Below are 144,179 nucleotides of genomic sequence, written 5' to 3' on the forward strand. Positions count from 1 at the left end.
TGATACTTGAAATTTTGCCTGTGAACTTCCTACCTATTTATGTATTTTAAAAACAACTTACCATCCACAAAAAAGCTCTTATATAAGCTAGAAGGTGTTAATATGAAGGCTAATAGTGAAACCAATAAATATTTATTTAGATATAATTATTACAACTGTATAAAAAAACTGGATCTGTTGACGAAGGGCACACATAGTAAAGACATCAATTTCTCTTTTTGGACGGCCAGTTCTGTTTCTTCCAGGAGTTAGAAATATTCCATATTTTGCACTCTTTGGCACGCTGGTCCGATACAACTATAAAATAAAATAAAAAAATATTTTTGAGTTACACAATGCCCCCCAAATTCACACAATGTGAATTTAGTAAGTAAACAAAAAATATATCTTCAAGTATCAAAATGTTAAGGTTTGACTCAACTGAAACCAGATGAAACCTACAATCAGTGGTATGTAAACAATGTTCGACTCTGGGCTCTAAACCTAGGTTTATCGATAAATGAAGCAGTGGTACTAATAAAAAATGAGTTATTACAATTTGTACAATGCTACATACCCGTCATAGACGCTGTACGAGCGTAAACATCCTCCAAATTCGACAAAATGTGTCCAGCTTGATGTTCCGCTAAACATTGTATAAAAACTCGATAAATACTTAACTTCCCTAGCTTGACTACGAATAATTTTCTTCTTCTTCCTAATTGCAAACAAGCGTAAATAGTTGTTTTTATCTAGATTATCCTAATCATTAATAAGAAAATTGAAAAAACAGCCAACCGCCAACTGCCATAAACAATTGTTATGACTTTTATGTTTCTTTTCTAATGGTGCCAGGCTCCTGAAAATTTTAGTTCCTCAAACATTAATTTCATGAATTAATAGTTTCACTGTATATTTGTACTGTCACATACGAGTAGAATTTGTGTAAACCTTAAATTATTTCTTACATTTTAGTGGTTTTTTAATTTTTTTAATTATTATTTTATTTTATTGTTTTTAGTTTATTTGCAATAATTTTCAATCAAAAGTAAGGTGCACATGATACCAAAAAGTCCTACTAATCAATACGAATCATTCAAGCCTAAGCACGAGGTAGTTGCTATATACCGTTGAGGAGTTCCCCTGACTGCCTTCCGTTTCTATCATCAGATCAGCTCAAGGTCACCATCATATTTTTTCGTTATAAGAACTATATTTACGTTCTTAATTTCATTAGAATCGGTTAATATGTGCCCAAAATGGAAATTCATACCCTGTTTTTACCCCTTTACCCACCCTCGGGGGTGAGATAAAATTCTGGAAAAAAATGGGACCACCTGGGAGCTCAACCCAATACAACAAAAAAAGAATTTTCAAAATCGGTTCATAAACGGCGGAGTAACCGGTGAACATACATAAAAAAAATAAGAAAATATCCCGACGAATTGAGAACCTCCTCCTTTTTTTGAAGTCGGTTAAAAACTAAAACACAAACAAACACTCACAGAAAGTAATCATTGAATTGAAAGCCATGCCACACGATATTTCAGTAAGAAATTGAAATTCGATTACGAGACTCAATAGATAAATTAAATAATCATAGTCTGAAGAATCAGTAAATTCTAAAAGAAGTTAAGTTGGCTGATGTGCCAACCTTTAAATGCTTCAGTTTCATTAGGAAACAAGCTCGGAAAGTCGGAAAACAGCAATGATTTTACAATAAACAATGGAATCGGAAAAACTATTTATATTATAATATAATAATGTATAGTATAATAATGTATAATAGGTACATACTTATAAGTAGATTCATTACTATGCACTTATACCTTTTCCTACTGACCTACCAGTATACTTAAAAGATGTAAGTACAATTTATAAAATCCTATTGCTACAGGATTACTTATTTTAATAAAAACATCTGAATATTTTTCGTAGTGGGTACCTAGACTACCTAGGTTAATTACACATTTCGACTTCTTCACGGTGTGTTTCAATTCTTTGCGGCTACGTCTGTGGTTACTGGTTAGTCAAAGTGTGTCAAAATCTGCAAAGCCTGGATTTGCCATTTACGCGAAAACCTACGGATTTTTCCTAGATACTCATCTACCTGACTCTGAAGTACATATAGCTTCAATTCATAAAATAAAAATAGAGTTAGAAGTCATTAGAAACCACGCAAAGATCAAATTACATGGACTTTCATTCTCTTGCTTGTATACTTAGGTATATACATACATCTCTACCAAAAATGCTGAGATAAACAAAAAGTTACGAATACGAGTTACATTACGAATGTAAGTATTAAGAATTACGACAGCACTTTAACAAAAAGAAGTCGAGTCGGGTCATCGGTACCTGCGTGAAGTTAGCAGCCTAAAGTTAGCAGCCTATGAATATGCGACCAAATTAAGATGGTCACTTCACTCATCCTGTTCTTATTCAATTAAAACGTATGCAAAGGCTTACGTTGTGTAAAGTAGTAGTACTATATGCTAATAAAAATTTAATACAAACCAATATTGTCAAAATTACCATAATTCTAACTTATTTAAATTAAAGTCAGCAGCCAAAATGGTCCATTTGTATGGAGACACCTGGAAGTTGTCCAGATGCCAGCATCTCACCTAGTTTATATTATGTGTTGACTCATGAGCAAATTCTGACAGAAGTTTCATAAACATTGCAAGAGGATAGCAAGGGTAGCCGGGCCACTTTATAACTGATTTTGGTGGAAAATCGTCATTTTGTATGGAGACACCTGGAAGTTATCCAGATGCCAGCATCTCACCTAGTTTATTTTGTGTGATGATGCATAAAAAAAGACTGAAAGAAGTTTCATCAACATTGAAAGAGGATAACAGGGGTAACGGGACGAAAGAATGAAATAAAAAGTTAGCAGCCTAAATGGTGAATTTGTATGGGGGCACCTGGAAGTCGTCCAGATGCCAGCATCTCACCTAGTTTATTTTGTGTGTTGTTTCATAAAAAAAGGCTGACAGAAGTTTCATCAACATTGAAAGAGGATAACAGGGGTAACGGGACGAAAGAATGAAATATAAAGTTAGCAGCCTAAATGGTGACTTTGTATGGGGGCACCTGGAAGTCGTCCAGATGCCAGCATCTCACCTAGTTTATTTTGTGTGTTGTTTCATAAAAAAAGGCTGACAGAAGTTTCATCAACATTGAAAGAGGATAACAGGGGTAACGGGACGAAAGAATGAAATATAAAGTTAGCAGCCTAAATGGTGACTTTGTATGGGGGCACCTGGAAGTCGTCCAGATGCCAGCATCTCACCTAGTTTATTTTGTGTATATTCCCACAAACAAAGGCTGACAGAAGTTTCATCAACATTGAAAGAGGATAGCAGGGGTAGCCGGGCCACTTTATAACTGATTTTGGTGGAAAAACGACATTTTGTATGGAGACACCTGGAAGTTGTCCAGATGCCAGCATCTCACCTAGTTTATTTTGTGTGTTGTTTCATAAGAAAAGGCTGACAGAAGTTTCATCAACATTGAAAGAGGATAGCAGGGGTAGCCGGGCCACTTTATAACTGATTTTGGTGAAAAATCGTCATTTTGTATGGAGACACCTGGAAGTTGTCCAGATGCCAGCATCTCACCTAGTTTATTTTGTGTGTTGTTTCATAAGAAAAGGCTGACAGAAGTTTCATCAACATTGAAAGAGGATAACAGGGGTAACGGGACGAAAGAATGAAATTAAAAGTTAGCAGCCTAAATGGTGAATTTGTATGGGGGCACCTGGAAGTCGTCCAGATGCCAGCATCTCACCTAGTTTATTTTGTGTATATTCCTATAAACAAAGGCTGACAGAAGTTTCATCAACATTGAAAGAGGATAGCAGGGGTAGCCGGGCCACTTTATAACAGATTTTGGTGGAAATACGTCATTTTGTATGGAGACACCTGGAAGTTGTCCAGATGCCAGCATCTCACCAAGATTATTTTGTGTGTTGTTTCATAAGAAAAGGCTGACAGAAGTTTCATCAACATTGAAAGAGGATAACCGGGGCAACGGGAAGAAATAATGAAATATAAAGTAAGCAGCCTAAATGGTGACTATGTATGGGGGCACCTGGAAGTCGTCCAGATGCCAGCATCTCACCTAGTTTATTTTGTGTTTATTCCCACAAAAAAAGGCTAACAGAAGTTTCATCAACATTAAAAGAGGATAGCAGGGGTAGCCGGGCCACTTTATAACTGATTTTGGTGGAAAAACGACATTTTGTATGGAGACACCTGGAAGTTGTCCAGATGCCAGCATCTCACCTAGTTTATTTTATGTGTTGTTGCATAAGAAAAGGCTGACAGAAGTATCATTAACATTGAAAGAGGATAACAGGGGTAACGGGACGAAAGAATGAAATAAAAAGTTAGCAGCCTAAATGGTGAATTTGTATGGGGGCACCTGGAAGTCGTCCAGATGCCAGCATCTCACCTAGTTTATTTTGTGTATATTCCTATGAACAAAGGCTGACAGAAGTTTCATCAACATTGAAAGAGGATAGCAGGGGTAGCCGGGCCACTTTATAACAGATTTTGGTGGAAATACGTCATTTTGTATGGAGACACCTGGAAGTTGTCCAGATGCCAGCATCTCATCAAGATTATTTTGTGTGTTGTTTCATAAGAAAAGGCTGACAGAAGTTTCATCAACATTGAAAGAGGATAACCGGGGCAACGGGAAGAAATAATTAAATATAAAGTTAGCAGCCTAAATGGTGACTTTGTATGGGGGCACCTGGAAGTCGTCCAGATGCCAGCATATCACCTAGTTTATTTTGTGTATATTCCTATAAACAAAGAATGACAGAAGTTTCATCAACATTGAAAGAGGATAACAGGGGTAACGGGACGAAAGAATGAAATATAAAGTTAGCAGCCTAAATGGTGACTTTGTATGGGGGCACCTGGAAGTCGTCCAGATACCAGCATCTCACCTAGTTTATTTTGTGTATATTCCCACAAACAAAGGCTGACAGAAGTTTCATCAACATTGAAAGAGGATAACAGGGGTAACGGGACGAAAGAATGAAATATAAAGTTAGCAGCCTAAATGGTGACTTTGTATGGGGGCACCTGGAAGTCGTCCAGATGCCAGCATATCACCTAGTTTATTTTGTGTATATTCCTATAAACAAAGAATGACAGAAGTTTCATCAACATTGAAAGAGGATAACAGGGGTAACGGGACGAAAAAATGAAATATAAAGTTAGCAGCCTAAATGGTGACTTTGTATGGGGGCACCTGGAAGTCGTCCAGATGCCAGCATCTCACCTAGTTTATTTTGTGTATATTCCCATAAACAAAGGCTGACAGAAGTTTCATCAACATTGAAAGAGGATAGCAAGGGTAACGGGACGAAAGAATGAAATATAAAGTTAGCAGCCTAAATGGTGACTTTGTATGGGGGCACCTGGAAGTCGTCCAGATGCCAGCATCTCACCTAGTTTATTTTGTGTATATTCCCACAAACAAAGGCTGACAGAAGTTTCATCAACATTGAAAGAGGATAGCAGGGGTAGCCGGGCCACTTTATAACTGATTTTGGTGGAAAAACGACATTTTGTATGGAGACACCTGGAAGTTGTCCAGATGCCAGCATCTCACCTAGTTTATTTTATGTTTATTCCCACAAAAAAAGGCTAACAGAAGTTTCATCAACATTAAAAGAGGATAGCAGGGGTAGCCGGGCCACTTTATAACTGATTTTGGTGGAAATACGTCATTTTGTATGGAGACACCTGGAAGTTGTCCAGATGCCAGCATCTCACCAAGATTATTTTGTGTGTTGTTTCATAAAAAAAGGCTGACAGAAGTTTCATCAACATTGAAAGAGGATAACCGGGGCAACGGGAAGAAATAATGAAATATAAAGTTAGCAGCCTAAATGGTGACTTTGTATGGGGGCACCTGGAAGTCGTCCAGATGCCAGCATATCACCTAGTTTATTTTGTGTATATTCCTATAAACAAAGAATGACAGAAGTTTCATCAACATTGAAAGAGGATAACAGGGGTAACGGGACGAAAAAATGAAATATAAAGTTAGCAGCCTAAATGGTGACTTTGTATGGGGGCACCTGGAAGTCGTCCAGATGCCAGCATCTCACCTAGTTTATTTTGTGTATATTCCCATAAACAAAGGCTGACAGAAGTTTCATCAACATTGAAAGAGGATAGCAAGGGTAACGGGACGAAAGAATGAAATATAAAGTTAGCAGCCTAAATGAACAACACACAAAATAAACTAGGTGAGATGCTGGCATCTGGACGACTTCGAGGTGCCCCCACACAAAGTCACCATTTAGGCTGCTAACTTTATATTTCATTCTTTCGTCCCGTTACCCCTGTTATCCTCTTTCAATGTTGATGAAACTTCTGTCAGCCTTTGTTTATAGGAATATACACAAAATAAACTAGGTGAGATGCTGGCATCTGGACGACTTCCAGGTGCCCCCATACAAAGTCACCATTTAGGCTGCTAACTTTATATTTCATTATTTCTTACCGTTGCCCCGGTTATCCTCTTTCAATGTTGATGAAACTTCTGTCAGCCTTTTCTTATGAAACAACACACAAAATAAACTAGGTGAGATGCTGGCATCTGGACAACTTCCAGGTGTCTCCATACAAAATGACGTATTTCCACCAAAATCTGTTATAAAGTGGCCCGGCTACCCCTGCTATCCTCTTTCAATGTTGATGAAACTTCTGTCAGCCTTTTTTTATGAAACAACACACAAAATAAACTAGGTGAGATGCTGGCATCTGGACAACTTCCAGGTGTCTCCATACAAAATGACGTATTTCCACCAAAATCTGTTATAAAATGGCCCGGCTACCCCTGCTATCCTCTTTCAATGTTGATGAAACTTCTGTCAGCTTTTTCTTATAAAACAACACACAAAATAAACTAGGTGAGATGCTGGCATCTGGACAACTTCCAGGTGTCTCCATACAAAATGACGATTTTTCACCAAAATCAGTTATAAAGTGGCCCGGCTACCCCTGCTATCCTCTTTCAATGTTGATGAAACTTCTGTCAGCCTTTGTATATGGGAATATACGCAAAATAAACTAGGTGAGATGCTGGCATCTGGACGACTTCCAGGTGCCCCCATACAAATTCACCATTTAGGCTGCTAACTTTTTATTTCATTCTTTCGTCCCGTTACCCCTGTTATCCTCTTTCAATGTTGATGAAACTTCTGTCAGCTTTTTCTTATAAAACAACACACAAAATAAACTAGGTGAGATGCTGGCATCTGGACAACTTCCAGGTGTCTCCATACAAAATGACGATTTTTCACCAAAATCAGTTATAAAGTGGCCCGGCTACCCCTGCTATCCTCTTTCAATGTTGATGAAACTTCTGTCAGCCTTTGTTTGTGGGAATATACACAAAATAAACTAGGTGAGATGCTGGCATCTGGACGACTTCCAGGTGCCCCCATACATAGTCACCATTTAGGCTGCTAACTTTATATTTCATTATTTCTTCCCGTTGCCCCGGTTATCCTCTTTCAATGTTGATGAAACTTCTGTCAGCCTTTTCTTATAAAACAACACACAAAATAATCTTGGTGAGATGCTGGCATCTGGACAACTTCCAGGTGTCTCCATACAAAATGACGTATTTCCACCAAAATCTGTTATAAAGTGGCCCGGCTACCCCTGCTATCCTCTTTCAATGTTGATGAAACTTCTGTCAGCCTTTGTCTATAGGATTATACACAAAATAAACTAGGTGAGATGCTGGCATCTGGACGACTTCCAGGTGCCCCCATACAAATTCACCATTTAGGCTGCTAACTTTTTATTTCATTCTTTCGTCCCGTTATCCCTGTTATCCTCTTTCAATGTTGATGAAACTTCTGTCAGCCTTTTCTTATGAAACAACACACAAAATAAACTAGGTGAGATGCTGGCATCTGGACAACTTCCAGGTGTCTCCATACAAAATGACGATTTTTCACCAAAATCAGTTATAAAGTGGCCCGGCTACCCCTGCTATCCTCTTTCAATGTTGATGAAACTTCTGTCAGCCTTTTCTTATGAAACAACACACAAAATAAACTAGGTGAGATGCTGGCATCTGGACAACTTCCAGGTGTCTCCATACAAATGGACCATTTAGGCTGCTGACTTTAATTTAAATAAGTTAGAATTATGGTAATTTTGACAATATTGGTTTGTATTAAATTTTTATTAGCATATAATACTACTACTATACGCAACGTAAGCCTTTGCATACGTTTTAATTGAATAAGAACAGGATGAGTGAAGTGACCATCTTAATTTGGTCGCATATTCATAGGCTGCTAACTTTAGGCTGCTAACTTCACGCAGGTGTCATCGGTCAAGTCATGTTTCTAGATGTTAGAACAATTTGTGTACGAAAGTGAAAACAATAACACACGGCTTGTGTAACCAACTCCGACAATGTAATGATAATGATAAAATAACTCGCATCATTACTCGACATTTTGAGACGATTTGGTTTGCACTTTGTGTTACATAGGTGATGGGTGGCGATAATTTACGATGTTTACTTTCATGTCTTACACACAGGTAAAAAAGTACTTCAAAGCATTAAGCTCAGTTTATATTTATCAAATAAAAAGTTTTACAAGTACAGTTGAGGAGGATCAAAAGTTTTCTAAAATGATCGCGTGATCTGACATTTCACCGGACGTTCGTGATGAATGTATCATCATTATACATTACACGTGTACCTTCATACTTATTTATATGCTGAGACTTGTGAGTGTGGCTAATGGTTGTTATGATTTGTTATAGCATAATTTGTTGTTACCATCTACCTCCGAAGCTGTCATAATAAGAAATAATAACCATAATTGTGTGGTCGCTTAACTATTGTATAAATACGTAAGTACTATACTAATCGTTTAGATTATGTATGAAAATGATTAATAAGTCTACATGTACATAATGCTTCATACGAGTGCCTAGTTATAATAAAAATAACTGATGAAATAAATTCCACATTAATTCTATGAACGAGTACTTGAGTACCTACCCGTCTCCTATCGGTGTACATTGTGTCAACGGAATATTTCTGTGCATTTCTAACTATTCTAATAAGTAATGTACATACCACATACCGACCTCAATAATTTATGTAGGTATTTAGTTTCCCCGCAGTGCACTGAAACCTCCCTCGAGGAGTCACAAGGCAACAAAGTTCAGGAAACTGCTCCATTTTCCTATTGTTGGTTTTAAAGACGACAAGGGTATGTTGAACATGCATGACCTTTAACATGGTGTGTATTAGGGTGATATTCCCTTGTGGGGGAGGTCAGGGTGCGCTGGCCGTGCGGCGATGGAGGCTCCGGGAGTGTCGGTGGCCTTCAGTGACGTCACTGTCCACATTCAGCGATTCTGCCATATTCACCTATGTATTAAGTATATAGTTGGTAGACCTCCCCTTTTACTGACCTAATTCAGTATGGCGGCGTCCCTCTTTCTGTTTACGAAGAGGGCTTCATGTTTATTGTCTAGTAAAGGTTTACGTCTAAGAGCATAAAAGGCGAGCCAGGGAAGACATCGAATAGATGAGGGACAACAATTAGTACTTACACTGATCTATGTATGTACTATGATGGACAACAATTAGTACACTAATCTATGTACGGTATTTATAAATAAGTGACAAGTAAAGAAACTGAACAGATTTCTATGTTTGATACCATGGAAGTAGAAACCTTCCACGTTTGATACCTAGAAAATTCCCACGGGAAACCCATGGCGATGCGAAGCTCGCGAGGAATAGCTATTAGGAGTATCTACGAAGATAAAAGTAAAGTTACTACTTAATCCGTATAATCTACTTACCCACAGCCCACGCCTACTGCTGCACGGTAGCAAAATGGTTCAATTTGATAAGTTGGTAGATATGGGCTAGCTAGAGTAATCTCCGCAGGTATCTTGGCAGTGACGCTTCAGCCGTGACTGTGGGCGGAGAAAATTGGATTTTGAGATTTGACAATAGTTAATATTGTAGGTAAGTACCTATGGGCTGGGCTGCCCCTACTTACACTGAGGTGATTCACACATCACATGCCAAAACGCACGTCCGACACTCAAATTAAATTACCGGATTACCCATCGCCCAACCACGGCAACAGAGTGAACACCGAATATGAAAGCGATGACTTTACACATTTCGTCCGGATGTTTTCTAGACAACTATTTACACACATGTGTGTAATGAAGTTAACTATTGGAGACTTTAAAACAACCCACATACTTACTTAGGTCTTTTATCTTACTGAACAGCTAAATTTTATTCGGCCATCCCTTTTAAATAATTAAGCCATTTTAAATAATAAGTATCTGAATTAGAAAAAATATAGTTTAGTTGTACTCCAATGCATGTCATGAAATCAATTAGTGACCTCTATGACCGCGTGTGGTTCAGTGGGCCGTCGCGTGCGCGCCGCGCGTACATCGTCTGTGTCTGTCTGTCGGTCTGTCTGCGGACTCACTCCATCTAAACTGTAACAGATTGCAGGAACCGTTTCACTTCAATTTACGCAAAACGGACGGTTCTATTCGACGCTGGTTAGAGAGTACAGTTCGCCATAAAACTGTATATGTATAAGCTTTTAATTTTTGTGAAGAGGAGGCAAGAGGTTTTCAATATACTTACTTTCTTAAATAAGCCTTCAGTTAGGCTTAGAACTCCTACACATAAGTTATATGCGACGCTTCACCTGACGCCAGTGAGCATTTTGATATGATAAACATACCTATCCAAATGCTTTGTTTAAAAACCGAGTTTACAGGAATGCATAGTATGCATAAGGCCAGTTATGGATGTCTTAACTAAGGATTAAAATACAAAACACTTTTGAGCGCGCATGTCCCATAACTGTCCGCTGATGGTGTTGTCTCGTGCTAGCTGCGATACAGTCGCGAACAATCCACACACTTGCATGAATGTAGAATGTAGGTAACATCGTTAATTTAGCCGTCACGATGTGACTGTGACAGGAGAACGAGATTGAAGAGTTCGTTTTGATGTGATAATTGCAATCACCGTGACTCGCGCAGTCAACAGTCGCGTCCAACCACGCTGACTTGCCAATGCATGCATGTATAATAATAATATTATTATGATATATGTATATAAGTATTACTTTCTTAGTAAGTACGGTAGCCTGCGCCTAAAAGTATACAGGCGGAGTTTTTAAAATAGCGATCTCAAGCTCACATGCTGCTCAAGCACATCCACATAAACACCACTGCTATACACATCACACACAATACGTCCCCGGATTATAACAGATGTAGCTGGTCCCTTCATCATCAGCGATCGCTTTTTTAAAAACTCCGCCTGTATACTTTTAGGCGCAGGCCACCGTACAAGTAATGAAAATAGAATGTCAAGAAAATATTCGCAAGATACAGCTAAAAAGCTCTCTGAACCATACTGAAAGCTTCCAAGAAGCTTCAGGAAAGGTAGCCAGTAATTCAACGCACTTATGAATAGATAACGGTACAAATACGACCAAATGTAGCAAACAATTACAAGTATAACTGGGCCGAAAGAAAAAGTGGAAATCTAATATCAATAGTACCTATTAGTATTATTAGTATCCCACTGACTTGTCATGGCGGAGGGTCATTTTTCACACAGTTGAAAGTAAAAGCATTAATAAGACAAAAAAGATTATGTAATTCGAGAGACTGTCTTTACAATGTGTAGCACGAAGTGGATCGCAGTATCTGTAACAACCGGCTGTGGTACCTATATACATACTATCAAATGATGAGAAAAAACTCAGATCAATTTATCATTTAAATGTTAAGTAGGGGAACCCGGGGTATGATGGGGTCGCGGGGTAAGACGGGACCCCCCACTTATATGCAAAACTATACATCTTAGGAATCTGAGTAATGAGCCAATAGAAAGGCTTAAATGATTGACCTTTAGTGCGCCAGTGACAGCAGGTGTGAGCGCATGTGTTTTTTGTGTAAGCTCAATTGTTTGTTTTTGCGTAGTGTCCATGTTATTTTTGACCAGTAGAAACAACGTCACAACACAGTAAGTAAAACTGTAGCACTTTTTGGTAATTGTGTGTTTTTGTTTAAGGTTTGGTAGGCTTTGTTTAAATATGTGCAAAATCACTTTAACATTGAAAGTTTTTTTTAAAGAATTATTTAAAAAATATATATAACGTGGGGCAAGACAGGGTATTTTTGGAGGGGCAAGATAGGGTACGGATCTAGCTTGGTTAAGTTTTTTTTTCTCCAACTCAATATTTGACATTGTAGAAGGGCTCTAAAAGGGCTACAGGGATGTTGGCTAAAAAGACAAAGCAGATACTGCCTACGAAGAAGAATAACAACGAAGATGACTGTGTCTACCTCTACTGTGAGGTTATCTACAGTTCTACTTTAAATCTAAGGAAAACTGGGTCGGATGTCAAAGGTGCAGGCGTTGGGCTCACACTGCAGGTGCTGGTGTTGACGATAAAAACACAGAAGAAGTGATGTTTGTCTGTTTTGTGCCCCACATAGTATACTTACCCCATCTTACCCCGTACCTGGGGCAAGATGGTTTATTTCCCATTTTTTACATTTCTTAAAATAAGTCAATTGTAATGATTACTTTTTCGTCAAAAGCTGTGCCAAAGTGTTCGTCATTAAGTTCCTAATAAGCCATAAATAATTGATAACGTTGTGGTTATAAATACCTGTTGTTTTTTTTATTTTCCCTTAGCGACCCCGTCTTACCCCGGGTTCCCCTACTTACTTTTTGTTAACATGGGTATGGTTTCTCGACCCAGTTAATTATTGTAGGTGGATATTTGAACTTATCTAGTTAATTCGGAATATTATTAGTCTCAGAAGCATTAAAGGTAGACACTAATGTAACTAAAGCTCAAAGGTTGCTGCTGCAGGATCTGTCCCTGTATGGCTTGTTCATTACATTGCATTGCTATCACTAGAGTGATCCTACAGACAGACAGACTGACCCGCACGTATCTCTCGCTTTCCCACTCGATTGCCGCGAACAATCGATTACTAACCATCCGATTAATAATTCGACTTCACCGAGAGACGTAGTTACGCAAATACTTCTCTTGTCATAGCGAAAGCGGGTTTACATGATAAGAGTATGCTCCTAGTCGAACTATAAAAAAAGGCATGGTCTGATTCTGCTCAATTGGCTGTCGTTGTCCGTAAGACATTACGAGTAACATCAGCTGATGATGACGTGAGATGGGTAAGCTCCAAAATCTATATTTTGGGTAGAGTAGAGTACAGTATTAATTAAATAAATAATAAAAAAATAATGTTTATTTGACTAAAAAAACACATAAAATGTAACTTAATATTAATATGGGCTAAAATTAAACCCAGTGGCCAGTATAAACGCAGAGTAATGTTGCACACTTTTAACGAAGGTATAACTGTCCACAAGGTTATAAGTAAGTACCTACATATTTCTGTGTTTGCATTATTTAAAAAAGATTCAGCAAAAACACATGTTCATGCTTGAGCCGTACCTACTGCGATGTTCAACAAATTCCTCGTACTAAGCATCATGTCGGTACTGACTTCGCTTCTCCTCATTCCGTTGTTCCGTGTGTGAGTCACCGAGCGAGGTTCCATTCGGAACGATTCCGGTTGTGGCGGAAGCTGCGCGCCGAAACAACCGGCGCATCCGGTTCTGGAGGAGTTTTTTGGCCGGGAACGGTGCTTTAGTACTGAACCACTGCACCTGTCAGCGTCGGCAAATATACCGACCGTTAGTTGAAAAAAGAATGTGGTGGTTTGCACGTTATTTAGATATCTCAGAACCAATTCATTCTCAAAAGCGTCTTCCTTATTTACCCTCACACTTTAAGTTGTAACTTAGTACTTACTTATTCTATTAAATCTTGCTAGGACTATGATTAAATTGGTTCAAAGCTCAGATAAGTCTCATAGCCGTTATCTCTGAAGGGGTAATTATACAGGGTGAGTATAGTCTGAGAAAATGTGTTCTCACGTGAAACTTATGTTATTTGTTCGACCCGTATTCTGCATTCTTTAGTATCAAGTAAACACCCTATCTCAACTTTACATAACACATCCGTTTAAAACGAGGTTCGTTCATAAAAAGCGAGGTTGATATCCTTTTCTTGTATTTTTCTCGTTGGGCGTTGTTGGCTCAGCTGGCGCGCGTATTCACAGAACCAACATTGAGGTGTGTTTGAGTCACAGAGTCAATAGAAACCTCGCGGCTGCTCTGACTCACGAGGACGAGGTGGATGCAGAGGACACCGAGGTTCCTCTTCTAGTGCCAGCATGCCAGCTTGCAAACTACGTCCGTCTATAGCTTAAACCATAACACCTACTTTTATAACTAGCCAATTTACATACTGTTGTTCCATACATACATATTATACGTATGGAACAACTACCTATTGTTGGTGGCTGTGTCCAGACAAGTGGACACTGTCCACTTGTCTAGCTAACGAATACCATAACGTACGAAGTAAGTAGAAAAGTGAGTGTTTACGATGATGGGTGATTATGATTAAGCTATTAAGGGGTTCTGCTCGGCTGGGCTGTGTCGAACACGCAGCGACCGCCGTCAGCTGCCGTATGCAAATACTACCGTCTCGGAAGTGACTCGCGGGGGTGACCATGAGGGCTGCACTGGACAGACAGATGGAAATACTTACAAAATGCAGATGACAGCACGCTGTCTAACTAGGAAGACACTGAAGACAGTCGGTGCTCTAGTAAATAACCGCCGCCGCCGTTAGATGGAGGCGAAAGTATACAAGTAAGGAGATATTTTTGTAAATACCCTGGAAAACTTTTGATAAAACTCGACAAACAAAATAAACTACTCTTACATTGGGACTGCAGTACCTAGACAACAAAAATTTGGAAGGTTGGCACAAAAATTAACCATCACTCTAGTCTCTACCCTTCATGGGTTTATACCAACACGTATAGGTACGATTCATAATACCATACTCATGATGACGTAAAATATAGTCACCCTATAACCAGCTGGTGCGAGGCGCGTGCAGTTTTTGTGTCTCCACTCCACTCCAACGCGCCGTGGCCATATGGCCATGTGGCCACCGAGACACATAATGCTCTACTACAAGTTGAAAAAAATTAACAGTGTGCAAGAAGGTAGCCTCTACGAAGTGGCCTATCGAGTCTAAACATAAACACACACACGCTGGGTAGTCAGAAGGGCTAGTACGGGGCGCATTTAAGACGTGACAAAATTTTGCATCGCGCTCACTCACTACGCGCAGCCTCAAGAGCGACCGGGACGGAGAACTCTTGTCACGTCTTAATAGCGCCCCGTGCTACATTGCCAGGAACTGACCCATACGTGGCTAATCCTTTCACACATTCCGCTTCCACACATTGAGACACCCGAGTCCGAACTCTAGTCAACACGCTGGCATCTACGCTGAAATACAAGCTGGTTCACATTCAGATTTATGATTGTTGCTGTCCTATGGTACCCCAGTGGTACAGAGGGCCTTTACAAGCGTGCGCCACGCCGCCCTGTCCTCAGCAACAGCTCTGGCCTCCGTCCACCTCAGGCCTTGCGCTCGCAGCTCGCCGTCCACTGTGCGCCGCCATGTGTGCACGGGGCGACCGCGTCTGCGGTGGCCGCCAGGCGGTTTCCATTCGAAGGCAATGCTCGCTTTGCTCTCGGATTTAAAATTATGATATTTCAAATATTTGTGTAGGTAATAATCACAAGTTTTAATGTAAATACTTATATATTACACACCTATACGTGTTGAGAGTTGAGACTACCATACAGATATTGGCTATTGTCGTATTTGGTTCCTACTATTTAATTTTATTAGTGACTAAAAAGCACGTATGCGATTCAGCTAAACATAATTTCCAGGCGTTCGGCTATCCGTAACAATGAATCAGTCCAAACATTTTCATAGTACGGTCGGTAAGGACAATCCACGTGAAATCAGAATGTAAAACCATGAGAATTGCACAAAATAATGTCATAGAAGATACCCTTGACCAGCGGTTTAAGAAATTACCTATTATGACCTTAACTAATTATCTGCAGGTACTTTTTGTTAATTAACTCCGTGAAAGCTTCATACATAAACTGTCCCTGAGGCTGGTGGAAATTCATTAACGCTAACAATCCTATTCCTAAATCTTTTTCATGTAGGACGTATCGTATCGTAGGTATATAGGTAGGTACGCGGTGGTTTCCTTATGCAACTGAGGATACTGAAAAAATCTACCGAAAACGTTAAGTTATTTGAGAACATCCTGCGAAGTACTCCAATCCAATGGCGGTGTGGTGGAAGTTGGGAGGTTAGATCCTAGATGTCCAAACTAACACAAATGCTATAGTTGCCACAGTTGTGTAGATTTGTCAATACGAGTATAGTCAATACTAACGGGGACTTAGTAAAAATCATAATTAATTAAGTGTAATAATATGTGTAAGAACAACAATAAGTTCGCCTAGCTGCGTCCAGTGAAGCGGAACGTGGTTTAGCAACGCGGCGGCGCCGGAGACAAAACCAGAGCCGACGTGATCTCGCGAGACACTCGACCATGCGCCATGCGCCCCGCCGCCTGCCTGCTGCCGCTGCTGGCCGCCGCCCTCGCCTCCCCCCGCCCCGCCCCGCTGTCACCCGACACACAGAACATCACACTCCTGGATGAGGTCACGCTGCTGCAGCTCAGCAACGGAACCATCCTCCTCAGCGAAGGCAACGACACGCTTGCCGCCGACGGGCAGGATGCGCTCGTGCGTAAGAAGAGGACGTTCGGGGACGTGGTGTTCCGCGGCCTGGCCGACGTGCTCGGGTACCGCGTGGTGCGCGGCCCGCAGGCGGTGACCTTCCCGCCGCCGCTGGACCCCGTGCCCGGCATCGACACGCCGCTGCAGGCCGGCCCCGCGCCCCCGCCGCCGCCGCCGTGCTGCGCGCCGCCCCCGCCGCCGCCGCCGCCCCCGCCGCGGTGCTGCGCGCCCCCGCCTCCACCGCCGCCGCCGCCACCGAAGCCAGCTCCGCCACCGTGCCCGAAACCTCGCGCTGCCCCAAGACCCAAGAGACCTAAGCCTCCACCCCCGCCACCACCGCCGCCACCCCCGCCTCCGCCTCCGCCTCCGCCTCCCCCACCCCCGTGCGGAAAGCCTCGTGCCAACCCCGCCGCCCCACCTCCTTGTGCACCGCCCCCGCCGCCTCCTCCGCCACCGAAGAAGCCCGCAGACGCCATACAGTCTAACTTCCAGCTGGCGTTCAACTTCAACCGCATCCCGGCGACCCCCGCTCCCCCCGCGCCGCCCGCGCCCCCCACCGACGCCCTCGACTACGAGGATGAAGAGGCAGCACCGATAGTGTTCGAGCCGCGAGCCGCGCGCCTGCCGCCGGAGCCCCCGCGCGTGCACCACGCCAGGCGCGCGCCCCCCGCCGAGCAGAGCGACGAGGACTACCTAGACGACCCCGCGCCTCAAGACGACGACTATGAGGAGGACGTACAAGAGTCGCGGGGGCGCGCGGCCGCGGTCAGGTCCCTCGGCACCGCCCTCGACCAGTTCTGGGACAAGAACCAGCGCCTCAACAAGAAGAAAGCCAAGCAGCTGCGCGCAGAGCACTACAGGGACGTGCACTTCGGCGACCGCGACGCGCCGCCCGTGCGCCGCAGCGACGCGTCGCAGAGCCTGCAGCGGCAGGAGGAAGGGGAGGGGGAGGGGGAGGCGACCACCACCACGGAGGACCCGCGGCGCCCCCTGCGGCCGCGCGTGCTGCCGCCCACCGAGCACAACCCCGACATCGACACCGTGACCGTGCGCGTGCCGCCCATCTACCGAGCCAAGCGGCCCAAGAAGTACCATCGAGCCCCCGAGCGGCCGCGGCCGGACCGGGACGACGAGGACCAGACTGAAGAGAGGGACGATGAGGACGAGCGAGACTCGTCCGGCGAGCAGAGCGCGCCGCCGCCGCGCGAGGCGCCGCCCGCCCCCGCCGCGAGGCAACGGAAGAAGTCTCGCCGCGCGCGCTCCACCGAGGACGGCTACTCGGCAGGAGACTACGACTACCACGGACATAAGCTCCCCATCTCCGACGAAGAGAAGCAGTTCATGGAGTACCTGAAGCACTTCGGCAGCGCTGAGCAAGCCGACCACGAGGACATCAAGGAGGCGCCCGCCGCGGACAGCGACGAGCAGTTTCTAGACGACCACGAGCGTTTGAAGGACGAGCCGGAGCGGGAGGGGGAGGGGGAGAGGGCTGATGAGAAGGAGAGGGATGCGTCGGATGATGAACGCGCGGATGAAGGCGGTCGGGCGGACGAGCGCGAGCGGTCGGACCGGCTGAGCGCGGGCGCGCGCGTGCACGAGGCCGGCTACAGCAGCCGCCGCCTGCACGCCACCTCCGTGCAGGTCGACGCCCCCGCGCCGCACGTCGCGAGTATCAAGAGGAAGACAGTCCGCATCGGCAACCCCTAGCCCGCACGCCCACACCGCCATAACACACATTTATTTATTTAGATAAACATAGGGCTCATAAAAAGTCGTGAAGATCGTTCATAGTGAAATGTGGCCCAGTGATAGCTCGTAATCCAATGTTGTTTAGATTGTTGTATGATGTTTTTTTGTGAATTTTTATATTGAACTTAGATTAAGCTTGTACGTTTGTAATTAAGTTTCCTAATAAAGCGTTTCGAAAATGAATCGGTTTCATTAGTTGGTAATGGATTTAGCGCTGTGAAATGCTATTGCTCTGACTGTCACAATGTAGGTGAAGGTTTCTGTGATTGAGGAGAAAACAAATGAAAATAATAAAAACGTGCGGTCATTGGTCACCGCGGCCGTTGCAGCCTGACCCAGATGACAGGGCCAAAGACAATCAGAGCGATGATGACAAATGAGGGAATTGGTTAAAATACGGATATCAAGACACCACAATATTATCAAGACACCACTAAGATAATACCCTCCTCGGATAACCTTCACACAGTTCAAAAATCCATGAAGTGCCTACGTAGTATTTTTTCCACCGTAATGCCTACCAAATACTTAGTTATATTTTTTTTATTTATTTTAAATTTCATACTAAAGGTTATTGGCTGTAAGGTTAATTGAAACCTAAATAACGTATTATTTATTTGCGCAATCAGCATTCATTCATGCACGAAACTAGTGCAGGCGGTCTAGGCAGTCACGTGCCGACCTGTAAACCTAACTCAAAACAAAAAACTGCAAATTGAATTCTAAATAACACATAGCCACATGTATTGCACAAGTCGCACATTTCCCAAAAAGCCACACTTTCTGTGATCCATACTTTTAGTTTAGGGTGAAATTTCATCAGTGATCAACCCGAGCACATGTAATAATGTACTTACCTACCTAATAATAATTCATTTTTGACGTTGTATTTTTATCAGAACTTTTTACCCTCGCAATCTTGCAAACGTCGAATGTAGTTATTTCTAGATTTTTAGCAGTAGTTCAGTAAAGGGAACCTAGTGGGAGTGGCTGTGAGTGGATCAATGACAATGCGCCTCCCTGTCCAATGAAGATATCGACCGCGCCGGCCTTGACCGCGACCAATCACTCCGTCACAGCGACCGCCAGATTTCACCAACCACCGTAAAAACACTATGGTTATTGTTTATGATAAAATAAATGTTACAGGCTGTCGTGCAGCATAAAAGTCATCTGATATGACAATGCATTAGTTTAATAATGAGAAGGTAGGTGGAGACGTTGGTATTGGTATATTGCAAAAAATCCATATTTATAAACGAAATATTTATTTTCTGTAAGTATGTATAAAATCGGCATGTTTGCGGAAGCACATACTGATGGCTTCCATGCAATTATGCGCAAAAAGATAGCGTCGCTCTTGTCCAGGGTGCGAGCCAGCACCAACGGCATGCTAGAGGTCATTGCAGGAAGAACGGATGGTAGCATATTGAAGCATTGGGTGAATAGGGTATTGGGGAAATTGTAAATACTTTTATATATAAGCTTTTAAATAGTAATATCTAATATTTTTTGTTTATGTAGTCCTAAGATTGTCTTTTTATTACACTAACATAGGTTAAGTTTAATTGTTACTAACAAAATATGGCCTTTGCTGAAATAAAAAGTTTATTATAAAAAGTTTATTAAAAACAGGAGCACAATATTACTTATTTGTTTTTCATACGTATGCTATTTATATTATGTAATATTTACTGTTGTGTCTGTTGTGTTAACGGCTGGTGTTCCTTATTTAAATAAATAAATATGTTTGTTTATTTTAGTTTGCCATATTTGAGTAGGATCAATAAATAAGACCTTATTTATGTACCTATAGTATGGAGTATGGACTAAGGAGTACTTGAGTTCACTTGAGTATTTGAAACTTTCAGAAAACCGTGAGAAAGCCATTACTCCAACATTAACAACCAAATGTAGAAATATCACCACAAATAGTCACAGAATTAAGACGTTTGGTAACGCTACGTTACAGGGTGTTAACTGCGGCATTTAATAGAGCTAAACATCTGTTTAACTTGTGTCTATTTTGTGGTAAACCCGCATAGCGTTTCAACTGAATCAGTCAATAGGAAGTAACAAAAGTATATCTAGCCTGGCTGGTTCAGCCGACGTCCATGCCTGCAGCCGCCGACGCTGCTCTGTTGGACGGGATCTGAGGTTTCTGCAACATCAAGTATAAGATTAGTTATATTATAAGGCGAAAGTACAATGAGATAATATTTTAAGATTAGATTTTTCTTTTTGTGTGAAAACGAAGTCCTCTAGTGTTCATTCTTGGAACAAAAATGATCGAATAGTGATCGGCGCTTTGCTATTTCAAGGATTACCCCTGTATAAATCAGTTTTGGCAACCTGTAGCCAGGAACTTGGCAATGGTGCCTGTGGCACAGGTAGCCATTATCCAGTGAAACAGGCCCTACTTATAAAGAGTTCAAAATTGAAAGACGAAATCGCTACCCAACGCCAATCCGTGAGGCGGAAATTAACACTAGTTACTACTAGTACGTATATTACTGTGGTGAACGAACGAGGCAATGGCTGACTCCTGCCTCGCACATCCTTCCACAGGGTCTTGTAGCACAATACACTTCTAAACAGAACCTCCAATCACGACTAAAAACACTATCTCTCACTATGTCACTGAAACTGTAGCCTGACAACTTTAAAACTGTTTTATATGTACATAAATAGTATTTTCTGAACCTCAGGTAATTAAATAATTAAATAACTACCAGCCATCGACGAAACACCACCAACACTCTGTGCCGTATTTGAATAATTCTGAAACTTTTCATGAACCTACTTTTATCTACCTACCCACTATGTGAAAAATATTTGACATTTAAAATAGTGTTAGATGTGTATATAGTAAAGGCGGGATCAGACGATTCATTTTGGTCTTCATTCGGCATCTTTCCGCATTTCATTCGAAATGATACGTGTGAACTCAAAATGAAACAAAAGTGCAAACCAAAACGAACCGTTCACTCGAGTGAATGTTCACTCCTCGAATGAATCGTCTGTTCCTGCCTTAAGGAGCTGTAAACAGCTGTGTACCTGTCCGTGGTGCTTCCTCATGTGCTTGTTCCGCGACTGCGAGTGTCCGTAGCTGGCGCCGCACAGCGCGCACGGGAACACGCGCGCCGCCGCCGTCGCGCTGTGGAGGCCGCTTCATTATATTCACTTTCAGATCATGAGTATGGTATAAGCTTATTTATTTATTTGAAGACCAACAAATGATACACTTGTTACATACATCAAGGCTACATAAATAAAATACTTAATAAAGTGTTCACATAATTATAGGTACTTACATCTATCTTTATAATTAAGAAACATTTTACTTAGTTAAGTGATAACTACTAACTAATAATAACAATAGTAAACTTTAAGAATAAACAATGAAATTGACAATTTAGGTATTAATAAACAAACAATTTAAGCAAATTAGAAATGGAAATTAAGTGGTGTTAATGTGCTTTTTAAAGTTAACTTTAAGCTTATAAGAATACAAGCAATGAAACCAGCTTATTACCCCGAGCGACTAGATATAAGGGGTTCTGACGAGGTAAATAGAAGGCTCCTACTAGAAATTCATTATGAAACATCCCATTTTACATGCAAGCTAGTTACTTTCCCTAAGCTTCATGCTATGCCATGCTGCGAGAGCTATTTTCACGCCTCTTTCAGGCAAATTCTCATATTTTCAGAGCATGCATAAAGGAACTGCATGCATGGACTAATGATCCGCGGAAGGTAGCGGGAAGCCGCTGGATGCAGAAAACGGGTGACCGTTTGTGGTGGCGATCGTTAGGAGAGGCATATGTCCAACAGTGGACTATAGAAGCCTGAGAGAGAGAGAGAGAGAGCATAAAGGAAATAATAAGAGTGATCATGAGTGATAAAAAGTGTTAAACATACCTATCAGGATCACCGGCGGAGACGCGGGGGCGCGGGGGGCGCGGGGGGCGCGGGGGGCGGGGGCCGTGCGTGCGCATGTGCGCCGACAGCTTGTTGGTGGTGAACGTCTTGCCGCACACGCTGCAGATGTACGGCTTCTCGCCTGAAACCAGAATTATATTGTTTGTTAATTTGATAATTTTAAAGTGGTCTACTAGCAGTATATTAAAACAGCTTAAACTTGGAGTCCATCACAAGCTGCTAAACTAAAGCTGGCGCGTTCAAAACATTCACAAGTTGTAAACTTGAATGTATAACTACAAAATGATATTGGAGTGGTGCAAGAACTTTGTTTGTGTCAGCTTTAAAAACCTGTAGATCGGATGCAGTAAACTTGCAATCATGCAACATGCTACTAGGGATTTTTGTGTGGAGGAACTATGTTTAAATTACCAGAAAATAGTCACAGCAACAAACTATAGTTTATTGCATATAAGTATTTTAGTAATCTCTTATAAAACTTAAAGTTTAACTGAAATCTAGGGTAAAAGGTACCTGTACCTACCTGTATGTATTCTCGCATGATCCCTGAGAGTATTTTTGCAGGCAAAATGTTTGCCACACTCGCTGCACTGGTGCGGACGCTCCCCTGGAAAATTAAACATTAGCTGCATTACATATACATACATACACATTTTCAAATCTCTTTCCCAACTATGAGCTGTGTTTTTTATTACAAAATATGTTTGTTACTGTTCCTTTGACCTCAACTAGGATGCTATAACTTTGATCTCTGTATGGCCTACACGTCCTACAGAAAGTACACAATGTAGGTAACCTGATAGAACATAGCAAATCTGAATAATGGCTGCAGGAAGATTGAGTACCGTAATATGATGTAGATCCTAGACTGTTGAATGATGAATTTAATAGTCACCATTGTGCATCCGTATGTGTGTCCGCAGGTTGGTGGTGGTGGTAAAGGTCTTCCCGCAGGCGGAGTGCGGGCAGGCGTGGCGGGGCCGCGGGGCGCAGTGCCGGCGCGCCAGCGAACGCGTAATGAAGCGGGCCCCGCATGTGGGGCATGGGTGCTCGCGCGACCCCGCATGCCGCTTCCTGCAAGCAGAGTGACAGTCAATGTAGTGGGTGAATGAATGGCAAAGATTGATTGAACTTACAACAAAGCAGGCTCTTAATTTCCATACAGATACAGTAATATGAATGGGAAACTGACAGAAATGAATATAACTGGATACCTACATGCACCTTGAATGTATGTTGGCTAATGATATCTCAAATAAATCAAATTATACAGGTTTGATAAAAATGAGTACTTGTTTTTCTACAATAATTATTTTAAAAGCGCAAGCAGGTTATAAAATGATAGGAAAACAACCTACAAATGTATAATGTAATTAGCTTTCCGCTGGAAGGTCTTGTGGCACTGCTGGCACTGGAAGGAGGTGGGCGGCGCCCAGTGCCGACAGCGGCGCCGCGAGCCGCACTCCGCGCACTGTGCCCGCGCCACCGCCCCCAGCGTGCCCGCCAGCCGCGCCGCGCCGCCCGACTCCACACTCTGCGCGTCACCAGCTTTAGCCTCCACCCACTCTGATTCCTCGATCTTAAATGGTGGTTGCAGGTCGTCTTTAACGTCTTTATGGACATCTTCAGTGGGATTAGACGCGAATTCCAAGTTGAATGTCGTTTGTGCAAAGAAGCTGCTGGCTCGCTCGCACTTGTCGAGGAAGGCGGCGGTGACGTCGAGCTCGGCGAGGCACTGGCCGCAGATGCCGCCGCCCGGCGCCAGCGCCACGCGCGTGCAGCTCGTGATCTTCTCGAGCGGAGAGAATCCGTCGCCGCGCTTGCGGAACAGCGAGAACAACAGGCCCGTCTTCTGCAGACATATTCTACATATGTCTTTATCGGTTTCCAAGTTGATATTCATAATTAATTAAAGTTTTCATCAACAAATTAGACGATATTTTTGTTTGTTATTGTTTTAAATTAAAAGTTTGAACTTTGACGTTTGAATAGCCCCTACGCCCTGTCAGAAGTGACACTGACACTACTGAAAGTGACAGAACAGAGAACACTGACAGTATTAGAAAGCATTCAGAAACGTATAATGTAATTGTTTTTTTTCTTTTAAAAGCTCAATAGTAAAATATATTTATGACTATGAGTATTCAGATTATATTTAAAATATTAGTGATAAATAACTATTATAAATTTTTCAATGATAACATGCTTATCCTACGTAATAAAGTCACGTAAACCTGTGTTCTTCGATCATTCTAAATGGTTGAAGCCTGTGTTATAAACGCACTAAAATTAAAAGTTTCGTTCAAAAGTTAATAAATATTTATTTTATCCTTTTATAATATCGTGATTCCGTAAATGCAACTGCCGCCTGCTCTCTCGTCTACTACCCATCCGATCCGTCCCATATTGTTTGATTGGATTGGGAAATGTTGGGTTGGGATGTGACTGGAAGAACTTAAGTAAGATTTAGCTTCATGTAGGCACTAGGCAGGTAGTATAACTAAGTAGGCTTATGCCATATGAGAAGGTTGCGTAATCTCGTAGTAGGTAATGCTGTAACGAGTTGTGGAAGTAGACCAGGACATCAGTATCTAGGTCGATATTAAACCTCGTTTCTCGAATTAATGTTTATCAGGATAAGTCACAACCACATCACATATAAATGAATCAGTGATTGAGGCCACCGGCATCATCGCGTCGGCCGCCCCCCGCGCAGGCCGGTGATAGTGAGAACCAGTGAGGAAAGTGATGGACATTATTTGGTAACATTATGCGCGTGAACTCAACTATGTCCTGCCATTACTATCCAGAGACGGACTTAGTGTCTAGACTCTAAAGGTACCTAATACGATATTCTTGATACAAAGTTTAGCATGGTAGTTAAGTACTTAGGTAGTAAAGAGTATTGAGTTGAGAGAGACTTATTACCTTATGCCCACCTACCGTATTTTGGAAATTTGGACACGGAAGCATCGGATTTCAACGGATTCTTCATCATCATCATCAGCCAATAATCATCCACTGCTGGATATAGGCCTCTCCCAAGGACCGCCACATACAACACTCCGTCCTCGGCCTTCCTCATCCAGCCACTACCGGCTACCCGTCTAAGGTCGTTGGTCCAGCGGGCAGGAGGGCGTCCCACTTTTGAAAGCTATGTTGGTAACCTACTATAACTTCATAAATATCTTCAGCTTCATAACTATCACCCATACCAGAATTAGGTATACTTAGGTACATCTGGATTATCATATCCCTAACTGTAATGCGTCTCTGTCCGTGGTACAATTTTCTCTCGATTACGTGGATACAATCAGTATGCGCCGGCGCACCCGAGTTACAGGGATGACGGCAGCGGCGGACGTGCCCGGGCTGCCCGGCGCGCTGCGAGCTAAACTCACCTATCACACCATGGTTATAAGGATGGCCTTACTGCCAGTGTTTCGGAAAAGAATTTGGTAAGACATTTAATTAGAAATAGCGATCGAAAGTAACAGTTAAGCCTTAAGGACGTTCCGGCTTCCCCCGCGGTGAAACCAGCGCGTGCGACACATGCTAATGACGACGACACTTGAGGTTATAAGTATGGGTGGAGTCGAGGGAGGGTACTCGGTTTCGTTGTAGTTGTCGCGGCGTCGAGGCCACCGCGTCACCATGAGAGTCTCAGCAGTGAGTATCTCCTTCATCAGCGCCTACAACCAGCAGTGCTGTGAGGAACAGCCGGATTTGGGACCACTGTGTTGACAAATAACTTTTGTGAAGTGAAAATAGTGATACATTATCAAGTTCTGTTGTTCCTATTGTGGCTAAAACCTAGTTTTGTATAAGTACTGGATTATGTCAATTTTGTGCATTCATAAGCCTTGGTTCCCACGGTCCCACGGTAGAGAACTGAGACATATTCATTAGAGACAGTGAAGAAGGCATAATAGGAATGTCTTGTAACGGAAAAGTAGGTAACGCATTTAATTTTATAGCAGCTCTTGCTTTTCTGACGTAAGGTTCTCTGTGTCCACAGATAATAGTGGTGCTGTGTGCGTGCGCGCTAGCGGCGGCGGGGGACGTGGCGCACCTGAAGGCGGCCAAGGCGCGGCTGCTGGGCCGCCTGGCGCGCGCCAAGCAGCACAAGCGCGGCGCGCTGTCCCCCGTGCCGCCCTACAAGCTGGGCCACGACATCCCGCGCGTGCACCACTCCGTGCTCAAGCCGCTCCTCGTCACCTACCCGCCCACCGCCGTGCCCGTCACCCTCAAGGTGCCTCTCACCAACCCCCTCGTGCACCGCTGGCCCGTCCCCGTGGGACACAGGGTGCCAGTGCATCATCCACATTTCGGACTGAAATTCCCTCACAAAACTTTCGGCGTAACGAAACCGGATAATCATTTCCATCACCACCATCACCACGTGGCTCGACCGGTGTTGCCGGTGGTGCCGGCGCCCCCCGTGGTGCCCGTGGCGCAGCCGAGCATACCCGTGGCGCAGCCCGTGCCAGCGCCGCCGCCCGTGTTCGTGCAGCCCGCCCCGGCCCCCGCCCCGCTCCCCGTCCCCGCCGCACCGCTGCCCGTGTTTCCACCGCACCTCCACGTGAGGCCCGCGCCCCCCGCCCCCGTGGCCGTGCAACCGCCCCTGTTCCCGGCTCCCCAGTACCCCGCCTATGCTCCACAGCTCAATTACGTAATCAGACCGGGCAACGCAGTACAAACCTCCTTTTTTGCCACCTATCCGCGGTACCCATTGGTGAACTACCAAACCCCGATCGTGCCGGTTGCGCAACCTTCTCCGATCGTCCCGGTGGCTCCCACTCCAATGAGCCAGGTGTTCCTGGGGCAGCCCGCGCCGGCGCCGCACTACCACCTGCTGCAGCACGGGCACGGGCTGGTCGAGCAGCAGCAGCCCGCGCCGGCGCTGCACGAGCACCTGGAGCCGCAGCCCGCGGCGCTGCTGCCCGCGCCCGACCACGGCGGCTGGTCCCCCGTGCAGCCCACGCCGGGCCACCACGAGCACCCCCAGGTCACGCAGCAGCCGTCGCCGCAGGTGTACGAGCAGCACGAGCAGCACGACCAGTACCTGGCGCTGCAGCACCAGCTCCAGCAGCAGCTGCAGCACGCGGCGCAGCAGCAGCACGCGCTGGACCAGCTGCAGCGCGACCACCACCTCGCGCACGACTACCAGCAGCAGCTAGAGTACCACCAGCACCAGCAGGAACTTCACCAGCAGCAGGACTTCCATCAGCAACAACAGTTCCATCAGCAACAACAGGAGTTCCATCAGCAACAAGACTATCACCAGCAACAGCAAGACTATCACCAACAACAGCAAGACTTGCATCAACAGCAAGAGTACCACCAGCAACAGCAAGATTTCCACCAGCAGCAGGAGTACCCTACTCCTGCCTCAGAGTACGGGGTACCTCAGCAGCAGCTGGACCTGGAGTACGGCCCGCCGCAGCACTCGGGGCAGCAGCAGGGCTTCGAGGGACGGAGCGGGGAGGGGGAGGGCGAGGGGGACGAGGGGGGCGCGGGGGAGGGGCACGTCCCCCTCGCGCTGCAGCCGCCCCGCGACCGCCCACTCGAACACTTCCGGTAGTCTGATAGCTACACCTATTGCGATGATAGGTGATGGTCAACTTTACTCTAGAGTGATAGGTTACTAATGTAAGGATAAGCATTTATTTTGTTACCTCGACGAAAGTTGTGATATCGAAGAGCGTAAATATTTATTGACACGAAATCATGATGTTATGGTGTAAATATGTCCGTTGTTGCAATTTTATAACTTAGCTGTAAGTTGTTATTTAATGTAAATAATCAATAAATGATTGAAAACTTATAATTCGGAATAATTTATTAGCTCTCATCTTTTAGGTACTGCTCTAATTTCCTTCCTTTCCTATCCTAGTAGAAGTTTCACTCACATCTCACGTTCTTAAAAAAACACCTCTATGTAGGTATAATTAAATAACTCAGCGCCTTACGTAGCAGACTGTACCTAATTAATTAAGTACCGGCATATGCACAGTATCCTTACGTACTCGCTTAAGAAATAGTCACAGTAATGTCGCAATCAATTTTAAATAGGTAATTTACCTTGTAGCCTGTAGGTGTTTCTGCCATCAATCAGCCGAGTGGGCACTGCGCTAGTCGCTAGTCTAGATATATGTAGGTAGTCTAGATTGTAGATTTGGGCCACACGTGGTCCAATGTGTCTGCTATGTAATAAGCTTAATGGTTTATGTGCAGGGCGCAGTAATGGTGCTGTTACTTCACCGGGCCGGGAATGAGCTACAGTTGTGTGAATGCAGATATGAATGCAGTTGTAAACCCCAAACATTGATGGCATAAGAGTACGGCATATTTCATGTACGGCGGCGCCACGGCTGAACCGACTTTGATTAGACCTGACTTGACTATAAGACAAAGTACTAAGTTATACTCCTCAATTTTTTTCCTTTCTGTTTTTAGATTTTTGCTCTTTTTTTAGAGCCTCGTAATCGCTTTATCTCGTATTTGAATTTGTATGTAACTTACGATATGTAGCGTGTGAAAGTGTGAAATCATGTCGGGTGAGTGAAAATCACCCCTAGTCCCTACCCCTAGCTGCACTTGAAAAATTTAAACCTACATGTTACACAAGTACCTACTTACTATTGCGATAGATTAATAGCAATACGCAGGTCAGTCAAAGACATAAATAAATATGTATATAAATACATAATAGTTTGATATTCAATAAGTAGGTACTTTAATTATAAAACTTAAGTTGATAGTCAATTTTATATACTTAATTATCTTAGATATAATTAACCTAGTAGATAATAGTATGTATTTAGTTAGCTGGTAGGTAGGTACCTACTAACTAAAAACAAACAAAAAACCCGACTGCACGCTAAAAAGATGAAAACAAGCCCCAATGTTAATGGAAAGTATCGCAGGCGGGGACCAGCAGAGGGCATATAGCTGAATGTTACTTAGATAGGTACACTGGTACATGCATTGTGTGGCGGTCAAGTTGGTCCCCGCCTGCGATACTTTCCATTAACATTGGGGCTTGTTTTCATCTTTTTAGCGTGCAGTCGGGTTTTTTGTTTGTTTATAATTATATTTTTTTATTTATAACCTTTTAGTTGTTTTTATTTTATGAAATTTTATGTCAGTAGTTTTAGTTTATGAACATTTTTTATTTCAATAATTTTGGTGTTGTGATTTAAGTATAACTTAACTTAATATATACTTACCTACAATGTGCATATTTTTGTAATGTGCTAATCAAGCCCTTTCATTTGATACCCCACACGAGATAGTTGGAAAAATATTATTTTTTCGATCATCACTTTATGTCCTCTAGAGGGCGCTATGTACATTTTAATGTAACATCACATAGCCTATAACCATCGCGCAATCAATACGCTTCTAACGATACTTCATACATCAAAATCTATCAAGCCGTTTAGGCCACAGGAGGGAACAAAGAAACAGACAAACATACATACATACATACAAACATACAATCGAAAAACATTACCCTCCTCCTTCGGCAGTCGGGTAAAAATAGAGCATATAAAGCTAATTTATTTAGACGAGACTTTATTTATGGTTATAACACCTTTTCCTTCTTTTTCTTTGCCTCTTCCCTTTATTTGGGGTCGGCTCTCCTTGTTACTCGGCGCCAGGATGTTCTATGGCGGGTAGACTATCATCATCATCAGCCAACGTCAAGTTACCACAAGCATCCCCTGCTGACTGCTGCTCGTGGACTTCTCTCAAGGAGTGCTACACTATGTTTTCTTCAGGCGAGCCTCACTCCTCCAACTTTCAACCACTACGTATATAGGTACCTACCTACTACAGGCTATATTAAATTTGTCTTCTTCGAGTTTGACACCAGTGGGATAGATGCTTTAAAAAGCAAGTACTTAAGTATTAAGTTGCATTCATCAGTAGGAAATATCTGTCTATTTAATTTATTTCAATACTTTAACTCACCGACTCTGTATAGCGAGTGACTGACATTTCGCCAGCGAACGGACAGCTACAATCTCTTTGTGCAATCGTATAATACCTATGCAACAATACCCATAGTTTACATGTTAAAGTTTACGTGGAATATAGCAATTATAGCGGGTCACGTTCTGGTCGGTACAAACATGACTTCTGATCATAATAAACACTAAAAGGTATCTAAAATGTGAGATCTTAGTAATCAACTTATCAATCAGTTACTTAAATCCTTCCATTTGCATTAGGTAATTTCAACAGTCGAATGAATAACAAAGTTTATCGTACCTAGATCTGTGTGTGCAGTGCAGTCATTTTTACACGTTGTGTGTAGGTATAATATACACTGCTTTTTACGTCCGATTAAAAATAGTTGTGGAGATAGATCTATATTGGAAGTGGAGTGATGAGTAGCGGTGCAGTGTGCATGTGCATGTGCATGCTGCAATCAGTTCTCTGTTGAATATTTTAGTCCGGACACACCGACTATAATGCGGCAAGTTACTTGGCGACCCTCCTTGCGGGGTGAAAGAAGTGGCGGGGGCGAGGTAGCACGACATGCTACACACGTAGAAAAGTGTGCCCGGATTAATCTCGCGATAGCTTGTAACTATTTCTGACGTAAGTAAAATTTTATTCTATGAGTGTTCCCGTAAATGTCATATTTAGCTTAAAATTTATAGTTTGACAGCATTAAAATTTGGATGTTTACCTTCAGAATATCTACCAATTTGAATTTATTTATGTAAAAGTGTTTTATTTGTCACTTTCATGTTCACTCTCTGTTTGAACTTGTTCATCGTCGTCGTCATCCTCATCTTCATCATCGTTTTCATTAACTTCAATTATAAATCTAAGACAAAAACCACTTTATGTTTAATTTACAATAAATTATAAATAAACAATAACATACCTGTCCAATACATCGTCAAATACTCTATCAGATTTATAATATTCGTCTTAATTTTTTATGACATGGTCGTCACAATTTCTCCACTTTTTAGGCGAATAATTAGAGAAAAGCAACTCTAAGTCTTTTATCTCTTTATCTAAGTTAGAGTCAATCGACGTTCTTGCGAGCTCGCCTTTCACGTACCGCCACACAAGTTCAATAGGATTTAATTCCGGGTGGTATGGGGGTAGGCGAAGCACGATATGACCATTTTCTTTCAAAATTTCATCAATTTTGTAATTTTTCTCTGTGTTTTGCTCATAAATTACTTTCATTAAATCATATAAATTTTGGTTGCTTTCCTAGTTACAAGAACTGACAACTGACGCACTGTCATATGGACTCTTCGTCTTTGTTGTTTACTTTTTCGTATCTGACTGCGCAGTACTAACCTTTAGCCGCGTAGCATGACTGATCCGGTACGCTGTTCTACAAGAAGCCCCTATATTGAGACATTATACGATTTGTTGTTTTTAACGTTATTTTGTTGACGAATTATAGATACCTAATAATAATATAATGATAATATTAAAAAGGCCTCAACACTCATCTTAAGACTAATGGTCTCAGGATCAATGATCTCATGTGGGTCGCACTCAAATTATGACAGACTATATAAGACATGTGGCCGCCTCGGCTGCGCGGCCGAGACTGCCGTAACAATGACATGCAATCTCAGATCAACTACAAATAGATTCGCAATCGCCGTGTGCACTATTCTCTTTCTCACTCAAACCATAGATGTTGCCGACAAAAAAATAAAACCTAAATATGGGGAAATTTAACTTATCATAATAACAAAAACAAAACTTGAGTATATCGTCGGTTGATAGGAAAAAGACACTAAAGGTTAATTTTTCAATAGCCAGATAAAAGTTTTGCTGGGAAATAATTTTGATGCTGTTGCGTCTCAATGTTTCTCAATGTTTGTATTACCCAGATAACATTTATCTGAATATTGAAAAATCAGCCTTAGTGAGTTTTTCCTGTCAACCGACGATATAAGAAAAAAAACTTTACTCAAACTTATTTGATTTCAATATAATTATTTAATATACACAAACTGAGTGGATTGTATAATTCATTGTCTTCGTCCAATCGAAACAATCCTCTTCAAAATGTGCCGAACACAATTTTTGTATGTTTCCTTGGTTCCCAATTTGTGCGACCGGTAATGTCTATCCATTTTCTTGATATTTTTTTTTCTGTCGGAAACCTATGAAAGAGATAAATGGATGAGCATGAGCATTATAATCGTGGGCCAATTATGTGATGGGGTTTTTTTTAAAGGAAACACGTATTTCGTATCAATACAATAAACTTTATATTATACAGAAGAAATCACACATGGAAGAAAAAAAAAGAAACGAACGTTTCCTCACAATGAGAGGCACCTCATTTGAAAGAGGAGAATGACTTCTACAAAATACAATCTTCACAAAAACCGAATTCGTGCGCCCCATTTGTAAACCCAACCCGAGTCCGTTACAATTTCTAGTATTTTCTTTGCATACTATAATATTTGTGGGTAAAATAAATTTTCAATAACTTGCAACACCATGTGATTTGTTATGATATGGTACCTCGTAATTTTTACTTAAAACTGATACTAAAAGACCTTACAGTATTAAAATTAGTATCGTTTTATATTAAAATCGAGCCAATAGATAGTACTATGATGAATGTAAGCTTGTTAAACTTGATAGTATCTACTTACATGTGAAAATATATCTCATCCATCATTCCATCGTGTTTTCGTTCAATATGCTCTATACAACCGAACAAAATCCACCCACCCATGTCACACACTCGTTAAGTGATGATAATAGTCTAATAAACTTAATAAACACCCACAAATCACTAGCAAATCAAAAATAAATAGCATTTAGAAAATTTTGTTGTAACTGTCAGCCTTTGTTTGGCACAGATTTTTCATTTGTTTCATTGTTTGGCACAGAGAACTGACGTAAACAGGCGCCACAGCAAAAAGGACAAAAAACATTTACAGCTTAACGTTTCTTTCTTACGCTTAATGTAGCTAAGCGTCTCTTTTTCGCAATGTCAGAACTGTCACGATTATACCCCTGTGCATGCAATGCACGCGTTGCCCTTCCCCGCTACCCTCCCGCTACCCGCTGTCGTCTTGGGTACCTCGTCCCCTCCGCGTCTTTCACCCCGCAAGGAGGGTCGCCAAGCAACTTGCCAATCTATAACTGGTACTTCGTACTTATTTATAGATTTTTGTGCTTAGTAGTTTGTAAACTTTTTCGTAAAATCTCTGGAGCCGCGACCGCGTGACGTCGTCAAGGTCTGTCACCATAAGTTGACAATACGAACGATTAGTGGATTAACAACAAAACATAATTTTACAACGAAACCTATACAATAATATAATTAATCACGTCTTATATAAGTTAACCATAACGAAGAATCAAGCACAAGTATTTAACTAATGGCACACCAAAGATCATTAACGGAGAACAAAGCGGAAGCGTAATTAGCGGACATTGATAACTGATAGCCCGGCGGAAGGAAGCACACACACCGTCTACACCCCGTGTTGGATGTAGGCATACACACGGCAAGTCCACCTGGCGAAGCCCTCGTGCTGAGTGAGTGTGATGGAGCAGCTGCAGAGCCGGTCGGAGGCGCGGGTGGCGCAGTGCGTGGTGGCGACGGCGGGCGCGCGGCGCGGGGGGCGCGGGCTGGCGGCCACGCTGGCGGCGGCGGCGGCGCGGCTGGCGGGGTCGCGCGCCGTGCCCCCGCGCCTGCGCGGCCCGCTGCTGCTGCGCGTGCTACGGCTGCTGCGCCAGCGGGAGCGCCTGCTGGAGGAGTACTTCACGAGCCCCCGGCCGCACCCCGCCTGCCCCGCGCCCCCGCGCCCCCCGCGCGCGCTGCGGGAGCGCTGGGGGCTGCCGCCGGACACCTGGGTGTGTCCGCGCTGCGGGGGGCCGCGATACGACATCATTCCCTTCGAGGAGGGCATGAGACGCCTTTACGGTGAAGATTTTTGTTTTGCATCGTAGTGCTTATTGTCTAATTTATTTTATATAGTAATATTATTATACTTGATGTCTTTTTAGTTTTAAATAATTATGTTTTAAAGTGAACTGAACTATGAAATCATAAGATTAGAATTATTGTATAATTATTATTATAAATGATGTATTTTAATGTAAACAAAACCTTAGGTACCTAATATACTTCTATCTTATAGATGTGCGTTGTTAGTCATTTATTAAAATCCTGCAATGGATTTTCGGATTTACCTAAGAGTGAGTGTATATATTCAAATAATACTGGTAGAGATAGGTGCTATCGGCTCTTAATAATGACTTGAGTAGAACAGTCCCTCGTACTGGCACCAGCAGCGTGCGATTCATTGATGAATGAAAGCAAGGTCTCGGGTCATAATGAAGTCGTGAGGGTGGAGATGATAACGACTTCTCAACAACGGGTTTGTTTCATTGATTTATCGTGGGAGGCATTCTACTTCCATGGTGGGAGGTTCACTTTACTTAAAACAATATCTCATAATTTTATTTATGAGTCATCAAAAACTGCAGGCAAAAATGGGTGCGGCAATCAGTCTACAAGCCGCTTTAGATAGTTCAGTTCAGTGCTTGCTCCGTAGTTATTACAATGGGAAGAGGTTAGTTAATGAGGTTAGTTACTTGGTTATTATAAAGTTTGTTGTTTAAACAAAACATTCAACATGAAAAGTATAACGGAATTTCTTACAGATGCGATGATTATTGCCTAATTCAAGTAGGTACATACTTATTTACCTAAGTATCTGATAGAGTTCTAGTAGCAATTTAAGGAAAATACCTAGTACCTACGCTGTTTTTGCATGGTCATACAACTTTTTCTTTTGCTGTTCGCAGGCATACAACAATTTACTTTTTAAATGTCTAGGCATGTTCCTTGCTCAAGTACTTTAGCTAACCTGCCTAGCAGACGTTATAAATTTACTATTATTTATGCGACTGTTCCTGAAGGAATAACTGAAACGACTCGCTGCTTTTGAAACGTTTCACATCTTTTACGTAAAGAGGAGTTTATAATTTTGTTGACTTGACATAGTAATATTGCCTGCGTTTATTTTGTGCGTCCATATCTTCGCTCTATCTTCTTCAAACTTTTTCTTGATGACTCTCGAGTCATCAAGTGTTCTACGGTGCTAAATAGGTACTTCAGTATAATACTTGTTAAAATAAAAATAAACTATAGGATGCTATAGGTAACTATAGGATGTCTAATTGATGTAATGTTACTGGCAAATATAGAGTTCTAAGGTAAAGTGGGATACCTCTGCCTCAGCCCTAAAATATTGCTCTGAGTATGTAATCAAACTGTCACTATCAAACTGCAAGGACCTAGTGCTAGTGGTACCCACAGGTGGTACCTATAGGTAGGTACTGTCAACTGTGAATGGTATGATATTATTTATCAACAGGTTATTTCGAAAGTAAATCTAACTGAACCGTGAGAACTAAGTAAGTATATACAAGTAAATAGAGCAATATACTATGTACCTACAAATGCCAGGGAAAGGGTGAAAAAAATAGAAGCCATGTATTTATGTAGATGTAGGTACAATAATCATAAGTACTTATTAGTAATTATAATATTTTAAATCATTATCTTTGCCAATACAATACAAATAAAGCATAGCTACCTGTATCTTTATCTCATTAACTGCAACACAACTCACTCACAGACCGCGCAGAAACATCCCAACAAATAAGGTGACAAATGTATGGAATGGCCCTTCCATGTAGCCCACATACATACCCATAGGTCTAGCTAGAGTACCTAGGGTCTGCCTCGACTAGGTCCGGCAGGCTCGGTATAAAGGCAGGCGGGCGGAGGAGGGAGGCAGTATACTGCGGACACCCCTACAGACACTACTTCCAATATGAAATCTGCTGTAAGTAAAATAATATTTATTTATGGCTAGTATTGCGCCATGAAAAGCTGTGCTTTTATAGTGGTTGACATTTTAATATACAATACAGCCTATATACTTATGGACTTATTGCACGAGCACGGAAAAAAATAGTATAGGTATTTGCATCATCAGAAAAAAAGGATCATCTTAAATACTATTATAGGATATAACGACATAAATAGTATCCTAGTTCTATTCCTGCTCAAAGGTTGAGTTGTCTTTCGAGAAAGCTTACTTTAGCACAGCAGCTTTTAAATCAGTCGATTTTGCTACGACATCTCTATTTCTATAAACAAGAATCTGATGTACTTATTTGTCTCCAGCTGTTCATCGTGCTGATCGCGGCGGCGGGCGCGCTGGGCGCAGAGGAGAAGAAGCAGGAGAAGCGCGGCCTGCTGGGGCTGGGCTACGGCGGCTACGGCGGCTACAGCGGGCTCGGCTACGGCGGCGGGCTCGGCCTCTACAACCACGGGCTAGGACTCGGCCATGGACTAGGATACGGCCATGGACTGGGCTACGGCCACGGGCTGGGCTACGGCGGCGTGCTGGGCCACGGGCTGTACGGCGGCGCGCTGAGCCACGCGCCCCTGCTGGCGCCCGCCCCCGTGCTGGGCCACGGCGTGGTGGCGCCGGCCCCCGTGCTGGGCCACGGGCTCTACGGCGGGCTCGGCAACCCCTGGCTGGGGCTCGGCCACGGCGGCATCCTCCACTAACTGTCTAAGCATGCTGTATGAGGTTCGTGTTCTATTTGTGCCAAAACGTGTCTTTGTCTACTGAAACTACGCTGGTGTCGTATTGAGTGTAAATGATTGATTTGATTGAATAAATTTTCTTTATTAAGTAATGCTTGTGTTTTGTTTTTTCCTAACTTGCACGTAGCCGTAGTTCGATCATAATAATACTTATATTACTTATGAAACTTGCTAACGATTATGAGGTAGCATTATCTCTAAAGTGGGACTTAGGTACATAATATATGCAACTATACATATAAAATGTACCTACCTAATTAAGTATAATTTATAAATACCCTTTTGTGTCACAGTTCCATTCTTATTCTATTCCATACATTATACTGTATATTATGATCTGCTTAGATTAGATGCTACATAGGAGAGCTTTAATGTATACTTAATAAATTCAAACAATGTATTCAACAACAGTATGAGTCTCTGCGACTGAGGAGTTTGAATTCTGGGATCTACTTACTCCTTACCATAGAATAACGAGTACAGCACTCGTTACTCTATGCTCGTAACTATAGAAGTAGCAACATGTAGAACTTGGTTGAATGGTGCATGGTGCATGGTGGTGGCTGGTACAAGCGGGATGAGAAGAACTAAGAAATAAGACTTAGGTTAGGCGCTTGTTACAACGAGCTTATCTCCAACATACAGTGTGAGGTTATGGGAAGATAATATTAATCACTCTACTTATAAAAAGACAAATGCATCAAAACTATTATTTTCAGCAATCATATAAAAAGTTTACAACTTATCCTGCTAAAATAAAATTAATCATCAAAATGAAATAAAATAAGGGTGTCTTGCACAACAAAGTTAAATAAAATTAAATCTATGACCTCTTGCTCTGACATTATACTGTTAGAGCAAGAGACAAACTATTTAATTTTATTTAACTTTGTTGTGCAAGACGCCCTAAGTATCTTAAACATAAAAGTTATAATCAAATAGGATCAAAGGTCCAAAGGAAGTTTGACCTAAAAACTAAAAGTTACAAGACCGAATTAACATAGGCTGTATAGGGCTGAGTACCTCAAGATGGAGGTATTGCGACACTAGCGCCCGCGCCGGCGCCGGAAGTGCTCGTTAGTGGGCCCGGGCTCGCCTGTGATTGGCCAACGCGACCGGAAACTGCGCAGGACATTTAATGTTTTGATGTGAATTACTTATTTAGGTGTATTTTAACAGACTAATTTTATCATACAAAAGTTACTCTATTTGCAAGAAATCCTACTAATATTATTATAAATGCGAAAGTTTGTGTGTATGTATGTATGTGTGTTATACTTCTTCACATCAATACTACATAGGCTACTTTTTATCCCGGAATTTCCACGTGAAAACTTTTTAGGGCGAAGCGAAGCTCGCGGGAATAGCTAGTAGGTATTGAATATTTTTGCCTGAATATTAGACGTGCCTGCTCCATATTTCTATAAAATAATTCGGATGCCTCTATGTTTATTTGCATTATAAGGGTAAGTATTTATTCAGGGTTATGAAAAAAATAACATTTAACTAATTTAGCCTAACCTACCATTACCTAATTAGACGCCTCTATTGTAATTAATGAAACAGGCAAGGCGTATCACTTAGTGGCATCCCTGGGTGGCACCCTCTACAATTAGTAGAGACCACTTGTTTTACTCGGTGTAGGTATATAATGCAAATCATTTTTAATTGGTCAATTAAATAATGTACTTAAGTATTCTAAAACCATGTCTTATGATGGCGTACATAATATGTAATAAACTAAGTACACAGTATATAAACGACTTCTTTTACGGGCATTACATACAGAGATTTCCACACACCAATAAATTACGTCTAAAACCAGATGTGTGCACTGAAGTGGTCTGCTCTGTTCATCGACAGTGACCACTCTAGATACGCACATTATGATCTGATCATGAAGAGTATGAGGAAAGGTGAAATGCGAAACTATTAAGTTTTAGAAATTATGATAAAATTATGTAGGTACTAGGTACATATCACTGAATGTAGGAGGCAGGATAATGTACAAATGGTATTAATTTTTTTATTATCCTAAAGCAACATTTTGTCTTACTAGAACTTAAACTCAAAGGGCACATAAGTATAGGGTTCGTTCTAGTGCAGTTTATAATTTCGGACTGTCGTGTCATGTCGCAAGCGGAAACGATGATTACCTTCATCAGTAACTGTGTTATGGACATTTAATTTAATGCTGAGCTGCGTAAAGACGTCCAGGGAGATATATATTAGATACCTTTGACAGAAATATTTTACTTTCTGTTCCAAACACTATTTCAGGTAAGTAGACATGAAAATTTCATAAAACTGTTCTGAATATCAAACTTAATCTAAGTAGGTAATTATTAAAACTATTTATCACTGCTTCTTGCTAATATAAAGATTAATGAATGAGAAACACTGACAACCGTGTATTAGTTGACGTATTTATTAGGCAGCGGCATGTAGCTATATGTTCGTAGATGGAGTGTTGACAAATGTCCCGGGTTCGGAGCGGGCTGGGACGCGCGGCATGCGGCCACATTTAAATACTTGCCGCCCGCGCCGCCGCCGCTGCTATTGATAAACAATAAACAGACAAGACAGAGTGTCAGTGCAAAATAAACCTAACGACAAATAACACCTCACTCCAACTTTCCATGTGATATTGAATTACATAGTTCGGTTAAAAGATTTTTGACTTAATTAATTGATAGTAGGTACAATGGTTGATATAAGGTTAAACTTAAAACGTTATCTCGGTTTATCAGTAAACAACTGTATGACTGATCTATACTCTATCTTGGTCAGTTATTGTTTATGAAAGACCGTGGCCGCTTGATTCATCATGAGAAGATTGACAGGCATTTGAAGAACGAGCACGAGGCATTTTGTATTTTAGTAACTCCATAACTACTAAACTTAACTTACCTAAGTTAAAATTCGTAATTCGTACCTATATGTATGTGTGTGTTGTGTAAGAAAGTAGAAATATTATATTATGATCGTTTTTTTTTACAAAATCCTTTATTTCTGTTCTGGAATTTTGAGACTTTTCTGATCCCTAATAGAGAAAGGAATATACCTAAGTACAATAATAGCGTCGTGTTTAGTCCATATTCGGTGCCAACCTGTCAACACACGTGTGCTGCTACCACCGGCCCCCTGCACGAGGCGGAGGCGGCGGCGGCGGCGGCGGCGCGGCGGCGGGGCGCGGGAGTGTTGTGACATCGCCGGCGACGGAATAGGAGCTAGTGCCAGAGACAGACAGGGCGCGGCGGCCGTGGAGCCAGGGCCAGTGGAGGATGCGGCGCTTGATTACCTTCTTGGACATAGTGTCAATTAAATCAGCTGCTAAGAGCCCAAGTGGCCTGTCATTGCTAGGGTTACGCAAAAAATAATCATACTTATCAATACTTATCTTGTCACAGATTGGAGATCGGTCGAGATGGAACACACATAACAACTACACAGGCACAGCGGTGCGGCGCGGGGGCGGCGGATGCAATTCTTTAAGTCTATCAGGGCAGTGGTCATAATCTAATACGTCCAAGTGCCGCATCCAGGCACTTATTCCTCGTGGACGCCGCTGATTCAGTTAATCGTCACACACACGGCGGCGATGTCGCAACCCGCGCGGATATACTAACTAGATATATACTATACATGGTGTTGCAAAAAGGGTATAGGTACTAAGCCGAAACCTACATGTGCAGCATGTTATATCTTAACCAGAACCTGAAATCAGAATTTCACAATTCGCGAAAAAAGATAGGTTTCGGCTTACCATACCCTTTTTGCAACACCCTGTATACTTAGAAACGAATGTTAGACTGGATCGTGAGCCGCGCCCCGCTGCTGCCTGCTGGCTCACTTCCAGCTGCTTTCTTCGGTTTACTGTTATCAGTATCTGAAGGATAACTCAACTTGTCATAATTAATTGCGTGACATAACTTGGTGATAGGCCCTAATTTGCCCTGTGAACCGCCTGTAACTGTAATTCAGTAATTTATTATGCATCATTATTCTATGTATTATTATTTTAATAATGTTACGATTTATTAACTGTTTTATGTTATGTAGGTAATTTAGTCCAGAACAAATTTAATTAATGTTTTGTAGAATTTCATATGTTGTGATTTTGTGTCAATAAATGAAATGAATTTGAATTGGAAAATTTTGTATTTGAGAGTGAATCGGAGGTTACAATTACTAACTATATCTTAAAATGGCCCAGTCTATTATTTCACATAATGATTTGATACATACTCGTGTAATATGTAACGATTCGGCACTATGTATCAGCTACATAAGTACATAACCCACCCAGCAGGGCACGGTGGGGCAACACTCGTGCAAGCGCTGACTTATTTATTTGAACATCAGCCGTATTTAACTACAAATAGACAGGTATAGGACTAAGGAGCCAAATGGGGAACTAGTCTCTCCAATTTATCCAATCAGTTCGGGCCGCAATTCATCACTGATACGTGCCAGTAGGTACCTACTGTAAATAGCTGGAAGTACCTAAAGCCTCTCTGAGTGACGTATCCCGTTGACCGAAGGGAAACAGGTAGAGTATGTATTTATTCGTACTATTTAGATATAAGAAAAAAATGTAAGTAAGTACCTATTTACTTGCGTAGGATATTTTAATATATTTTTTGATTTAATTAATTCTAAGTTTTAGTTAAAAGTTCATAGTCTAATAGAATGGGTGCTTTACATTTCCAAAGCAACAGATCGAACAGTCAAGCGGCGAGCAGCAATAGGGCATCCTCGGCGACCTTCCGGCTGAAGGTCCCGGGTTGGAGTCCGGTAAATGCCAGCGAGCGGCCGCCGCCGCCGCCGCGCCGCCGCCGCGTCCCGGCTGCAGTGAGCACGACCCGCGGCTGCAGACGCAAATGTCAAGAGAATGACGACTGGACACGAGTTACGGTGCACGCGCACCTTCAAAGCACCATTTGGTAGATTGCTCTTCTTTAACATTTTCATAATATGTATATCAACAGAATCTTGCTAAACTTGAAATAACAATAAGCTCGATTACTTAGAATAATCCAAAAAAAACATAATATGTATTAATAATAAGAATGTCAAGCAAATTTATTAATATTGGTGATAGCCATTTATTCATGTAAGTATTAACTACTTAAAATTCGTGAATACCTTTATAATATGATACGAATAACTGAGCAGCTACTATCCTGCAGCGCCTACACGCAATTTTTAGCAAAACTTGCAGCAGTCAGAGCGACCATAGTCTAGTGCTAGCACTAGTGACCATATCTTACCACCAAATCTGGATTCAAAAGTAGATGGAAGTCTATATGATTGCCACAGAAAGTTAGTTACCTAAGTAATAGCGACTTAATTTTTTTTTTTGGTTTTGCTCAGTTCCTGGATAGGTATAAAATGTCCTAAAACTATTTAAGTATATAGAAAAATAGCAATTAAGAGATTTTATCGGTATGTTTTGAAAATAAGAAATGATCAGTATATTGTTAAAAAATATGTTAGAATACTTAAAGCTCACCGCTCATAATTAATAATAATAAATATTTATTTTCAGACCACATAGTCCATAGTAAGTGTTAGTAACAATGAATCTTAATACTAGGTTAGGCTAAATATAAACACAAACACATTAATATATTTATTTACACACCCTATTTTGAAACACTGAGTACTGATCCTACCCTGTACCAGTTAAGTTAAAACGTTAAAACGTCCATTAAGGGCCCGTACAGGGTGACGTGCCCCGCCAAATTTGGGTTTTCAATGCTCTTCACACAGCACACGCAGTGACACGCACACATGTAAGTTTGCACAGTGGGTCATAATCTTTTACTCGCCAACTTTATTGACAATTATTTTTAAGTAGTGATTTGAGGGTAAGTATAATTTTTAATTACACTGCTAAGCACCAGGAAAGAGTAGAAATTAATAGGGGTGCCACTTTTCTCCATACTCGGAACCCGATTAGCTTTCTAAACAAATGTAGTATTTACTTACTTGTAGAAAGGTAACTACAGGTATTAAAGTGTAGATACTAAGGGTATACTAAGCCGAAAGGGGATGACTCAACTCAAGGGGTCATTCTGAACAACTTTTGTTCAACGAGTTTTGCAAATTCGCGAAAAAAAATATTCGTTTTCCATGGTAAAAAGTCACGTGTCATCAAAGTTTCAATGAAAAAGGTTTTTTTTTTGTTAATTTTTAAAACTCGTTTGGAGACCACACCATAGACAAATCCTAATTAAAAATGATTTCAATAGATGGCGTGTTTTTATGTTGGGTAACTCAGAATAAGAAGTGATGATATCTCAGAATAATAATGGTTAATGGTTCTATTCCGCTGAGCACCGAAACCGGTGGGACACAAGTGAAAAGTGGCGGTTCCCCTCATCTCGCATAATCTTTATTGACCAAAAATTAAAAACCGACTTCAAAAAACCACTAAAACGTAAGAAATAATTTAAGGTTTAGACCAATCCTAGGTCACAGTATAAATATACCTAAGCAGGTACTGTTCTTTTTTGATGTTGGTGCAGTGACAAAGCAGTTAATCTGAAGAAATATGGCACCAACTTCAAAAAAGAACAGTACCTGCTTAGGTATATTTATACTGTGACCTAGGATTGGTCTAAACCTTAAATTATTTCTTACGTTTTAGTGGTTTTTTGAAGTCGGTTTTTAATTTTTTTAAAATTATTATTTTATTTTGTTATTTTTAGTTTATTTGCAATAATTATCAATCAAAAGTAAGATGCAAATGATACCAATATGTCCTACTCGTTAATACGAATCATTCGAGCCCAAACACGAGGTAGTTGCTATATACCGTTGAGGAGTTCCCTTGACTGCCTTCCGTTTCCATCATCAGATCAGCTCAAGGTCACCATCATATCTTTTTGTTATAATAACAATATTTACGTTATAAATTTCATAAGAATCGGTTGATAAGTGCCCAAAATGGAAATTTATACCCCTGTTTTTACCCCTTTACCCACCCTTGGGGGTGGAATAAAATTCTGAAAAAAAAATGGGACCACCCCTGAGCTCAACCCAATACATCAAAAAAAGAATTTTCAAAATCGGTCCATAAATGGCTGAGTAATCGATGAACATACATAAAAAAAAAAAAAAAACATACATACAGACGAATTGAGAACCTCCTCCTTTTTCGAAGTCGGTTAAAAACTCATTTCGCATAACTCGTATGGTCTAAACTTTTTTGGCCGAACCATCACTTTGCCAAGAATTATGTGGTATAAGGCTCGTTTCGTCTAAAACTCTTTAGGCACAATCTTTAAACACCTAAGTTTCGTTTGTTCAAATGTATGTTCGTCTATACCTATGTATAATCTTGTTTCTCCTAATGTTATCTTAATAAATAATATATTAAGTATGTAGTAAATGTACAAATTGTGGTATTTTTTCTCATACATCCCGAAAATCACGATATTGAATGATTAAAAAATCGAAAGTTAAAGAGCAATACAACATACATTTATAATACACATACAATAATTATTACAAACCCCATGAGATCGAAACCTAAAGATAGGTGCGACGACGAGCAAAGCGAGGAGGAGCGTGTTAGGTGCACATGTTCATCAAAACCGAAGCGGAGCGCAGCGAAGCGGAGCAGAGCGTTTTCCAAACAGCGGAAACAATACAAGGCACCAGTTTGCGCTATAGAGAGACGCTCCGTCAAAGTTAAAGCCAAACAAATATTATTACTTTGTATAAACCTATTATTAGGCTATTCAAGATTTGGCCATACCATTATTAGGCTAAACAAGATAATGCAAAATAACTTTTTACTAATCGAGATTTATGCCATACGATTTTCGGCGAAACGAGACTTTGACCAAACGTTTCTATGCAATACGAGATTAGGCAAATAAATCTTGGGCCAAAAAAGGTAGAACCGAAAAGTGGTCATGAAAATGCACTAGGGTAGACCCTGCTCCTAGAACAGGGCATGAGTTTGTGATTTGTGTGCGAGGATGGAAACTTTGAATATTTTCTTGTTTTTTTTATTATTGATGAAATAACATATAGTAGTTACCAACCGAAGTCACCCCGTGACAGGGTGACTAGATAGGTACTTCTGCAAATTACGCCATCTATCGTTGGTTTTTTTAGTAACTACTGTCTATAGAAGAAATTCCGTCATTATCAATTTTACGTTACGAATGAATTTAGTAAACCCAGTAAACCTAACTAATCCAGAGGAAACCTAAAATATCTTTCTGTCTCTCTGAAAAACATACTTAATAGCCCAAACTCGATGCTTTTAGCTATTAACATCTTTGAAATAAAATTCAGTCACCACCTTGTTACTGCCCTCATCAGATTCTCACGAGACCATTCCTCAACCAGTACCATGAGACTGTGTTTTTGATGAATCCTAACTTAATGTTCCTACGTATTGTCATCACTTAGATCCATTCGCTATATTCCTGCTCCTTTTGCCACATTGCCCACTATCTAATTTAATTTAATGTATTGAATATAGTGTAAGAATTATGCTTCCTCAATTTCAAATCAAATTATGTTGGTGTCATAAAAGTTGAAAAAGTGCAATGACAACCAATGTGCAGTGATTTTGTATCTGTACACGAAAAGATCGCGAGCTGTCAGTGCTGCCTAAACCGACGTGACCCTTCTTTGGAGGCCAGCGGCCGACTGAGTCAAACGTCGCTTGTGTTTATGATTTTATAACACAGAAAGCCGCCATAGATATTTGTATGAAGATTTGAGGGAAAAAAATTGCCCAAGTTTGTTATTAATTTACACAAAATAGGTGTGTGTTTATTTAAAAACAAGGTATTTAGCGCCTAGTCCAAGCATTTATCTTTATAATTTGATAAGAATCATATGAAAATTCTTGATAATTACGACACAGTTGTTACAATACGGGAGTGTGATTTACTGGTTTTCTGAAATTAATTTACAGTTATCCATAAGCATTTACTTAAATTCGAATGATTCAGCACCTAGCTAGACTCTTCGGCTACCTGTGTGATTTTTTTCAAGGCTGTAGAGCATCATTTACTATATAATTCTATGACAATGCCAACCCTCGTTTACCTATTGCCGACCCTTAATTCAGTACTAAAATAATGAAAGTTCATGCCCCGCGTTGATGTCTAATGTATGGGAACGTGATGCCCGCGCCGCCACACGCGCCGCCCGCGCCCGCCCCGCGCCGCCGCCGCCGCCGCTACACACGTCATGATTATTGGCAACTTTGGAACCAGAACTATTTAAAAATGTTCCGCTACAGTTTGCATATTTATGAGATAAGCTCATCATTTCAACCGGACCTAAATTATTTAAATTCCACAAAAATGTAAACAAATCCATAGCATGGAGTCACAGCGGAGGACATCCTAAATAAAATTATGATAATTTGATCGCTCTAATTGAACCCCTGTCCTGCAGCGGATGATGACCCATTATGATGATGATGACTTGCTAAATAAGACCCAGTACAGTTAAATTCATACTTATTTTTAGTTCCACCTGAATAGGAAAGAATTTTATGGAATTTAAAGTCCTAATGTAATTAATTGCGGAGACACAGTTATTATGGCTGTTCACATTACTAGGCGAGTTATTTACCTGTTTGGTAATACCCTGCTGTAGAGATGCTGTGGGCACTGTAAGTAATCAATAAATGAATATTTATGCAAATATACTGCAAAAAATAGTACTGCACTTTTAAATAGGTATATGTTTTATTGCACACCAATGGATGTATTGAAAGTTACATAATGACAGGAGAAAACATGCGTGATACTAGGACTAGGATGTGGTGGGATATTATATATTATTATAATGACTTTCAATTGCCGAACAGCGGGTAGGTGTCTCTGTAAGAAGATTATAAAGATGGCTATGTAAAAATTTAAGTAAATAAAAATATAAGTATCAACCTCTTTGAAATTTAATCCTTAATAAGTATCTTAAAAATATATCCAAAAATAGAAATCATAAATTAATAAAGAATCTGATGGGATTTTGCTCACCTATAAACGTTATTTTTAAACATATTCACATTAAATGGGCGCCACCGCTACGCATACCGGCATAAATTATCTGAACTTGGGATTCTCCAACGATCAAAACAAACGGACAGAAATAAACCAGCATCTTCTATATATACAGTTGGGGTCCAAATTTGTTTATAGAACAGCTATAGATTTCGTCCAGTGAACTTATCTTACGCGTTTCTTCAGTACTCTACTTCATCATGAACAGCTTCGTAAGTACTTATAAACTATTAAGTAATAACCTATCTATTGCATTTTTCTGATTCAGTTTCTACATTTCATCTAGAGAAATTTCCAGAGATATTTGATATAATATTCGAGTATAAGTACCTACATACATAGGGAATAAATAATAAGATCAAACTGGGCCATTTTATGAGTCTACATAGATAAGTAAGTGACTAAAAATCGTGTCCTGCTATTTTCGTTTACTCAACTGCACCTCTATATCCTTTCCACTATCCTTTTCAAGTTTTATGGCTTGTAAATTACCTAATACTCTCTTATGCTGGTAATTCGAGAACGATTTCAGATTCAATTATTTTTACAAAAATAATTCCATAGACCCGGGTTCGATTCACGGCTGTGGCTTGTGACCGAAAAATGGGACCTCCACCTACCTATGTCCCAATAAAGTGCGTAATTAAAAATTGTTATTATGTTTCCAGACCGTCCTCCTGTGCTTAGCCGCCGTGGCCCTCAGCAGCGCCCACCCCCCGGTGTTCCGGCGTCTGCACGCGCGGCAGTACTTCCCCGCCTACCCCGCGGCCTACCCGGCGGTGTACTCCGCGCCGGCGCACTACACCGCCGCGCTCGCCCCCACGGTTCACTACGTGCAGCGTGTGCAGCCAGCAATCAACACCGTCCATGTGCCCGCGCCGCTACCGGTCGCGTCCGTGGTGGAGACCGTGGCGCCCTCCGCCTCGTACCCCACCTACACGCACACCAACACACAGGTCCACACCACCTCGGGGAGCATCTACCGCGTGGACACGCCGGTCACGTACACCACCACGCTGCAGGCGCCGGCCGTGCACCGCACCTACCAGTACGACACGGTGCACGCCGCCGCGCCACACACCTTGAGGTACGTCAACGGGGTGTGGTGCTGAACACAAAACTGAATAGGAGAGAGGAGATTATCGTGCAGGAAGAGTTGTAGATGGACAATATGTGAAGTGTAATATGTTAGGTACTTATTAGGTTTAGACAATAGTGCAATAAATTATTATTAATATTTTACGAAATCTTCTTATTTCACCATAACCAAACTAATTATTTCATAAAATATTACATAACTACAATGAGAGCGAACTCAGTGAAGCCACAGTTCTGATAGAATTTTTTATTAACTCTACCCGTGGTCCTATAGGTAAAAAAACTCAATTTTTTTATATTTTCGTGATTTTCATTCACGAGACTCAACGATTAATTTCATACAGAATCACTTAGCTGTACGGAACGATAACTTAAGTTATTCAGTCCAAATTAGTTAATATGAGCCTTTACTGAATAACTGAAAATAACAAATCATTGAGAATCGTTACGAAAGTGTCGGTCCACAAGCCCGGCAGTGTTAATTGCATAGCCCGCCTGTCTGTCTATCACTGTGAAACCTTAATTATTTTACTTATAAGTATACATTGTAGGACATAATTTGCATTAAGTTACTTACTTAATTACATAAATATAGGTATAGTGGTGTATTCTAATTCTTGGCAGTGTAAAAATAGTTGATGTAACGGAAACAGATCCCTTTAATTAAGTAAGTAATATTAAATATTAAGATACTGAAATCTTAATATTAATCTTAAGGCTACCTTTCAATAAGTTCATGATGCAAGCCTTTTGCTTTGAGAAAATTAACCTTAGTAATATGAATTTAGTTGAACGATTATTTACTTAGGTATACTCCATTTTCAAACATCATCGTGCTCGTGTTAATTCAATAATTAAAATCCGTTTTTTTCACAACATATTTATTATATCTTCCAGAATTGACCAACATGTTTAGTATAATAGCTTTTACTTACAATTTTAACCAACAGAGAGCCTTAAATATTAAATATACAGTCATATACTTTTACTCTTGTTTTAATATATTCATTTCAGTATAGGTATGGTAACTTTTATTATTATAATTTATTTGTTTCACTTAGGCGCTATAATAATGATTTTTTATTGTCATAATATTATGTTGTTCTCGTAAACTCACATAAATTTAACATAACAAAGAGCACCGTATTGGATTATTTCCAACAACTGTAATAACAAAAGTAATAAGGTACAATAAATTTAATATTATGTATTTTAATATATTTATGTAGTAGGTAATTGTTTGTTTTTCAGATTGCAGTTCTATTATTTTTTACAATAAGTTTAATTTGACGAAGGTAGGTATTTATTTATTTATTTATTTATATACACTTTATTGTACACATACACAAGCAAACATAAAAGAGAACAGTTACAAATCAAAACACAAGACGTATACAAAGGCGGGCTTATTGCCAAAAAGCAATTTCTTCCAGCCAACCTACGACTGGGTGAAAGATAAATGACATTAGATCCTTTAACTAACTTGAGTAGGTACAATTAATAATTATCAAACAGAAATTAGCCTATGGTTTAAATCTAAAATTAAATTAACAGTGCATGATTACAACATAAAATAAACATAATATTATAACATATAACTTATATATAAATATATACTACATAAATATAAATATATATACCTATATATCTATTTTACCTGCCAACCTAATGATTCAAAATAGTGATGTCTAACATTTTTTTTAAAAGTTGCCATTGATGGTGACTGTCGTACTTCCTCTGGCAAGGAGTTCCACAAACATGCTGCCTTCATTGCAAATGAATCGCTATAGGAGGCAGCATTATGATCAGGAATGCTCAACAATTTGTTTTCTACCGACCTCATGGCTCTACCCTGAGAATGAGAACACAAAAACGAAAACTTGCACTTCAGGTATTGGGGAGATGAGGGGTTATTTAAAACACTGTACAATATGTTGAGAATATGAGTATTCCGGCGAAGGCGAATCGGAAGCCACTGTAATTGAGCTCGATACTCAGAAATGTGATCATATTTGCGCAATCCGAAAATGAATCGGATGCACAGGTTCTGGAGACGTTCGAGTTTGTTGAGTAGCTCTTCAGTGAGGTCAAGATAGCTTACATCGGCGTAATCAAGAATGGGAAACAGTAAGGACTGTGCCAACGTAACTTTAGTGTTCAGTGGTAGGAAGTACTGCAAGCGCTTAAGAGAATGGAAGGACGCGAACATTTTCTTGCTGACAGCATCTACTTGGGGAATCCAAGAAAGTGTGCAATCCATGATCACGCCAAGATTTTTTACCGAAGCTACGTATGGTATGACAGTCTGATCGTACATGACTCTCATGGCAGCTGAAACGTCAATTTTACGAAGCATCCGTGAGCTTCCGAGGATAATTGCTTGTGACTTTGATGGATTGAGCAGTAGGCCGAAAGACTTGACCCACTTAGAAATAATTTCCAAGTTTTCATTAATAACACTAACGGCCGTGCTCAAACTCTCTGGTGGTGCACCGGCATAGAGCTGAAGATCGTCTGCATATAGGTATGTGGGTATTTAAAATGCTGTACTATTGTTTACAGGTTAACAGTCACACATTATACTACTTATAAAATAAATTGTGGAGATACTTAGGAACTAAGGACTTTTCACATTAAAACATTTTAAATACTTCGACTGTAGCAATTAACAATGTCGTAACTGACTTTTGGCCATTTTTCAGTTTATTGCACTAGAAGGTCATAATATCAATAAGGAAGGTGTTAGGAAAGTTTCAGCTCTTAATTATGAATATTTCCCGATTTTTGCTGTGGAAAAAAGTCGGATCTGTTCATGGCGACCGCTTAACACTGTCGGCAAGTATGTTGCGACACTGTTCCCGGGGCGGGCGAGCGGGGCGGCCGGTCGTATCTACCACTTCCCGCCATGTTAGCGGGAGGAGCCCAAGTTGCGTTATACAATTTTATTATGTGGTCTTTAAGATCAATTAATTTATAAAAATAATGAAACTATAATGTCTTGCTCTAAATAATGGTGAGTTAGTGTATCAAGGAACGGATAAAGATCTCAAGACAATGTATGACAGAAATTGAATATTTGTGTACAAACATGTTCCATTAAAACGGATACAATTAAACAAATATATATTTTTATAGCATCTCACATTAACATGCTTGCTTAATACAATGTATTTTTTTTTACAATTAATATTTTATTAAATTTTCGTATGGAAGTTGTATAAACAGTACTGAACAGGTAACATTGTAGCAAACGGCACATCCAACAGTATTACCTGCTCATTATTTTAATTTTGAGTCGGATGTACCACATCCCACATTGTTACTTGCTTGCGTTTCAAGTACTACTGTTGTATATGGTATTACCGACTTTATTATTTGTTCTTCTTTCCCTTGTGATTGTCGGATATGGAAGAACCAACCTTGTTATTTGTACATAATGTTAAACTATTGAGTTGGATGTGGTACAATGTTCCATTATTTTCTGTTAACGTTGTAAAATCTCGACCGGCTCTCTATAAAAGTTAGAGCCCAGCCTCACTAGAACCTCATTGACCGCGTTACCAGCAACGTGTCCAAGCTGTAAGTATTGAAATTTATGGTACCTAACTCACTTGGCGACGGTGTGGCATCAGGAGCATTGCTTTTACATTCTGTATGTTTATAGGTACCGATATTTTATTATTTATTTGTTGTTTATTGGATAACAACCGTCAGTAAAATTCCTATTGGATTTGAAAATGAACTAGTGCAGTAACGTGCACTGTAACCTGCAGGTTTCTCGGCCTCTTACTGTACAGCTGCAAGGATACGAGTATGCTAGATCTTTAGTGATAACAATAATAAATGACATCAGCGTAGGGAACAACACTCTCATGAACATCCAAACGAGCTTTTTGAGACAATTTCTGACTCCTCATTACAGAGTTCCAGGCTCCAATAAATTTATCTGATTTCCCACTTTTACTTTCAATAACCCCCTTACAACTCTCGTTAACAGGATACCCAAACAATACAAACTCATTCTCTTGCTGTAATCTTTAATTCTCTATCGAGATCTTACACTCAGTCACTGTTTCATCTCTTTCAAACATCATTACTTTCGCCTTTCATTCCCTTCATTTTTAAACATCATACCGGAAAGTTACTTATTTTTGCAGCTGTTCTACCGACGATGATAGTAACACTTAATTGTCAGCGTACAGCATGTACTTAAGAAGTAACTTTTCGATTCGCAATCCTCTTTATCATCTTTTATATCCCTAACATAATTTTCTTTAAATAAATGAAACACCCAAGGCGAAGCACACATTAAGCAGGGCTTAACACCCCTGTGGATGCTAAACCAGTCAGTGTAGGCTCTATTTATCCTAACGCAAACCAAAGTCCCTAAAGGGATCCCAGTGGTCGCGTCAATTGGCTGTCCACTCCATAAACGGACATTGTGTCCCACAAATCATTCCTCCTTACTATAAAAGGCACAGAACTCTGTTAAGCCAGGACCTATCTGTGACATTATACGTAGTGATAAGATCGTATTCCACAAATCCCATTCCCTTTCTTCAAATACCATGCCATCCAAGATTTTTTATTCTCTGTCTCCCTATCTACCCTTTCAATCAATATTTTTGCATACAGAATCAACGATACTTAAGAGGCTGATGCCACGGTGAATGTTGCGGACCTGGAGAGAGCCTTTGTCTTTATGCAAAGGAACTATGTCCGCTCCGTTCCAGTTACCTGGCACTGTACCGCAACACCAGCACTCATTGAGGAGTTGGTAAATCTCAGTAGCAGCCTCTCCCAATGAGCGCCACAACACTCGGTTCTCGGACTTCCTCCTCCAACCGGCTACCCGCCTACGGTCCAGCGGGCAGGAGGGCCTCCCACCCTGCGTCTGTCTGTTCGTGGTCTCCACTCGAGAACTCGTCTACCCCAACTGTTATCGATTCTTCGGCCGATATGACCAGCCCACTGCCACTTCAGCTTGCATATTTTGACAGCTATGTCGGTAACCGTAGTCCTCTGACGGATAACCTAATTTCTGATACGATCTATCAAAGAAACCTCAAGCATAGCTCTCTCCATAGCACGCTGATCGATTTGAAATCGGTGGACCAGTCCTACCGTCAGTGTCCAGGTTTTTGCAACATACGTCCTCACTGGCATGACTCACTGGCTGAAGACTTTTGTCTTCAGGCTCTGAGGAATGGCCGAGGAGAATATGTGACGAAGTTTCCCGAATTTCCCGTTCTTAGCATGCCTGAAGAAACTGCGACATTCAGTTTTGTGTCTAGAACTATAAGCAGATTATCGTTGCATTATTATAATTGATAACTAAAATTTATCTTAGAAAATAGAAACAAAATAATGGAAAACTACAATTTTCATGGAAAAAAATATTCAGGAAAGCATAAATCCGACATCGTAAAGAATATAAAGTCCACTTAAAATAGCAGGATTTCCCACTTCCGACAAAATTTTGAGTACTAAGTTCAGTGAACATTGTTGAATCTCCCACTACCAACAAAATTTATAATACCAAGTCCAGTTAACATTGTTGGATCTAACTCTTCCGACAAAGTTAATCTGGGATTTGACGGTTAATAATGTCACATGTGCCTTTTTTCACCTTTCCTATCAAAAATACTAACTTTTTATCTTACTACCTTGTAGCACATTTAAAACTAAGTCACCATGCCGAATTTGGTTAAGATAGATAGAGTAATATAAATTTTAGAACTATTTTAGTCATATTTAAAACTTAAAACGGCTCTACTGAAAAGTAGCGGTTTTTCACTTACGACATTGTTAATTGCTACAGTCGACTTATCGCCATCCACACGAAACTAATCGGACGAGCGCTTTGTAGAGAACACGCGGGCAGGCTGCGAGCGGTTTTAAACTAAACTTTAAGGTAGTCCGGACTGTTCCCCGATAGTACACTCTGGGGTAAAAAATCTTGACCTCTCTTTTAGCAGCAATGCTACTTAAGAGGGGTCAGATTTCCTTTCCCCAGACAGGCTGAAGCATGATCGTAGTGGGTCGGACGGGAGCCTCTACTGATGGCAGTCGGGGCGGTGAGTCGGGGCCTAGTCTCTACACCTCCTCGCGCATGTTGAGCTGCTTGTAGTAGCTGCGGCTCAGCAGGATGGCGTACACGTTGAACACTGCAACCAACACACACATACATACACATACATGAGTGTTAGGTACTTACCTACTACCACGTCGAGTTACTTATTGGTCCCTGGCCGACAAGTTGCCATGCCATGTAACTTGCTCGAAGGTACCAACCTTGATCCCTGGTTCTTGTCGGCCAGGTGCTAAATTTACTCGCCTTTTTATACTCATAAGTATTCAAAACCTATGATCAGGAGCAGAGAGGTGAGGTGAAACAAAATAATAGATATAGAGTGCGTGCACTTATCATCAGCATCATAATATTTCCGGCTAACTCTAGGAAGAAAGGAATCCCCTAAGATCTCCTTAATCAGACTTGCTTATCCTTTCACCAAGGTGACAAACCTGTGTCCAGCTAGCTCCAATGTTCGTCGCCGGCATGACAAGAATAAGTACATAACTACTTATACACTCCCGGGCAATGAAAAAGTTCCACTCACAAAACTCCGATTCCAAACGGCCCCAATTTTTTCAAAGATTTATTTTAAAATTGGAACAAAATATTACTGTTTTTACTTGGTAATATCCCGACGCTCTATTAAATGTCATTAAGTTACCTTTTTCCGTTTAGAAGTAATTTGGTGCTTTTCTCAGTGGAACCTTTTCATTGCCCGTGAGTTTATAAAAATATGATGAATATTCTTGAAGGCTATATACTCACGTATGTTGAAGAGCGCGACGGTGATGGTCCAGGCGGTGTAGCTGGTGATGTTGATGAAGAAGGTGAACATGGCCAGCAGGAAGAACACGATCCACATGATGCAGTACGCCTTGATGATGCCCGCGCGCTCCTGCGGGGGGCAAGGGGAAACCATTTAGAAAACATTTACTATTGTGGATCAGTTAGTGAGTTTGGCCTGAAGTACGAGTATGAGTACTATTTTATTCGGAATACATAATATCATAATCATCATCACGACCCATCACGTCCCCACTGCTGGGGCACGGGTCTCCAAGCAAGCTAGTGCTGAGAGAGTTGTCGGGTAAGTGGGCAACCCGAACCGGTCACCCATCCAATGACTGACCGTGCCAGTTGTTACGATCACTGAAGCCCGCTTGACTACGGACGCTTCATACATAATATGGCTTCACTAAATTAAAATGTTACTATAACGGTAAGTAGAAGTAAATTCATTATTCATATTTCACAGAACTGAATCTTATCTGACGTTACGTTAGCTTCTGAGAGGCTCGCACTAGTGCACCTCTAGTTATTAACCTAAGAAGTTGAAAAGAGCCTTTCCGAGTGGTTTAAGTAGTTTAGTTTCGCCTTATGCATACATATTATACATAGTTAAGTCCCCTGTTCTCTACGGTGACTAAATATAAGTGAAATATTTATCGTTTCACTAAAGTTTGCAAGATATTGTTACTAACTCTTTACAGAAGAAAAACATTAGTTGACAATTCTAAACAAAGTAAGAAAGCTTATGAAAATCCATCAAGAACTCACCGCAACAACTCCATAGATGAAGATGACGTCCGCACACAGCTTGGCGAGGAACATGAAGACGAGGATGACGCTCATGGCGTACAGCCCGGCCAGCGCCGCCGCCTCCTCCGGGCCCAGCACCGCGTCCGCCGCCGCGCCCACCGACGCCGCCTCCACGATCAGCGACACCACCAGCGTGAACGACAGCGCCTGCCGACAGGGAACCAGCGTGAGCTGCAGGAGATACTGTAGCAGTTCATCAGCCAATAGCGGATGACATCATCGTCACTGGCTCAGCCACCATCAACAGATACATTCCTCTCAAGTCACTGCTCGACAAAGGCTTCTGCTGAAGAGTGATACAAAACTCTGCCTTGCTGATGCAGTCCCTATGACATATTCATATCACCATGTATGACAGGTTCTTGAAAATATTGCAGACACGAATCAAACATTTAAACCCAATAATTCTTTTCACAGAATAATAAATAGTCCATTACAGAGATCTGCCTCGACTGAGAAGGGAACCTGAAATCCTCAAGCCAACAGTCAGAGTTACTTATTTTATTACCACTGTTCCATCCGGTATCGTATAGCTTTCTCATTGTCATAAATATATTAGCTATAGACTACGACGAATGTGAGCGCCCTCCATATGTTGATAATCTCCACGGTTGGCAGGTTCAGCTAGATTTTAAAAGTGCTAAGAATGGGGTTAAGAATGCTCCGCTATAATGCAACTTCGATTTTGCATGCATTGCATATGGCCGATGCAGAATCGATGATATCCTACGTGTATTATGCAAAATTCTCCTGGGTGTTAGGTGCTTTAGGTGCCTATAGTGGTACGGAGTTATTATGTAGTCACTAATCAGTTATGAATTACATTTAGGTACACATTATAAAAACGTATACAGTTCCCCATGAATGATGTGTTAAAGCTACATTATGTAGTAAAGCTTACTATAGTATAAATGATTATTTAAACGACAAAAACGCGTGGTCTTGTCCACCTCAGCTAAGGCTATTGAAAAAATGAAATGGATATAGGTACTTAAGTAAAATTGTAGGTACTAGATATAAGTAAAAATTGTAATAGTTTATAAGGAAAAAGTTGAAAAGATGCTCGAGGAGTTTCTTTCGCCATTTCTTTCCTTCTCAATGACGGGGCCTTTGTGAAATGGTGGTAGATGACTATCGACAAATAATTGTAAAATTTTACGTCGATTAAACCATTTGAATTTGAATTTGAATTTGACACAATAAAATCGTAAATTAATAATATAATCGCTTTTAAAAGATGACTCTTTTTCGAAGTTAAGAATAACTTTATGTGCGTGATAAGCAAAACAGTGTTAGATAATATAGTTATGTAATAGATAAAACATAGTAGGTATTAGCTAAAACGCATAATTAAACATTAAAATTGTAGGAGCTTTGGAAATTAATGCTGAGATATGACATGGAATTCCTTTTATAAGCTTATATACAAAACAAACAGACTCCCTCGCGGTAAACTCAGAAATCACAAACACCCCTCAAGAAAGTATCCCCTTACATTAGTTATTATAATGATGACGACACCGTAGCTTGTGCAGTATAATAGTGTACCTGCTTCCGAAGCTTGGAGCTGCGGATTCGAATCACGCCCAGGACATAATTCGTGTGATGAACACTTCTCCTATCAGGTGGTCGGTAGATATACCAGGTGTCTGGAACGCTAATGGCAGATGAAACTTTTTCATTGCTCTCCTGTGTATCTATACTTAAGTCCCCCAAGCAAGGAAAGCTAAAGATCGCATCCAGTGATGATGTGCTTTGGGAGAGGCCTACGTCCAGCAGTGAACTGCTATAGGCTGATGATGATGATGATGATAAGTCCCCCAAGTACCCCATGTACGTACGGCGTTGAGGCCGCCCATGATGATGTTGCCGGTCTTGAGGTCGAACACGAAGCAGCACGTCTCCAGCACCGGCAGACCCATCCTGCAACCACAAACAACAACTCAGATTTCATTTAAGAATAAGTATTGTAATTGTCATTTAATATCCCTGCGCCCTGCCATCACTAATGCTTTCAATCTGCAGGTTTTTTAGTAAATCTGAAATTAATTACGGCTTTCAGTAGATTTAATGCAATGGCAAGAAAATTACACAAGATCACTAAGGTTGAAATCGCTGAGTTGTTCTGAATAGACCACCAACCCTTCATGAGACGGAATTTAATTATAACAATGTGGTCAACAACGAAGAATAGACATTTTAATAAAAGTTAAGTAAATTTTAAACTTATTTTTTCATACTTACTTTAGTTTTGTTTTTTTTTCACAAATTAGAAAACCAACACTTGATCACTGTTTTTTAAACTTACGACTAACTTATGATACTTATTTAAGAATGGTAAATGTCCAACTAGTGTATGTGTCCGGGATAACATCCCCGGAGTCACCCTGGAGACAGAGTGTGGCGCCGCAGCCCTGGACCGGCACAGACGGGCCCGCGCGCAGACATGACACCAGCCATATTCAATTTTTTTTCAAATTCAAATGGTTTAATCGACGTAAAATTTTACAATTATTTGTCGATAGTCATCTACCACCATTTCACAAAGGCCCCGTCATTGAGAAGGAAAGAAATGGCGAAAGAAACTCCTCGAGCATCTTTTCAACTTTTTCCTTATAATCTATTACAATTTTTACTTATATCTAGTACCTACAATTTTACTTAAGTACCTATATCCATTTCATTTTTTCAATAGCCTTAGCTGAGGTGGACAAGACCACGCGTTTTTGTCGTTTAAATAATCATCATAAGGATTCGCAATGAAGAAATCCGCAGGAGAACTAAAGTTACCGACATAGCCAAAAGGATTAGCACGCTGAAGTGGCAATGGGCTGGCCACGTAGCCCGCAGAACCGACGACCGCTGGAGTAGAAAGGTTCTGGAGTGGAGACCCCGTGTCGGCAAACGGCGTGTCGGTCGCCCCCCAACCCGTTAGTCTGATGATCTGCGGAAGGTAGCGGGAAGCCGCTGGATGCAGATGGCGGGTGACCGTTTGGGGTGGCGATCGTTAGGAGAGGCCTATGTCCAACAGTGGACTACAGAAGGCTGAGAGAGAGAGAGAGAGAGAAATAATCATTTATACTATAGTAAGCTTTACTACATAATGTAGCTTTAACATAATTCTTAAATTTTTGCTAAGGTTTATTGCTTCATTTGGTAATTTATTATAAAAACGTATACAGTTCCCCATGAATGATGTGTTTGTTTTCGAAAGTCTGAGTGTGGGGAAAAGCAACTTATTTTTGTTTCTGGTCTCAATACCGTGAGTGGCTCCTACTTTAATAAATGAATTTAAGTTTTTACGAACATAGATAATATTTTCATAGATATTGTTCACGACGAAATACCTAGGCTAAGAACAATAGAATAAGTGTAGTTTAGGAATAACATGTATCATAGAATAGTCTCGTAATCATAGTTTGTAAGTTGTAAATACTTTGATATTATTGGTTGAGTTAGGTATCTCACCTAGTCAGCTATCGGTTGCGTGACTAATTCTGAGTACTTAAGTAGGGTCATTTTGGTACGCAAATTGTCATTCAGGAAACAGAAGAGGAACAATAAAGAACAACTGGAAAACCTGAAGGAGACTTTCAAATACAGTCCACCCCCAACAGATATATTGGCATGGAACAGTTAGTATACCTATTTCCTTAAACGTATCTCTTAATGAAATTCTAGACCCTAATACATATATGGCTCGAATTGCTCGTTTTTGCAGAACAAAGATTTGATTAATGTCAGCCGCTCGTCCCCACAATAGAATTCCGTAAGACATAACACTATGAAAATAACTAAAATACACAAGCCTGGCTGTATCTACATCTGTTAACTGTCTAATGGTTCTAACCGCATAAGCTGCAGAACTCAATCTACCGGCTATCCTCTCAATATGTTGGACATAGTACAAAATTTAGAAAAGTACTTAGTAGTAAGTAAGTAAGTAGATATTTTTAAACTAACCTGTTGTATCACACTGCTGGGCAAAGGATTTGCCAAGACCTTTGCCCTACAGTGGGACACAATAGGTTGTCTCGTCCTGGAGCTTCCACCTATCCCTGTCATATGCCCTTCACAAATAAAAAATGCACTAAAGTACATAATTATTACAGCTAGTCAAGTTTGTCACATTGGTGAAAAGATAGATAGGTATGTATATCACTCAAGGCTCCTTTCGTGCACTCCATAAACTAACTTATTTATAAAAAAACTACCTACCTACTAAAATTCTGCCTTGCTGCGTTACAATGTGGGCATCTGTGCCCGCCGTCTCGTCTGCGCCTTGCTCTGTGCGCGGCGACGACGAGTCTGGGATTATGATCGATATTGAACCTTCTGACCGACTGAGCCCAAAATAGAACTTTCATTGTACTTGCCGATAATAAAACTTATTCAACTATTTCAGGGGTACGAGTACAGTTGGTACATGTATTTAGGCACTATCGATTCGATATAGGAATAATGTACCTCTACTTAAGAAATACGTACTTACTTAATATATTATTTTGTCTGCCATGATTGCCTGTAAAACTACCTAATACTGGTGAAGTAAAATTGGTGAAGTAAACGGTCACATGCCGAAATTTTTCTTCATAATTAGTAAGTATATAATTATGTCCATAATATAATTATTATACCATACTAAATAAAAAGGAAACCATCATTGTTATTATATTATTGCAAATATCGTAACGTAAGTAACTCCCCATACTTTGTTGGTGCAGTTAATTAAGTAATTATCTTATCAGCTAAATAACTGCAGTGAAATTAGGTAGTTGTTGTCATTATCACTGGAGGTATGCGTACCACAGTACCACGTCGTAAACCAGTCTAATTGTCTAGTCATTATTTTCATTCATCACACATCACGTTTTGATTAAACGTTTGCTGTAATGTGCTGAAATGTGCTTTTCAACATTAAACTAAGTAGATGTAACTTTTTTTCTTTTATAAATAGTTAAGTACTCCATACTTATATCTACCTACAAGAATTTGTGAACAGTCAGCAGACAACAATAGTGTGAGTCACGTGAAAAACTTTACAAAACGTTTTTAATTTTGTAAGAATGGCTGAACAATTTACGAAAACCAAACGCATTTATATATAAAGACTAGATATCTACTTGTGAATCTGCCGAACATGCAAACAGAGGCTAACTGGTTTATTCATAGCTATTACTGAACCGATGTCGCTCACAGTGTAATCGACACTCGGCAGTCGCTGCAGTTACCGACGTTCAGTAAACGGTTCATTATTTACTACATAGTATTATTTACTAGTGCATCGGAGACCGCGGCGTGAGCGCGAGGTGCATGTGGCAGGAGGCAGCTGGTCCCGGAGACAGGCAGTGCTGGAGCCATGGACCGCATCACCTTCAAAGTTAATGGGGTCGAGTGTTCGGGTCTGTACTTAATTTCTGTTAATTACTAAAAGTCTTAGTGGTCCTTTGCAAGTGTAATTTGAAGCTAACATCGCGTCTCGGCCGACATCAGGGCTATTAAACTTCTATGCAGAAGTAGATCCTGAGTCCCGCGTTGGGTGCCAAATGTAAAATGAGACGTGACAAGATGTTAGAGGTACCTACTTATACTCATACTAACGGGAAAAGATTTCGATAAACCAACCGTCGTCGCCGAAAAATGCTTTCGACAAACCGTGCTATCGGAGAAGAGTAATTCGGAAAACGATACGGAGCTCGAGACAGGAAGTTTTGTACGTGACGGCTTATGTCTAGCGAGCATTTCATGCGAATTAATTATACGAATACATCAAATCATTCCCGTTTCAGTGGGCGGCGAGGTGTCATCAGACGTGTACCTAGTGGACTACCTGCGCCAGCACCTGGGGCTCAGCGGCACCAAGTACATGTGTCGCGAGGGCGGCTGCGGCGCCTGCGTGGTGGCCGTCGCCGCCCCCGACCCCGCCGACATGCAGCGGAAGACCTTCTCTGTTAATTCCGTAAGTAAAAGGCCAGTGGCGTCTTATGTGTACGCGAAATATTTCGATCAATGCATTGATATCCGTACCCTTGCTGATGTTTGCTGACAAGCAATCAGGTGGTCTTCACCAGCATCACCAGCTCAATGGCCGGCTAGCTGTCCGCTATGATTCAAGTACAAATTGTAAGAATTTCCGCGTAGTCTACAATTTGACAGTACAATGTCAAGTTGTAGACTACACGGAAATTCTTGGACCCAGCTACTGGCTACTGGTAAATCGCTTGAGGTCTACTTGAGGGTGACTCGTGGTCCACTGGTGGACAATGCGGTGTCCCCCGTGGCCCATTAGCCAACAGGCTCGTTGAGCGTTGAGGCCTGAGGCAATCGATGTATGTAGGTAGCTGTAATAAGTCGTGACTCTAAAGCTTATTTATTTTGTTTTAATAATTAATGAGTTAAAATAATATGTTGTTGTTTAATTATATTCATTCACGCTGATAAAAACCATTGTTCATACATAACTACATACTTAATTATGTGAGTCGTTCGTCAAGTCGCGCGCCTTAGACTCGCGCGCCACGCGAGTTGGCATCTTCTGTTTTTTTTTATATCGTCAACTCGCGTGCCCGTGTAAAGTACGGTCAGATGCAAACGAATTGAAACTAAAAAGTATTGTCTCGATTTCGATGTATTGTGGGGGTAAGCCTATAATAAATTAACTTTACTATATTACCAAGTCTACTTTGCCGTAATATAAACACAGTGTTACGTTTTCGTTGTGTTACCGTTATATTAAATATCGAAATAGTACTAAAATTTAAAACAAATTTCGTTTATTTCATTGGTCAAAGAGACATACCTAACTGTAAGAATTACTTAGGATGTTCATCGCAAGCAGGTCCATCTAGTAATAAAACTGCAAATGAAATCATAACATCCCAGCGCGGAAAGTCGGTACTGCTTCGTGCAGGTTATAAATATAACAAAGACCGAACAAATAAAAATGGTTCCTGTGTTTGGAGGTGTTCGAAGAGAACAGTTTACCAAGCGAGATTAATTACTGATTTTATTTTAAAGTAAAGTCCTATAAAAAACCCTATACATTTTAAGTAGTTACCTTAAGCATAATAAATTATAACTTTTGTGGCTGACTCTACATATTTTCACAGTCGAGCGAGATGACGACAAAAAAGTAGGTAAATACGGGAGGGGAAACTCGCGCGTGGCACGCTAGTCTAAGGCGCGACTTGACGAATGACTCAATTATGTATATGAAATAAACAAATACTTACCTAACAATTTAACAGATGTTAACGGTGGTAGGTACCTACTATTGGTTTTGTTATGTAAATAAATAAGCAAACTATTAGTCTTTATGTAATTAGGTAAGGTTATTGTATTAGTTTTTTATTATTATTTAATAATTAAGTATCTTTAATGAAAATAATTATCAATAAATACCTAGATAGGTTCTTCGGTTGGCCAGTTTGCTAGTGTAAGGTTCTAGTTCGTCTCCAATCCAGTACCTACCTGGTGGTTGCATTATGACGAAGGCCAAGAACAGAAAGTTTCTAATTCTTGGGTGAGGCCTACGTCCACCAGTGACTTGATTGACAGCTGATGATAACAAAATGTGACCCTAACATACAAACTCCGCACAAAACTCGCCATGGCAAAGTATCATCGGTGCAGCATACATATCCGTTATCTGACGACGCTACGCTAAGTCCGCCTCTCTCATTGCAGTGCCTGACGCTGATCACGCAGTGCCAGGACTGGGAGATCACGACGGTGGAGGGGCTGGGCGGGCGGCGGGGGGGGTACCACCCGGTGCAGCGCGCGCTGGCCGAGCACAACGGCTCGCAGTGCGGCTACTGCAGCCCCGGCTGGGTCATGAGCATGTACAGGTCAGCTGCTTTCCTTCGATGTTGAAGACCGAATTAGCACGCGCCCCGCCCCGGAATAAATAGGGATAGCAAAAACGAAGAAGGAAGATAAAATAATTATAAGTAGTTATCCCACAACCTAGTTGATATAACTAAGAAGTAATAGATAGTTTTCTATGTAGGTAGGTACTCTTTATTTAAATGAATGCAATTAAAATGAATAATGTGTAAACTTATTGCATGTTTAAGTCTGTAACAAAGAAATATCACATTACAAAGATACCGATCACGGTATTGCTAATTTATTGCATGCGAGTTGATTGACGTTTGTTGACCGGAAAGAGATGGTACCTCCAATATTGATACAATACTACAAACTTACTTACATGTTGCATACTTAATTAACGGATATTGTTTTTATTTAGTTTGCTAGAGTCCCGACACTACGATGTTACACAATGCGAAGTCGAAGAATCCTTCGCTAGCAACATCTGTCGATGCACCGGATATCGACCTATCCTCGACGCTTTCAAGAGTTTCGCTAAAGATGCGCCCAAACCGGCACCAACCGACATTGAAGACATCGAGGACCTGAGCACCTGCAGGCACAAGCGCGACGACTGCCGGCAGACGTGCGAGCGAGCCGCGGACTGCCCACAGACGAGCGAGCAGGCCGGGGACTGCCCACAGACGAGCGAGCAGGCCGGGGACTGCCCACAGACGAGCGAGCAGGCCGGGGACTGCCCACAGACGAGCGAGCAGCCCGGGGACTGGTGCTGGGTCGAGGAGACCGACGTGCAGGATCCTGCAGTCAAGAAAATAAAGCTCAAAGATGGTAAAGTTTGGTACAGAGTGCACACCGTCAGCCAAATATTTGAAGTACTCAACGTTGAAGGGTATGACTCGTACATGCTGATTGCAGGGAATACCGGGCGAGGTAATTTTACAGAATACTTTAATTGAGATTGAGACCGATACTACATTATCTTCTTCTCCTTATCATGTTATCTCTGCCTCCAATACATACGTTCTGCTTGTACCGTCAGGAGCGTTCCACATCCTGGAATACCCTCGCGTGCTGGTGGACATCGCGGCGGTGTGGGAGCTGCAGCGGGTGGTGCTGGACCAGAACCTGGTGCTGGGCGGCGGCGCCTCGCTCACGCGCGCCCTGGCCGCCTTCCATCGCCTCGCCGCCCAGAGACCAGAGTTCGCCTACCTACAGAAGCTGTACGACCACATACTGCTGGTCGCGCACATACCCGTGCGGAATGTAAGATGAGCTTTCTTTTTCTTTTACTTCTTTTAAGAGGGAATAAAACATCAAAATATAATCTTGCATGCAGATCATTGCAGCCTCCTGTGGTATGTAACTGCGAGTTGAGGATCTAAAAAATGCTATTTGGACAGAATACGCTAAGCTGAAAATTTAATTTATCTTTTTGTTCTAGGTCGGATCTATAGCGGGAAACCTTATGGTAAAACATCGAGTCCCAACATTTTCTTCAGATATATTTTTACTGTTTGAAGCTATTGGAGCTACACTAACTATAGGTGAATAACTGAGATTCTGAAAACCATAATTTGATACTTACCATGCGCTTATAACTAACCAAGACTACAATTTATTCCAGTGGACCGGTGTGGTCAAACTATAGAGGTATCACCAGAATATTTCCTATCGTTGAATATGACTGGTCGAGTGATCCTCAACGTGAAGATTCCACCTCGCTCCGAGCGGTACCAGTTCTTCTCGTTCAAGGTTATTAAAACATCTTAAACTTGAGTTACATCAATAAAATTGGAACTACATATAAACAGCTCCCTGAAGCAATTGTTAATTGCAGACGCTGCCTCGGGCGCAGAACGCGCACGCGCAAGTGAACGCGGCGTTCCTGCTGGAGTTCCAGCCGGGGGGCGGCGCCGTGGCGACCGCGCGCGTGGTGCTGGGCGGGCTGTCTGCCGGCTTCGTGCACGCGCGGGCCACGGAGCAGTTCCTCGCGGGGCGGGACGCGTTCACCAACGAGACGCTGCAGGCCGCGCTGCTGCTGCTGGAGCAAGAGTTGATCGTGGACGAGATCCCGGGTGAAATGTCCGCCGAGTTCCGGAAGAAGTTAGCGCTTGGATTGTTTTATAAGGTTGATATTTTATTATTTGCTGTGTTACCTTTGATTAGAACTAAAAAAATTAACGTGATATTTCCTTGCAGGGAATGCTCAGTTTTATACCAAAGTCGATGTTAGCTCCGAAGTATATGTCAGGGACCATAGACTTGCGCAAGAGCCGGCCGCTGTCGAGGGGCAAGCAGGTGTACGACACGAACCCGCTGATCTACCCGCTGACGGAGCCCTCGCCCAAGGTAGAGGCGCTGGTCCAGTGCGCGGGCGAGGCGCGGTACGCGGGCGACCTGCCACCGCAGCCACGCGAGGTGTTCGCCGCCTTCGTCACCGCCGACGTCGGCACCGGGGACATCATCAGCATTGACCCTACTCCTGCCATGGTAAGACTAATGGTTATTAGCTGATTCAGAATAGGAGTCTTTAAATTATTTTTAGTAAATTATATTGGCATATTTCTTTCCAGAAAATACCTGGAGTGATCGCCTTCTACTCAGCTAAAGACATACCTGGCGAGAACAGCTTCATGTACACGAACTTGCCGAACATTACTGCGCCTGAAGAAATTCTGTGCAGCGGCAGTGTCAAGTACTACGATCAACCCATCGGAATTATTGTAGCTGATAACGAGGAAGTGGCCAACAGGGCCGCTCTGCTCGTGCAAGTGACGTACAAGACCAAGGATGCTCCGATTCTAACAATCAACGACGCTCGGCGGCGGGACCCGTCGCGAGTGTCTCTGTACAGCCGCAGCACGGCGGCGGGCGCGGGCGACGACGTGCAGTGCGTGCTTGCCGGGACCGACAGCATCTACCAGCAGTACTACTTCACCATGGAGACCATCTCGTGCGTGGCGCTGCCGGGCGACGAGGGGCTGGAGGTGCTGCCCTCGAGCCAGTGGCTGGACGGCACGCAGGTCGCCATCGCCAGGTCTCTGAACATACCGCAGAATACGTAAGTATATAAATGGCATAGCTATCATAAATAAGTTCTAACTGCGCTGCGGCTCATCCCCAACTCTCGTTCCCGCCAGTGTGTTCGTGACGGGCGTGCGCGTGGGCGGCGCGTACGGCAGCCGCATCACGCGCGCCACGCACGTGCACGCGGCGTGCGCGCTGGTCACGCACCTGCTGGCGCGCCCGTGCCGCTTCGTCCTGCACCTGCAGCCCAACATGCGCGTCGTGGGCAAGCGCCTGCCCTGCACCAGGGACTTTGAGGTCAGATTGCAGTCTACAACGTTTTTAGGTCAAGAAGCAAACAGTTCTACTTCTGAAATCACTATAATCGGGGGGCTATTCACCCTATTCTGTTGCGAACAGAGATTAGATACTTATATCCTTAGTTACAGTTACCTGCTACACACTATCATGTTTATCTGCGCAGACAGCTGGTAGATCTTAATGGGTCACCGGGGACGAAATTTGGATTTACAACAGCTTCTGATATAAGTACGGTGGCCTGCGCCTAAAAGTATACAGGCGGAGTTTTTAAAATAGCGATCCCTGATGATGAAGGGACCAGCTACATCTGTTATAAATCCGGGGAAGTGTTGTGTGTGATGTGTGTAGCTAAGGTGTTTATGTGGATGTGCTTGAGCAGCATGTGAGCTTGAGATCGCTATTTTAAAAACTCCGCCTGTATACTTTTAGGCGAAGGCCACCGTACACTAAAATCGCCACACTTTCCCACTGCAGGTGGGGGTGAACAAGGAGGGCGCGGTGCAGTTCCTGCATAACGAGGTGTACTCGGACAACGGGCACGTGTTCTCGGAGCCGCTCATCACGCTGGTGGGCCCCTCGCTGCGCAGCTGCTACGACGCCAGCCGCTGGCGACACGCGCTGTACAACGTCACCACCGACACCGCCTCCAACAGCTGGTGCCGCTCGCCAGGTCATTACACTTATGGTTATGAATTTGAACTCTACAAATCTCAAAGATCGTGTAAGATTTACATTTTGTTTTAATTTCAGGCTCACTGGAAGCCATCGCCATGACAGAATACGTGATGGAACGCATCGCGTACGCTCTGGACCTGGACCCGCTGGACGTGCGGCTGCGCAACCTGGACCCGGCGGACGCCGCCATCAGCGACATCGTGAGCACGCTGGTGCGGGACGGGGACTACCGGCGCCGCCGCCGCGACGTGCAGCTCTACAACCAACAGAACCGCTGGAAGAAGCGCGGTCTGCGAGTGGCCTTGATGAGCTGGTACTTCGGCATCCAAGCGGGGCGACACGTGCTGCTCACCGTCTACCACGGAGACGGAACTGTCGTCGTCAAGCACGGAGGGATCGAGGTCGGCCAGGGAATCAACACCAAAGTCATCCAGGCCGTCGCTTACACACTGAAGCTTCCCACGGCCAAGGTGAAGACGAGAGCGATAGATGTGGTGTCGAATCCCAACACCAACATCACCGGCGCGAGTCGGACGACCAGCGACGTGTGCTTCGGCGCCATCAAGTGCTGCGAGCTGCTGCTGGCGCGCCTGGCGCCGGTGCGCGCGCGCATGGCGGCCGCGCCGTGGGAGGCGCTGGTGCAGCAGGCGTACTCCGAGGGCATCAGCCTGCAGACGTCGTACTACACGACGGCGGCGGACGAGCGCGAGTTCCGCGTGGCGGGCGCGGCGCTGAGCGAGGTGCTGCTGGACGTGCTCACCGGCGAGCACCACGTCACACGGGTCGACCTGGTTCAGGACGCCGGTGCCAGCCTCAACCCTGAGCTCGACATCGGACAGGTCATTTATCCATGTCACATAATCAGGGATTTAAAACGTCGCGGGGAAGCTAATAGCCACAAATTACTGTGTGATATGAAATACACCAGATTATGACGACCGAATGGCGTAGTGGTTAGTGACCTGACTACTGAGCCGATGGTCCCGGGTTCGATTCCCGGCTGGGGCAGATATTTGTTTAAACACAGATATTTGTTCTCGGGTCTTGGATGTGCCCGTAAAATGGCAATAGGCACGCCCCCTATTACATTGGGACTAACATAACACTCTGGCGAAAAGTGGGTGCAGCAATGCACCTCTGCCTACCCCGCAAGGGAGTACAATAGTACAAGGCGTGAGTGCATGTGTGTGTATGATTTTGAGGGTTATTTAACGATTTTCCAGGTGGAGGGCGCGTTCGTGATGGGTCTGGGCTACTGGACGAGCGAGGAGCTGCGCTACTCGGCGCGCTCGGGGGAGCTGCTCACGGACCGCACGTGGTACTACGAGGTGCCGCAGGCGCGGGACATCCCCATCGACTTCCGCGTGCAGCTGCGCCGGAACTCCTACAACCCGCTCGGCACGCTCGGCACCAGGCGTGAGTCACTTGGCTCTAGGCCACCAGGCGTGAGTCACTAGGCGCTAGACAACTAGGCGATAGATCAGCCTCACGTGTTCAATAAACGCACTAGATGCAGCTCCTAGTATAGGTTGTTTTAAACCCATCGACAAGCGAAAATCTACGCAAGTTTCTGCCGTGATTTTAATAGGTTTAAAACCTTTGGTTTAGAAGCACTAGGTACGTAATTTTTCAACAGAAAAAATACCGACAAAAAACAGAAATTGGCAGTAACTTCATACAGCAAATAATAGTGGTTTTGTTCCCCGTGCAGCGGTGACGGAGGCGCCGACGTGCCTGGCGGTGAGCGCGGCGCTGGCGCTGCGGGAGGCCGTGGCCGCCTCGCGCCGCGACTCCGGCCTCGACCCCCGGCAGTGGTTCCCCGTCGGTGAGCACCCGCCGCCCTGATGATGTCCTTAGGGCTTGCTTGGGGATCTCCTCATCAAGGAATATCCTACACCACACCCTTATAATAATATCTATCTAGAACTAATACTGGCTATCCAATAGTAGTCGCAGCTGTATCTATTGGTCTACGATACAGCTGCGACTACTGCCAACTCTGGCAAGCTCATACATTACACTTTGTGGCACCTTACGTGGCACTCATCATGTTGCGCAGTACCTACATGTTTCTAACAGCACTGTGTCTGTTGTGTGACCTTGCTATGTTAAAAAAAAAGGTGCAGGTAATCAATGGTGTCTTTCAGATTTCTATATTAGTTGTTCGTCGAACCCCCTGTATGTATATCATGTTTGTAATATATAATGAGGATTTGTATTGGAGAATGTGTTTATTGCAGACGGTCCCTACACGCTGGAGGCGAACGTGCTGGCGGCGCAAGCGCAGCTGCACGAGTTCCTCTACCACTAGACTGTAGAGTCTACTGAGTAAACGTTACAATACACGCACGAAAGGAGCCTCATCGAGTGACGTCCCAAGACTCTCAAGTGTGCCTTATGTAGGCTAGTTTGCATTGACTGGCTAATCTTTCACTACGCCAACGGTGACAAATCCTTGTCTAACTGTAGTGTTTACAATAAACACGGGTAGCGGTCTGGGAAATGTGGCGCTACACATTAAATGTATAGTCATTGATCAATTCACCTCTGCTCTATGGTTCCACTCAGTTTTAATTCAAAATTTATTATTCATTGCTAACCAAGACCGTTACGAGATTTTCAGATAAGACCCTTACTAGGTAATGCAAGATAGAATTTTATCATATTAATCAAGGCATTGTATTGGGTAGAAGTAGGTACCTAAGTATTACTTAATATTGTTATTTTTTATTCGAGAAAATTAATGTATTCTACGAATCAAAATATGTTTGACCTTATATATCTACTCATAAAAATATAATGTTGATTAATATAACGTTTAAATTACTTAATTGTACACGCCTACATAATTGATGTTTTTATCAGCCACTTAACATTAAATGATTTACCGAAGTGTAGCGTGTGCGTTGGTAGTTAACCGACGCCGACGTGCCTCCTAGTTACGCCTGATTTGATGTGTCTGTCCATACACCGTCCAACTGGTCAGGCCACATGGATGTTGCCCCGACAAAGACCGCCACTGGAGTATAGACACTAACAGGACAAAAGAAATGCAAAAAAACTAACAAACTAGAGCTGTACCTATGCAATCTATCTACGTAACGAACGAGATAGAGTCGTCCATTTTTCTTAAACTAGAGTGATCTCCCAGAAGGGATCTAATTTAAGAAATGGGTGGCTAGCTATGGTTTGTATTGGAAGTTTCTTACAGCCTGTCTGCTACCCTTTCAATAAACAATGTGAGGGTTGCAGTGTGTGTGTTGTATCCGACAAGTCGGCTCGCGTGTGGTCGAGTGATTAATACATTACAAAATAAAGATAGATAGGATGCCACCGATTACCTTCCTGTGGAATTGTTAAATCCACTGTTAATTATTACTAAATTCGTAGTTAGTAAGTGCTCTACATTGAATCAGTTGGGAGGGTGCTATGACTGTTAGCACTGGGCTGAAGTTTGTGAAAATTTCAGTGGTCCGTCAATATGGATCGTATCACATTTACTGTAAATGGGACTAAACACTCCGGTAAGTGCTTTGCGTTTTATTAAATTACCTATGGTACATTAGAAAGTATTACTAAATTGACTCTGTAAACATGAGTTTGGAGATGGGAATTCACATCAAAACTAATTATTGCTACTGATAATAACCAAAATTTTAAACTAATGGCCTTAGATATCGATTGCCACTAAGCATAGCGCCATTTTGCACTTATTGTAGGCAGTAGGCAGAATCATCAGCATCATCATGCTACCAGAAAACAACTCCCTCAGTCCACAACCGTCAGTAGACAGCCATACCTCACAAGTGAGCCTCACGACTGTTCCCAGTGAGCGGCGAGGAGGTGTCGTCGGACGTGCACCTGGTGGACTACCTGCGCCAGCACCTCGGGCTCAGCGGCACCAAGTACATGTGTCGCGAGGGCGGCTGCGGCGCCTGCGTGGTGGCTGTCTCCGCCAGGGACCCCGCCGACCTCACGCACCGCACCTTCTCCGTCAACTCTGTCAGTAATTACATGTTTTAAGCTACATTACCTACAGTTTTCCATAAAGAGTTGTCCTGTAGACCCTTACGCAAATTTCAGTGTTTGATATCAATAACGCAATGCCAAGACTGGGAGATCACGACGGTGGAGGGGCTGGGCGACCGGCGGCGCGGCTACCACCCGGTGCAGCGCGCGCTGGCGGAGCACAACGGGTCGCAGTGCGGCTACTGCAGCCCCAGCTGGGTCATGAGCATGTACAGGTAACCATCAGGATAATTAGCTATAAAACTTGGCCTAGAAAATTGCCTTGAGGACACCATATATAGGAAATCAGGGGATTTACAAGCAAAAACGAATTTTCAGTAACAAATGATGCCTTTTTATTGTTCCATAAAAACCGCCATTACACGTTTTTTCACAACACTTTTTCACTCTGACAGTTGCCTCCATTTTGCGGAACATCCGTAATCAATTACTTACTTTGAAAATGACATTATAGTATTTATGCTTATTTATCTCAATCAAATGAATCACAAAAACAATTAATATTTTAGAATAGGATTTAACATGTTCATTTATAACAATTTAAAGAAAATAGCCGTTTTGGAAAGTCGTTGACATCCTTTTTAATTTACTAGACAACCAATCACAATCCTTTACTGATCGACCAATCACATTTGAATTATCCATAGACACTTCTCAATAGTCAAATGTATTACTATTTATTATTTATCTTACATTCGGCCTTTCCTGACACAAAGTTTGTCCTCAAACTTACTTATATTTAGGTACCTCTAGGTTTACATTATTCCTTAAAAGGCAACAAATCAACATCAACTTTTATAATACTTTCTTAGTATATAAGGTTTAAAAAGGCTGAAACTACGTATATGTTATAGAAACTAACATAACAACAACATCCACTTTTATAAAAATTTCTTAGTCATTAAGGTTTAACAGACTCACAATATATTTTATAGAAATTAGCAAATCAACTTTATAAAAATTTCTAAGTGTTAAACAGACTCACAAAATATTTTATAGAAATTAGCACAATAAATGTTTATAACAAATCTTTTAACATGTATTATTATCTTTAGGCGGCTCTATCAACGCCTGTACAATTTTGGATGGCTCTGTCAACATCCCACAACAGTTTTACTATGAGCGGCTCTATCAACGCTCTACCACTATTTGGGCGGCTCTATCAACGTCCCACAATTTCAATGAGCGGCTCTATCAACGCTCTACCACTATTTGGGCGGCTCTATCAACGTCCCACAATTTCAATGAGCGGCTCTATCAACGCTCTACAACTATTTGGGCGGCTCTATCAACGTCCCACAATTTCAATGAGCGGCTCTATCAACGCTCTACAACTGTTTGGGCGGCTCTATCAACGTCCCACAATTTCAATGAGCGGCTCTATCAACGCTCTACAACTATTTGGGCGGCTCTATCAACGTCCCACAATATCATAAACTAATAATTATCAGTCTTAACTTTATTAATTAAATGTATAAACACAAGTATCAGGTAAATAGTAGGCTTATCTATACATGTACTTTATCTGTTACACTGTATATTATACAAAATGTATGTAATTTATTTACTTAAAAATATTTAGACCTTGCACAAATGAATCAAATACTATTAATCACTTTCATCCGTGTAACTGTCACTTTCTGTACTGGATTTGTAATCACTATAGGTTGTGATCCACGGCTTTATACGGTCGGCGGCCCATATATTACAATAAGTTTTCTGAGTAATTTTTGAACCTGGGATACTTGAAACTTCATAACGATCATTTTCTAGTACTTTAGTAATTTTGTAGGGACCTGTAAATTTTGGAAGAAGCTTCTTACTTTTACCATCATTACCCCCGACTGGTTTAAGTAGTTTAACTAAATCTCCCTCCTTGTAAACTTTAGCTTTTATTTTATGCCTGTCGTATCTAGCTTTTTGAGCGCGTTGATCCTTCTCTATATGTTCACTTACTTTTCCTCGAATGTCCTGAATTGATGATCCTGACTGTCGTGTTTCATTTAATATTTTAGCAAATACATTTTCTCCCTGATTAGACATAGTAATTCCAAACAGTGCTTCGGATGGAGCTTTTCCTATACCTTTATTTAATGTGTTGTTCATTCCCCATTGTAATTTACCTAAAACCGTATCCCAATATTTTTCCCCCAATTTATCTGTATAAGCCGTTAAAGCGTCAAGTACTGTTCTGTTGTACCTCTCCACTTGGCCATTGGCTCGTGGGGAGGCAACTGCGTTTAATATATGGTTTATTTTGGACTTGTCACAAAATCTCTTAAACTCCCTAGATGTAAAGGACGACCCTTGATCTGATATTAATCTATTTGGATAACCAAAAATAGAGAAGATTTCTTCCAAAGAACGAATTGATAGATTTGACTTCAAATTTCTGAGTGGCTTAAGAAGACAATTTTGTGAATCCATCAACCAGAACAAGCAAATATGAATTCCCTCTTGCGCTCTTTACAAAAGGTCCCAGGTGGTCAATGTGAACGGTATCAAACGGTTTATTAACTTTATGTATTGGATGCAAAAGACCTTCTTTAGGACCACTTGGTTCCTTGCTATATGCACACTCTATGCAGGAATGTACATATTTCCTTATGAACTTTTTCATTTTTGGAAACCAAAAGTCTTTGCTTATTTTATCTAATGTCTTTTCTACACTGAAATGACCGATGTCATCATGGTTTAATTTACACAATTGAAACCTTGATGCTTTCGGTACAACCCACTTTAAATCATCTCCAATTCTTCTGAATAATTTATTATCTTTAAGAACGTAATTCTTTTTAATTTCAATGCTCTCTTTATCTTCTAAAGTCTTCCGAATTCTTTGAACGTCTGAATCTGCTAACTGCTGGCTTAAAAGCCAATCTTCTTGCGTTATTCTCATAATACTAGGTATGCCCTCTTGTGTAAATAATGATTCGTAAGGTTGGGGGTTTCGGCTGAGCGCATCAACATGAGACATCATAGAGCCAGGCCTATACACAATATCAAAGTTATATTCTTGCATACCTATCCACCATCTAGCAATACGGGGCATCAGATCCCGCTTGGTGAATGTCGCTCTTAATGCATTGCAATCAGTCACCAGCGTGAATTTTACACCCAGTAGGTACACACGGAACCTTTGTAGTGAAGCTACTACAGCCAAAGTTTCAAGTTCATATGCATGATATTTTTCTTCATCGATTGAAGTTTTTCGACTAAAATATGCAATAGGCTTCATAGACCCTGAAACTTTGTCTTTCTGTATCAATATACCAGCAATCCCATGTTTACTTGCATCAGTATGCAAGAAAGTCTCATTTTTAGGATCATATAAACCCAAGAGTGGCCGTTGTATTAAGGCATGTTTTAAATTGTTAAAAGCAGTTTCCTGTTCTGCGCCCCAACACCAGGCACATTGCTTTTTTGTTAGATCTGTTAGAGGTTTCGCAATTATAGAGAAATTCTTGATGAATTTACGAAAATAGCTAGCCAATCCTATAAATTGCCTTATTTCATGTACATTACGTGGCGTCGGAAAATTTTCTACAGCAGTGATCTTAGCTTTTCCAGGTCTGACTCCACTCTCGCTTATTTCATGTCCCAGATATTCTAGTGTTTCTTGAAAGAAATTACACTTTTTGAGATTCAAAGTTAATCCTGCGGCCTGTAGTAATTGAAAAGCCTTCTCTAACCGATCAAATTCTTGTTCGAAATCTTTACCCGGAATTAAAATATCATCCATATAAGCAAGGGTTGAGTCATGCCGGGAGTTACCTAAGACTTTGTTAATAGTTCTTTGAAAAACCGCTGGGGAATTTACTAAACCAAATGGCATTTTTTTGAATTGATACAATCCATCGGGAGTTATAAAGGCTGTAAGGTGTCTACACTCTGCACGAATAGGTATTTGATAATAACCGCTCGCTAAATCAAGGCTAGTGTAATATTTATTTCCATTTAGTACATCTAGCTGGTCATCAATCCTTGGCATAGGGAAATGGTCCTTCTTTGTTTTACGGTTTAAAGCTCTAAAGTCTACACATAATCGGTATCCACCCGTTTTCTTTGTTACTAGTATAATTGGACTTGCATAAGGAGAATTAGACTCCTCTGCTATGTCATTATCAATCAACTCTTTCACCATTTCACGTACCACTTCTCTTTCCATATAACTTAATCGATAAGGTCTATATGAAACAGGTGTATTATCTTCTAATTCTATATTCATTTCTGCAATATTTGTGCTGCCAAGCTCTGATAAGTTCTGTGCAAAACAAGTCCTGTATTTATTTATTAAAGAGACTACAGATTGATTCTGTTCTAAGGTAAGCTCAGGATTGATGTTTATGTCATCTTCTGTTATAGGTGTAAGATCAGAAGGCTCTATTATCCTACCACAAAAGCTGTCTTGGTTATTAAGGTTTACATCCATAGGATTGATGACTTCAGCACGAGCCAAAACGATTCCTTTCGTTAGAGGCAAAGGTTTATCAGTGTGATTACATACGGCAATTTTACAACCTCCTTCATGCAAACTGTAAACACCTCCCAACACAGTGTAGTCATTATTATTTGGGCGGCGAACTGTTGTCTCTACAAGGATATCGCCGTTGAATTTTTCACTGTCTGAACATTCTACGTAATCTATTTTATTTACCATTATACTAGAAACCACTCTCAAAACTCTCTTTTCAGAATTATTATCATTCTCTGTCAATATATTGGTAAGTTCCGGTGGGATGTCACGTTTTATTATATCTAGTTTGATATTCGTTTTAACTATTAAAAGCTCAGGAAGCTCTGTAAAATCTTGTCCAACAAGCAATGGTTCTTCTATCATGGAATTTTCAACTATATAAGCATCAATCATAGCTGATACTTCTCCTAACGTTAACTCAATGCGTGTATATCCTAAAGGTGTGTAAGCTCCGTTTCCGAATCCCTTTACATTAGGTACATCAGTATCGAATTGCAATATATTGAGCGCATGTTTTTTAACAAGATCTAGACTAATAAGGGTGCAATCACTTCCAAAATCAACAAAACATTTCGTTTTAATAGTACCGTTTATTATAGCTTCTTTGTGATATTTAGCATTTTTGGATGTGTTACTCTGTGTGAATAAAGTCTTTTTTTCTATTACACTGTTGTTATTATTGTTAAATTTATTTTTATTTCTGTAACAATCTTCTGTTTTATGTCCCACTCGATTACAGTTTGTGCACTTTACTATTGGTTTTGAACATTTATTTGATAAATGTCCCTTTTCTTTACAATTGTAACAAAATAGTTCCGGTGTAGTAGTAGAATGACACTGAGCACCACGGTGTCCTCTTTTGTTACATTTAAAACAGACTATGTCATTGAAAGTGCTTGCACTACCTCGAGGTCTAATTGCCCTAAAACTAGACTCGCGATCTCTACATAAATCCTTAAGAAATTTAAGTAAATCTTCAGGATCATACAATCGTGCCGAAGACGCACCTGCTCTTATAGTCCTATCATCTATACCGTGTATAAGGCAGTCAACTGCTTTCTTACCTTTAATTTCGCATGCATTTAATAATACCATTTTGTCAAAATAGTACCCATCAACTGACTCCCCTATCTTCATTCTTCGTTCCAACATCTCCGTTAGTAATGATCCGTGATTTGTTTCAGAAGGAAATGCTTTTATCAAACGATCCTGCCATTCTACCCAAGTCAACAATATAGTCTGTAGGCCCTCATACCACTTTTTAGCATGACCCTCTAATTTTGGTAAAGCAAAGTGTCTAGTCTGTTCGTCAGTCCATTTGTATATTTGAGCACATTCATTTACCTTAGCTATCCAAGATTCTATTCTTTGATTCTTTTGTGCAGGATCAAAAACAGGCAAAATATTTTTATCATATGTCATACGACCATTATTTTGTGTTAAACTTTGTATAAGAGAAGAGAGATCTTGTACACTAATTGACATATTTGGAGAATTCAGTGATACAAAATTAGGTTGGCTCACTTGTTGAGGTAGTGTCTTCACGGCTGCAGGTGCAGAATTTTGTGACTCCAACAGCATCTCGGTACGGGGCGTTGTTGACTCTTCCATCATGGGCATCGACATCGATGCTGGCTGCTGCTCTCTCGCAGTATGCCCCACACCCGGTGCAGACTGCTGCTCTCTTGCAGTTGGCCCTGCTCTCGGTGCAGGCTGCTGCTCTGTCGCAGTTGGCCCCGCACTCGGTGCAGGCTGCTGCTCTCTCACAGTCAGTCTCTCAACAGGTTGTATTGGTTGAGTCCCCTGTTCAGGGATATGCTGTTCTCGGATTCCTGAAATCGGTGGTTCACCTGATGGAGTCCTTGTATACCGAGCTGGCTGTCGTTTTCTATCACGACGCTGGGGAGACCGCGAAGCTCTCTCAGTTTTTCTTCCATGCTGCCGAGATCTTGACCGGTAATGCTCGTCGTCGGAATAGTCAGTATCATAGTCCCAGAAGTTGCGCCTGGATCGAGATCGCACATATCGGCTCCTGCTTGAACTGCGACGACGATATTTACGGCTGGACCGGGAATAATCAGCCTCAGATGAGCTTCCACTGGTCAATCGGTGTCGATTTTTCTTTTTTCCTTTCGGCATTTCAGTTTAGCGCGCGCGTATCCACTTCTGATATAGGAAATCAGGGGATTTACAAGCAAAAACGAATTTTCAGTAACAAATGATGCCTTTTTATTGTTCCATAAAAACCGCCATTACACGTTTTTTCACAACACTTTTTCACTCTGACAGTTGCCTCCATTTTGCGGAACATCCGTAATCAATTACTTACTTTGAAAATGACATTATAGTATTTATGCTTATTTATCTCAATCAAATGAATCACAAAAACAATTAATATTTTAGAATAGGATTTAACATGTTCATTTATAACAATTTAAAGAAAATAGCCGTTTTGGAAAGTCGTTGACATCCTTTTTAATTTACTAGACAACCAATCACAATCCTTTACTGATCGACCAATCACATTTGAATTATCCATAGACACTTCTCAATAGTCAAATGTATTACTATTTATTATTTATCTTACACATAGGTACGTCAAAATAGTGGAAACCTTCTTTAAACTCATAATTTTTATTTTCATTGTTCTGCTTGCAGCTTACTTGAGTCGCATCATTACGATCTGACTCAGTACCAGATAGAAGATTCGTTCGGCAGCAACACCTGTCGGTGCACCGGCTACCGGCCCATCCTAGATGCCTTCAAGTCCTTCGCCAAAGACGCACCCAAGCCCAAGGAATTGCTAGATATTGAGGATTTGAGTATTTGCAAGAAGAAAGGAGACTCCTGCCAAAAAACTTGTGAAAAGAAGCACGATTGGTGCTGGGTGAACAAGGAAGATGCCAAAGAAAAAGCTGTTAAGAAAATTAAACTCAAAGATGCCAAAATGTTCTATAAAGTGTACGAGGTCAAGGATATTTTTAACATATTTCATGTTGAAGGTGTTGACTCATACATGCTCATTGGTGGTAACACAGGGAAAGGTTGGTCCTGAGTAAAATCCAGCTATTTGTGAACCAATACTCGCTATAAAATGTGCACTGCATTTATCTTCATATTCTCAGGAGCATACCACATCTTCGAGTACCCTCGTGTGCTGGTGGACGTCAGCGACGTGACGGAGCTGCGGCGCTGCTACCTGGACCAGAACCTGGTGGTGGGCGGCGCCACGACGCTCACGGACCTCATGCGGCTGCTCGCAGACACCGCCGGGAAGTACCAGGAGTTCAGATATCTGCAGAAGCTTTACGAACATCTCAACTTGGTGGCACACATCCCCGTCAGAAATGTAAATGTTCACTATCTTATTAATCAAAGTGATCACGTTTCAAGTGGTTCGTTTGTTATACTTCAATAATCGTGATGGTGTTGCAGGTGGGCACGGTTGCAGGGAACCTGATGGTGAAGCATCGCGTCAATAAATTTTCATCTGATATATTTCTGTTATTAGAAACTATCAGAGCTACTCTGACGATATGTGAGTAACTTTTTCAACAGCTACTTAGTTAAGTACCTACTCATTATTGTAGTGTATAACTTAGACATAACTAAGTTACGAGTGTTCATGACGGTTTCGTATGTTTCAGGGACCAAGTCGGGCAAAGTATTGGAAGTGACTCCCAAGGAATTTTTGTATTTGGATATGACTGGAAGTCTCATTGTGAATGTAAAAATCCCGCCGCTATCCGACAGCTACCATTTCGTTTCATTCAAGGTACCTTCAGTTGTAGATCTATGCTTGAGTTGGATTTTTTTTATATAAATGTTTCAGAAGAACTTATATCACTTGTTTATCACAATTTTTAATCCGCAGATCATGCCCAGGGCTCAAAACGCTCATGCTTCAGTAAATGCAGGATTTTTATACAAATTTGATGAGCACGAGTATGGTCGAGTGGAATCTGCTAGAATAGTGATGGGAGGTATATCAGAACGGTTTGTGCACGCTGAAAACACTGAAAAGTTTCTCGTCGGTAAACAGCTATTTACTAACGAAGTTCTGCAAGCCGCGCTGCAGGTGTTGGCGGACGACTTGGTCGTAGAGGAAATAGCGGGGGAGCTCAAACCAGAGTTCCGTAAGAAATTGGCTTTAGGATTGTTTTACAAGGTATAGATCGAAATTATACAACAACCTAAAATCTAAACCTTTATAATAAGACAAATAAAAACATAATTATACATTTCAGGCTTGTCTAACTTTGATTCCCGAGCACTACCTGAAGCCGCGGTACCGCTCCGGGAGGAGGGACTTCCGCAAGACGCGGCCGGTGTCGGCGGCGGAGAGCGTGATCGACAGCAACCCCGCCGTGTGGCCGCTCACCGAGCCCATGCCCAAGATGGAGGCGCTCATCCAGTGCGCCGGCGAGATCAAGTACTCCAACGACGAGCCGCGCCGCCCCAATGAGGTGCACGCCGCCTTCGTCACCAGCGACGTGCCCACCGGGGAGATCATCGACATCGACCCCACGCCCGCTCTGGTAGGACCTCTCATACAGTCAAACATGAAATTAATGTTAGGGTAACGTAACGTACCTAGGGACATTTTTGACTACCCCAACTTTGAATGAAGCTATCACAGCGTACAATTAAGATATTAATGTGAAATTTTCTTTATTCGGTAGGATATATAATCTATTATCACCAGTATTTGTGCTATAGCTTTAGTGTGGCCAAATTTTATTAAATTAAGATAAAAGTAAAAATGCTTGTTTTGTCCCAAGGTACGTTACACGTTTGTACCTTGGGACACTGTTTCCCATAGCTTTGTACTATGGAAAATGCAAACTTCTAAATAACGCCTTATATCTCTGTTCTTATTGATTTACTGCATCTCTCTTCTGTCTAGTATCACTCTGGCACTAATAAGAACAGAGATATAAGGTGTTATTTAGATGTTTGCATTTTCCATAGTACAAAGCCATAGGAAACAGTGTCCCAAGGTACAAATTTAATCGTGTCCCAAGGTACAAAAAAGCCATATTTAACCAAAATTTAAATGTCTTTATTTTTAATTAATAGGAATCTTTCAGATAATTGCCATGTCATAAAATTAAATAACTGAAAAGTTATACGTGACATCCATGTCTTTATTTTGAGCATGCCTCAATGAGATAAAGCAACACAAAAAACTATACAAAAGCTACTTTTGACTCCAAAAAACTTCATATTGTCTTCACCACACACTCGATGCTGGTATGATCACGAGACTCACTAGTTTTGCCAAGCGAGTAAAATACTATGCCTAGGGTAGAATTTTAATGTGTTTATTTAGCCGGTTTTTAAAATACAATCAATGTCCCGAGGTACAAGCGTCCCAAGGTACGTTACGTTACCCTACATATCAGCTACAGAATTATAATTTTAGATATAAGTTATCTACTCACTTCATTTCTGTTCAGAAACTGCCCGGTGTCCTCAAATTCTTCACGGCCAAAGACATTCCGGGAAGAAATAACTTCATGTCTCTGAAAATCGGCCCACCTCTGATATTCAACGAAGAAGAAATTCTCTGCGACGGCAAAGTGAAGTGTTATGACCAAGCCATCGGCATCATCGTGGCGGAGACGGAGGCGCTGGCGCAGCGGGCGGCGCTGCTGGTGCAGGTGCGGTACAAGCGGCGGGACGCGCCCCCGCTGCTGACCGTGGCGCAGGTGCGGCGCGGCGCCCCTGAGCGCGTGCAGCTGTACTCCACCATCCCGGCGCGCGCGCGCGGGGCCGACGTGCGCCGCGTGCTACGCGGGCAGACCAACATCGAGTCGCAGTTCTTCTTCAGCATGGAGCCGCTCACGTGCGTGGCGTGGCCCAGCGACGACGGCGTGTTCGTCAACCCCTCCTGCCACAGCCCCGACCTCACGCAGATCGTCATCGCCGAATGCCTCAACATACCCCAGAGCAGGTGACCACACATTTCAGTTCCTTATCTTCTTACTATAGACTTCAGAATCTGTCTGTCAGTCTGTTAATGTCTGCTTGTGTGGCCAGGGTGCTGCTGCGCGCGGGCCCGGTGGGCGGGTCGTACGGCAGCCGGCTCACGCGCGCGGCGCAGGTCAGCACGGCCTGCTCGCTGGTCAGCTACCTGATGAACCGCCCCGCGCGCCTCGTGCTCAGCATCCAGCAGAGCATGCGCGTCAGCGGCTCGCGGCTTCCTTGCACCAGGGACTTCGAGGTGAGCGGCACTATTATGGACAAGTATCAGCTCATAGAGTTTGCATTGTGAAATATTCAAATCATCATCATCAACCCATCGAGTCCCCACTGCTAGGGCACGGGTCTCCTTCCAATCTTCTTCTTGTCGTGTCGACACTGTCGACTAGGCCTAAACTCTTCCAATGAAGGAAGGGTTTAGGCCTAGTCCACCACGCTGGCCTAGTACGGGTTGGTGGACATTATTCAAATAGGTATAAATCAAAACCGGTACCATTTCCAGTGTGGTGTGAATGATGAAGGCGAGATCCAGTACCTGGAGTACCAGCTGTACGAGAACAACGGGTGGGTGTTCGGGGACCCCATCGTGTCGCTGGCGCTGCTGTCCGTGCGCAACGCGTACGACGACGCGCGCTGGAACTGTGAGCTCTACAACGTCATGTCCGACAACATCTCCTACAGCTGGTGCCGCGCACCCGGTAACTAGTAAGATTTACTTATGAGATATTAATACATTTCTCGATTAGATATAGAGAATCAAACTTTTAATTTCAGGGAGTGTGGAAGCCATAGCTATGTCAGAATACATAATGGAGCAGATAGCATACGAATTAGACCTCGATCCGTTGGAGGTGAGAATGAGAAACCTCCGTAAGAATGATCCACCTCTAGAGGCCGTCGTGAAACAGATCATAGAGGACAGCGAGTACTACAAGCGGAAGGAGGAGGTGCGCAAGTTCAACTCGGAGAACCGCTGGAAGAAGAAGGCGCTGCGCGTGGCGCTGATGAGCTTCCCGTCCGTGCTGTACAGCGACTTCCAGGTGCTGCTGACGCTGTACCACGGCGACGGCTCGCTGGTGGTGCAGCACGGGGGCGTGGAGGTGGGGCAGGGCATCAACACCAAGGTGGCGCAGGCCGTGGCCTACACGCTGCAGGTGCCGCTCAGCCAGGTGCGAGTCAAGGCCATGGACAACGCGTCCAACCCGAACACCAACCAGACGGGCAACAGCACCACCTCGGAGACGTGCTGCTTCGGAGCCATCAAGTGCTGCCAGCTGCTGCTGGACCGGCTGGCGGACACGCGCGCGCGTCTGCCGGACGCCAGCTGGGCCGAGCTGGCGCAGGCGGCCTACAAGGCGGGCGTGAACCTGCAGACCAGCTACCACACCACGGCCAACGACACCATGGCGTACCGCGTGCCGGCAGCGGCCGTGGCGGAGGTCGAGCTGGACGTGCTGACCGGCGAGCACGAGCTGCTGCGGGTGGACCTGCTGGAGGACGCCGGCACCAGCATCAACCCCGAGCTCGACATCGGACAGGTATGAATCTGTGTGCTGTTTGGTCCCTCTTGCCTGTATCAAACTTCTCTGACAACTTACGCAACTAGTCGCAGTGGCACTAAGACTATTGGCGTCGCCAGGTGGAGGGCGGGTTCATCATGGGGCTGGGCTACTGGACGTCGGAGCACATGATCTACTCGGCGCGCTCCGGCGAGCTGCTGACGGACCGCACCTGGTACTACCACGTGCCGCAGGCCAAGGACATCCCCCTCGACTTCCGCGTCAAGCTGCAGAGGAACTCCTACAACCCCGCCGGGATACTCGGCTCGAAAGGTCAGTAGCATTGGATGTAAAGTGGTAAAAGCGGCTTCTGATTCTTTTTAGCCGTACTATAATAGAGAAGTCGGATTCGACTACGTATTCGTCGTCTATCAGATGATTCTCTCGACTGTAAGAAGTCATTTTCAGACAAACTAACTTGCCTTTCCGTACCTTGATAACTTAATCTGACTTCTACTTTAAACTTCTTGGTTATTAAGAGCTGTCCTAAAGCTTAGCCTCTTCGAATCTGTTCCCGGTAATGTGATGTAGGTATACTTAATGACATTGTTAATCTGGTGTGTGTTGTCAGTGGTGGGCGAGCCGCCGACGTGCCTGGGCGTGGTGGCGGGGCTGGCGCTGCACGCCGCCATCGCCGCCTCGCGCTGGGACAGCGGCGCCCCCAAGACAGAGTGGTTCGAAGTTGGTACGTCACTCTCATCTTAATTATAACCCATACAGATCTTCACGTAAATCTGTTGATCCTTGGTTTAAAATGTCAGGTACATTTTGGAGTTTTGTTAAAACTTAACATTCATCCTCCATGCCTATGATGTTGGTGATCAGCTCCTGGTGGTAACAGCCCTCTGTTGTTAGGATCCGAAATTATTAGCATTAGCAGAAAAAATAATAATCATATGGTTATTACTGGTGCTGAAGTGTATGAGTATATATTTCGGCACCGGCTCACATTTCATTTTACAAGACTGAGCCATATAGTAAGTAATAACGTAGCTAAGGCGAAAATTCAGTATTTTTGGCTAAATGGCCGGAAGACTGACATGAGTGTTATTGTGGGCAATGGATAAGGAGGTGTTGTACGTTTGCGACACAACTCAATAGGCTTCAAATTAAATAATGCATGTAATGTAATGTGTGTGTTTCAGACGGCGCGTACACGATCGAGGCCAACGTGCTCACGGCCGGCGTGAAGCTGCACGAGTTTCTCTACAACTAACTTTTCACACACATTATTGTTATACTTACATTTTTCTTTATAGTTACTTACATACTGTTCCATTAAAATTTGCTTTGGGTGTGTTACTTTCAAAGAATATTTACCGCAACTAGTAGTTAGTTAATTAAAAAAATACAAATATTTTAATAGGTTACTTGTGAATTTTATCATCAACACATACTAACTGCAGCAGCTGCAGATGCAGGTTCAATTTGTTAAGGTGCGGCGATGACTTTATTAACTAGTTACTAAGGTACTTAAAACATAATAACTATTAAATTCGTTTTGATTTCATTCTCATTCATTCGTTGCGGCATGGTGTCGCGAGGGCGGGCTGGCGCCGGCACATCGCTCGGTCGAGGCTCGCATATTGTCGTGCGTATGTAGGCACAAACTGGGCGTTATAAAAAACCCTGAAGAGGTGGTGAGATATGCTTCCAAATTTCAAACAATGTAGCCTTCTGTTACGAAATAAGCCATCAGGACACGTCACATTTAATGCAGCGCCCTACAGCCCAACAGTGTAGGCAAGAAGATTTGATGAAGGCTTATACTTACTTTTTTGATATGACAAGATTGAGGGGATGAAATTGTTTATGAAGATTCTAAAATCGTAATGCTTAGCTCCACCATGCCACCCTCTCCAGTTTGATACCACTTTTGCAACGCCCTGTAAAGTACAATGTGCGTGCCTCACACACATTATTGCAGACATCCGACCTCGGCTGGGCTCTCGGGGTCACTCTCGTTTATGAAAACAGAAGCTTCTGTGCACTGCTGCGCTGACCACGACTCTATCCTGCTGTATTTAATATACCGGAGCAGGACAGCCCCAATACAAAAAGCTAGAGTAACCCGCCTGACGGTGATGGCCAAGACTTCCACCCAATCTGAATAAATCGGAAACGTTCAATCTAACTTTGCTGAAAAATACCATCAAGGCCGAGTCTTTACATATTACTTATAACTATCTATTTTATTTTCTGTTAAGTGTAAGGATTGTATCTATGTGTGTGTGTTCCTATTCAATAAACCAGTCTGAGCGCACTTACTGTCTTTCATTGACGTACCACTGGCGACGAGCGCGGATAAATAAATAACCTATTTTAATTGTTCGAGAACAGTCGCGAATCTAAAACAAAAATGCCTATCGGGAAGTTGGAGCCTTTCGATCTTTCCTCAAAACAATGGCCAGCATATATTCGTCGCGTAAAACAATTTATAATATTAAATGAAATCAAAGACGAGTTAAAAGTGCCGATGCTGATCACTGTGGTAGGGGAAGCTACGTACACACTCATGTGTGACCTGTGCTCTCCAGATCTTCCAGAGGCAAAACCATTTGAGGATCTAGTGAAGTTGGTGACGGAGCACTTGGAACCCCAGCGCTCGGAAATTGCGGAGCGCCACGTGTTTCGCTTGCGGCGACAGCGTGCGGGCGAGCCGCTGGTCGAATATCTTCAAGATCTAAAACACTTGGCATCCACGTGCAACTTCGCGAACAACCTCGAGGAAAACCTACGCGATCAATTTGTCTCCGGGCTGGCTAGCGAGGCCATGAGGTCCAGAATATTTGCGGAGAAATCGATCCAATATAAAGAGGCAGTTGAGCTGGCGCTGGCTCTAGAGGCTGCAGAACGGCATGCGGAGGTGAGCGGCAACACGAGGGTTGCGACCAGCTCCGGCGGCGGCGGCGGCGAGGCGGGCGAGGGCCTGCATCATGCGAGCGCGCGAAGCGGCGCGGGCGGCGGCGGCGGCGGCGGCGGCTACAGGGCGCGCCGCCCTAGCACGGGCAACACGGGCGGCGGCGGCGGCGGCGAGGCTGCAGGCCCGCGCCCACAGTGCTGGCGGTGTGGCAAACCACACCATGCGATGAAGTGTCGATACAAGCAATTTAATTGTGATTTGTGTAATCAAAGAGGCCATTTAAAAGTGATGTGTAAAGAAATGCGCGATAGTGGCCGACAGTCGGGTCGGCAACATTACTTAAGTGAAGAGTCAGAAGAGGACATGTTCCAGGTACTAGTGTCAGAACAAGGTAACAAACCCTACTTTGTAACTGTTTCGATCGATGGACTTAAAACTAAATGTGAGATTGATACCGGCAGCCGGGTGTCGGCCGTCAGTGAGGACTTTTACAAAAGGGCTTTTCCAAATAAAATTATAAAAAAGGACGGGTTAATTTTACGTGGTTATTCAGGTGCACGAATCGAGTCTCTCGGATATATCTCAGTAAATGTGACCTTGGGGGACGTAACCGCTAAGGACCTCCCGCTTCAAATTATAAGAAATGGTAGTCGACCCCTACTGGGCAGGGAGTGGATGCGCGCCCTCCAAATTCAGCAAATTAATTTAAATGAGATAACGGAAGACGGATTCGTGAACCAATTATGTAAGGAATTTCCAGATGTGTTTACTAATAAGTTAGGAACGTGTAAACAAGAAATTCGCCTACAGATAACTGATAACGAACCGATTTATGTTCGCGCGCGGCCGGTACCGCTGGCACTTAAGGCGCGAGTTGAACGGGAATTAGCCCGATTAGAAAGCGATGGTAGTATATACAGGGTGGATCATTCTGACTACGGAACCCCGATAGTCCCCGTAATCAAAGATAATGGGGAGGTACGTATTTGTGGTGACTATAAAATTACGGTGAACCCTAAACTTAAACGCGATTTTTATCCCCTACCTCGAATAGATGAATTGTTTGCATGTCTAAGTGGGGGGGATAAATTTAGCAAAATAGATTTAAAACATGCGTACGAACAATGCTTATTATCGGAGGATTCTCAGCCGTTAACCGCAATTACAACACATGTCGGGAACTTTGTGTATCGTCGCACACCTTACGGCCTCTCATGTATCCCGGAAAAATTCCAAAAATTGATGGAGGAAACATTGCGAGGATTATCGGGGACCGTCGTATTCTTAGACGACATCTGTGTAACGGGGCCTGATCACAAAACACATATGCGTAATTTAAGAGCAGTACTTGAGCGGCTTAAGAATATGGGACTCACAGTTAAGTTAAGCAAATGCAGTTTTTTGCAAGATAGTGTGAAATATTTAGGATATATCATAGATAGGAATGGCTTAAGGCCAGACCCAGCCAAAGTAGAAGCCATTTCCAGTGCTCCACAACCAAAAGACATCACGCAGTTGAAAAGCTTCTTGGGAATGTTGAACTATTATGGGAAGTTTATACCGAACTTGAGTTCGTTACTACACCCCCTACACAACCTTTTAAGAAGGGAAGTGCCCTGGAAATGGGATCTAGCTTGTGAAAAGGCGTTTACGGAGGCCAAGCGGGCCTTGCTGAGCGAGCGAGTGCTTGCCCACTATGACGAGGGGCGGGCGGTGGTGCTGTCGGTGGACAGCAGCGCGTACGGGGTGGGCGCCGTGCTGGCGCACCGCTACGAGGACGGCTCCGAGCGCCCCGTCAGCTGCGTGTCGCGGACGCTGAATGCGGCTGAGTTAAATTATAGTCAGCTAGATAAAGAGGCGTTAGCTATTTATTTCGGCATTACTAAGCATCACCAATATTTGTTTGGACGCAAGTTCACCTTAAGAACAGACCATCAACCATTGGCTCACATATTTGGGGCGAAGGGTGGTATTCCACAGACGGCGGCAAGTCGGCTGCAAAGATGGGCAGCTCGTTTGGCTGCATATGACTTCACAACAGAGTTTGTAAGATCCGAAAACAATGGGCCGGCCGACGCCTTATCAAGGTTACCGTTAGCTCAGCAGGGCCGCGTGGTGGCGGTAAATAGCTATATGAATTTAGTTGAAGAATCGTTGCCTATTGACTTCAGAGATGTGGCTAGGGAGACGAAACGCGATCAGTTATTGAGTAAAATATATGGTTATATTTTATTTGGGTGGCCGCCCGTGAGCAAATGTGAGGATGAGAAAGCTTATTTTTCTCGAAAACAAGATCTAGTCGTAGATATGGATTGCATAGTATATAAATATCGCATAGTAATTCCGCCTAATCTACGCAGTCAGGTTTTAAATGAGATACATGAAGGGCATCTTGGGATGAACAAAATGAAAAATCTATCCCGTAGCTATGTATACTGGCCAAACCTAGACCGCGATATTGAGGAGTTGTGTCGAGCGTGCTCGGCGTGCCGCGCCGTGCGGGACGCGCCGCCGCGCGCCGCGCTGCACCCCTGGGAGTACCCGCTCAACCCCTGGCAGCGGCTGCACGCCGACTTTGCGGATTGCGGGGGCAAAAGATATCTGATAGTAGTGGACGCAAATTCAAAATGGGTGGAGGCTATAGTTATGAATGGGACGGACACCAATTCTACTATTAAAGTTCTCCGTGACCTATTTGCGAGATTTGGTCTGCCCTCCCATCTGGTGACCGACAACGGGCCACCCTTCTCCGGGCATGATTTTAACACATTTTGTAAAAAAAACTGTATTAGACATACCACAACAGCTCCTTACAGACCTCAAGGAAATGGCGCAGCCGAAAACGCGGTCAAAACAATAAAAAAATGTATTAAGAGGGCTTTGCATGAGGGCGAAGATGTCGCCGTAGCATTATCCAAATTTTTATTACAATACCGGAATAGCCCCCACGCCACGACCGGCGTGTCACCGGCAGAGGCACTGCTGGGGCGGCGGCTCCGGGGCCGCCTGGACGCGCTGCGCCCCGACCGCGCGCGCACCGTGCACAACCAGCAGCAGCGCCAGCGGGACGCCGCCGGCGGCGCCCCCCGCCCGCTGCACCTCGGAGACACGGTCATGACGCGCGACTACTCCGCGAGAGGAGGAAAGTGGGCCGAGGGCAAACTGGTGCAACAGACGGGACCGGTCTCGTATAGGGTGGATATGGGTCGTGGGGTGGAGTGGCGCAGGCACGCTGATCAAATTATACCCACATCGAGGAATCGTTACTCGCTAACACGAACCAGTACGTCAAAGGTTACTAGTGAACATGAGGTCGATAATGAGGCTGATGAGACGTTTGAAGATGCGTCTGAGGGAGTAGGTGCTGTGGCACAGGCCGGCAGCGCAGCCCCAGCCGACCAGCAGGCGAGCAGGTCGCCGCGGATGACGTCACCGGTGACGTCACCGCCCGCGACACCCGCCCCCCCCGCGGACGCATCCGCTAGAGCACTACGTGCCTATAAGCGGGCTAAGAGAACCGTTACTTAATAATACATGTCAAGGTCACCGTCGATTAGCATAATCATAAAAAAATAAAGTATCGTAATAGATTGTAAGATGCATGATTTCATAAAAATACAAAGGGTACTAAGTAGGTGCACAATACCTATATGATAAAGGTATTCATAATAGTTTGTAAGGACTTATCTTGTTCCCTATGGTTTCATAAAATCAAATTAGACTAAGTACGTATATATAAGTTCAAGTTGAATGTTTAGTAAGTACCTACCTATTAAATTCTTCAATGTTTACCGATTATTTAGATCTAAGGAATGTTGTGTACTTACCTATCGCACCGCTAGCTATAGGGTATTGTATTATTCTAGTATAGACACGTTATTTACAGTTATGCATAAGGTCTGTCGTTAATGTAATTATAAAGGTTGGTGACCTACATAAGTTTAATATACCTACGTAGTTAAGTTAAAAAGATAGATTGTTAAAGATGTTTGGTGGCTTACAGGGGGAATATGTAAGGATTGTATCTATGTGTGTGTGTTCCTATTCAATAAACCAGTCTGAGCGCACTTACTGTCTTTCATTGACGTACCATTAAGTACATTATGTATGTGGACCCTGTTGTGTGCAATAGCGAGCAGAATTGTGTGAGAATAGATACTTTATGACTGCCTGTGACTATGCTAAGTACTTATGCATTTATGAAGTTTTCACCAAAATAAAGTAATTATTACCTACGTAGGTAAGTAGTGCCAGTTCATTCCATTGCTGAACTTGGCAGCTGACCCAGTTGTAATCATGACGTGTGTGTCAATTGGGTAACGAGCTCGGAGGGAGGGTCACCGCGCCGGCCAGCGGCAGCGGGAGTGCGGCGGTGCGGACGGGCAACAGGCAAGGACGTGGCCGGTTCACCGACGCCGACTTCAGAAACATACTTACCGACATTTAAAACGCTGGATAGTTGGAAATAGTCAAATACTACTTACTATACTTAAGTATAAATTGCGTAGGTATTTCAGATGGTTATTTTAAAACCTTCAATCACAAACAGAATTACTTATTCAAGTTATTGTATCTTTCATAAAAGAAGATGGATTATTATAAATTAGCGAGCTATTGTGCAGTGTGATTCCACGTGACGTCATCAGCTGAAGAGCCGCGACCATTGTCTTCCTCACCAGAGTCTACCAGCTCGATCCACTTAGGTACTCACTTCAGGTCATTCACGCATAACATAAGCCGATCTGAATCCATTTACAAGTTCCATGGATTTAAAGAAGACTCTAAAGGTCTGAAGTCCGAAGATGACTATTCTACCTGTAGTAGGTATACGTAAAAATGTGTCTATCTAGCTCGTGTATATAGATAACGTACATACTGGTAGTACTTAGGAGTATTTCGTATCTATCACAAGGTTAAGCATGGGTTCCCATTCGATTTTTATAGGGAACCGTTAAATATTCAAGACACAAGCATGTGTGTGGGGAGCGATGACGAATCTTGTCGTTCTCCTCTGCCACGGTGCGCCGCGCCAATGCTGTTAAATTATAAATGGCCATGTTGTAATATTTTGATAGTCGTGTTATTTCCTGAGGAAGGTGAGTATAATTTCCTCGACACAGTCCCATTACGTCTGCCTCAAGGTCGGAATTCGACTATTAAGTAAGCAATTAATAGTGTTGGGCTGTTGGCACTGCATACCTATTGGATCTTTTAAATAAAACGACCTATTCATGAGACGACCGAATGGCGTAGTGGTTAGTGACCTGACTACTGAGCCGATGGTCCCGGGTTCGATTCCCGGCTGGGGCAGATATTTGTTTAAACACAGATATTTGTTCTCGGGTCTTGGATGTGCCCGTATAATGGCAATAGGCCCGCCCCCTATTACATTGGGACTAACATAACACTCTGGCGAAAAGTGGGTGCAGCAATGCACCTCTGCCTACCCCGCAAGGGAGTACATTAGTACAAGGCGTGAGTGCGTGTTATTTTTTTTTTTTTTTTTTTCTATTCATGATTTTATTATGCTTAAATGACAGGTATAGTGCCACAATCTTATCTGTTCCGGTGGTCAAAATGTGCAACTAACGAGACGTCATTGTCAAACCTCATTTTATACTCTGTGCGTTATTTGAGTTGTCAATTTCTGCGAAGAGGCTGACGCTACGTTATTTAATTTGTTTTGTGATTTTCTGGGTGAAATAATGCCAAAAGCGCTGTAATGTGATAGAAGAAAAGTAGTACTATATATATTGGCTTTTATGCAGGAAGAATAACATATTCAGGCGCCTTAAATTTCGTTTGAAAAATTGGAAGAACGAGTTGCAGCGGCTACAGGTTAGTGTTGCCAAATATGACGAATAATTTTACCCATATACTCCATGTAATTTTATTAAAAATTTTCCCGAGAGCGGAGAGGCCCGTGCCCCAGCAGTGGGGACGGGATGGGTCGTGAATAGTCGTAATTCTCGTGATGAAAAGTATATCTTTATTTTTCTTTGATTACAGGTGTGAGGACATGAAATGATACTTTAAATCTTATGCAGTATACCAAGAAGAATTTCTCGCACCTGCAGCGATTTTAGACGAAATAATGATGATTTATGACATGTCATTGTTTTCCCAACCTATCAAGAGTTGGCTGAAAGAAATTGCTTTTTGGCAATTAGCCTTTGGAAGGAGACCCGTGCCCCAGCAGTGGGGACGTGATGGGTCGTGATGATGAATTAACCTTTGCACACTGTCTGAATTTATTTTAATTGTATGCTCTTGTTTCTATTTACTTTAAAAATGTTAAATAAAGTGTTCAAAAATAATAATTAATAGTTTTTTTTAAGTCGTATCTCGTTATTCCCACGACCCACATATATTACCTATACCATTGTAATCTAGATTTAATCTCCTATATCAGAACATAATCAGAACTAATTTTATTTCTGTTCGCCGTGGACAAATTTTCCATACAACAAACCTATATTTTGATTTATCTATACTTATGAATGTACCAAATTATAACAATAGGTAATAGCAGAAATGCATTGTCGTTTAAACCAGAAATAGGCAAAATTTAATCGATGGCATCACTGGATTCGATCACAGCGAAGTCGCCACCGGAACAGATAAGATTGTGGCACTATAGGTCATTATTTTAACCAATTACGTCATTTTAGAACCACCATACCAAGGTACATAATAGATATGGATGGAAAATCAGAACAGTCGAAAACATACTGATTAACTGAAAAACTTTCCTTGGATATTTTAATGAGCGGACCGTGTCAGTCATACTGGCCATACTAGCTACTAGTTAGATGATATAGTAAATACGTTAACATTATTGTTTCACATTTTCAGTCAGTAATGTTAGCATTCATATTTATAAGCTAGCTAAGTAGGCACGCACTTTTGGAACATTAAGAAGTTAACTACATAATAATATTGAAGTATATTCTGAAAACATACTTTCAGTCCTTTCAATTATCTTGTTTGATGTCCGGTATAGAAGTATAGATTAGTAGTAGGTACAGTGTGGATGTCGCATATACAATACTTGTAGTAAATCTCATAAAGAATAAGTACTGTACAACCCGCGCAAAGTTTCTAGACACCTGGGCCAAAAATCTACCCCACTCCCTCTTCCCCGCGCGAGGCCCCGCTCTCGTCCTTTTGTAGCGTTAGCATAAGAATTATCAGACGATTAACAATAAATATTTTTTATTGCATACTTTTTTGTTACTACTTTAACAAGTAGGTAACAACTTGAATACTTGAAATGAAAAAAAAATATGAAAAAATATTTATTTAAACTAAAGATTAACTATGAAAGTTACAAAAAATATAGGTTGTAGTTAGGGCATGCAATACCGCAATACCGGTATCCGTAATACCGGGATCCCGGACAAAATTCCCGCTTTTTTCAATACCGGTATTGAAAGTTAATACCGGTATTGAAGTAATACCGGAATCGGACTTTTTTAGGCTATAAATAAAGCGATTAAGATTTAGTTAGCCTTGTGTTCCTATATACTGTGAAAGCGCACTTGTTCCCAACCGTTTAATGCAGTTTTCGGCTGTTAGAAATCTACTGTTGACCATGCGTAAACCGACACCGAATGTAAAAAAAAAATTCTATATTTTAAACTCTAAATCTTAATTCTCGTAAAAATCTACAACAAAATACGAATATTATTGCATTTTCTTTTTTTATTTTGACGTATACGACCTTTAAATACAGTATATGCCATTTATTACAAGGAAGTCTAATACCGGTATTAATACCGGGATCCCGGTATTGAGTTTTAATACCGGAACTCAATACCGGTATTGAAAATTGTTCCGGTATTGCATGCCCTAGTTGTAGTGTTTGGTAAAAATTAAAAGGTGGCGATATAACAAGGACTACCACACTAGGCTAGGCCTGTGTCGTGGACAGCCAAGACTTATACGGGTGTTGCAAAAAGGGTTTACTAAGCCGAAACCTACAGAAACTTTGTTGGTCACGTGACTTTTTACTATGGAGAATGTTTTTTTGAAATTCTGATTTCAGTTTCGGGCTTTGATATACGTATTAGACATACGTTTTGGCTTAGTACACTCTTTTTGCAACACCTTGTATAAACAAATATTCCTACATTTTATTACAATATAACAAAAGTCAGGTAATGTATGTTTTTCGCATGCGGGTTTTTTGATAACCAGAATAATTTTAAATATCGGGGCGCTACATGTAAGTATATTATGTTTTTTTTCTTGCAACAATTTTCTTTATAATTAATATTATCAGTTAATTAAAACTGCGCAGTATGGCGAGGTTTATTATTTTTCCGAGCTTAATTGTAAAAATACTGATAGCAAAGAGGATGAAAATAAATATTTTTGGTAATATCAATATTACTTTTTTTGCACTGAGTACTAAATACAAATGTCATTTAACCCAGGTGTCTAGTTATTTCGCCCGCCTTGTAGTAGAGTCCAGCACCTGTAGCGGAGCATGACCGGCGCACGGTTCCCACGGTCCGCGCCCGCCGCCGCCGCCACCGCCGCCACCGCCGCCAGTACCTACACTGCTTGTTTACTCTTAGGTGATTTAAACATAGCTGTATGTATGTATCTAGTCCAGTACGTCGCTGAAGCGTCGCGAGACAGTCGCGGCCGGCGCCGGCGAGCGCGCACCGTGTCCGCGCGGCCCCGACCCGCAGCACGTGGATGCCTTGTTGACAGAGCTACATTAACGTAGTGACTAGTCACAGTAGTCGCACTGTGCCGGCAACACAGGGCCAGCGTAGCTGACGGCTGAAATGCGGGAAAACTTGTGAAAATGCCGAGAAAACCCCTTTGTGCTTGGATATTTGCGAACTATTTCAGTGATGAAACAGAAACTTCAGGCAGTGCCAGTGCCGTGTGCGTGAAGCAAAGTTGGACTTCTAAAGAGCTGTTTTTATAAATTGTGAGTTCAACAAAAGAGTGTTTGTGTAACTGAAATGATGATCGTGGTCACTTGCGCAAACATCAGTTATTTTAAAACGTAAAATTTAACATGTACCTAGGCAGATATGAGTAAAATTTATAATTAGATAGGCTTAGATAATATTTATGATAAGTAAGTACCTACTTATTGTTTATAAAAGCCCCAGAATGCCAGCATGCAGACATTTCATATAGCTGTAACTTCATGTACTTAGTTACTGAAAACAAGTACTTTCCTATTAAAGTCAATACTAATGTATATGATGACCATCGTCGTTAATTAATTACACATTGTTGTCAAGCTCACCAATTACCTACCACATAGAAATGATTAAACAACGGACATAACTATAACTCATTGTCCCTGTCCCTGTGTCACTTGGATGGCGTAATAAACTGAAGATGTAAGCAGTATGTAGATCATATGTATGTATGTTCGGCATTCTCTCCTCCACGCATTCCCACCAGCTATAAAATGATGAGACAATCCATGGACGCGACCACTCTAACCTTGCACTCGGGGTTTTGTAAAATAGTCCTTATTGATACGCACAGAAGGACCACAACAACATACTCCGTTTAATTTGTTCAGTGATACTGAAATAGAATAGTCGCGACTAAAATATAAAGTGACGGGCAATTTTTCTCCGCGTTTGATTGCAGCATCTGGCTTTTTAAAGAACACGAAAATATAAATATAATGGCATAACCACTATTAATACAGTTTGTCTGGATCTCAATAGCACTCTGGAGGACGGGGGGAGGGGAGGGGAGCAGCATGACGTCACCAGGCACGGGGGGCTGCCTCACGCCACATCACAGCGAGGATAGTCGTACACGATCATCATCATCAACAACGGGTGTTCCTTAGGACCGGCACCCTGTGAAATACATGAGACGAATGCCCACAGTTACAATTGCCCCCTTTCTATTGCACTGAAATTATTATTTTTCTTCTTGCGTAGCGCGTCGTCGTCAACAAACACTAGAGCTGAAAGGGTATTCCTCCTATTTTATGCCAGCGTTTCCAAATTGTAAATGCATTGCTGCGTGACGTCTGATCGTCGATGTACTTCAAACTCACATTGAAATGGTATGAATGGCCAGGAATACGGGAGCTTCACTATTGTTTGTTCCTAAAGGTCTTCGCACATTATAACAACTCACCGGCGACTCGACTTTATGCTTGACATTGATATTTAAGCCCTGTGTCATATGTTCAAGGTTTAATTTCAAAGAATGATTATAAAGTATGTAGTGTACAAAAAGTGGCCTACGCATCGTACACTAAGACCTGGTTTCTCATGATTCTGTTAGTTACAGTCTCAATAACGGATTTGCTGACGACGCGTTTAAGGATTATTACCCTTGTTAACTGGATGAGTCCCACGACGAAAATCTAACAGACCATTCATAAATCCAGCATTATGTGTATCATTCATTCATTTCCCTCACACTTCACTCAATATTCTGTCATATTCATTGAAATTTGTTGTCTATGTCTCTGTTATTTCAAACAACCTCAAACAACAAAACTTTTTGGTTTTGAGGTTGCCATGGTTACTATTTGTACCGAGATTGTTTTTTGACATCCGTCATTGAAAATAATATTATTACGCCATGCCCTTTGAAAAACAATACAACGAACAAGATGGAGTGTCAGTGCAAAAGAAACTTCTCGGGAAATAACATATAAATTTCTAAGTAAGGTCTTATTTTAAAATATTTTGTTAGAAGATTTTTCACTTAATTCAATAGTTCTCATTAAGTCATTAGGTTTAACTTCTTGAATCTACCTCTGTGGTCTAGTGGTAGAAGCTCAGCTTCATCACCCAGGGATCCCGGGTTCGATTTCCAGGTAGGGCCATCAATTTGTGTTTCTATATTGCGGTTCCAAGTTAGGTTAGGACATTAAATTTAAACTTTTATCTCGGTTTGACATTATATAAAACCCAGACAGTATTTCGCTTCATTTTTTATGTCTCACAACATCTAGTTTGTATATTGTTTATCAAAGCCTCTGTTCATTTTTCCATCTTGAATCTTGACAGAATGAGTGACAAGTAAACAACCCGTTGCCTGGTTACCGGTCTTAACCAAGCATGATATTTATATTTAGTATTTATCTATCTATGTATTTGTGTAGATATATCAGCTGTCCGACACCCATAACACAGGTTCTGCCTAGCTTGGGGTCGGATGGCCGTGTGTGAGATGTCCCCACATATTTATTTATTTATTTATTTATAAGTCTTAGCGGAACCCCACAGCAGCAATCAAGTTTATCACCCGATCAAGGGAGTTAACCCCGTGATTTTGCATGGTGGGACACTCACTAACCTTAACGGTCCAACATGTAACCAAACCGAGGTATTTTTAACCTAACCGAATGGTGTGAAATTAGGCCTAAAGCTCAACCCCGACACGTTTGTCACGCAATGACCACACGTCGTCCACGCAACGACCACACGTTGTCCACGCAACAACTATGCGTTTGCGACTGACGCAAATTCAACCGAAAACTGAGGTTAGACGAGTTGTCTGTTGAATATCCCATTCGTTGGCACCGCGTTGTCCACTCGTTGGAACCGCGTTGTCCACTAGTGACCATTGGGTGGATCAACTAGTTGACTACTCATCGAGAGTGTGAATAGAGTTGCTGCCGCGTTGGCGTGGAGTTGTTATAATGTGCGAAGACCTTTACGCAGTCTCCTCACCTATGTTACTTATGTTGATGGTAGTGTGTGTTGTGTTGCAGCGCCATGTCGTGGCCGCAGGTGTCGCGCGCGTGCGGGCTGCCGCTGCGCGCCGGCGCCGCGCTGCTGGCTGTAGTCGCCACGGTTAGTATGCACATAACATCATGCCCTATGACTCATCACCTTAGCCCTAAGTAACGCCATAGACAGGCAGACTGACAGGTGTCAATAGCGGCGCACGCGCAGCACCGAGCCGGGTCAGTGTCGCCCGCCGTGACGCAGGCGGCGTCATTCACCACTCTCACTACCTAGTCTAGCTGCTAGCTATACAGTCACTGAGTACGGAGGTAGAGCAGCCAATTAACATTCCGCGGCCACTGGCATGCGCCATTCAGGGCACATCGGCATCGACACAGATCATTAATGAAACACACTTTAGGTATCTATCATTATGTAAGTGTCTGTTGATGAACGCAAAGCAAATGGTCCGCGGCGCGGAGTGGCTAGCTCGAACAATGTGTCTCTACATAGCGCGAGCCTAATATATATTTAAATATAAGTTTGAAGCTTGTTTTAGATTTATTCTTCTTAGCATGGCGATGGGTGACAGGGTTAGCCATCGTGGTGAAGACGTTGTTCCCTCTATAGACTATAATTATTATGTCTCCATGTCTCCATGTAGCACCTGCTGAAAAAGCCTTTATATCTCTTGCATCTGTATACTAATGTCTCTATGTTGTATGTAGCGCCTGTAAACTAACGTCTTCACGTCTTTAGACTAGTTCCTCTATACAGGGTGTTGCAAAAAGGGTATACTAAGCCGAAACCTACATGTGCAGCATGGTATATCTAAGCCCGAAACTGAAATCAGAATTTTAAAATGCGAAAAAAAAACTCTATAGTTAAAAGTCACGTCACCAACAAAGTTTCTAGAGAAAATGTTTTTTTTATGCCACACATGTAGGTTTCGGCTTAGTTTACCCTTTTTGCAACACTCTGTATATGTAGGGTCTGTCTGTATCCTACTCTATGTACACCCCTCCCCCGCAGCTGGTGTCGCTGGGCGGCGCGGCGGCGGGCGGCGCGGCGCTGGGCGCGGCGCGGCTGCCCGAGGACAAGTTCCTGGCCATGTCGCTGCTCATGTTCTCCGCGCTGTCGCTGGCCAGCAACCTCGCCGTGCTGTACGGCATCTGGAGGGTGAGCGACACCGCTTATAGCACGTGTTCAAATGTATTCTATTCTCTGTGGGACCTGCACCTGGCTATCTCGAGTGGAACCTTAGTGCATATCCCCAAGGTCTAAACTGCCTCTCTAAGCTTGGAACATTTCCCACCACGCTGGTCCACTGCGGGTTGGTGGGTTCACATATCTAGATTTGCTAAATCTAGATTATGTAGGTTTGCTCACGATGTTTTCCTTCACCGTAAGAGTAATGGTATACATTGTACTAAAATTCAAAGAACTCATTGGTACATGTCAGCGCCGGGATTCGAACCCGCATCTCTGGCGTGAGAAGCGGGCGCTTACCCCATAGAGAAAAAATAAACAATTGTGAAAAGAGTGGCATCTCGAGGAGTTTTTTGTCATACTCTATACGTCATACTGAACAGCGCCACGCCATCTCTTTATATTTCTCAGCCTCATTGTACACACATACAGGGTGCCCTGTTGGGACACCCTGTATATATATAGATATTGTTATCACAAGTTAATAGCCGGATCTCCACCAAACGATCCAATGCGATCCGATCGCCCGATCCAAGAAGTTTAGTATGTAAGATTTCTTGGATCGCGCGATCGGATCGCGTTGGATCGTCTGGTGGGGATCCGGCTATTAACTTCAATCTATAAAGATATAAGACATATTTGCCTTAACGTAGTTACACCACACAACAGTTATTACATTTATTAGCTGAATGTAAGTTCAATCTATTTATGTACCTACCTACATGCAACAATAAATAAAAATCAAATTATTATATAAATTATTTATTACCTCGCATATAACAATGTTTCAGTTCAGTTTTGTTCATGTCACTTGTAAAATAATATGCGAGTGGGTGTGTGTATTCCTTTTTTATTCCTTTCACCATGAAAACCACTTCATGTTTTGCTAGTTTATGTTTCCCAAGAGAAGCAAATCTTGTCACTTGTGGTGATAAAGTCATTTCGTCCAATAGTGCATCATTTATCCTCGCGGGGCAAATCAGTTTGGTACACATAGTATTTTAATCTTCAGCGGATATGAAGATGTCGATCGCTCTTTGCCAGTGCCGCCATTTCAGCTCGGTTCCCGTGGAACCACATGGAACCTGGATCCATATGGAATGTGTCAGGTCACAAGAATTTCATAAAAACACTTTTTGCGGATAAAGATGCTTTTTCTTAACACACCATGTTTATTTTTATTTGTAGGTATATAAAATTTATAAATAACGATAAGTATACCGAGAGTATAGGCTTTTATTACAAAAATGTTATTTGCGAGACATTTTTTTTTTTTTTTTTTTTTTAAAGATTTTATTATCACTCCACAGACTTTATGTCCGTGCCTTTTTGAGAGATCAATATATTGTGAGAGTTTGGTTGTTTTTTGTCTTCATCTTTTAACTACTCACTACTCAATGTGGAAGCTTATAATATATATATTTTATTTTTTATATATATATATACCTATATATTATTAATAAATTTTTTTTTTTTTTTTTTGCACTCCTGGAGGAAAATCTACACAGACACCTGGGAAGGGGACCCAGGTAGTGTCGGCCTTTAACCGACTAAAAACCCCCAGTTGTGCATTTCTTGTTTTTTTTTTTTTTTTTTCTTTGTTTCACACAGTCACACTTACAATTATAATGGCAACAAACATTTGAAGGGTAGGGCCAGTGTCAGCTGTCTTCAGAGAACTTAACAGACGCCTGTCAGTGGCCACACACTCCTTTTGTCATCGCTGTTGTTTTGCCTGGTGTTAATGTGTGACAGTGTTCTTAAAACTATCTTAATTTTATTGGTTAGTTCTTATACAGATAATATTAATTCATGATATACTATACAATACCTACATATCAAAACTATACAATACATGCTATATACTATACATAACAAAACTATAAAATACATGCAATACGGTTTGGCCGTCAATATAAAATTAAAATCAAAATTCTCCTATTCCGCTCCATTTTGCGTTGCCAAAAGCCTTGATTGCTGGGCAACGACCTCTTTGTCCCGATTTTTAGGGTTCCGTAGCCAAAATGGCAAAAACGGAACCCTTATAGTTTCGTCATGTCCGTCTGTCCGTCTGTCCGTCTGTCCGTCTGTCACAGCCGATTTACTCGGAAACTATAAGTACTACAGTAATGAAATTTGATGGGAATATGTGTTGTATGAACCGCTACAAAAATATGACACTAAATAGTAAAAAAAAGAATTGGGGGTGGGGCCCCCCATACATGTAACTGAGGGATGAAATTTTTTTTTTCGATGTACATACCCGTGTGGGGTATCAATGGAAAGGTCTTTTAAAATGATATAAAGTTTTCTAAAAAACATTTTTCTTAAAGTGAACGGTTTTTGAGATATCAGCTCTCAAAGTCGTAAAAAGTATGTCCCCCCCCCTCTATTTTTATAACTACGGGGTATAAAATTCTAAAAAAAATAGAGGTGATGCATGCTAATTAACTCTTTCAACGATTTTTGGTTTGATCAAAGTATCTCTTATAGTTTTTGAGATAGGTTGATTTAACTGTAATTGCTGCTACGGAACCCTTTGTGCGCGAGCCCGACTCGCACTTGGCCGGTTTTTATTTATTGCCATCTTTAGGTTGTACTCGAGGATCCGTTTCTTCGGTGCTGTTATTGCCGTTTTAGCGAGGTTGCCGATAGCGTCCTCGGTGTCATCCGCATAGTAGGTGCAGGCGGAGGTGTGCCTCGACAGCGCCACTACTGCGTGAGGTATGCTATCGTGCAACTTTATTTTATCTTTTGTTTTTATGATAATGACGGATTTGTACGTCAATCCCTGTGCTTCGTGTATGGTTAAGACGCGTGATCCCGTTCCTTCTCCAAACCCTTGGCTGGTCAGGGTCTCTTTTTCTTCCTGTGTATGCGTCAGGAATAGAGTGTTGGTTTGGGATTTTGGAATTGCTGCGTCTGTAAACCTTTTCAGCTGCAGGGATTGGATACGCGTTGTGGCTGCGTATATGCCTGAGTATACTTCTCTTAGGGCGTATGCAACATCCATGGGGTTTCTGTATGAGCACAACAGCTCCTGGGTGATGTTTGCTACCAGTGTTGGGCGACTGTACCTTAGTTCGAATAGGTTCTCTCTGTCTATGTACGGTAGCTGGTTGATGTCTCCGATTAGAGCAATATCACTGGCACGGGACAGGTGGCATTTGCGAGACATTGTAAGACAACTGACACTGACACGCAATTTCTTCATAATAGCCATAGATCATGACAATGTTAACATTCAAATACTACTTATCTATGTGTCTTGTTATTGTTCTAGGGTCTTGTTCATAACGCCATCTTACATCTTTTTTGGTAATAAGAGTAATATAAAGAGATGGCACTACCTTCTACTAAAAGTTCAGCCATTAAGGCACTGAGCCCCCCCTGGCTTACCCGACTGAGCTACCACCGCTCCTGCTCCGTGTACAAATGTATGTCTATATCATTGCTAATAACCTGTGTGTCTGTGTCTGTGCAGCGGCGCGAGGGCTGCGTGCAGTTCGCGCAGCTGTTCAACTCGCTGTTCATGGTGTTCCTGTTCCTGGTGGGCGCGGTGAGCTGGCTGCTGTCGCCCGCGCTGGCGCCGCGCCTGCGCCCCGCGCCGCCCGCCGCGCTCGCGCTGCTGGCGCTGCTCTGTGCTGCAGGTACACACCCACACGCACTGACACTGTTACTACTACATCAAGTATACCAGTGTAGCGAGCACCGGATTCGATACTATTTTCGAATCTACACGAAGGGTCACTTTTACCAAACGCTAAATGTATTTAAATCAAATATTAAATACATTTTGTACTAACTGACAGACGTTTGACAGGCTACTAAATACGTTTAGCGTTTGGTGAAATTGCACCTAACATATGGAAAAAACAAATGTCACTTTTGGAACTAGCTTTGCCTTACATTTTGACAGTGACAGTTGACGATACGCAACGTAAACGGAGGTTTCGAATCCTATGCTCGCGTCTCAGTGCAGCGAGCATAGGATTCGATACTATTGTCGAATCTACACTAACGGTCACTTTTACCAAACGCTAAACGTATTTAAATCAAATTTTAAATACATTTTGTACTAACTGACAGACGTATGACAGGCTACTAAACACGTTTAGCGTTTGGTGAAATTCCACCTAACATATGGAAAAAACAAGTGTCACTTTTGGAACTAACTTTGCCTTACATTTTGACAGTGACAGTTGACGATACGCAACGTTAACGGAGGATCGAAACTTGTGCTCACGACTCAGAATACCAATAGACTAGAGTCACCGCTGCGCTGGCAGAGGAAGTACGATAAAATCAATGGCATTGTTCGGGCTGGTGATACGGTCAAGCCCTAAGGATGTCAGATGTGGGTGCAAAAGGTTGTCAAATAAGAACGAACTGATAGGTTCAATGGTCTATAATGCACAAAAAACTTAAATGTATAAAATACTTACAATCATTGACATATATATATATTACTAGCGTAAGGACAGGGCCTCCCACTCAAAAAAATGGCACCCGCGCGTTGGCCCTAAAATCGTAATTTTGGGGCCGACGCTCCTCAGTCGACAGTTGTCTGTGGCCGAGAGATGGTCTTGTGAATCTTGTGATAAATATGTAGTTGTGTTGTGAAAGGCTGCAAAAACCATTATACGAAGGTCAAAAAGAAACATCGAATATCGTATCATCGGTAATTACCATTAAATTAAGTAATAAACACATTATAAAGTGATAATTATTTTACTACCAAAGTCTACGATGGCCGCGCGCTGTAACCTTGTGCGGACGTCATTTTTTGTTGACTATCCTCCGAAAACATTTTCTTGTTGCACACACTTACGTTTTGGAGCGTGATTTTTAGTCCATTTGTACGGGACGCTCTACAGGTCTACAGCCCAAAACAGTTTTAATTTTAGTAGTTGGATTTGTCTTAAATTATTGATATGGCGCCTGCAAATAATAAAACAATGTCCGGGATGGTAAATTATTAACGCACGTACAAGGTTACGTCGTCAAGATAGTTGCTAGGCACTGACATAGTTCAAACTAATTATGACAGATAACAGTTATTTTGCTTGTATGAAGAAGGTTTGAGTAAAATGTTCTGAAGGGCCTATCCTTCCTTTTGAAATCATTGCTTACAATGATGTCTAGAAATCAACCAAATTACCCAAATTGAGGGCGATTAAATAATATATCCTCCAGTTACAACTTACAAGAAACGATCCTTCTTGACCATGTAGCTAAATCTGAAGACTCTGAATACGCCGTAAAATATCACATACAATGATTTCAAAAGGAAGGATAGGCCCTTCAGAACATTTTACTCAAACCTTCTTCATACAAGCAAAATAACTGTTATCTGTCATAATTTGTTTGAACTATGTCAGTGCCTAGCAACTATCTTGACGACGTAACCTTGTACGTGCGTTAATAATTTACCATCCCGGACATTGTTTTATTATGTAGTCTGAGCCTATCTGAAACCTAGTTAAACATTGTGAGATTTGGCGTTTCGACTTTATCCGTGTTCGGCATCATAAGGGTCACAGTGACAGTTAAATAAAGTCCATTTTTCTCTCCACCTTTAATTTGCAAGGTGCGGGTGCCTATATAAATAGAGTGAGTCACCCGCGCGCCTCAGTTGGTTTTTGATTTTTGAAGTGATCACTTCGGCAAAATGGCTACATGTAGCCACGGTTCTCGTCGGCTTCGCTCCGACGGTGAATAATTTATTTTGAATATGCGGAGTCCTTGTTGCTGGGAGCTGCTGCAGCGTGATGCGGAGCAGGCGGCGCGGGGCGCGGCCGCCGCGACACGTGGCGTCGGGGAGCGGGACCCGTGCTGAGGATTTCGCGGCAAAGGTTTGAGCTGTGGAGCCGTGAGTAAATTGCTATTAATTACTGCTTTTTAAAGCTCGGCCACTGATGGTCATAATGCTCCAGCGCTTGGGATTTTAACCCACGCAGGATCCGATTCAATATTTCGGTCCTAATAGTGGCGCTCTAGCTAGATACTTACATTATTACCACATTAAGCAAAGAATGTCTTATAATTTTATACAGGAGAAAATAATATTTTTTCTTTTTCTACCCTCAATTTCTAATATTTTTAGAAAACAGTTAATAAAACCTTTGCTATTACAATAATGCACTTGCTTGTAGCTTATGCGAGGCTTTACAAACAAGAATTAGAGTAGCCAAGATAAATCGATATAAGGTACTTTGAGGTTCTTTCCAGGACCCTCATAGGATTTATTACAGGAAGCGTGGCTTCGAGTTTCAGTAAGTTGGGACATTGTGGCATGTGTGACAACAACTTTCGTAAGTAATGTGATCCGCCGGTACCTACCCGCTGAGGGTAGGCAGGCCGATTCGGTGAATCTGAATTATCGTGTAACCTGCTGCACCTAGCCCAGTGCTCCTGCGCTGGCCGCCGTTTCGTGCAACCTGCATCGCAGCGTACACCCGGTCCTGGCTCTGGCCACCGGTTTGTGCTACCTGCACCGCTGCATATACCCGGCCATGCGCTCCGGCCCTGGCCGCTGTTTTGTCCCACCTGCATCGCTGCACACACCTGACACTCCTGCTCTGGCTGCCAGATCCAAACACCCCCTGTCTGGGAAGAGATCTTATGCTCAGCGGTACCGCCTGCGCTGGCGCTAGCACGGTAGCCACCAGTGTCGGTGACTCCTTTAGAGGTTATCGGGTAACGTGCACTATTCATAAGTGCTTTTGGCATATGCGGACGAACGTTTACTGCCAAGGTTGGTCATGTTAACCACACAGGTATGCCACCAACGAAGCCTGAGTAACCATCGGCAGTCGCCGTAGCTGCATCGGCATGGATATCAACAAATTGGGTAACGAGCACCGCTAGCACTTCAATTTGATGCCTCCGCTGAGGTAGGGTATTCTGTTAAAGCAGCTTTCTTCTGAACTGCCCAACGTGACCTTGAAACTGCTCCGGGGGATATGACTACAAACAATTTTTTATTTCGATGTCTCTGCTGAAGAAACTGTCTAGTCAACGCAGCTTTTGTCCTAAACTGCCCAACGATAATTGGAATGCTTATGGGAATTGTGACTCACGGTAAGTACAGGAGGGTTACTCTATACTGATGAGAAACGAACGAACGAGATCTGTCGTGCAATCGGCACGTTTAATACATGCAATGAGATAGTCGCGGCTCTGAAAGTTCGTTTTTCTTCATATAAAGTGACCCCCCAGACACTATATTTAAGTGTCATAAGTCATAACACATCGGCCGATTCCAGCTTCGAGTCTTTTCTTTTCCCGGCTGTGAGGAAGGTGAATTCCACCGGCAAGTGGTCAACCCGAAAGCACTGAGCTAATTCGTGATTTCGTGAAAGTCGCTGTTGCTATAACATACCGCTTTACAAGTTACCGAATTTATAATGATCCTACTGTTGGTTGATTATGATCGAGGTTAGCCTGGTCTCGCTTTTAAATGCCCGTAGCGGAGTGTCATCGCGGTTTGTGGGTGGCACCATATTTGCTGACCTAAGGGTCAGCATGGTGGGACACAAGTGTCCCAGTGGGTATCCTAGCTCTTGTTGAAAAATGTGTAAATATGCGTGAACCTTCCACGCGGCAGCTGTTTACTAGTTCAACACCTTATAACACTCTCTTAAAGCTACTCATTAGCAATGCGTAAGGAATAAATCGAGTGACGTGCTCTCGAATGAGACGACTACCTTTTGGTAAAATTATAACTTTCACAGCTCTGGAAATATGCATACTGTGTATCACATCACTAGACGTAGTCTAGCCATAGCCCTACTCAAAGTACCGGGCTAGATAATAAACAATGGCAGTCGTCATAAAATTTCAAAAGTCATCAATTGGAGATCAATTTAAAGGGCGAAAGCCTTATTCATGCACAAACAACTTATCTAATGAAGATGTAGTTATTTTTAATTTGATTCTGGCTTTAAAAGTTTCATAATTATTTTTCAACACTGTATCTCTGCTGAAACTACCTAGAATGACTGGTGAAAATTAGTGATGGGCCGAATGTGGTTTGAACCGAAGTTCGGCTTCGGCCGAACATTCGGTAAAAATTAAAAGTTCGGCCGAACTTCGGCCGAATATTCGGTTGAATTTGTTGCTTTTATAATTCTATTACACAGGTTGGAATTTATTCAGTGAAGCTCCCGAAGGCAGGGAGATGTACCCGAAATACTGAACCACTTCATAAATTGTCGATGAAATGCCGAAAAAATAATACAGCCATTCTATAAACTTTTTGTTTGTTAATCACGTACACGGACTGGTCCATCGATTTAAAGTCGTTCAGCATGCTATGGAGAGAGCTATGCTAAGTTTCTCTGATGGATCGTTTCAGAAATGAGGTTATCCATCACTCCATCAGAGGACTAAGGTTACCGACATAGCTGTCATAATAATATGTAAGCTGAAGTGGCTGTGGGCTCGTCATATCTGCCGATGAACCGATAACCGCCTATGTCCAGCAGTGGATGATTATTGGCTGATGATGATGATAAATCACGTACTTACAGTCTAGTCCAACTATAAAGTCATTAAAATAAAGAGTGTGATTTGCAAAAACTTTTTTATAACTGTCAGATATTTATTTACGTTTACATACTTTTCAAAAATAAAATACCAATTGATGATGGCTTTTTAAATATACACCCCTAGATTCATGTAGCTTTTTGACACTTTACAATAGGTTTAAAATAATTGACGTTGTGTTATACGAATGTCAACTTTTTGACGTGTATTTCAAAGTCAATTTTAACTTTGTTGTACATATACGGTCTATGAATTTCAGGGACAGTCTTTAACAATTAGTTAAGATCCACTTCCGTTTTCAGGACTTTATAGTTGGCCTGTAAGTATTTAACTTTACTATGAAACAGCTGTTTTTTCGCGATTTCAAAACGGTTAAAGTGCCCAAGCATTACACATTACGTAGTTTAGAGGTACACTCACCCTCCAAAAAAACGTCGCTGACTAAATTTCACTCTGTACTTATTTCATATAAAATTCTAGAAATAAGTGTGCCGAATGTTCGGCATTTTAACCGAATTTCGGCCGAATACCGAAGTTCGGTTAAACCTGCCGAAGTTCGGTTGAACCGAATGTCTACCGAATTTCGGCCCATCTCTAGTGAAAATGCAGATGTGCCGTTTTCACGATTCCATTTTTGAATAATATGGACCTTTCAGTTAGTTACGTAACTAATTAACAAGTAAAAATTTACTTATGTTATGCTCGTACCCGCATCTGATCTAGGAGCTGTCTGGCCCTTAGCTGATGGCTAGGACTCTTACTTCTACCAAGCTAGTACAGAGTTATATCCGGGCAGCGCCGACGTGGTAGCGCTGATTGATTAGAGTTTGCTGAAAACTTTCTAAATAATAATTAGTACCTAATAACTCTTCGCAATTCTTACAAAATAATAAAGCAATAAGTACCTACCAGAGTACCTAATTATTTTTCGTGCAGTAGCTGAAGTAGGTAACCTTTCTTAGCTGGACAACAACAACAGACATTTTTGTCTAATATAATGTCGTAGTTATTCGCTGTTCCACTGTCATATAGGTGTCTCAGGACTTTTTCTTGAGTATAACTAACTACCTAAGTTTACCTATAGAAGCAGGCTAGCTGCTGTTGACGAACTGTCAGAAGTCTGATTGACCAGTCAGGCTCGAGGTGGCTTGTCCAACTGTCCATGTTCCCGCCACCATGCTTTTTGCTTCCACAGATTAGAGTCTATGTTGGCTGTCGTTGCATCAGGTACAACTAGCATCTTTACGTACCATCTTTATTAAATTGAGTTATTTAATTTTGTTTTGTCTTGGTTGACTTAGTTAATGGTTTTAAAATCGAACCGACCAGAAAGCTTTGTGTATTTTATACTTGACACTTCAACATTCGTAACCTACAACAATGTAAGTACGTACCTACGTACGTATGAAGTTGCAGCAAGGCGAAGCCTAGATTAAAGTTTTGACCGGGACGTGACCTTAGTGTTGACGAACATAAATGTGACCTAGTTAATGTTAAAACTTAACATTTTACCCATCCTGGTGGTATGACTGATAATTTACTTACTTACCCAATTAAGACATTTCAGCCGGGTTACGTTTATCAACAATTATAGTTGTGTTAATCAATCTTTATTTGTTGTCAACTACCAAGGAATGCTACCAGAGCTGATAATATTATTCCACAGAATTATACAGGATTTTAGTAGCCATCAAAAACTGTGGCAAAGGCTTATAAAATAACATTCTTTCCTAGTAGGACAGCACAGGAACTCGTAGACCGCCGAGTTAGTTAAAATACAAAATTTGACTGTGTGTTGCTAGTCAATCTAGAATATGTCTCACCAGGCACCTACATCATAAAAAAAAAAACTACATTTTGAAAAACTGAATAGTTATCCGCCAGTCTTCATCTGATCTTGTACAGTAGCTGATGAGGCCGAGATAGTTATTAATTATCTTCCATTCAAGTAGCACGCCTAGTTCCAAGGACAAATTTTAAACCTTTTCGTGACTAGATGCCGCGCCTGGTGTTGCAGGCCGTGTACGGGGCTGACTTAAACCAGGTTTACGAGGCTCCAGGGTCGGCCGTTGCATTTCTGAGGTCAGTCCAGAATTATTAAATAACCATATTCCTAGTCAGCGTGTGCTGGCCTGAGCCCCAGCGGCCTGGACCGATATGCTACATTTTACAGATTTTAAATATTGTTGCAAAGTATTTCACTGGTTGCATTCAAACGGCTAGTGTATTTTTGAAATATTCCCTTGGCAATAACAAGATTTTGATTAATAATTATATAAGTATTGCTTTTGAAGTGGCCCTGTGTGTATCCATATGTATAAATACCTATATAGGTACCTTCCATAACTTCTGGTAAGTCAGGAATAAAAATGGAGTACTTTAAGTCTTATCCAAACTAATGATGTTATAGTGCACACAACACAATCATGTCTACTTATACTTTTCTATTTAGTATACTATTACCCGGAGATCTATGCATTATGAATTTATAGATTCAACTATTTATCTACTGATATACTCATCAGTAGCTTATGGGTCACAGTTGGTTTTCTCTCCACCATGCGATAATAAACACATCTCACAATGTTTAACTAGGTTTCAGATAGGCTCAGACTACATAATAGACGCATTTTTCCTGAAATAAAAATGACATATTATGTATCTAGCCTATCTGAAACCTAGTCATTTCTGCATGGTGATATTACAACTGAGGCGCGCGGGCGACTCACTCTATTTATATAGGCACCCGCACCTTGCAAATTAAAGGTGGAGAGAAAAATGGACTTTATTTAACTGTCACTGTGACCCTTATGATGCCGAACACGGAGAAAGTCGAAACGCCAAATCTCACAATGTTTAACTAGGTTTCAGATAGGCTAGATACATAATATGTCATTTTTATTTCAGGAAAAATGCGTCTATTATTTGCAGGCGCCATATCAATAATTTAAGACAAATCCAACTACTAAAATTAAAACTGTTTTGGGCTGTAGACCTGTAGAGCGTCCCGTACAAATGGACTAAAAATCACGCTCCAAAACGTAAGTGTGTGCAACAAGAAAATGTTCTCGGAGGATAGTCAACAAAAAATGACGTCCGCACAAGGTAACAGCGCGCGGCCATTGTAGACTTTGGTGGTAAAATAATTATCACTTTATAATGTGTTTATTACTTAATTTAATGGTAATTACCGATGATACGATATTCGATGTTTCTTTTTGACCTTCGTATAATGGTTTTTGCAGCCTTTCACAACACAACTACATATTTATCACAAGATTCACAAGACCATCTCTCGGCCACAGACAACTGTCGACTGAGGAGCGTTGGCCCTAAAATTACGATTTTAGGGCCAACGCGCGGGTGCCATTTTTTTGAGTGGGAGGCCCTGTCCTTACGCTAGTAATATATATGTCAATGATCACATAGGTACCTAACTATACCTAAATTATATAGTAACCATGTTTGTGTGTAAATTTCAGCGTTCTGCTTCTACTACCTGCTGGTGGTGAACAGCATGTACCGCCGCATGAAGGCCGACAGCGACACCATCGTGCCCGCGTGACGACACCGCACCGAGTGACGACAAGGACACCTGCGTGACGACACTGTCCCCCGTGACGACACTGTCTCCCGTGACGAGACTGCCTGCGGTGACGAAACTGACGCCTGCGTGACGCCATATCCCTCCGTAACCACACTGCCTCAAGTGGCGACACTGACACCTATGTTACGTCTCAGACACCTGCGTGCGTTATGTCTGAGACACCCGGGGTGCGTCTCATGCCCCTGCATGACGCTTCAGACACCTGCGCGACGTCTTGGACATCTAAGTGACGTCATACTCCCACATGCCGTCTCTGACCACACGGCCCCGCGTGACGTGTTGTATGTAAGAACGAACGTGAGGGAGTAAAAAAAAATGTGAAAATGTTCGCTCACAAACCATGACTGTATGCTTGCTTGAAAGCTTGCCCCTGAGCCAATAAGTTGAGAGGATTAAAAAGAATAGCAAGTTTATCAGAAGGCCTAGAACGGGGCGCAAGACTTGTCCCATCTTGACATGCGCCCTGTGCTAGACCGTCAGGTGCAGGCAGACTAGGTGCTCCCAGCAAAGTATAAAATAATGTGAAAATTACAGTGATTGTAGATAAATTAGTTACTGTGATTTAGAAAAAAATATAAACTAACTGCTTTATAAATAAAATATATTCAAGTAAAAACTGATTTTTATTGCTATTCCTACATAAAGCTATTTTATCAAAATGTAGTTGTATAACTATACTTATAGGTACCTAGCTAGTTACCTACCGCATTATACTTACATTAAAATAATTTATTTAATATTAGGTTTATGCTTATACCTATGTCTAGGGGCCTCCATCCTACCTAGGTAGACATAGAACAACGCGGACTCGGGTGTATTCATACCACAATTCATACTCAATGTAGGTAGATATCATTGAAACAGACAGTCAAATATTATGTCATCTAATCTATCCCCTCCTCTCGAACCTGTTGAATTATCTAGTGTCAGTCTGGCGCGTAGACGTAGACTAGTTCCATACAGGGCAGCGGAGAGCAATGCTCTGTACCTCGTAATAGGTACTTATGTAACTGTGTAGGTACATCTGTTAGTGATCAAAGTACGCAACATAACTGGTATGTACTTACTTTATTTACAAATAACATAATGTACTGCGTGCGAGTGTCTGCATAACCGGCTCCGGCTGGCGACCGTCAACAAGGCAAGCGCCCATCGCGCCAGTTCAATGTCGGCACACGAGTGTCCATGTAGTGTCCCACTAGTGCAGTGTCGCCCGCGCGTCCCGCCTGGGAGCAGAGTGAGCAGTCAGCTGTGACTTGTGAAATTTAATTGTGCTGGGCCTCGGCCAGTGACCCCGAGAGTGATTGCGTCGCGGGCGTCGTGATCGACGTGGGACAGTCACTGACGGTGTGACGGTCACAATCTGTGCCACTTATCTGCAATTCTTCATCGTACGAGTATCAGCTGTTTGTTTATCAGGTAGATATACATTATACTTATCCACTTCTATCGTTGTTACAGTGCGCAGTGTACTGTTGTCACATTATTCTGCACCCTTTCTCTGACAAATTTCACCTCCACATAACTTCATTTCCTCCCCTCCCCCCTCCATCAACTCACCATAAATTATTTTATGGTAAGTAAGTACCTATCTATCCAAATATCCTGCTTTGTATAAGTACTAAGTTTTTATCTCGTATTCAGTGATCCAATAAACTACACAGACGATATCCATATCCATGTCGATTTTCGGAATTTATCACCCCGTCAGATGCATTGATAAGATTACTCATGTGAAGATACGATTAAAATAGTCTAAATAACCAAATAATACCAATACAATAATCTTTGGAGCCCCCTTCACTGTTTCGGAGGGAAAGTTGAGCAATCCTTTCTGTGAAGCACCACATTAAGTCTCTCCACCCAGAGGTGGTTGTGCGTTCAAATAAAATCACTCAGTCAAGGGTTTTATCTGTAGAAGATTAGGTAGATAAGTACATACTTACTAAGTATAATTTGAAAATAATGTTTTGTACCTAACCTGCCTACAATATAGTTATACAGTATAGTAAACCAACTTCAAAACAAAATAACTTACCACATCAGTGACATTGTAACTAGTTACTATTTTTGAGCAAAGCAATTATTTACACAACTGCGCTCGATCATTTGTATTGCATTAATAACTGTCTGGTACCCAAGGTGGAGTAAGACGTAAGACAGACATTTTATTTACTAATATCTAAAATATTATAAAATTATTAATTTTTGTAATAAGTGCTTTGGGAGAGGCCTACGTCCAGCAGTGGACTGCTATAGGTTGATGATGATGAATAAATACCTACTTAATAACCCCACCAACAGATGGTAATTAATTAGTGCCATGGGTAGGTACATTATGAGACAATGATCTTCGGTCAGAAAGCAACCAAAGGAAAGGTGCTTCTGTATGGTAATGGAAAATTTATAAGACGAAGCAAAATTACGACAGCTACTATACCTACTTTTGTAGTAAATAGTCATATTAGGTGGGTAGGTAGGTATAAACGAATAAGTAATGTTCAATTACGTTCTGTGCGTGGCAGGTGTCGGCGACATGGACGCCTACACCTTCACCATCAACGGGGAGCCGCACTCAGTGGGTGAGTACACTGTTTGTAACTGATTAATCAAAGCCAGCAACCATGCCCCCCCTGCACCATTGACCTCTGACAGAATAACGATCATCGATGTGGAGACGCATTGATCCGTCAACATGCCTACTGAACTGATGACATGTTGTTGTGTGGGGTAACACATGGCTTCAGAAGGCCGAATCTGAAACTGTATCCCAGTAGATGTGGGCAATATTGGTCGACCTTCCGTTCGAAAACAGTTTTGGTAGATTGTATAGTGGGAGGTGGATAAAGTGAATCGAGCAAGCCATGCACCTACTTGATATAATAATATGTACCTACTATGTATACCGGCCATGGGCAGTAGGCGAGTCATCAGCTGGTATTTAGTTGGTACTTACTTAAATAAATAGCAATACCAGCTGATGCCTCTTCTCCGTTCCTCCTCCGTACCTAGCTGCACATGGTACATCAGTCTGTGTGTGTCGCAGGCGCGGACGCGGCGCCGGGGCTGTCGCTGCTGGAGTACATCCGCGGCGCGGGGCTGCCGGGCACCAAGCGCATGTGCGAGCAGGGCGGCTGCGGCGCCTGCACCGTGGCCGTCTCGCTCCCGCACCGCGACCCGGGGGACCCGCCCGTCATGGCCGTCAACTCGGTAATGGGGAATTTTATCACTCACTTATACTTTCCATTCCTCCTGCCTTGAATATGTAGCATCAGCTTGTCAGAGCTCACCATTACCACATTATCCAGTTAGAACATTTGGGCTGCGGTGAGGTTGCCTGAAAGGCGGGCGGGACCCCTTCCTGCCTTTCAGTACAAATGTCCTTTAAATGGAAAACGAGAAGGTAGCAGCGACCTTGACGCTGCAATAGGTCATGCTTGCTGTCACATTGCTATCGCTGGCAGCTTCCTCACGGTGCATTCTCCTAGTAGTGATCCCTGTGGTCGGCAGTGCCTGGTGAGCGCGGCGGCGGCGGCGGCGGGCGGCTGGGCGGTGCGCACGGCGGAGGGCGTGGGGCGCCGCGCCGCCCCGCACGCGCTGCAGCGGCGCCTGGCCGACTACCACGGCTCGCAGTGCGGCTACTGCACGCCCGGCTGGGTCACCGCCATGTACAGGTACGTAGATCCTGCCTTACTCTGTACTCCCTTTCTTCGTCAAGTGCCGTCTCTTAGCGGAGGTTGGCAATCATCCTGCTGATTCCGCACATAAGTGACGAAGCGCACTGGTGATCTGATGGTATTTTGTATATATTGTATATTTGTATAATGCCCCCAACCCGTACCCGTATGTAGGACTAACGTCAGTGCGAACAACTATATTATGCGAGTGTGTCAAATGTACAATCAAATATACGCTCTAAATAGAAGCGAAGTACCGGACATATATCACAACTCATTGGGAAGTTTTAAAAATAAAATATTTAAATTTATTGATCATACTAATTAACTCATTGTTAATTATGTATAATGTTATTATAACTAAGAATATTATAATAGTTAATATATTGTATTTAGTGGTTGTGCTCTTTGCACTAACATGCTGTGTACACATTGTTTTGGTGTTACGACTAGACTAGAATTTATGTAATTTACCTTATGTTATATTGTTAATGTCTGTAATACTGTTGTGTGTGCCAAATAAAATAAAATAAAATAAAAAATAAAACCCCCCCTTGGTTGCAGCTTGTACGAGAGCGAGAAGCCGCTGACGGAGGAGAGCGTGGAGGAGTCGTTCGGGGGCAACCTGTGCCGCTGCACCGGCTACCGGCCCATCCTCGCCGCCTTCCGCACCTTCGCCACCCAGAGCGGAGCCCCGGAGCCCGGAGCCGCGGAGCCCGGGGCCACCGCGAGCGGAGTCACCGCGCCCGGAGCCACTGAGCCCGGGGCCGCCCAGTGCGGGGCCGGCGAGCGCTGCTCCGGCGACATACAGGTACACTGCCATCTTGGTAGCTCTACTGATCTTCTTTACCCTACTCCTCCGGCGCTGCTCCGGCGACATACAGGTACACTGCCATCTTGGTAGCTCTACTGATCTTCTTTACCCTACTCCTCCTAGTCATCTTCTTTGCTAGTTCTGTTGTGTTCAATGCGTATATTCGAAAGCTCGCGTCCATGCTTTGCCTGAAAATCTTCTCAGCTCATTCTTGTATTTGCAAATTCAGCCCCAGAAAACCTTCTTCAGTCTTACTTGAATACTCGTTTTGAACGTAGAGAGATGGAAAGTACAGCTGGATATAGACAGTAATCTTTAGACAAATGGGGTTTGTGCAGGACGTGGAGGAGCTGCCGCGCTCGCGCTGCGCGTCCGGCTGCTCCAGCGCGGGCTCCGAGTGGAACGTGCTGAGCGCCCCCCGCGCCCCCACCCCCGCCCCTGCCCCCGCCCCCGCGCCCGCCTGGCATGTCGCGCACACGCTGCAGGATGTCTTCGCCGCGCTGAGAACGTGCGGCTTCAAGAACTACAGACTCGTCAACGGGAATACTGGGAAAGGTTGTTTGGTGGTTCATTTCGTTTTTTAAATGTAACTGAAGCTATATTGCTTACATTTACAAGAGTGACCAGCCGAAGATGTCCATTACTGACCATCTTTTATTCCAGGAGTGTACCCGTCGCTGGCACAAGCCGTGACGTACATCGACATCTCGGGCGTGCGGGCGCTGCGGCGCGAGGTCCGGGACGAGAACCTGGTGCTGGGCGCGGGGCTGTCCCTGCGCCGGCTGCGGGCGCGCCTCGCCGCCGCCGCCAGCGACCCGGACTTCACCTACCTGCAGCACTTCGTGGAGCATCTCAAGCTCGTCGCCACCGTGCAAGTCAGAAACGTCAGTATACTTCTACAGTTGGCACGGTTGAGTAAAGATCGGTACCTAAAGAGTACGGTTTATTTTTTTATTTTATTTTATTTTATTAGAAGAGAAAACATACAGTGTATATTCTTAAACTTACAAATATAAATCTATATCTAACACACACACCAGTAAAGTTTTCAAAAATACTTATGTTTGAATACATTTCGAAACAACGCAATCCGCTAACAATTTCAGCAGTAAGTCCTATATAAGTTAAAAAAGATAAACATAAATACAATGTCCACTATCGTTAAATTTTATGAGAGTAGGTACTTATTATTTGAGCTTATTGTAATACAATTATTACCTAGAAACTACACTATGAAAAATAAATTGGTCTTAAGTAAGAAAGGAAGTAGGTATTATTCACCGTACCTATATAAATTAAACTAATGAGTGTCTTACCACGTAAAACTTATGCCTATAAAAGTTATGCCAATAAAAGTTGTGCCTATAAGAGTATATTAATCAGATATAGATGTAGGTGATAGTAAAATAATTCACTTTCGTATACGAGTAATATCATTTTTTATCTTGTATAAGGATTTCTGAAAAATGTCAACATCATTATACATTTGATTATAGCTAGAGCAAGCTCGGACTATAAAGCGATTCTTAGCATAGTTAGTACTGCATTGGGCAATATGGAACAAACTGCTAGATCTGGAATTAAAAAGTCTGCATTTAAAGCCAATTTGACCTAAAAGATAAGGGGAGTCACATATGTTATTAATTATTTTGTAAAGAAAAACGAAGTCATTTATATCTCGGCGTACAACCAGCGGCTTCACAGTTTCGGGATTATATTTAAAATTATTGTTTTGTCTCTGTCGATATCTCAATACTTTCAAGAACTTATTCTGTATGCGTTCAATAGAATCAATATAAACAGAATAAATAGGATTCCATGTAGTTGATGCGTATTCAAGATGAGATCTCACGAAAGCGTTGTATAATATAATAAAGGTACTAGCATTTTTGAACTCGGATCCTTGTCGTAAGACGAAACCTAACATTTTATACGCCTTAGCTACAATTCTGTCTATATGAGCCCTAAATAAAAGTTGACTATCCAAATATACCCCTAGATCCCGTACCTCATTTACCCGTTTTAAAGTTTTATCGGATAGAGTATAAATATTTTCAATCGGTTTATTTTTACGGGTAAAACTAATTACGTAACATTTATCAACATTTAGAAAAAGATTATTAACTTCACAATATTTGGTAAGATTATTTAAGTCTTTTTGTAAGAGGGAACAGTCATTTTTATCTTTGATTTGTATAAATATTTTAGTATCATCAGCATATAACAGAGCATTTGAATGTTGAAAAATATTAAAAACGTCATTAATAAAAATGTTAAAAAGTAAGGGACCCAAATGTGAGCCCTGTGGGACCCCAGAAGTAATTGGTACAAAAGATGATATGTATCCCTTAACAGTAACCGCTTGAGTTCTTCTACTTAAATAAGAAATCATCCATCTTAGTAAATCACCATGTATACCGATGGCTCCTAGCTTCATAATGAGTGTTGTATGACATATTTTATCAAATGCTTTGGAGTAATCGGTATACACGGCATCAACCTGACCACCACCATCCATAGATGAAAGCACCCTATCTATCATTTCATTCAGATTCGTCTCGGTTGAACGTTTATTGATAAAGCCGTGTTGAGCGCAAGATAAAATGGGTCTAACAGTAGGAAACAACGAGTCGTACACGATTTTCTCTAGCATTTTTGGAATAACGGACAGTTTAGATATGCCACGATAATCGGCTACGTTACGCTTATCTCCACTTTTAAATATGGGGACAACGAATGATTGCTTCCAACTTAGCGGAACCGATCCAGTTTTAATAGATAAGCGAAACAGCAGTGACAGTGGGCAGGACAGTTGAGTCGCGCAGCGTCTCAGAAACACAGGATGGATACCATCCGGACCCATCCCCTTCGTAACGTCTAGTTTCTTGAGATATTTTAAAACTAAAGCTTCATCAATTAATACAGTTCCGATATCCACCACCTGATTAATGGATGTTTCATTGGACAAAGAATCAATTGGGGTAGTTCGGCCCGGTTCAAATACCGTCAAGAAGTAATCACTAAAAATATCAGCAGTTTCCTGACCATTTGATGCAATTTTATCATATAGGAACATCGAGTCCGGAAAATCATTAGTACAATTTTTTTTTGATTTTATAAATGTCCAAAAATGTTTAGAATTTATTTTTATATTGTCTTCGGCTTGAGAAAGAAATAAATCATAACAAATCCTTTGAACGTCTTTTTGTTCTTTCCTTAGGTTACTAAATAATTCATAGTCAGATTCCCTGCCATAAACCTTCCAACGCCTATGAACTCTTAATTTTTGATTGATAAGTTTGACCAATCCAGAGGAATACCAAGATGGATAATTAATTTTTGACTTTACGCGTTTTAATGGCACACATTTGTCTATAATTGAGTTTAAGATTTTATAAAAGCTCGTGACTGCAACTTCGATATCATTGTGATCCAGCTCCTCATCCCAGTTCACCATATTTAATTCAAGGTTAATTTGATCGTAATCTGCAAAGTGAAATCGGCGGACTAATCGGGGAGCAGGAACTAAGTTATTTGTCATTTGGGAAATTGTTGCATTTATTGTAAGAGATGGGTGATGAGCGTCTTCTGGCACTAAGGGATTCTCACACCGAAGCACAGTGCAACTCTTATTAGAAATAATAAGGTCAAGTAAACGATTATGTTCATTTAAAATGCCATTAAACTGCATAAAACCTGTAAAATTTATAAATGCAAATATATTTTCAATTAATATGGAACTGGACGGATTAATTATTCTAAAATATCTCTTACTATCTGTGGTTAAGGACCATTGTGCATATGATATATTGTAATCACCAACTATAACAAATGTGTCAAGTGGAAAGGTTATTGACAAATCTGATAAATATTCAAAGAATCTTTGCTGTGAGTCTACTTGTTCCTGACCGTGGGGAAAATAACTACAGTATATTCTTAACTTGCTACCCATTGGTGATGTATTAATGACGACGTATGCAGTCTCCGCGTCAGGCGAGTGCGGCGGGTGCGCAGGGGGCACGGGGCCGGGGGGGGCGCGGGCCGCGCGGCTGCCCGTGTCCACGGTGAGCCCACGGCGCACGGCGATCAGCGCGCCCCCGCCCCGCCCCTCCTGGCGATGCTCGTAGTCTCTGTCCCTACGATAAACTGTATACCTACTGTCAAACAATTCATTATCAAAAATACCGGGTAAAAGCCAAGATTCGGTAATACAAATTATATCATAGTCATTTAATAATACATTCTTATAGAAAATATGTGTCTTAGTTCGCAAGCCACGGACATTCTGGTAATAAATGGAAAGATTCATTATCTGGGGAAATAAATTATAACGCGCATAAGAAACACTAATTGTTTGTTACTATTGACTATTAAAATATAACATTTTAATAGATAATATTTGAACGTCATCGGTCCAGGTACTACTCGTAAGATAAATATAGTGCCATTTAATTTATTAGCAATGTTATTATTACATGTAAAAACATTCCAATGCGAACAATAAACTAAGTGATAAGATCTTATAGGGAAAACCCCAAAGAAGCAACCAAATAGTACACCGTGATAAAATTCAAACATCGTATTAAGTATACCTTCAATACCCAATTTGCCATAATTTGTGCACAAAACAAACATCGAGTTAGTCGTAGCGATAACAGAAACCGGTCTATGACAGTCAGGGACGTCCAACCTTATTTTACCGTGGCCAAATGCAATGTGTAAATGGTATATTACTACGATCATTTTTCTTAATATTGACATTTTTATTTTGTTTTTTGGTTTGAAAGTGAATAATTTTACCATGACGTAGTTAGTTAATTCATTTATAATACGGAAAACACTCACCAAATTAATACTACACTTAAACTCAAGATACCTAAAAAATCGAAATTTAAAGTGAACATAATTAAGACATAGATTCGTACCTAACGTTTCAATTTTTTTAAATCATCATCCGAGTTAATGTGAATGACAGGCGAATCCGGTGATCGCCTAACCATAATGACACAGTTACGAACCCAGCATATTGCATAGCCTCTTTCTTTGGCTAACGTTTTCGTGCGGCGAAGCAGCTGTTTATTCTTGGCGGTTAAGTGATCGTTCGCATAAATAGTACTGTCACATCCAGAATATCCCAATTCACTTGCCTTCAAGTTTTTTACCTTCCGCAATAAAGCCAGAAAATCGTCCTTTCTGTAACGAGCCTGCATTTTAATGAGGATTGGTTTCGGCCGACGGTTCAGACTATCTTCGCCATCGATATTTCCTCGAGCAGCTACCCTGGTCACGAAATCAATGTCCACCTCGGGCTTTAGGTTGAAGTCACATTTCTGTGCGAGTGTGCGAACTATTGCCATTAGGTCTTCTCCTTTTTTTTCAGGGATTCCGATTATTTCTATATTAGAACGTCGAGCCCATTGGTCCTTCTTGTCCGTGTCAAGGATGACCCCATTAACGAGTTTACGAAGATCATCGAACTCATCCTTGATTTTTAGGAGGGGTTTCACTTGGGACTCTAAAGAAGTTATCTTTTGTGAGAGACATTCCATGTTTTCATTGAGAGTAGATTCTAGCTTCACAAAGTGATTTTTGAGACCCTTTATTTCATCATTAATCCCATGAAAAGATGCCAATTGATTCTCCATACCGGTAAGTTTCTCCAGCACTTGGTGAAGGAGAGCTTCATGGCTAATTTTGCCCTTCTCAATCTTTCCGCAAAAAGAGCTCGGAGTGCCAGGTGCAAGCGGTACCGTCTTCCTTGGAGTAAAATCGTCCACTGGGACCACTTCGGTAGTTCCATCAGCTGGAGGCAATGCAGATGAAGACTCACCAAGACACGAGTCCTGCGTTGTGTTAATTGCTTCACGACAGGCGACACAGGACCAGTTTGCTTTATTTCTGCCTAGTCTGCTAAACCCCCTCTCAGTGATACCACCACAACTGAAGTGGAAAGTGGACCCGCAGGACGAACACGAAGCACCACTGCCTACCGATTCCTGACACTTCTTACACTGCGTTGTGAACATCGTATAGATTGAGAACCCCTGGAACACTAGCAGATACAACGTGCGCTTCGAATGAATGTACAGCACTGACTCGGATTCGCATGCCCCAGTGAGAAAGTCTTGACATCTGCAATAGTTTTATTTTACTGCTTAGGCAAATGAAATCTCGTAGTTTCCAGAATAAAATTATAAGTTGTAGAAACTCAATGAAAACTATTATTCGCAGATTGGCACCATCGGTGGTAACTTGGCAATGAAGAATGAATACAAAGAATTTCAATCAGACATTTTCGTTCTACTGGCGACTGTTAAAGCTACGGTTACCATCAGTAAGTACGTCGGGGAGAGATAGAAAAGTAATAATAAAGTTATTAGACCATAATAATGATAATCATCATGACCCATCACGACAAATGTTTTCAAGCAACCCGAAGGCCTCTGACTAGGCTTAACGACTGCTGCCGAAACAGCAACCGGGACTGAAGCACGGAAACGTCCAGAAAACAACCACTTGAAATCGGTTACCCATCCAATGGCTGACCGTACCACGTGTTGCTTAATCTCAATGATCGTTACAATTAATGAAAGTAGCTCGACAACGGACGCTTCGACCATAATAATACAATAGTTAATATGATCTGTTATCATTTCAGTGGACTCCGACATGACCGAGACCGACGTCCCCGTAGTGGACTTCTTGAACATGGACTTGAGCGGAAAACTTATTACTGAAGTGAAGCTACCGCCCCTGTCTGCCAGCCATGTGATAAGGACTTATAAGGTAAAGGCTGAAAAGTATCAGATCAATAGATAACCTTCCTCCTTCCTTCGTAGCATTTAATCAATTTCTTGTACCTACCAATTTCAGATAATGCCGCGCGCGCAAAACTCGCACGCCATCGTGAACGCAGGCTTCATGTTCAAGCTGGACGAGGGCGGCGCGGTGGCGGCGTGCAGCCTGGTGTTCGGAGGCGTCGCGCCGGGGTTCGTGCACGCGGCGGGGGCGGAGGCGGCGCTGCGGGGGCGCGCGCTGGCCGCCGGGGGCGCGCTGCGGGGGGCGCTGGCGGCGCTGGCCCGGGACCTGCAGCCCGACCACCGCCCGCCCGAGCCCGCGCCGCACTGCCGCAAGAGCATCGCCCTCGGACTCTTCTATAGGGTATGAGTTATGGCCACCGATGCTTGGAAACCACGCAACTTACAGACTTGATATTCAATGCCTTTGTTATGAGTAATGAGTTAGGTTCTAACGTTGTTAGCGTCCCGCAGGCGGTGCTGAGCGTGGTGGGCGCGGAGGCCGTGTCGCCGCGGCTCCGCTCCGGCGCGGCGGCGGCGCGGCGCCCGCTGTCGCGCGGCACGCAGACCTACGACACCGACAAGGCCGTGTGGCCGCTCAACCAGCCCGTGCCCAAGCTGGAGGCGCTCGCGCAGGTCAGCCACATCATTGTTAACCGATTTATATTGCCCCTGCTGAAGAATAGCAACTGATGGTAGGTACTTTGTTTGATGGATATCTACATTTGTCACCCCCATCTGTGTGCAGTGCACGGGCGAGGCGGCGTTCGTGGACGACGCGGCGGCGGGCGCGCGCGAGGCGCACCTGGCCCCTGTGCTGGCCGCCGCCGTCGCCGACGAAGTGCACATCGACGCCACAGATGCCCTGGTAACTACATCGTTATAATAGTTCTTGTCTGTACGGTCTAATTCATATTTTGGTAGAACAGCCCGGATCAGCCGCGGCTATACCTACAAGCCACTACCCATTTCATAATGATCTGAGGGAACCGACTTGGTCGCTAGATACATAGTATCTTTCAGCCGCTCTGGTTAACGAAGCTTTCATACTAATCTGTGTATCTAGTGGGCCGCTGCTTCCTCTTGGCCGCTTACAATGTCACAGTGAATACCGTGACTGCGTTGCAGGCGATGCCGGGCGTGCTGGCGGTGCTGGCGGCGGCGGACATCCCGGGGAGCAACTCCTTCACCCCCACCAGCGTGGTGTGGCAGGAGGAGGACGAGCCCGTGCTGGCCCAGCGCGCGCAGTACCACGGACAGGTCACATTCTATATATTATTATTCTTTATTCCACGTATTTCTTTCTCAATTTAGTAAAATATTAGTTTTTTGTAACCGACCACTATTTCACGAAGGCTTGGTCACTAAACTTTTACATTTGAAAGGTGGTGGCGCTAGTGGCGGCAACGGACCGGCGGCTGGCGCTGGCTGCGGCGGCGCGGGTCAAGGTCACGTACAGCAACGTCAAGGACAAGCCCGTCATCACCATCCAGGACGCCCTCGCCGCGCCCGACGCCAAGGAACGGGTGAGTCGCGCAGAAATTGCATTCTGCGGTAGAAGGGTACGAAAGGTATGGGGGGTGGCCCCCACGTACGTATCAATTAGATCTTATATTCCTTCGGCATAGATAAGTGACGGACTGACAATTGACCTTATTGACTAATCCTACACGACAGTCACGACACCCTAAACAGTAACCTGAAAAATGCTGCCGAAGCCCGTATTCTAGTATTAGTGTAATTTTCCAAACATTCTATTTTCCGTTTTTAAGGTGAGCATTGTGGCATTGTGTCTTGCTGGTTGTTCTCAGATCCGCGAGGACATAGTGATCGAGCCGACAGACCGCGGCACGGACGTGGTTCGTGTCATCAAGGGCAGCTTCACCGTGCCCTCGCAGTACCACTTCACCATGGAGACGCAGACTGCCAGGTGAGTCATCGGTGTAGATACAGCTCCCAGGTGCTACAATCAATTATAACGAGGCACAAACATTTAGAATGATGCCGACGCTCCGTACAGCGCACGAAAAAGTCATTAGGTACGACCCACGCGATTTGGCGACTGATTGTGAGCTCGCGCTATATCTCGCTCTCTCATGGACCCCCGCGAGTGGCAGACAGACGAGGCGTTTGTGCTGATACGTGTCGTGTGGTTGCAGGGCGGCGGTGTCCGAGGACGGCGCGGGCGTGGACGTGGCGAGCAGCTCGCAGTGGCTGCACCTCGTGCAGGTCGCCGTGGCGCGGATGCTGAAGCTGCGGGACAACCAGTCAGTGCCAACCGTCACCGTCGCGATAGTTGCTCATGCCCTCATGCGTAGCCAACTAAAGCTTGTGACAGACAAAATAATTTCGAAAAGACGATTCAATATAGTCAAAGGAGCCACCCCAAGTAACGAAGTTTTTTTGCCGTTAATTTATTTATTTATTTATTTATTTGGATAAACTACAACAATATGCTAAAGATATCTTAAATATAATATAACTAACATAGGTTAACATATTGCCTTAAATGTTCATCACCATGACACAATGAAATATTAATAATTTCGTGACACACAAAAAGGTTAGGTAGGTATTTATAATATAATTTCGTTTAACATTTTCTTAATTGCTCCTAGTTTCTTCTGAAAAATATCAACCGACAAAAACTTTTCATTATGTGAGTGGCATATTCTGTGTAAGGGTGCGCGTTGGCCAGAATTTGTGCGGGTAGTCGCAAGATAAAATAATTTGTTAGGATGGCGAGATGTGGTGGTACGTGGGGCTAAGTATTTGATCTCATTAACTAGATCGGGGCAGTCATAGAGATTGTTACAAATTTTGTACAACGTAATCTCGTCTGCTATTGCACGTCTACAAGACAATTTTTGTAATTTATAGAGTTCCAGGAGATTATCGTAGGATGATTTAGTGTAAGTGAGCCTGTAATGAATTGATTTTAGTGCTTTCTTCTGTATTGACTCAAGTTTGTCAGAGTAAACTGCGTAGAATGGGTTCCATACTACAGAAGCGTATTCCAGTTGTGATCGGACAAGTGTTTTGTAAAGCATTAGTAGAGTTTTCGGTTGTTTAAATGACTTACTTAATCTTAAAATAAAACCCAACATCTGATACGCTTTAGTACAAATGTTTTCTGTGTGTGCTTCGAAGGTTAATTTTTCATCAAATAGCACGCCGAGGTCTTTCATTGAGGATACTTTATCCAGTGTATGGCCGCCAATATTATAAGTATATTGTATTTTATTTATGTTTCTAGTGAATGTTATTTGTTTACATTTATTGTGGGCAAGCATCAGTTTGTTGGATGCACAGAATTCATTGAATCTAATTAAGTCAGTTTGAATTTGGATGCAGTCTTCTTGGGTAGTAATGGTTTTAAATATTTTTAGATCATCGGCAAACATAAGGATTTTACAATGTTGAAAACAATTTGCTATATCATTGATAAATAGTAAGTACTGAATTGGTCCCAGTATTGATCCTTGAACTACGCCTGAAGATACTAGCTTCTTGTCGGATTGATGCCCATTAATGGTTACCACCTGGTAACGGTTATGTAGATAAGACTTGAACCAGTGAAGAAGCCTGCCAGTAATGCCGTTTTGTCCCAACCTTTTAAGCAATAGTACATGGTCCACTTTGTCAAAAGCCTTTTGGAAGTCCGTATAAATAGCATCGACTTGAATACCTTTGTCCATTTTATTAAATAAAAAGCTGGAGTATAGAATGAGATTTGTAGTAGTGGACCTTGCTTTCATAAAGCCGTGTTGTTGCTGACAAATATTGTATTTTAGTTGAGAGTAAACTGATTCTTTAATTAAAGACTCAAATAATTTAGGAATTATTGAAAGAATGGATATTGGCCTGTAATTTGGAATGTTGTTTTTAGACCCAGACTTATGTAACGGTTTAATATATGCTAATTTCCAGAAATCGGGAAAGGTGCCTTCTTGTATACTTAGATTAAAAATTATGTAAAGTGGTTCTGATATCAGTTCAGCGGTATTTTTTAGAAATATGGGTCCTATTCCATCGGGACCTGCGCCTTTTGATAAATCTAGGTTTAAGATAGATGATTTAATTTGGCTTTTAGTTATGGTTATACTTGGTATGTTAGGAGCCTCAGGATATGTACTGATATTGTTTAAATCAATAGTATCCAGGGCAGTATCACTTGCTTCAAAGACCGAACCAAAGAACTCGTTAAACATATTGGCTATTTTCGGTGGACTGTCCGAGGTGCTATTACCTAACGTCATTTTGGACGGGTAACCATTATTATTTTTCTTTAAGGATGAAACATACTTCCAGAAGTGTTTTACATTTTCGGTTATGTCCGACTCAGTTTTTAAGATGTAAGTATTGAAATTTTGTTTTAGTAATATTTTAGTACGACTGCGAAGTAAAGAAAATTCATTGTAATCAGATAAGTTGTGATATGTTTTCCACTTTCTCCATACAGTTTTCTTGCGAATGAGCGTGCTTGTTAGCGCTTTAGAAAACCAAGACGGGAAATTACGAGATTTTGGTTTGTCTAAAGGAACATATTTTTTTATTATTTCATAAATAATTTCATAAAACCGAGAAACACTATCTGTTATATTTGTATAATTTAGCTCCTCTACCCAATTTATTTTTTCTAATTCCTTTTTTATGACACTGTAATCGCATTTCCTAAAATTGTATTCATCAATTTGTTTTTGCTCGATGCACTTGAGTGGTTGAATTTTTTTAAAGGAGAACATTAATGGAGGATGATGTTTATAGTTAGGGCGAGAGAGCTCAAGATATGGTTTGGAACAAATGCAGTGATCACAATTGGTTAACATAAGATCTAATAAACGATTGTTTTCATTATAAATATTATTATACTGCTTAAGTTGCATGTAAACTAGAGTATTTTCTAATCCTTTGTGAAGGTCAGTTACTACTGCCGGGAGCATATAATTTTCCGGTGAATGAGGGGACCACTGTAGATCAGGAATATTATAATCGCCCAAAATTATAAAGGAGTGGGTAGGCAAGTCTGTATATAAGGTTTGTAGTTTTTTAAAATGCGATTCATAGATAATTTTACTTGTTTTCGGAGGTATATAAGATGCACATAACATGAGTTTATTATTATTACGTAAAGGTAGAGAAATAAATAATTCTTCCGCGTTATCATCTTCTAACTCAAAATGTCTTGTAGAGCTTAGTTTTTTGTTAATAGCAACCACCACGCCTCCACCATCTTTTTTATCAGATTTTTCCAAATTTCTGTCGCGACGAAAAATTATATATCTGTCATCTGCAATTTCAGAGTCAAATATGCCACTTAACAGCCAAGTTTCTGTCAATATGATTATATCATAATGAGAAGATTGAATATTCTGCCTAAGTTCGGTAAGTTTAGTTCTCAAACCGCCACAGTTTTGGTAATAAATGTCAAAGTTAGTGTTAGCCATTAGAATTTAAACATTTAATAATTGTTTTTGTTGTTTTATGTTTTAGATTACATATACAGTAACTAAGCACAAAAGGTAAAAGTATTACGTAGTGGCGGCATGCAATTTTTGGTATGATAAAGTTACATAGGGCGTTTTTATTATTTAAGGAGAGCAATAAGTGTGAATTTATGTTTATGAGAACTCTGTGGACAATTTGTACGATTAAAGTGAAGCAATGAATACACATTAATAAGATATACAGTCAGTTAAGTTTCTGGAGGTCTTCATCGCGACGGACTGTGATTACACGGGAGTTTTCATCTTTCCGAACTAAGATAGCCGCGTTCTTTACCCAAGTATATTTATACGATTTTTCAGCTGAACGAGCACGAGTTTTAGCGTATAGTATCTTGTTTCTCAGTGTCAAGTGTTCATTTATATAAATGCGTGACGATGGCGGCACACTGCCTTCAGTAGAAGAGTGGGCGGTAGCGCCCCCCGCGGCCATTTAGTAGTGTACCTTTTATAAGTCAGGGCTATTCTGCCTGGGCAGTCAGCTGGTAACAACCGATCTCACTGGCTAATCCGCTCACCACGATCAAAACCCCTCGTTCTAGATTTTGTCACCCATACGCTAAGAGATTTAAACGTATGCTTTTACACATATATTAACTTGAGACTGCTGGCACTTCCTTCCCCAAGAAGTGATGCATGGTGTGCAGTGTGCAAGCTCCATCCATGTTGCAGGGTGAACGTGAGTGCGGCCCGCGTGGGCGGCGGCTACGGCGGCAAGGCGTCGCGCGCGGCGCTGCCGGCGTGCCTGGCCGCACTCGCCGCCTCGCGCCTGCGCCGCCCCGCGCGCCTCGTGCTCACGTTGGAGGACAACATGCGAGCCATCGGCAAGCGGCAGGAGTGCCGGGCGGAGTTCGAGGTTAGTAGGCTTTCGTTGTGGAGAGGAAGATAGAGTTCTGGCAGAACTACTAGGGTTTCAAGGCCATTTAGGGCGTCTTGCATAACAAAATTAATCAAAATTAAATCTATGACCTCTTGCTCTGACATTATACTGTCAGAGCAAGAGACAAACTATTTAATTTTATTTAACTTTGTTATGCAAGTCACCCTTAGTGTCCATTCCTGCACACTGACCTTCCTACGAACATTATCGTCCTCCATCAGATCGGTTTGTCTCTCGTTTTCCACCTCTTGCCAATTTATTTCTAGTGCTGTTGTCTCTTGCACTAGGTTCATAAGTATGTGTACCTGTGGGCAGGTGGGCGTGAGCGCGGCGGGGCTGGTGCAGCACTGCGCGGTGCAGTACCACAGCGACTGCGGCTGCTCGTACAACGACGCGGCGGGCGCGGCGGTGGCCACCACCATGACGTCACTCGTGGACGCGCGGCGCTGGCGCGTGCGCGGCTGCTCCGTGCGCACCGACACGCCCAGCGCCACCTGGTGCCGCGCGCCAGGTTATATATGACTCATAGATAAAACACAATTGTAGAGCTTTTAGATAGTATTATGAGGTGTGGGGAACAGTAAGGCAGATTATACAGAAGACCGAAGAATATAATCAGCCTGTGCCTAGCCTTTGTGGACTATGAAAAAGCCTTCGACTCCATGGATACCTGGGTAGTTTTGGAATCCTTGCAGAGATGCCAAATCACAGATGATCGTAATTTTGGTAATTTTGCTACAACTTTCAGTTTATCACTTTTAAGATTAGGTACTGGCTGCTAATCCTAAACGATGACCAACTATGGCCAACTAATGGCAATTTCCCTGTGACAGGCACAACGGAAGCGTTCGCCATAGTGGACCACATAATGGAGCGCATCGCGTTCGCGCTGGAGCTGGACTCGACGGACGTGAAGCTGCTGAACCTGTCCCCGCGGCACGGGGCGCTGCGCGACATGGTGCTGGCCTTCAAGGCCGACGCGCAGTACGACCAGCGCCTGGCGGAGATCAGCAAGTTCAACGCAGAGAACGCGTGGAAAAAGCGCGCTCTGAAGCTGGCGCTGATGGCGTTCCCCATCGAGTACAGCGGGAACTTCGCGGCCATGCTGTCCGTGTACCACGCGGACGGGTCCGTGGCCGTGGCGCACGCCGGCGTGGAGCTGGGCCAGGGCGTCCACACCAAGGCGGCGCAGGTCGTCGCCTACACGCTCAACATCCCCCTCGACCTGGTCACGGTCAAGCCCACCAACAACTTCGTGACACCCAACGCCATGGTGAGTCATCGTGCAGCTTCTATCTTCCCGCATGTTTATAGATCAACAACTCGGTTATTCATCATAATCGTTCATTCGAGGCCCATTTTATTCATGTTACAAGTAAAGTTACCTATGATCCACGCAGGTGACAAACGGCAGCTACACGAGCGAGGCGGTGTGCCACGCAGCGGTGCAGGCGTGCCGGGAGCTGCTGGCGCGCCTGCAGCCCGTGCGCGAGGAGCTGCGGGGGCGGGCGGGGGCGCGGGGGGAGCGGGGGGAGCGGGGGGAGCGGGGGGGAGAGCCCACGTGGCAGGACGTGGTGCAGAAGGCCTATGAGAAAGGTTCGTATACGGAGGAGGAAGTCTAGGATATATTGACTAACAGATTTTGCTGAATGCGCCATAAACTAGCATAGTGTGTCCGCACCGCATGGTTACTTTCCAATTGGCGTTTCCTTCTTTACGAAGTTCAGGAGGAGAGGGTTTCTGACAGCGAATGAGCTGTGACCAGGGGCCAGAATTGATCGTGGTTTCATTAACCGTAGCCTTTAAAAATTTTAACAGCCAAGTAGGTATGGCTAATGTACATGATTGTTCCAGGTATAAACCTGAACGCGAGCTACATGTCGTCGGACAACGAGGGTCTTGTGGGCTACTGCGTGCGCGGCGCGGCGATAGTGCAGCTAGAGCTGGACGCACTGGCGGGGACGCACCAGCTGACTCGCGCCGACCTCGTGCAGGACACGGGCCGCAGCCTCAGCCCCGCCGTCGATGTCGGGCAGGTCGCTGCGTCATTCATACTAGTTGACGAGTCGTAGGCAGCACGAAAGGAGCTTCATTGAGTTATGTACCTATAGGTACATAGGTACTCGTATCGTCTGTGCTCACGTGATGTGTCAGTCACAGACAACTGGTCTATTGGCTAATCCTCTTTCCACAGTCACGAGTGTTTGCCTACGCTAACAATTAGGTATACATTTTCATAAACTAAGAAATCTTAGCTTCAGAAGGCTTAAAAATCTGCTTTTTGATACCGTTTAGTCCAACAACAGGTTCCCAACTGTACTGTTTCAGATCGAGGGTGCGTTCACGATGGGCCTGGGCCTGTGGACGAGCGAGCGGCTGGCGCACTCGGGCGCGGGGCGGCTGCTGACGGCGGGCACGTGGTGGTACCTGCCGCCCGGCGCGCGGGACATCCCCACCGACCTGCGGGTCACGCTCAAGCAGGGGCAGGACGAGCGGCCAGTCGGCGTGCTGCGCTCTAAAGGTACGCTATACTTTGTCAAATACAGGGTGTTGCAAAGAGGGTATACTAAGCCGAAACCTACGTGTGCAGCATGTTATAATATAATCAAAGGTTATATCTAAGCCCAAAAATTTAATCAGGATGTCAAAATTCGCGATTTGACTATGGGGATTATGGGGAATGATTATTTTTTCTCGAATTTTGACATTCTGATATCATTTTGGGTATCAATACCGATGATGGTGCAAAGACAAAACGCGTAATTTGTTTTCGATACTTAATACAGTTTATATAATACATATCTATTGCTGACTGTACAGTACATACTGAGATAATAATATGTGTGCAGCAACGGGCGAGCCGGCCCTGGTGCTGGCGGTGGCGGCGGCGCACGCGCTGCTGGCGGCGGCGGCGGCGGCGCGGCGCGAGCACCACCCCCACGACACAGAGTGGAAGCACGTCGGTATGTACCTACACTGTCCGAGCGAGAGGTCTACCCTGCAGCACTAACCCTGCCAGCCTGACTGGCTGACTAATTCTTTCACGACAGTCATCTAGATTCATCATCACGACCCATCATGTCCCCACTGCTGGTCTCCTTCCGATGAAGGAAGGGTTTATGCCTAGTCCACCACGCTGGCCTAGTGCGGGTTGGTGGACCCCAACACAAGCAAGCTTGTACTGAGATAGTTGTCGGGTAAGTGGGCAACCCGACTGTCAGATGTTTTCATACTGCCCGAAGGCCTCTAGGCTTAGCGACTGCCGTCGTAGCAGCAACCGGGACCCACGGCTTAACGTGCCGTCCGACGCACGGAAGCTTCCAGAAAAAACTACTTGAAATCGGTCACCCATCTAGACTAGTAACTAGTTATTATTATTCTGTGCCTAGACGAAAGAATAGGCACTCGTCCGCAATAAGCCAATAAAATGCGCCTACTATGTAAGATATGGCTAACACTGTTCTTCATACATACCTACGCTGTGTGTTTCAGAGGCTCCGTACACGGTGGAGCGAGTCATGGAGGCCATCGACCCCGACCCGGCGCGCTACACGCTGCAGTGACGGGCTCACTTCGCCTCCAGCAGAGACGGACTCAAATATTGTTAAGAAATTAATTATATGAACATGTATTTTATATGTTTGCTATAGGTATAAAGTATAATATACATTACAGTATATGTTTTTGGGATGTACTTACCTATTCATTCTTTGTTTAAGCATTTATAACTTAGAATGGGATAATATTGTTGAAATTAAAGAAATATTATAAAATAAAGTTTTATTTAGTGAGTTTACACACTATCATTCTATTATTTACAAGTAAACTAAACAATATTTATCATTAACTTGCTGCCTCTCGTCAAAGATACTAAAACAGATGTTCAATTAATTTATATTTAAAAAAAAACATTAAAACTACGGTATGTTTATTACTGTCTGGCAATAAATACTTCATGAAAGAAAAATATATACCTCTTTTACTACACAAGATATGACAACATACAAAAATACAAACCATAAGATAATATAATTTACTTAAGTAAATAGTATAGTAGTGAATTGAATTATTATGGCAGTATATTATTAATCATTTCAATTATGTATATTATAAATCTGTAATGAGGCACTATAGGTATTTTGGTTTGCTTTCTGGATTAATAGTAAAAAAAATGATGTTTTTGGTCGCCTACAATTAGGTTTCGCAACCACAACCATTCTTTGGTGGCAGATAGCAACTTACTTCTGATGTCGATAACCGTTTTATGCTTTTAAATTCCACAGTCTGGTATAATACAGGCCGTAAAAATAAGTAAGGGATAACTTAGCTAAGTGTTTAGTGTGGTAGGGCGCTGCAGCGGCGGCGTCCCACGCTCACTCCATGCCGGGCGGCGTCCCACGCTCACTCCATGCCGGGCGGCAGCGGCTCCACGGGGGCCCCCACGTACCCGCCTTCCACCTGCAAGTATCGCGGCGGGTCAGCTAGTCAGTTTCATAAGAATGTATAGCTTCTTTTGTACCTGGTCAAACTCACAACCTCATATACATTCATTGTAACATTCAAATACATGAATCCACACACGAGTGTAACTAGTGCAGTTACAACCTTGAGCTGTACATGATTCTACACACGAGTGTAACAAGTGCAGTCACGAATCTGAGCTGTACATAACTGTCCTCTACACACTAGTGTAATAAGTGCAGTTACAAATCTGAGCTACACATCACACATGCACACATTTTTTATACAGTCAGTAAGAAATTAGTATTATCCCCGACATAAGAAAATGAAACGTTACCGGGTGGGTTGCGGGCGCGACGGGCGCGGCGGCCAGCTCGGCCCACACGGCGGCCGGCACCTCCTCGCGCGGCAGCCGGGCCACGTGCGCCTGCGCAGGAGTACAACATCAGCAGGGAAACACATTACATTTCTCTCAAGGTTTTGAGGTACCCAATGGTTAAAGAAACGTAGGTATGATATATAAACGCTCGGGGAACGTAAAGCATTTTTTATACAAACGAACGAATAAATTTGCCTTGCTTTAAAGGGTTCTATTCTATTCTATTCTATTCTCTGTCACCTGAGGCGCGAGCATAGGATTCGATACTATTTTCGAATCTACACGAAGGGTCGCTTTTACCAAACGCTAAACGTATTGAAATCAAATTTTAAATACATTTTGTACTAACTGACAGACGTATGACAGGCTACTAAATACGTTTAGCGTTTGGTGAAATTCCACCTAACATGGAAAAACAAATGCCACTTTTGGAACTAACAAATTTGCCTTACATTTTGACAGTGACATTTGACGATACGCAACGTAAACGGAGGTATCGAATCCTGTGCTCGGGCAACTGGCTCTCTCGAATGGAAACTTTGTGCATATCCCCAAGGTCCAAACTGCCTTCCTAAGCTTGGACCATTTCCCACCACGCTGGTCCAATGCGGGTTGGTGGGTTCACATATCTAGATGTGCTAAATTTAGATATGCAGGTTTCCTAACGATGTATTCCTTCACCGTAAGAGCGATGGTATACATCGTACTTAAATTCAGAAAAGAACTCATTGGTACATGTCAGCGCTGGGATTCGAACCCGCATCTCTGGCGTGAGAAGAGGGCGCTTACGCCCCTTACCCGACTGAGTTACCACCGCTCCTATTTTAAAGGGTGCGCGCACTACATATTATATTTGTCTCAGAAATGTAACATATATAAGTTTATATGTCGGTGCACGCACATGCGATTAAGAGTTGGCAGGGATATGCATATTTATCAGCAATAGCGCGACCTAAAAATCGTGCAGAATAAGCGCAGGCTTTTAGCCGTTTAAACCCGCACTCAAACATATTGACGTTGAAGGTTTGGCCTTAGGCCCGGGTCTCCTATTTACGCCGTAGGTCGCGTCCAGCGTCACGCCGTAGGCCGCGTCACGATGCTCACTACGTCTACGCGCCAACGTCGGCGTGTGAGGGAGACCGCATCAGTACATTTCTATAGTAAGCATCGTGACGCGGCCTACGGCGTGACGCTGGACGCGACCTACGACGGCCTTACTAAAATGTACATAGCTACAAAAATAGAAGAATGAGTACCTGCAGCTGGTCGCGGCAGGCGGGCTCGGCTTGCAGCGCGGCGCGCAGCGCGGGGCCGGGGAGGGGCAGCAGCGCCGCGCCGCCCCCCGCCACCCGCGCCGCGCACTTCACCCACCCCTCCCACGCCACCTTGTTGCGCCACACCTGCAACACATACACTTACATAAACAAACACATACCTACATCAATATTAATGTACAGTTGTTTATTTATATACTAGCTGTTTCCGCGAGCTTCGCTTCGCCTTAAAAAGTTTTCCCGTGGGAATGCCGGGATAAAAAATAGCCTATGCTCTTTCTCAGGGTCTAGAACATATGTATACCAAATTTCATTCAAATCCGTTGAGTAGTTTTGCCGTGATAGAGTAACAGACAGACACGGTTACTTTCGCATTTATAATATTAGTTAGGTCATCTGTGAGCGGACTTAGCTCCTATATACTTATGAAACTCAACAATGAGAAAACAGTACTCTTCTAAGCGTGTCGGAGACAAACAGAGCTATATACTAGAGTTTGTCATCGTGGTGAAATATTAGCATGCGCTGATTGCCCGCGTGCATCTGACGTATAAGTAATGTTCATTCGACTTCTTTCTACAACGCATTTTAATGACTGGCACAAGTTGTTGCCAGTCGGCTTCGCAGAAGATCGTCCCATCCATTGTCTGTAGGTCCTTCCCCTGCCCGCGCGGCACGGACCCACCTGCTTGTCGCACGGGGCTGCCCGCGCGGCACGGACCCACCTGCTTGTCGCGCAGCGCGTGCAGCAGCGCCAGCACGAGCGGCTGCAGCGCGGGGTGCAGCGCCAGCGCCTGCAGCACGGAGCGCATCAGCAGCACGGGCACCGGCTCCTCCTCCGCCAGCTCCTGCAGCACGCCGCCCACCACCTGCATACACCATACAACTAACTTACAACTGTTACAACTTACAGATATACCTACACTTAACATAAAGTGCCCTGTTTAAGCTTTCTACCCAATATTCCGTATATCATACCGTGACCGTGCTATGAACGTGTCAGGCAAAAAATATTCTTTGTATAGAAAAGCATGATACTATACCCACTAGAGTTCACTAGACCGTCCCATAACCAACCCGAACCCGCTAATTACCGCCGATTATATTTTGCTGGTGCCGATACGTTCATAGCACGAGCATGGTATGATGCGGTGTAGTGGGCAGACTCGTTTATACTTAATCAACAGTCGCTAGTAGTTAAAATAAATGAATGATGTACAGTCAGCTGCATAAGTAGCTATACACTTTTGTACCTTGTCAATCTAACAAACCATCTATCCATCCATTGAAGCATTGACGGTTCGTCAATTTGACAAGGTACAGAAGTGTATAACAACTTATGCAGCTGACCGTACTTGGCACTGACCTGCGCAGTGAAGATGTCTCTCTCGGAGAAGCAGAGCGCGGTGGCGCGGATGACGGGCTTGAGCTCCGCCGCGCCGCCGCCGCCGCCGGGCGCCAGGTGCAGCGCCAGCAGCAGCTCCGCCGGGGACACTGCCACACAACAACAACATTAACATAATGTTAGAAGGAATTATTCACAACAGTTTTGTGGCCGCACTCTTATCTCGAGGAATAACACAGAATAGAAGATGAATGATGATGAAACAGAATCTATGACATCTTGTCTATCGACTGAGAGTTTTTTTTTACGTTTCCGACACCTTGTTCGCGAGCATGGATTACGCATGGTTCATTAAAATTAATCCTATCGAATACAGTAAATAAATTAATAATAAAGATACATCTATTTGACACACTGACGACACCAAAAAGTATAGGAAACAAAACAATACCAAGTAAAACAGAGGTTGGTGTCCAGAGCTTCAACAATGTGGTATAGAGTTGGCGTACTAAAGATTACCCACATAGCTGTCAAAATATGTAAGCTGAAGTGGCAGTGGGCTGATCATATCGGCCGAAGAACCGATAACCGTTGGGGTAGACGGGTTCTCGCGTGGAGACACCACGAACAGGCAAACGCAGCGTGGGACGCTCTCCTGCCCGCTGGACTGACGACCTTAGGCGGGTGGCGGGTAGTGGTTGGATGAGGAAGGCCGAGGACCGAGTGTTGTGGCGCTCCTCGGGAGAGGCCTATGTCCAGCAGTGGATGACTATTGGCTGATGTAGTACTGACCGGGCGAGGGCTCGTGCAGCAGGCGCAGCAGCTGCTCGCGCGCCGCCGCGCCCGGCAGCGACACCAGCTTGGGCAGCGCCGCCAACACCTGCACACAGGGATAAAGATATATTCACACACTAGAGAGAGTACACGTAATTACTACATTGTAGTCACTAATATATTCTTATGTCCCAAGACATAGGCTGTTTTTAACAACGTGCGGGATTGCCCCGCACGACCGCGGTATTATACAGTACGAATTACGAATATGCTCGCGAGACGCAGGAAAATGGCGGCCATCCCGCATGCGTGATGAAATCCGCACGCTGTTAAACAACTGCCATATGATGATATGCGAGCTGTGATAGGGTTATGCATGAGCGCTTGGCTCTGTACAAATTCTGATATGAACCAATGAAATCATTTCAATTAAGGAATTTAAGTACATTCATTGTTCTTTCGGTCACATGTACATCTAGATTTCTAGCTTCTACAACGGCGGTGAGGCTCGCTACTTATCACTTGAGCTACTTATCACAGCGAAAAGATGGTGATCTTGTGTTATTGTGACTTTTCAAATACTCACTAACAAAAAAGGTTAAGTAAAGCAATAAAATCATTTATTTCATGAAAATTTGATTAAAAAGACACACTAAGATTGTTTACCTCTCATGGCAGTATAATGTGTAGTGTATAGGTATGGATCAAAGAATAATAATAGCTCGTGACTGGCGACATTACCTCGCTCTTGCTGAGCTGCAGCAGCACGGGCAGCAGCGACACCAGCCGCCCCCAGCAACACACACACACACACACTGCACACACACACACATTACCTCGCTCTTGCTGAGCTGCAGCAGCACGGGCAGCAGCGACACCAGCCGCCCCCAGCAACACACACACACACACACTGCACACACACACACATTACCTCGCTCTTGTTGAGCTGCAGCAGCACGGGCAGCAGCGACACCAGCCGCCCCCAGCAACACACACACACACACACTGCACACACACACACATTACCTCGCTCTTGCTGAGCTGCAGCAGCACGGGCAGCAGCGACACCAGCCGCCCCCAGCAACACACACACACACACACTGCACACACACACACATTACCTCGCTCTTGCTGAGCTGCAGCAGCACGGGCAGCAGCGACACCAGCCGCCCCCAGCAACACACACACACACACACTGCACACACACACACATTACCTCGCTCTTGTTGAGCTGCAGCAGCACGGGCAGCAGCGACACCAGCCGCCCCCAGCAACACACACACACACACACTGCACACACACACACATTACCTCGCTCTTGTTGAGCTGCAGCAGCACGGGCAGCAGCGACACCAGCCGCCCCCAGCAACACACACACACACACACTGCACACACACACACATTACCTCGCTCTTGTTGAGCTGCAGCAGCACGGGCAGCAGCGACACCAGCCGCCCCCAGCAACACACACACACACACTGCACACACACACACATTACCTCGCTCTTGTTGAGCTGCAGCAGCACGGGCAGCAGCGACACCAGCTGCCCCCAGCAACACACACACACACACACTGCACACACACACACATTACCTCGCTCTTGCTGAGCTGCAGCAGCACGGGCAGCAGCGACACCAGCCGCCCCCAGCAACACACACACACACACACTGCACACACACACACATTACCTCGCTCTTGCTGAGCTGCAGCAGCACGGGCAGCAGCGACACCAGCCGCCCCCAGCAACACACACACACACACTGCACACACACACACATTACCTCGCTCTTGCTGAGCTGCAGCAGCACGGGCAGCAGCGACACCAGCCGCCCCCAGCAACACACACACACACACACTGCACACACACACACATTACCTCGCTCTTGCTGAGCTGCAGCAGCACGGGCAGCAGCGACACCAGCCGCCCCCAGCAACACACACACACACACACTGCACACACACACACATTACCTCGCTCTTGCTGAGCTGCAGCAGCACGGGCAGCAGCGACACCAGCCGCCCCCAGCAACACACACACACACACACACTGCACACACACACACATTACCTCGCTCTTGCTGAGCTGCAGCAGCACGGGCAGCAGCGACACCAGCCGCCCCCAGCAACACACACACACACACACTGCACACACACACACATTACCTCGCTCTTGCTGAGCTGCAGCAGCACGGGCAGCAGCGCGCGCACGTCCCCGAGCCGCGCGAACAGCCCCCGCGCCAGCGACACCAGCTCGGGAGTCGCGCCCTCTGCAACAACGCACGCAACATCAACATACGTCTACTCATCATAATTAGAACAATGGGTGACACTGTGGCAGCACCAGCGAGTGTGTCTTTCTGGTTCTGACCAATTACATTGTTAGGGAGAAAAAATACGACTGAACCAACCAATTACAACTGGGGAATTAGGCACAGTACCGTAAGGCGCCATTTGTAATTAGCTTTTTCATATTTAGTTATAAAATCAATATACTGACGACCGAATGGCGTAGTGGTTAGTGACCGACGACCGAATGGCTTAGTGGTTAGTGACCCTGACTACTGAGCCGATGGTCCCGGGTTCGATTCCCGGCTGGGGCAGATATTTGTTCTCGGGTCTACTATTACACTGGGACTAACATAACACTCTGGCGAAAAGTGGGTGCAGCAATGCACCTCTGCCTACCCCGCAAGGGAGTAGTAGTTAATACAAGGCGTGAGTGCGTGATTCCTTTTTTTTTTATTACTATACAGAAGTCTATTATAAATGAAGTAACGACAACAAACCAACCTTTATCCACCAATATCTGCAGCACCTTGATGACGAGCGTGTCGGCGCCGCGCGGGCACTCGTCCAGCAGCACGCGCAGCGCGCCCCCCGCCCCCGCCGCCGCCCCCGCCCCCGCCCCCGCCAGCTCGCGCAGCGCGGGCTCCAGGCTGCGCAGCACGAGGCGCTTGCAGTCCGGCGGGCACGCGCCGTACACGCGACCGATCTCCAGCAGCAACTCTGTCGGAGAGAGGGAGAAGTTATACATGAGTATTCTACAGGTGTTGCAAAAGTGGTATGGCAAACCGAAACGGGTGATTCAATTGGCCCTAGAATCTAGGGTCCATTGAACGGTTTGCCATTTTTCGGGCTTAGACAGCTAAAATAAAAAAAATAAAGTAGAAGACAAATAAGAATGAAATACGCAAGTTGGCTTACTTGAATAGTTGGCCTATTTAAAGTGAACACACACGTCTTCGACGTCCAAAAGCACATAATCAGAAATGCTGATGACGTTTTCATTCTTCGATAATACCATGTTGTAGTCTTCTCTAACACTTGGATCGAGCCGCTGAAGCTAAGCTGAGCGGGGCGGTGATGAGACTCTTCCCTCATGTCCGGACAGGAGGGCCACTACCAAAATCGAACGAATGAACGAAGAAGAGCTGTCAAGCCTAATACAACGAGATGTCGCTGCATATTTTTTGTTCCGCACTAGGCAGCTTGGCTGCGCAGCCAGGTTGCGGAAGCCAGTAAAATATATGGGAATCCGTGGCTGCCTAGTGCGCGGGCTCCTATACAACATTATATGTTTTACTGGCTGCCGCAACCCTGGCTGTGCAGCCAAGCTGCCTAGTGCGCGGGGGGCCTTAAGCATGCCGATTCTTGTTCGTTCGTTCGTCGACATAGAGGTGCCGGAGCTGTCAGCGGTACAGGTGGTAGTTACCGGGCGCGGGGGGCAGCAGCAGGCGCAGCGGGAGCAGCGCGGCGAGGTACAGCGGCTCGCTCCACTATTATCTGTTGTAATGTTCTCTACTCTATGGTACAGGTGTAGTTACCGGGCGCGGGGGGCAGCAGCAGGCGCAGCGGCTGCAGCGCGGCGAGGTACAGCGGCTCGCTCCACTATTATCTGTTGTAATGTTCTCTACTCTATGGTGCAGGGGGTAGTTACCGGGCGCGGGGGGCAGCAGCAGGCGCAGCGGGAGCAGCGCGGCGAGGTACAGCGGCTCGCTTCACTATTATCTGTTGTAATGTTCTCTACTCTATGGTACAGGTGTAGTTACCGGGCGCGGGGGGCAGCAGCAGGCGCAGCGGCTGCAGCGCGGCGAGGTACAGCGGCTCGCTCGACTATTATCTGTTGTAATGTTCTCTACTCTATGGTGCAGGGGGTAGTTACCGGGCGCGGGGGGCAGCAGCAGGCGCAGCGGGAGCAGCGCGGCGAGGTACAGCGGCTCGCTTCACTATTATCTGTTGTAATGTTCTCTACTCTATGGTGCAGGGGGTAGTTACCGGGCGCGGGGGGCAGCAGCAGGCGTAGCGGGAGCAGCGCGGCGAGGTACAGCGGCTCGCTCCACTATTATCTGTTGTAATGTTCTCTACTCTATGGTACAGGTGTAGTTACCGGGCGCGGGGGGCAGCAGCAGGCGCAGCGGGAGCAGCGCGGCGAGGTACAGCGGCTCGCTCCACTATTATATGTTGTAATGTTCTCTACTCTATGGTGCAGGGGGTAGTTACCGGGCGCGGGGGGCAGCAGCAGGCGCAGCGGGAGCAGCGCGGCGAGGTACAGCGGCTCGCCCCACTATTATCTGTTGTAATGTTCTCTACTCTATGGTACAGGTGTAGTTACCGGGCGCGGGGGGCAGCAGCAGGCGCAGCGGGAGCAGCGCGGCGAGGTACAGCGGCTCGCTCCACTATTATCTGTTGTAATGTTCTCTACTCTATGGTACAGGTGTAGTTACCGGGCGCGGGGGGCAGCAGCAGGCGCAGCGGGACCAGCGCGGCGAGGTACAGCGGCTCGCTCCACTATTATCTGTTGTAATGTTCTCTACTCTATGGTACAGATGTAGTTACCGGGCGCGGGGGGCAGCAGCAGGCGCAGCGGGAGCAGCGCGGCGAGGTACAGCGGCTCGCTCCACTATTATCTGTTGTAATGTTCTCTACTCTATGGTGCAGGGGGTAGTTACCGGGCGCGGGGGGCAGCAGCAGGCGCAGCGGGAGCAGCGCGGCGAGGTACAGCGGCTCGCTCCACTATTATCTGTTGTAATGTTCTCTACTCTATGGTGCAGGGGGTAGTTACCGGGCGCGGGGGGCAGCAGCAGGCGCAGCGGGAGCAGCGCGGCGAGGTACAGCGGCTCGCTCCACTATTATCTGTTGTAATGTTCTCTACTCTATGGTGCAGGGGGTAGTTACCGGGCGTGGGGGGCAGCAGCAGGCGCAGCGGGAGCAGCGCGGCGAGGTACAGCGGCTCGCTCCACTATTATCTGTTGTAATGTTCTCTACTCTATGGTGCAGGGGGTAGTTACCGGGCGCGGGGGGCAGCAGCAGGCGCAGCGGGAGCAACGCGGCGAGGTACAGCGGCTCGCTCCACTATTATTCGTTGTAATGTTCTCTACTCTATGGTGCAGGGGGTAGTTACCGGGCGCGGGGGGCAGCAGCAGGCGCAGCGGGAGCAGCGCGGCGAGGTACAGCGGCTCGCTCCACTATTATCTGTTGTAATGTTCTCTACTCTATGGTGCAGGGGGTAGTTACCGGGCGCGGGGGGCAGCAGCAGGCGCAGCGGGAGCAGCGCGGCGAGGTACAGCGGCTCGCTCCACTATTATCTGTTGTAATGTTCTCTACTCTATGGTGCAGGGGGTAGTTACCGGGCGCGGGGGGCAGCAGCAGGCGCAGCGGCTGCAGCGCGGCGAGGTACAGCGGCTCGCTCCACGCCGCGCCCTCCGCCAGCGCGCCCGCGTGCGACAGCGGCAGCTGCCCTATTATCTGCACAAACAAGCAAACAGAACATTTATAACTAACTAGCTGTTCCCGCGAGCTTCGCTTCGCCTTAAAAAGTTTTCCCGTGGGATTTCCGGCATAAAAATTAGCCTATGTTCTTTCCCAGGGTCTAGACCGTATGTATACCAAATTTCATTAAAATCCGTTCAGTAGTTTTGGCGTGAAAGAGTAACAGACAGACAGACAAACAGACAGACAGACAGACAGACAGACAGACACAGTTACTTTCGCATTTATAATATTAGTTAGGATAGGTACTAGCTGTTCCCGCGAGCTTCGCTTCGCCTTAAAAAGTTTTCCCGTGGGAATTCCGGGATGAAAAGTAGCCTATGTTCTTTCCCAGGGTCTAGACCGTATGTATACCAAATTTCATTCAAATCCGTTCAGTAGTTTTAGCGTGAAAGTGTAACAGGCAGACAGACAGACAGACACAGTTACTTTCGCATTTATAATTCATATTAGTTAGGAAGTTAGGATTAGGATTCAACACAACAAATTGGGGTTATTTGATGTCGGCATTTTGTGAGTGGAACTAATTCAATAGTCACGAATGTCATCATCAGCCAATAATCATCCACTGCTGGATATAAGCCTCTCCCAAGGAGCAACACAACACTCGGTCCTCGGCCTTTCTCATCCAACCACTACCCGCCACCCGCCTAAGGTCGTCAGTCCAGCGGACAGGAGGGCGTCCCAGGCTGCGTTTGCCTGTTCGTGGTCTCCACTCGAGAACTCGTCTACTCCAACAATTATCGGTTCTTCAGCAGATA

The 144,179-nt window shown here is 43.2% G+C and overlaps 10 protein-coding genes across 13 annotated transcripts in view; 7 read left to right on the top strand and 3 right to left on the bottom strand.

Annotated features, from left to right (window-relative positions):
- Positions 1-21,501: 21,501 nt before the first annotated feature.
- Positions 21,502-24,435, bottom strand: LOC105380900 (zinc finger protein 135-like). Its single transcript, XM_048627372.1, has 5 exons — positions 23,838-24,435; positions 23,375-23,553; positions 23,003-23,086; positions 22,459-22,600; positions 21,502-21,694 (listed from the first exon to the last, which is right to left on the bottom strand). The coding sequence occupies exons 1-5, from the start codon at positions 24,380-24,382 to the stop codon at positions 21,538-21,540; spliced, it is 1,107 nt and encodes a 368-aa protein (XP_048483329.1). The 5' UTR covers positions 24,383-24,435; the 3' UTR covers positions 21,502-21,537.
- Positions 24,436-26,073: 1,638 nt separating this feature from the next.
- On the top strand, positions 26,074-28,309 carry LOC119692656 (proline-rich extensin-like protein EPR1). The gene is made up of 2 exons (XM_038113834.2): positions 26,074-26,148; positions 26,498-28,309. Exons 1-2 carry the CDS (start codon positions 26,134-26,136, stop codon positions 28,061-28,063), a joined length of 1,581 nt encoding a protein of 526 aa, XP_037969762.2. The 5' UTR covers positions 26,074-26,133; the 3' UTR covers positions 28,064-28,309.
- Positions 28,310-36,235: 7,926 nt separating this feature from the next.
- Positions 36,236-37,221, top strand: LOC119692729 (cuticle protein 65). The gene is made up of 2 exons (XM_038114205.2): positions 36,236-36,356; positions 36,701-37,221. The coding sequence occupies exons 1-2, from the start codon at positions 36,345-36,347 to the stop codon at positions 37,088-37,090; spliced, it is 402 nt and encodes a 133-aa protein (XP_037970133.2). The 5' UTR covers positions 36,236-36,344; the 3' UTR covers positions 37,091-37,221.
- Positions 37,222-47,233: 10,012 nt separating this feature from the next.
- LOC119692714 lies at positions 47,234-48,417 on the top strand. The gene is made up of 2 exons (XM_038114158.2): positions 47,234-47,387; positions 47,844-48,417. Exons 1-2 carry the CDS (start codon positions 47,376-47,378, stop codon positions 48,285-48,287), a joined length of 456 nt encoding a protein of 151 aa, XP_037970086.2. The 5' UTR covers positions 47,234-47,375; the 3' UTR covers positions 48,288-48,417.
- Positions 48,418-54,119: 5,702 nt separating this feature from the next.
- On the bottom strand, positions 54,120-58,333 carry LOC119692734. Its single transcript, XM_038114213.2, has 5 exons — positions 58,193-58,333; positions 57,790-57,871; positions 55,907-56,095; positions 55,115-55,244; positions 54,120-54,440 (listed from the first exon to the last, which is right to left on the bottom strand). The coding sequence occupies exons 2-5, from the start codon at positions 57,868-57,870 to the stop codon at positions 54,370-54,372; spliced, it is 471 nt and encodes a 156-aa protein (XP_037970141.2). The 5' UTR covers position 57,871; positions 58,193-58,333; the 3' UTR covers positions 54,120-54,369.
- Positions 58,334-61,276: 2,943 nt separating this feature from the next.
- On the top strand, positions 61,277-70,323 carry LOC119692688 (xanthine dehydrogenase/oxidase). The gene is made up of 16 exons (XM_038114051.2): positions 61,277-61,350; positions 61,738-61,907; positions 63,635-63,795; positions 64,200-64,711; positions 64,821-65,044; positions 65,223-65,325; positions 65,406-65,533; positions 65,619-65,909; positions 65,981-66,271; positions 66,355-66,842; positions 66,922-67,105; positions 67,583-67,778; positions 67,859-68,622; positions 69,007-69,199; positions 69,495-69,608; positions 70,024-70,323. Exons 1-16 carry the CDS (start codon positions 61,308-61,310, stop codon positions 70,092-70,094), a joined length of 3,933 nt encoding a protein of 1,310 aa, XP_037969979.2. The 5' UTR covers positions 61,277-61,307; the 3' UTR covers positions 70,095-70,323.
- A 933-nt stretch (positions 70,324-71,256) lies between these two features.
- LOC105397674 (xanthine dehydrogenase) lies at positions 71,257-85,198 on the top strand. Its single transcript, XM_048627295.1, has 15 exons — positions 71,257-71,785; positions 71,867-72,027; positions 78,948-79,333; positions 79,415-79,638; positions 79,725-79,827; positions 79,937-80,064; positions 80,164-80,457; positions 80,537-80,827; positions 81,749-82,245; positions 82,332-82,515; positions 82,777-82,972; positions 83,049-83,812; positions 83,914-84,106; positions 84,405-84,518; positions 84,979-85,198. The coding sequence occupies exons 1-15, from the start codon at positions 71,693-71,695 to the stop codon at positions 85,047-85,049; spliced, it is 3,699 nt and encodes a 1,232-aa protein (XP_048483252.1). The 5' UTR covers positions 71,257-71,692; the 3' UTR covers positions 85,050-85,198.
- Positions 85,199-95,301: 10,103 nt separating this feature from the next.
- On the top strand, positions 95,302-112,359 carry LOC119692687. The gene is made up of 5 exons (XM_038114050.2): positions 95,302-95,643; positions 98,422-98,503; positions 99,410-99,556; positions 103,071-103,236; positions 111,619-112,359. The coding sequence occupies exons 2-5, from the start codon at positions 98,426-98,428 to the stop codon at positions 111,699-111,701; spliced, it is 474 nt and encodes a 157-aa protein (XP_037969978.2). The 5' UTR covers positions 95,302-95,643; positions 98,422-98,425; the 3' UTR covers positions 111,702-112,359.
- A 386-nt stretch (positions 112,360-112,745) lies between these two features.
- Positions 112,746-132,999, top strand: LOC105394926 (xanthine dehydrogenase). Of its 4 annotated transcripts, none has more exons than XM_048627291.1 (24): positions 112,746-113,162; positions 114,269-114,325; positions 114,790-114,953; positions 115,254-115,417; positions 115,985-116,231; positions 116,573-116,789; positions 116,898-117,118; positions 122,466-122,568; positions 122,893-123,020; positions 123,108-123,395; positions 123,506-123,667; positions 123,780-123,899; positions 124,160-124,291; positions 124,417-124,557; positions 124,843-124,961; positions 125,191-125,298; positions 129,208-129,391; positions 129,731-129,926; positions 130,249-130,688; positions 130,816-131,011; positions 131,270-131,451; positions 131,744-131,936; positions 132,265-132,378; positions 132,908-132,999. In XM_048627291.1, the coding sequence occupies exons 2-24, from the start codon at positions 114,280-114,282 to the stop codon at positions 132,976-132,978; spliced, it is 3,936 nt and encodes a 1,311-aa protein (XP_048483248.1). In that variant the 5' UTR covers positions 112,746-113,162; positions 114,269-114,279; the 3' UTR covers positions 132,979-132,999. The 4 variants fall into 4 exon arrangements, with proteins under 4 accessions (XP_048483248.1, XP_048483250.1, XP_048483251.1 ...); XM_048627293.1 differs by lacking the exon at positions 112,746-113,162 and adding an exon at positions 113,188-113,319; XM_048627294.1 differs by lacking the exon at positions 112,746-113,162 and adding an exon at positions 113,561-113,669.
- A 181-nt stretch (positions 133,000-133,180) lies between these two features.
- Positions 133,181-144,179, bottom strand: part of LOC105396512 (symplekin) — a 44,912-nt gene continuing 33,913 nt past the window's right edge. The window contains exons 10-18 of the mRNA XM_048627297.1: positions 143,277-143,394; positions 140,440-140,655; positions 139,813-139,916; positions 137,667-137,754; positions 136,896-137,023; positions 136,255-136,398; positions 135,512-135,655; positions 134,214-134,303; positions 133,181-133,873 (exon numbers count right to left, since the gene is read on the bottom strand). Of these exons, the coding sequence (XP_048483254.1) occupies positions 133,817-133,873; positions 134,214-134,303; positions 135,512-135,655; positions 136,255-136,398; positions 136,896-137,023; positions 137,667-137,754; positions 139,813-139,916; positions 140,440-140,655; positions 143,277-143,394 (1,089 nt within the window). The 3' untranslated portion in view covers positions 133,181-133,816. The remainder of the gene's footprint in view (positions 133,874-134,213; positions 134,304-135,511; positions 135,656-136,254; positions 136,399-136,895; positions 137,024-137,666; positions 137,755-139,812; positions 139,917-140,439; positions 140,656-143,276; positions 143,395-144,179) is intronic.

This window comes from Plutella xylostella, chromosome 18 (genome assembly GCF_932276165.1).
Source record: "Plutella xylostella chromosome 18, ilPluXylo3.1, whole genome shotgun sequence".
Classification (NCBI taxonomy): Eukaryota; Metazoa; Arthropoda; class Insecta; order Lepidoptera; family Plutellidae; genus Plutella; species Plutella xylostella.

Excerpts from the sequence above, each read along its gene's own strand:
- LOC119692688 (XM_038114051.2), top strand. The coding sequence starts at position 61,308 with ATGGACCGCATCACCTTCAAAGTTAATGGGGTCGAGTGTTCGG. Across the intron at positions 61,908-63,634 it reads AGACCTTCTCTGTTAATTCC|TGCCTGACGCTGATCACGCA; the intron begins GTAAGTAAAAGG and ends CTCTCATTGCAG. Across the intron at positions 65,326-65,405 it reads TGGAGCTACACTAACTATAG|TGGACCGGTGTGGTCAAACT; the intron begins GTGAATAACTGA and ends AATTTATTCCAG.
- LOC105397674 (XM_048627295.1), top strand. The coding sequence starts at position 71,693 with ATGTGTCGCGAGGGCGGCTGCGGCGCCTGCGTGGTGGCTGTCTCCGCC. Across the intron at positions 82,973-83,048 it reads CAGCTGGTGCCGCGCACCCG|GGAGTGTGGAAGCCATAGCT; the intron begins GTAACTAGTAAG and ends TTTTAATTTCAG. Across the intron at positions 83,813-83,913 it reads CCGAGCTCGACATCGGACAG|GTGGAGGGCGGGTTCATCAT; the intron begins GTATGAATCTGT and ends TGGCGTCGCCAG.
- LOC119692734 (XM_038114213.2), bottom strand. The coding sequence starts at position 57,870 with ATGGGTCTGCCGGTGCTGGAGACGTGCTGCTTCGTGTTCGACCTCAAG. Across the intron at positions 56,096-57,789 it reads TCATGGGCGGCCTCAACGCC|GCGCTGTCGTTCACGCTGGT; the intron begins GTACGTACATGG and ends CCCTGTCGGCAG. Across the intron at positions 54,441-55,114 it reads CGTCGCGCTCTTCAACATAC|TGTTCAACGTGTACGCCATC; the intron begins GTGAGTATATAG and ends TGTTGGTTGCAG.
- LOC105380900 (XM_048627372.1), bottom strand. The coding sequence starts at position 24,382 with ATGAATATCAACTTGGAAACCGATAAAGACATATGTAGAATATGTCTG. Across the intron at positions 23,554-23,837 it reads GCTAATTACATTATACATTT|GAAGCGGCATGCGGGGTCGC; the intron begins GTAGGTTGTTTT and ends CTCTGCTTGCAG. Across the intron at positions 21,695-22,458 it reads TCCGCCGGTGATCCTGATAG|CGCGACGGCGGCGGCGCGCG; the intron begins GTATGTTTAACA and ends CGGCCTCCACAG.
- LOC105394926 (XM_048627291.1), top strand. The coding sequence starts at position 114,280 with ATGGACGCCTACACCTTCACCATCAACGGGGAGCCGCACTCAGTGG. Across the intron at positions 124,292-124,416 it reads GCGCGCAGTACCACGGACAG|GTGGTGGCGCTAGTGGCGGC; the intron begins GTCACATTCTAT and ends TACATTTGAAAG. Across the intron at positions 124,558-124,842 it reads CGCCCGACGCCAAGGAACGG|ATCCGCGAGGACATAGTGAT; the intron begins GTGAGTCGCGCA and ends GGTTGTTCTCAG.
- LOC119692687 (XM_038114050.2), top strand. The coding sequence starts at position 98,426 with ATGTCGTGGCCGCAGGTGTCGCGCGCGTGCGGGCTGCCGCTGCGCGCC. Across the intron at positions 98,504-99,409 it reads TGCTGGCTGTAGTCGCCACG|CTGGTGTCGCTGGGCGGCGC; the intron begins GTTAGTATGCAC and ends CCTCCCCCGCAG. Across the intron at positions 99,557-103,070 it reads TGCTGTACGGCATCTGGAGG|CGGCGCGAGGGCTGCGTGCA; the intron begins GTGAGCGACACC and ends GTGTCTGTGCAG.